Source organism: Hyla sarda, unplaced genomic scaffold (genome assembly GCF_029499605.1).
Source record: "Hyla sarda isolate aHylSar1 unplaced genomic scaffold, aHylSar1.hap1 scaffold_293, whole genome shotgun sequence".
NCBI lineage: Eukaryota > Metazoa > Chordata > Amphibia > Anura > Hylidae > Hyla > Hyla sarda.
In genome coordinates, this window is record NW_026609640.1 from 129,630 (window position 1) to 273,808 (window position 144,179).

The window sequence follows — 144,179 nt, forward strand, 5'->3', positions numbered from 1 at the left end:
GATTACAGTCTATGAGGAGTGAGGATCCTGATCACAAGAGATTACAGTCTATGAGGAGTGAGGACCCTGATCACAAGAGATTACAGTCTATGAGGAGTGAGGGTCCTGATCACAAGAGATTACAGTCTATGAGGAGTGAGGATCCTGATCTCAAGAGATTACAGTCTATGAGGAGTGAGGATCCTGATCACAAGAGATTACAGTCTATGAGGAGTGAGGATCCTGATCTCAAGAGATTACAGTCTATGAGGAGTGAGGATCCTGATCACAAGAGATTACAGTCTATGAGGAGTGAGGATCCTGATCTCAAGAGATTACAGTCTATGAGGAGTGAGGGACCTGATCACAAGAGATTACAGTCTATGAGGAGTGAGGACCCTGATCACAAGAGATTACAGTCTATGAGGAGTGAGGGTCCTGATCACAAGAGATTACAGTCTATGAGGAGTGAGGGTCCTGATCACAAGAGATTACAGTCTCTGAGGAGTGAGGGTCCTGATCACAAGAGATTACAGTCTATGAGGAGTGAGGATCCTGATCACAAGAGATTACAGTCTATGAGGAGTGAGGATCCTGATCACAAGAGATTACAGTCTGAGGAGTGAGGGTCCTGATCACAAGAGATTACAGTCTATGAGGAGTGAGGGTCCTAATCACAAGAGATTACAGTCTATGAGGAGTGAGGGTCCTGATCACAAGAGATTACAGTCTATGAGGAGTGAGGGTCCTGATCACAAGAGATTACAGTCTATGAGGAGTGAGGGTCCTGATCACAAGAGATTACAGTCTATGAGGAGTGAGGGTCCTGATCACAAGAGATTACAGTCTATGAGGAGTGAGGATCCTGATCACAAGAGATTACAGTCTATGAGGAGTGAGGGTCCTGATCACAAGAGATTACAGTCTATGAGGAGTGAGGACCCTGATCACAAGAGATTACAGTCTATGAGGAGTGAGGATCCTGATCACAAGAGATTACAGTCTATGAGGAGTGAGGACCCTGATCACAAGAGATTACAGTCTATGAGGAGTGAGGGTCCTGATCACAAGAGATTACAGTCTATGAGGAGTGAGGGTCCTGATCACAAGAGATTACAGTCTATGAGGAGTGAGGGTCCTGATCACAAGAGATTACAGTCTATGAGGAGTGAGGATCCTGATCACAAGAGATTACAGTCTATGAGGAGTGAGGGTCCTGATCACAAGAGATTACAGTCTATGAGGAGTGAGGACCCTGATCACAAGAGATTACAGTCTATGAGGAATGGGTTTTTTGACAAAAAGCAGAAAGTGCTTTATTAATGGTTCAGCCATGTTTTATAAATAGGGGAGAGGTTTACAGGAAAAGAGGTGTCACTGGGGGGTGGAGAGCAGCTGCAGGGAATGCCCCAATGTCTAGTTACCTGGGTCCTGGCAGCTTTTGTAAACTGATATATCTGAATCACCGGAGCATTTAAGAGTAAAGTATTGAGTTAAGGGACCCCATTCCCTGCAACTGTTTCCTGTTGCCGCAGTTTGGGCCCCATAAAACAGGTGAATGTCTCCCTTTCAGTAAAATGGGTATGTTTTATGCAAATTCTGTTTATCCAAATTTATTACAAATTATTTTAGTTTGGGTCTTAAAACCATGCACAAATTTTTAGATCAAGCCAAGCTGACTTACAATTTTGTCTTAGTTTGTAGCAGAACATGGAAGATTGACAAATGCATATCCCGCTTTAAGTGCCATTTCCTAAACTGTCCATTTCTTAGATTTATGTAATGAAAATGGTCGCGGAGTACAGACATTGGGCTTTGTCGCTCATACGTGTTGAGGTGCTATACACTGATTGATAAGGCTGAATTCACAAATGCAGTTTTAAGCTTTGAGAAAAGGAATAGGAAATATATAAGAAGGACTTCTATTCCGCTAGATCCATGTTTGGCTGTGGTTAAAAAAATATACATAAAATAACTATCAAAAGCAACATATATGTTTCCAGTGTAATAAGAATGTTATATATTTTTCCATCTTGAAAAAACAATCATGAAATACATTTCTAATCCTAACAGAAATGCTCAATAAGAACTCTGAGGAAAACTTAAAGTTATTGCTAAATCATAAAGGAGAAGATGAAGATTTAATAAAGGATTCTTCAGGAGAGAACCTTGTTACCGTAAATGTACATCCAGGACTTCATAGTACAGATTTACCATATAATCCTACTGATCATGACCAACCGAAAATTGTTACCACAAAGACATTTTGTTGTTCACAGTGTGGGAAATGTTTTTCAAAGAAATTCATTCTTATTAGACATGAGAAAAATCACTCAGGAGAGAAACCGTATTCATGTGCAGAATGTGGAAAATGTTTTGCAGAAAAATCAAATCTCTCTAGACATAAGAGAAGTCACACCGGAGAGAGGCTATTTCCATGTTTAGAATGTGGGAAATGCTTTACCAATAAATCAGTCCTTCTTATACACGAGAGAACACACACTGGAGAGAAGCCATATTCATGTTTAGAATGTGGGAAAAGTTTTACAGATCAATCAACTTTGGTCTCACATGGAAAAATTCACACAGGAGAGAAGCCATATTCATGTTCAGAATGTGGGAAATGTTTTTCAAAAAAATCTACTCTTCTTATACATGAGAAAAGTCACTCAGGAGAGAAGCCATATTCATGTTCAGAATGTGGGAAAAGTTTTACAGAAAAATCTAATCTCTCTAGACATATGAGAAGCCACACAGGAGAGAGGTTATTTCCATGTTTAGAATGTGGAAAATACTTTACAAATAAATCAGTTCTTGTTATACATGAGAGAACACACACAGGAGAGAAGCCATTTTCTTGTTTAGAATGTGGGAAAAGTTTTACAGATAAATCTACTCTTGTTTCACATGGGAGAATACACACAGGAGAGAAGCCATATTCATGTTCAGAATGTGGGAAATGTTTTTCAAAAAAATCAACTCTTATTATACATGAGAGAATTCACACAGGGGAGAGGCCATATTTATGTTCAGAATGTGGGAAACGTTTTACACATAAATCACATCTTGTTACACATAAGAGAATTCACATAGGAAAAGGACCGTATCCATGTACAAAGTGTGGTAAATGTTTTTCCACAATTTCCCACACATAGTTAGATATAAAAGAAGTCACATAGGAGAGAAGTTTTAATTACATTTCAGAATGTGGAGAATGTTTTGATACTAAAGTCAGCCATGTTGACGTTGAAAAAGGATTCACAAATTAATCAAAATTTATAAAGTCATCAAAGAATTCACCAACAAATGTACTTGTATAATGTGTGAAGATGAATGTAAAAGAATAAAAAAATATATAAATTGATACTGTAATAAATAAAAAAAACAGACACAGACGTGCCGTTTTCTTTAGTTCTGCCCCTTTGTAAAAAAAAAAAAATCTAACAGCTGTTTATTAAAAGGGCTTCTCCTGGATTAAAAAAACACTGCTGTAAAAACAGCACCACTCCTGTCCACAGGTTGTGTCTTGTATTGCAGTCCAGCTCCATTGAAGTGAATGGGACTGAGCTGCAGTACTACACACAACCTGTGGACAGGAGTGATGCGTTTTTTGAAAAAAGAATGAGTATTCTTCTAATCTAGCCCCTTTATAAAACCTCATTCAGATGTGTGTAGGGTTAGGATTGGCAGAGGGTTAGGGGTTACGGTTAGGGTTAGCAGATTAGGGTTAGGGTGGTTTAGGGTTAGCAAGGTTAAGGGTTAGCAGGGTTAGGGGTTAGGATTAGGGGGGTTAGTGTTGGGGTTAGCAGGGTTAGGGGTATTAGGATTAGCAAGGTTTAGGGGTTAGGGATAGCAGGTTAGGGGTTAGGGTTTGGAATTAGGGTTAGGGTGTTAGGTTCAGGGTTTTGGGGGGTTAGGGTTGGCAGGTTAGGGTTGGGTTAGTGTAAGGGTTAGGATTAGGGGTTAGGGTTTGGAGTTATGCGTTAGGGGGTGGGGCTTAAAGATTAGTGGGTTTGGTTAGGGGTTAAGTTCAAAGTTAGCGGGTTAAGGTTAGCAGAGTTAGGTTGAAATGTTTTATTTTGAATTTTTTACAACAGAGAAAACAATAATGTAGGCCACTGAGAAGAATACATGGCCAAAGAACAGAATAATACAGCAGGGTTAGGGTTAGCAGGGTTATCGTTAGGGTTTGGGTGTTAGGGGGTTAGGGTTAGTAGGGTTGGGGTTAGCAGGGTTAGTTGGTTAGGGTTTGGGGTTTAGGGGGTTAGGGTTTCGGGGTTAAGGTTAGGGTTAAGTTGAAATTATTTTTATTGAATTTTTCAAGAAATGTTACAACATAAAACAACATGACTGAAAAGTACATTACAAAAATATGTGTAAAAGGGTTAGGGTTTAGTGGTTAGGTTTAGAGGTTAAAGGTTTGGGGTTAGGGTTAGTAGGGTTTGGCTTAGGGTTTAGGGGTTAGTTTTAGGGGTTAGGGATGGGTTTAGGGGTTAGGATTTGAGGTTAGGGTTAGGATTTGGGGTTAGGGTTTGGGGTCAGGGTTAGGGTTAGCAGGGTTAAGGGTTAGCAGTTACATAGTATGTTTGAAAAAAGACATACGTCCATCAAGTTCAACCAGGGAATTGAAGTGAAGGGGATAAGGGGAAGGGATGTAGTTTTATATTTCTTCATAAGCATTAATGTTATTTTGTTCCAGGAATGTATCTAACCCTGTTTTAAAGCTGTTAATTGTTCCTGCTGTGACCAGTTCCTGAGGTAGACCGTCCCATAAATTCACAGTCCTCACGGTAAAGAAGACGTGTCGCCCCTTTAGACTAAACCTTTTCTTCTCCAGACGGAGGGAGTGCCCCCTCGTCCTTTGGGGGGGTTTAACCTGGAACAGTTTTTCTCCATATTTTTTGTATGGGCCATTTATATACTTATATACGTTTATCATATCCCCCCTTATACGTCTCTTCTCAAGACTAAACAATTGTAACTCCTTTAACCCCTTAACGACGCAGGACGTATATTTACGTCCTGCGCCGGCTCCCGCGATATGAAGCGTCGGTCCCGGCATCGCGTCGGTCCTGGCGCTCATCAACGGCCGGGACCCGCGGCTAATACCACACATCGCCGATCGCGGCGATGTGCGGTATTAACCCTTTAGAAGCGGCGGTCAAAGCTGACCACCGCTTCTAAAGTGAAAGTGACCCGGCTGCTCAGTCGGGCTGTTCGGGACCGCCGCAGTGAAATCGCGGCGTCCCGAACAGCTGACCGGACACCGGGAGGGCCCTTACCTGCCTCCTCGGTGTCCGATCAGCGAATGACCGCTCCGTGCCTGAGATCCAGGCAGGAGCAGTCAAGCGCCGATAACACTGATCACAGGCGTGTTAATACAAGCCTGTGATCTGTGTAAAAGATCAGTGTGTGCAGTGTTATAGGTCCCTATGGGACCTATAACACTGCAAAAAAAATGTAAAAAAAAAGTGTTAATAAAGGTCATTTAACCCCTTCCCTAATAAAAGTTTGAATCACCCCCCTTTTCCCATAAAAAAATAACAGTGTAAAAAAAATAAAAATAAACATATGTGGTATCGCCGCGTGCGTAAATGTCCGAACTATAAAAATATATCATTAATTAAACCGCACGGTCAATGGCGTACGCGCAAAAAAATTCCAAAGTCCAAAAAAGCGTATTTTTGTCACTTTTTATACCATTAAAAAATGAATAAAAAGTGATCAAAAAGTCCGATCAAAACAAAAATCATACCGATAAAAACTTCAGATCACTGCGCAAAAAATGAGCCCTCATACCGCCCTGTTCATGGAAAAATAAAAAAGTTATAGGGGTCAGAAGATGATATTTTTAAACGTATAAATTTTCCTGCATGTAGTTATGATTTTTTGCAGAACTGCGACAAAATCAAACCTATATAAATAGGGTATCATTTTAACCGTATGGACCTACAGAATAATGATAAGGTGTAAATTTTACCGAAATATGCACTGCGTAGAAACGGAAGCCCCCAAAAGTTACAAGATGGCGGGGTTTTTTTTCGATTTTGTCGCACAATGATTTTTTTTTCTGTTTCGCCGTGCATTTTTGGGTAAAATGACTAATGTCACTGCAAAGTAGAATTGGTGACGCAAAAAATAAGCCATAATATGGATTTTTAGGTGGAAAATTTAAAGGGTTATGATTTTTAAAAGGTAAGGAGGAAAAAACGAAAGTGCAAAAACGGAGTCCTTAAGGGTCCTTAAGGGTTAATCGCTCCTCATAGCTAAGATGTTCCATGCCCCATATTAGTTTAGTCGCGCGTCTCTGCACCCTTTTCAACTCCGCAGTGTCCCTTTTATGGACAGGCGACCAAAACTGAACAGCATATTCCAGGTGAGGCCGTACCAATGCTTTATAAAGGGGGAGTATTATAGACTATAGACTGTACCAATGCTTTATAAAGGGGGAGTATTATACACTATAGACTGTACCAATGCTTTATAAAGGGGGAGTATTATACACTATAGACTGTACCAATGCTTTATAAAGGGGGAGTATTATACACTATAGACTGTACCAATGCTTTATAAAGGGGGAGTATTATACACTATAGACTGTACCAATGCTTTATAAAGGGGGAGTATTATACACTATAGACTGTACCAATGCTTTATAAAGGGGGAGTATTATGTCCCTGTCCCTGGAGTCCAGGCCTCTTTTTATACATGACAATATCCTGCCGGCCTTGGAAGCAGCAGCCTGACATTGTGCTATTCTGTAGTCTGTGATCTACAAGTCCCCCAGATCCTTCTCTACCAGTGACTCTGCCAATTTAATCCCCCCTAAGACATACGACGCTGCAGGTTATTAGTATACACAGCCCCCCTCTATATACACAGCCCCCTCTATATACACAGCCCCCCTCTATATATACAGCCCCCCTCTATATACACAGCCCCCCCTCTATATACACAGCCCCCCTAAGACATACGACGCTGCAGGTTATTAGTACCCAGATGCAGAACTTTACATTTATCCACATTGAACCTCATTTGCCAAGTGGAGGCCCAGACACTTAGTCTATCCAAGTCATCTTGTAACTTATACACATCCTCTATAGACTGTACCGTGCTACAAAGATAGAAACAGAGCTGTTATTACCATCCTCTATATCATTGATAAATAAATTATACAACAGCGGGCCCAGTACAGAACCTTGGGGTCACCACTAATAACCGGGGACCAATCCGAGTACGAATCATTGACCACCACTCTCTGGGTACGATCCATGAGCCAGGGTTCAATCCAGTTACAAACTAAAATTTCCAAGCCCAAACACCTTAACTTACCTGTCAGACGTCTATGAGGGACAGTATCAAATGCTTTAGCAAAATCCAGAAACACTATATCCACAGCCATTCCTCTATATACACAGCCCCCCCTCTGTATACACAGCCCCCCCTCTATATACACAGACCCCCCTCTATATCCACAGCCATTCCTCTATATACAGAGCCCCCCTCTATAAACACAGCCCCCCTCTATAAATACAGCCCCCCTCTATATACACAGCCATTCCTCTATATACACAGCCCCCCTCTATATACACAGCCCCCCTCTATAAACACAGCCCCCCCTCTATATACACAGCCCCCCCCTCTATATACACAGCCCCCCCTCTATATACACAGCCCCCCTCTATATACACAGCCATTCCTCTGTCAAGGCTTCTACTCACCTCTTCATAAAAGAAAATTAGATTGGTTTGACAACTTCTATCCTTAGTAAACCCATGCTGGCTATCACTTATAATACAATTATCCCCTATGCATTCCTGTATGTAATCCCTTATAAGTCCTTCAAACAATTTACCCACAATGCACTTACCGGTATATAATTGCCTGGCAAAGACCTAGAGCCCTTCTTGAAGATTGGCACCACATTCGCCTTGCGCCAGTCCCTTGGCACAATACCAGACACCAGAGAATCTCTAAATATCATGAACAAGGGTACAGATTTTACTGAACTTACCTCTCTAAGAACTCTTGGGTGTAGTCCATCCGGTCCTGGAGATTTACTTACATTTATATCACTTAACTTACCTTGTACCATCTCTACATTAAGCCAGTTCAGTACATTACATGATGTGTTACCAGCACCGACCTGTACATGATGTGTTACCAGCACTGACCTGTACATGATGTGTTACCAGCACTGACCTGTACATGATGTGTTACCAGCACTGACCTGTACATGATGTGTTACCAGCACTGACCTGGCCAATGTCAGCTCCTTTTTCCATAGTGTATACAGAACTAAAGAACCCATTCAGTAGCTCCGCCTTCTCTGGATCGCCCGTGACAACCTCCCCATTATCATTATTAAGGGGTCCTACATGCTCTGTCCTTGTTTTTTTTTGTATTTATATATCTAAAAAAATATTTAGGATTAGTTTTGCTTTCTTTGGCCACCTGTCTCATTTTGAATTTTTGCTGTTTTTATTACATTTTTTACAGATTTTATTAAGCTCCTTGTACTGTTTAACCCCTTAAGGATCAGGCCATTTTACACCTGACCACTGTCACTTTAAACATTAATAACTCTGGGATGCTTTTACCTATCATTCTGATTCAGAGATTGTTTTTTCGTGACATATTCTACTTTATGTTATTGGTAAAATTTTGTCGATACTTGCATCGTTTCTTAGTGAAAAATTCCAAAATTTGATGAAAAAATTTAAAATTTTGCATTTTTCTAACTTTGAAGCTCTCTGCTTGTAAGGAAAATGGATATTCCAAAAAAAAAAAAATTTATTCAAAAATACAATATGTCCACTTTATTTTATCATAAAATTGGCGTGTTTTTACTTTTGGAAGACACCAGAGGGCTTCAAAGTTCAGCAGCAATTTTCAAATTTTTCACAAAATTTTCAAACTCACTATTTTTCAGGGACCAGTTCAGGTTTGAAGTGGATTTGAAGGGTCTTCATATTAGAAATACCCCACAAATGACCCCATTATAAAAACTGCACCCCCCAAAGTATTAAAAATGACATTCAGTCAGCGTTTTAACCCTTTAGGTGTTTCACAGGAATAGCAGCAAAGTGAAGGAGAAAATTCTCAATCTTCATTTATTTTTATTTTTTTGAAAACTTTGTTTATTAAAGATTTTCATGTTTATAAGTGGCAAATAGATAATACAAAATGCACAATCAACAACAGGAGCAGATAAAAGCGAGTAAACATCACTCACAAAAATAGCAATCGCTGTAGTACAGTTAGAAGAACATGAGACTGTCAAGCAAAAAACATTGCAACAGAGCACAATTGGGATAGTTGTCAAGATAATCAAGTAACCTGAAAACAATCAAAGTATTATGTTAGAATGTAAAAGCACTAACAATATCAGGTAGAGGCTAGTAATCAGCACTCTCAGAAGCGTCCATCTCAGACGCCCAGCAAGAGCGACGTGAGCCAATCAGAACATGGGTCATTCTGACGTCACTCGAGTATGAAAGCCTACCGATCATTCACTCAAACGGACTCACATGTATACAAGAAAAAAAAAAAAGTGTAAAAAAGAGAAAGGGAGAGGAAACATGCAGTGAAAAGTAGGAGTAAGGTGCAGTAGGTAGGTAAGGGGGGGAGACAATATAAAGTGCAAAAACCCATGGCAGAAGGTCAACCCTCTGAACGATCAGGAAGGCGTAGAGGGCCTAAGGTGTCACTGAGTGAGGCAAGAGAGTACCACTCCGTGTGTCTAAATGGTGTAACTATAGCTTCAATTTGGGACCTAGATAAGTGGACAATCATGAAGGTTTTCCATTTGGCAAAGAATTTCTTTGCATTGCGTTCACAATGTCTTTCTGTGTCCAGTCTGTCCACCTCCAGAAAGTCTTTCAACTCTTCGATCACTGCTGATATGGTCGGCATAGCTGGTTTGATCCACTCCCGCAAGATGAATCGTTTCGCTACCAGCAGAATGACGTGTACAAATTTCGGGATGTTATTAGGACCTGCCCTGTCTGCCATTGCCGGGTCGGCAGACTGAAACAGAAGCGCCAATGGAGACTCCGGGAGTCTCACCTTCCAATGACAATCAATATAGTCTACCACACCACCCCCAAAAGCTTTTAGATTCCTCGCAAGACCAAAGGCCGTGGAAAAAGTCAGTCCCTGACAGGCCACACTTAGGACAGGCAGTAATCCTATCAGGGAATGCCGCGGAGGCAGGAATATTGAAACCCAAAAAGCCATGATGCATCAGTTTAAAGAACGATTCTCGCCAGCGTTCGTTGATAACGTTGGCTCTAACCCTCGACCATCCCTCCAGAATGTGTTCCCTGACCTCTGTGCAGTTTAGAATAGACTCCCATTTGGCAAAGATAGTGTGTTTAGAAATCTTCAACAAACGGTCATTAATAGTTCTGTATAGGGAAGATATGGACATTTTTCTGGGTTCTCCCTTCCCGGTGTAAATTCTGGATGGCCCCAAAGATTGAGCCTCCCAGAGAGTAGAAAAGGTAGCCCATACGCTTTGCGTATTGCCCGCCATGTCATTATAGTGTCCCTCACCATAATTGAGCGCTTGATATAGACGGGGAGACCCGCGATCCGTGCATGCAAACAAGACACAAGACTCCAAGGAGATGCGTAGTCTGCTTCAATCTTATGATTAGAATGAAAATCTGTGGCGTACAGCCAATCCATCACATGTCTAAAGAGGCAGGCCAGATTATAGCCCCTTAGGTTCGGAAAACCCATTCCTCCATCTACCTTGCTTAGCATCAGTTTTTGTAGAGAGATTCGCGGTCGCTTCCCCGCCCATATGAATCGCGTGAATGCCGCATTAAGAGAGGTAATATCTGAGTGTTTCAGAAGTAACGGGAGGGTCTGTAGTTGATATAACAATCTCGGGAAGCTTATTATTTTAATCAAATGGCATTTACCCAAAAATGTTATGGGGAGGTGGTGCCATCGCTCAAGCTCGTCGCGTATTTTCCTAAACAGAGGCGGATAATTTAACGTGTAAAGAGAAGAGGGGACTTTACCTATTTTAATCCCCAGGTATGTTATAGCAGATCTCACTATACCTTCTGGTATGCCAATGGAGGCCCAGTGAGAAGCCGGTTTGGGTGGGCCTAGCGGCAGGAGCTCACTTTTATGTTGATTAACTTTATATCCCGTAAATGACTCAAAGTGAGACAGGGTAGACATTAGGGTAGTATAATGGGCCTTCGGATCTGCTAGGAAAATAAGAATATCATCAGCAAACAGGGTCAATTTAATCATCTCACATTGCACCTTTATCCCCCTATATACCTCCGTGTCTTCCAAATGTCTGGCCTAAGGTTCTAGGGCTAAGTTAAACAACAGGGGTGACAAGGGACACCCCTGCCTCGTTCCTTTGAGGATGGGGAACGAGGGAGATAAAAATCCTGAGGTAAGCACCCTAGCTACAGGAGCCGCGTATAGACCATTTAAGAAGGTACGGAAACTCCCCCTTATCCCAATTTTGTCCAGCACCATCCCGAGCCAATCCCAGCGCACGTTATCAAAAGCTTTCTCAGCATCCAGCACTAACAATACCGGCTGTTCTCTTGGCTCGGGACAATGCTGAACCCTGTCCAAGACAGTGAGGACCTTGCGTATGTTGGTGACAGCGGATCTATTCCGAACAAATCCCACCTGAGATGGACCAATAAGTGTGGGCATAAGGGTGCTCAAGCGATCTGCCATAATTTTAGACATCAACTTGAGGTCTTGGTTGATTAGCGAGATAGGTCGATATGACTGGGGCAGTAGTGGATCCTTGCCCGGTTTTAGCAGAAGTTTGATAATGGCCGTATTGGAGTGGAGAGGCAAGGAACCATTGTGCAGGACATGATTGAAGTAGGACGTTAATGGAGGGACCACCTGGTCTACCAGGATTTTGTAAAACTCGCCCGTGAACCCATCTGGGCCCGGCGCCTTTGAATTGTGTAAATTTTTGATAGTCCTGCGGACCTCATCTTCCGAGAAATCCGCATTAAGGACATCCCTGTCCTCTGAATTCAAATTTGGTGTTCGGACCGAGTCTAAAAATGTCTTACCAACAGCCATGTCCGCAGGGGATGCTGAGTAAAGGGAGGAATAGTATGAATGAAAAATTTAGTTAATAGATTTGGGGTCTGTATGAATACCTCCTGACTCATCGCGCAGCGAAGAAAAGTGTTGTGGAGTGTAGCGACCTTTTGCCAGGCGTGCTAGCAGACGACCCGATTTATTCCCAAAGCGAAAAAATTCCGTTCGGACCAAAGGTCAAAAGTGGTCTTGGCTGCCTTCCACGCCTGGCAAGCAGCCGCTGATGGTTGAGAAATGTATGCAGTGTAGGCCTGTCTGAGTATTTTGCTGGCTTCCCGAAAGTGGTGCTGGGATTTCTTTTTAACCGTGGACATGTACGCCAGCAGGCGACCCCTAAGAACCGCCTTAGCCGACTCCCAGTACAGGGGTGCATCTGAAAGGTGTTCCCTGTTGGACCAAGTGTACTCCAGCCACCAGCTGTTCAGGGATTCAACAAAATTGTCATCCTTTGCCATATATGACGGAAATCGCCATTGGAAGTCTGTCCCCCTTGGGAAGGAATCTGCTAGAGACATAGATATGGGGGAGTGGTCAGAAATTACCATAGTGTGAATCTCCGACCCGTCCACTCTAGAGAACAGGTCAGGGGACACTAAAAGATAATCTATGCGGGACCACGAATTGTGGCTGTGAGAGAAGTACGTGAAGTCTCTGCTGTCTGGGTGCGTTAACCTCCAGGGGTCATTGAGACCCGTGGACGTCAGGAGTGTTCCAAAATTCCTATCATTCGGCCTAGCTTGTGACCTGTCCACCAGTCCACCCCTACGGTCCTCCAAAGTCATGGCCACCGCATTCATGTCCCCACCCACTATTTTACTAGCCACCATGTCAGTCAACAACCGTCGTTCTAAGTCCAGGAAGTATTGTTTGTTGTCCCCATTAGGCGCGTAGCAACTATATAAGCTAAAGTCGTGGCCCTCATGCTGTAAGTGTATTCTCACCCATCGTCCTTCTGGATCTGTGTCATGTGCGATGACCTTCCCAGTGAAGTGCTTATGTATGAGGATAAGAGTGCCCGCCTTACCTCTGACTGCTGGAGAGCCATGCACGGAGCCTACCCACAATTTGTTCATGCGCTGCATATCGTCTGTTGTAAGATGGGTCTCCTGCAATAGGGCAATATCGGGATGCAATCTGTTCAAGTGTCTCAGGATTTGCATTCTCTTGTTAGGTGAGCGTAGGCCCTTCACGTTCCAGGAAAAGACCTGCATGTCTGAAACAGATAACTGGTAGGAAGGGAAAAGAGAAGAGAGGGAAAGGAGGGAGAGAGAGAGAAGAAGAAAAAAAAAGCACACAATCACACGCACACTCACACACCCTACGATATCAGCAAGTATAGTTGAGATTACAATTTAACTGTCAACCCGTAAAGCTCTTGGCATAGACCACACTACATATAGCAATAATGGTCCAAGTAGGAATAATGAATACACTATGTGCGTAAGAAGCAACTTAGATGCTAAGCACTGTGTTGGGGACTTCACTTTTTTCTGCCTGAGAGCAATACATTCCTCCCAACTTATGACTAGGAACTAGTGGTACGACAGTAGCCAAGTGACCCTGCTTCGAACCTTAGACCCCCAACCCCCCCCCCCACATTTCCCCATAGCATAAACTTAACGCCACCCAGTCTCCCTTCACAAAAGGCACCACTACAAGGTGAACCCCCATTCCCGAACGGAACATAAACGAGCAATAGATTATGAAAATGTCATAGCATGGGAGACACTCCCAATGAAGCAGGCCTCAGCTCCTCCCAAGTCGCTACTGGACAGGGACCTCTGGCTAGCAAACAGAATTAGGGGTTGTCGCATTGGGAGTTCCGGCGGCGTGGCCCGCTAGGCAAAGAACAGTCCTTCAGGGGTCCCTGGGCCCCTCCCTGACCGCGGGCATCCGCTGTGCTATTCAGAGCCGCTGCTGCAGCTGTGGGAGTATGAAATACTGAAGAAGTGCCATCACTGTGAAAAATGCGCAAAGTAGCAGGAAATTGTAGTTGAAATTTCATCTTGCGAGTAAACAGTTCCGAGCAAATGCCACTAAAGGCCTGTCTTCTCCGTTCCACTGGCGCTGAAAAGTCCTCGAAAATGAGAATTTGGCAGTCCCTTAAGATCAGTGGTGCAGACCGTCTCCTATACGCCCGCAAGATGGACTGTCTATCATTGTAGTCTAGAAGCTTGAAGATGACCTGTCTCGGTCTGTTAGATTGTCCGCCTTGTGAGGAGCGTACTGCACCCCCTCTACTCCCCGGGTCTAGGCCCAATCTGTGTGCCCTCTCCATCCTGCAATAATGATCTATGCCCAGTGCCTCCGTCAGTTCAACTTCACATAGGTATTGAAGGTCCAATGCAGGTACCTGTTCAGAGAGGCCTACAATGCGCAGGTTATTCCGCCTTGAGCGGTTTTCCAGGTCATCAAGTTTTGCCCATAAACTGGCATTCTCCTGCTGTAGGTCAGACATTTGGATAGACAGATCACTCTGGTGCTGGTGTAGCGAGGTAACCTCAGCGCTAACTGCCGAGACCTTGGTATTAGTCAGGGTCAGGTCTTGTCTCAGTGTGGCAAAGGTAGCCTGCAGGGAGGACTCTAGGGACTTCTGGATATCAGGCATAACTTGCGCTATTATAGTTGCTGCCAGCTCCTTGAAGTCAAGGGGCTGTGAGGGGTTGATAATGAAGGAGGGAGCCACAGTATCCCCAGGTAACTGGTTGTCGGCAGCTTGGTCAGGAGGGGGGCATTCAGGTGATATAATCTCATGAGGCGACATGCCCTGCGACGCTGCATCCTGAGTCCCAGGAAGAGAGGGGGGGGGAGGAGAGCTCCTAGACGCCATATTCCTGCCCCCTGCGCTAGCACAGTCCAAGGGGGGGGGGGGGGGAGAGAGGGCATGTCCTGGGCGCCACTGACCTGGTTCCCAGCAGGAGAGCGGGGGGACCCTGCAGACAACAGTCCCCGACGATCCGGTGCCTGCCGCGGCTTATATGAATAGAGCGAGAGCCGCTGCTGCCCCACTCCCTGCGCTGCTTCTTCTCCACGTGGTGCTGCTACCCTGCTCGTTCGTGCGGGGGAATCCAGGCGGCTACGGAGCAGGTACAGCCCACGTCTTCTCATGGCAGCGCCGGAACCGGAAGTATCACAATCTTCATTTTTTACACTCGCATGTTCTTGTAGACCCAATTTTTTTAATTTTTACAAGGGGTAGAAGGAGAAAATTTATACTTATATTTTTAGCCCAATTTCTCTCAGGTAATGACATACCTCATATGTCCATGTAAAGTGTTCGGCGGGCGCATTAGAGGGCTCAGAAGGGAAGGAGCGACAAGGGGATTTTGGAGAGTACGTTTTTCTGAAATGGTTTTTGGGGGGCATGTTGCATTTAGGAAGCCCCTGTGGTGCCAGAACAGAAAAAAAATCCCCACATAGCATACCATTTTAGAAACTAGACCCCTTGGGGAACGTAACAAGGGGTAAAGTGAACCTTAACACCCCACAGGTGTTTCACGACTTTTGCATATGTAAAAAAATATATATTTTTTTTCACTAAAATGTGTTTCCCCCCAAATTGCACATTTTTGCAAGGGTTAATAGCAGAAAATACCCCCCAAAATTTGTAACCCCATCTCTTCTGAGTATGAAGGTACCCCATAAGTGGACCTGAAGTGCACTACGGGCGAACTACAATGCTCAGAAGAGAAGGAGTCATATTTGGCTTTTGGAGAGCAAATTTTGCTCGGGGGGCATGTCGCATTTAGGAAGCCCCTATGGTGCCAGGACAGCAAAATAACCCCCACATGGCATACCATTTTGGAAACTAGACCTCTTGAGGAACGTAACAAGGGGTACAGTGAGCATTTACCCCCCACTGGTGTCTGTCAGATCTTTGGAACAGTGGGCTGTACAAAATGTTTAATTTGCACAGCCCACTGTTCCAAAGATCTGTCAGACACCAGTGGGGTGTAAATTCTCACTGCACCCCTCATTACATTCCGTGAGGGGTGTAGTTTCCGAAATGGGGTCACGTGGTTTTTTTTTTTTTTTGCGTTTGTCAAAACCGCTGTAACAATCAGCCACCCCTGTGCAAATCACCTCAAATGTACATGGTGCACTCTCCCTTCTGGGCTTTGTTGTGCGCCCCCAGAGCATTTTGCGCCCACTTATGGGGTATCTCCGTAGTCGGGAGAAGTTGCATTACAAATTTTGGGGGGCTTTTTTCCCCTTTTACCTCTTGTCAAAATGAACAGTATAGGGCAACACCAGCGTGTTAGTGTAAAAAATGTATTTTTTTACACTAACATGCTGTTGTAGACCCCAACTTCACCTTTTCATAAGGGGTTAAAGGAGAAAAAGACCGCCAAAATTTGTTAGGCAATTTCTCCCGAGTACGGCGATACCCCATATGTGGCCCTAAACTGTTGCCCTGAAATACGACAGGGCTCCAAAGTGAGAGCGCCATGCGCATTTGAGGCCTGAATTAGGGATTTGCATAGGGGTATTCTACGCCAATGATTCCCAAACAGGGTGCCTCCAGCTGTTGCAAAACTCCCAGCATGCTTGGACAGTCAACGGTTGTCCGGCAATACTGGGAGTTGTTGTTTTGCAACAGCTGGAGGCTCCATTTTGGAAACAGTGGCGTACCAGACGTTTTTCATTTTTATTGGGGAGGGGGGCTGTGTAGGGGTATGTGTATATGTAGTGTTTTTTTACTTTTTATTTTATTTTGTGTTAGTGTAGTGTAGTGTTTTTAGGGTACAGTCACACGGGCGGGGGATTACAGCGAGTTTCCCGCTGCGAGTTTGAGCTGCCGCACAAAATTTGCTGCATCGCAAACTTGCAGCCTGATACTCACTGTAAGCCCCTGCCCATGTGAATGTACCCTGTACATTCACAGGGGGGGGGGAGACCTCCAGTTGTTGCAAAACCACAACTCTCAGCATTCTCAGGCATGCTGGGAGTAGTAGTTCGGCAACATCTTTAGAGACAGATGTTGCCGAACTACAACTCCCAGCATGCTTGGAGTTGTAGTTTTGCAACATCTGGAGGACTACAGTTTGCAGACCACTAATACAGTTGTTCCCAATCTGTGCCCTTCCAGATGTTGCAAAACTACAACTCCCAGTATGCCCAAACTGTCCAGGCATGCTGGGAGTTGTAGTTCTGCAACATTTCCTATACATTTGTGAAATCCCCATAACTAGATGGCCTCCATGTTGGAAAATGCAGTCCAATGTACATCCTGTTCAATGTATGCAATCCTTGAACAACAGTTTGAGGGTGCATATTGTTGTGCGAGATGTGTGCTAGTTGTCCGTTTGGAAGCCCAGATCCTGCATCTAGAGGGGCGACTGGCAACAATGAGAAGCATTAACAACATGGAGAGGAGTCTCGTGCTCACTGAGCAGGCACTCTCGGGAATAGAGGTGGGGGAGGACAGTGGGACGGAGTTGCAGGACAGTCAGGCAGTTAGCTGGGTTACAGTTAGAAAGAGGGGTAGGGGAAAAAGTGTCAGGGAGGCTAGTCCTGAACTGGCACACCCCAACAAGTTTGCCCGCTTGGCAGATGAGGGGGATGCCATTACAGAGCTAGCAGAACTGCAGCAGGATACCGCCTCTGACCGCCAGGGGGGTGTCTGCTCCAGTAAGGAGGGAGGGAGGAGTACAGGGCAGGCCAGACAGGTACTAGTGGTGGGGGACTCAATTATTAGGGGGACAGACAGGGCAATCTGTCACAAAGACCGGGATCGCCGAACAGTGTGTTGTCTGCCTGGCGCACGAGTTCGGCACATCGCGGATCGGGTTGACAGGTTGCTGGGCGGGGCTGGAGAGGACCCAGCAGTCATGGTACATATTGGCACCAATGACAAAGTAAGAGGTAGGTGGAGTGTCCTTAAAAATGATTTCAGGGACTTAGGCCGCAAGCTTAAGGCAAGGACCTCCAAGGTAGTATTTTCTGAAATACTACCAGTACCACGAGCCACACCAGAGAGGCAGCGGGAGATCAGGGAGGTAAACAAGTGGCTCAGAAGCTGGTGTAGGAAGGAAGGGTTTGGGTTCATGGAGAACTGGGCTGACTTCGCTGTCGGTTACCGGATCTACCGTAGGGACGGGCTGCACCTCAATGGGGAGGGTGCAGCTTTGCTTGGGGAGAAGATGGCTAGAAGGGTGGAGGAGTGTTTAAACTAGGGACTTGGGGGGAGGGAACCTACAGCAAAGAGGGGGAAGATAGTGTAGATAGAGAGGTGGGAATTATAAATGTACCTGGGGGTGGACCGGAGGGAGGGGTTAGAATAGTTAATAGGAATAGGCTTCATAGGAAAATAAAACTTACACCCTTGAATCCCATTAACCCCAATAACATAAAGGATGGAAATGTAAAGTGTATGTTCACAAATGCCAGAAGCCTAGCAAATAAAATGGGGGAGCTTGAGGCCTTGATACTGGAGGAACATATTGATATAGTTGGGGTCACTGAGACATGGCTGGACTCCTCGCATGACTGGGCTGTCAATCTGCAGGGGTTTACATTGTTTCGCAAGGATAGAATGAACAGAAAAGGTGGTGGAGTCTGTCTGTATGTAAGAAGTGGTATGAAAGTCAGTGTGAACGATGCCATAGTGTGTGATGATTTTGAGGAGGTGGAATCACTGTGGGTAGAATTACAAAAGGAGGGAAATACTGAAAAAATAATATTTGGGGTAATCTACAGACCCCCTAATATCACTGAAGAGATAGATGTTCGGCTTCATAAACAAATAGAGAGGGCCACCCGGGCAGGTACAGTGGTAATAATGGGAGATTTTAACTATCCAGATATAGATTGGGGTCCGGGGTTGGCTAAAACTACAAAGGGGCGACAATTCCTAAATTTATTGCAGGATAATTTTATGGGCCAGTTTGTGGAGGACCCAACAAGAAGTGATGCCTTGTGGGATCTGATCATTTCCAACAACGCAGAGCTGATTGGTAATGTAACTGTGCGGGAAAACCTTGGTAATAGCGACCACAATATAGTTACTTTTGACTTAAAATGTAGAAAACAAAGACAGGCGGGGAAGGCAAAAACATATAACTTTAAAAAGGCAAACTTCCCTGGGCTGAGGGCTGCACTACAGGACATAGACTGGGGGGAAGTGTTCTCAAATACTGATACAGAAGGTAAATGGGACATCTTTAAATCAACTCTAAATAACTATACAGCTAAATATATACCAAAGGGGAACAAATATAAACGATTAAAATTAAATCCTACATGGCTGACACATGATGTTAAAAGAGCAATAAACAACAAAAAAATTGCCTTCAAAAAATACAAATCTGATGGGTCAGCGATAACATTTAAACAGTACAAAGAGCTTAATAAAATCTGTAAAAATGTAATAAAAACAGCAAAAATTCAAAATGAGAGACAGGTGGCCAAAGAAAGCAAAACTAATCCTAAATATTTTTTTAGATATATAAATGCAAAAAAAAAAAGGACAGAGCATGTAGGACCCCTTAATAATGATAATGGGGAGGTTGTCACAGGCGATCAAGAGAAGGCGGAGCTACTGAATGGGTTCTTTAGTTCTGTATATACTAGGGAAAAAGGAGCTGACATTGGCCAGGTCAGTGCTGGTAACACATCATGTACAGGTCAGTGCTGGTAACACATCATGTAATGTACTGAACTGGCTTAATGTAGAGATGGTACAAGGTAAGTTAAGTGATATAAATGTAAGCAAATCCCCAGGGCCGGATGGACTACACCCAAGAGTTCTTAGAGAGGTAAGTTCAGTAATATCTGTACCCCTGTTCATGATATTTAGAGATTCTATGGTGTCTGGTATTGTGCCAAGGGACTGGCGCAAGGCGAATGTGGTGCCAATCTTCAAGAAGGGCTCTAGGTCTTCCCCAGGAAACTATAGACCGGTAAGTTTAACGTGCATTGTGGGTAAATTGTTTGAAGGACTTATAAGGGATTACATACAGGAATACATAGGGGATAATTGTATTATAAGTGATAGCCAGCATGGGTTTACTAAGGATAGAAGTTGTCAAACCAATCTAATTTGCTTTTATGAAGAGGTGAGTAGAAGCCTTGACAGAGGAATGGCTGTGTATATAGTGTTTCTGGATTTTGCCAAAGCATTTGATACTGTCCCTCACAGACGTCTGACAGGTAAGTTAAGGTCCTTGGGCTTGGAAACTTTAGTTTGTAACTGGATTGAACACTGGCTCATGGATCGTACCCAGAGAGTGGTGGTCAATGATTCGTACTCTGATTGGTCCCCGGTAATTAGTGGTGTACCCCAAGGTTCAGTACTGGGCCCGCTGTTGTTTAATTTATTTATCAATGATATAGAGGATGGTATTAACAGCTCTGTGTCTATCTTTGCAGATGACACCAAGCTTTGTAGCACGGTACAGTCTATAGAGGATGTGCATAAGTTACAGGATGACTTGGATAGACTAAGTGTCTGGGCATCCACTTGGCAAATGAGGTTCAATGTGGATAAATGTAAAGTTATGCATCTGGGTACTAATAACCTGCATGCATCGTATGTCTTAGGGGGGATTAAACTGGCAGAGTCACTGGTAGAGAAGGATCTGGGTGTACTTGTAGATCACAGACTACAGAATAGCATGCAATGTCAGGCTGCTGCTTCCAAAGCCGGCAGGATATTGTCATGTATAAAAAGAGGCATGGACTCAAGGGACAGGGACATAATACTCCCCCTTTATAAAGCATTGGTACGGCCTCACCTGGAATATGCTGTTCAGTTTTGGGCACCTGTCCATAAAAGGGACACTGCGGAGTTGGAAAGGGTGCAGAGACGCGCGACTAAACTAATATGGGGCATGGAACATCTTAGCTATGAGGAGCGATTAAAGGAGTTACAATTGTTTAGTCTTGAGAAGAGACGTTTAAGGGGGGATATGATAAACGTATATAAGTATATTAATGGCCCATACAAAAAATATGGAGAAAAACTGTTCCAGGTTAAACCCCCCCAAAGGACGAGGGGGCACTCCCTCCGTCTGGAGAAGAAAAAGTTTAGTCTCAAGGGGCGACACGCCTTCTTTACCGTGAGGACTGTGAATTTATGGAACGGTCTACCTCAGGAACTGGTCACAGTAGGAACAATTAACAGCTTTAAAACAGGATTAGATACATTTATGGAACAAAATAACATTAATGCTTATGAAGAAATATAAAATCCCATCCCTTCCCCAATATCGCGCCACACCCCTACCCCTTAATTCCCTGGTTGAACTTGATGGACATATGTCTTTTTTCGACCGTACTAACTATGACTAACTATGACTATGACTATCTGAAGGGCCAGATGTTACAGAACTACAACTCCCAGCATGCCTGGACAGTAAGGGCATGCTGAGGATGTGTAGTTTTGCAACATCTGGAAGGGCACAGTGGTCCCAAAACTGTGGACCTCCAGATGTTGCAAAACTGCAACTCCCAGCATGCCCAGACGCCAAGGGCTGTCTGGGCATGCTGGGAGTTGTAGTTTACAGGGTCCCAATACAGCAATGCATGTTGCTTTATGGCGACGTGTATTGCTGTAAAGGGCGCGACCGCGGCTGAAGATCAACTCACCTGGGCCGGGCCCCAGCACTCCCCCGCCGTGTCCTCCGGTCTTCCTCCCGTCCTCTCCGGACTTCAAGGGGCAGGGTGGGAGGAAGTATCCGCCCCCCCCCCTGCGATTGGTCGGTTAGTTAACCGACGGATCGCAGGGGATCGGAGGAGGTGGCAGGCTTGCCACCTCACTCCTAGTCTTCAGCATGGTCCTGGCTGTCTGTGACAGCCGGGATCATGCGAAATTACCGGGCGGTCGGGTCCCAGAGACCCGATCAGCCCGGTATCGCCGCAGATCGCAGGGGCGATTTCCCTACATGGCCCCCCACAGCGTTTGCCCTGGATGCCTGCTGAAGGATTTCAGCAGGCATCCAGTTCCGATCTCTGCCCGGCGAGCGGCAGAGACCGGAAATACAACGTCCTTGGTCATTAAAGCCCAGGTAGTGAGGACGTTAGAGAACATCCTATGTCCTTAAGTGGTTAAATGTTATAGCTGACCAACATTCAGTTGAGAACCAAAAAGCTCCTTGCCCTCAAAGGGGAGAGAACAGAAATGGTTTTTGGCCGGAACATCTCCTGACCATTCTTTTAACCAGAGAGCTCTCCTGGTAACAGTGGAGCTCGCAAGAATTTTAGAGTTGATTTGCATGATATCCAAAGGAAAATCTGCAAAAAAAAATCAGCGGCTAATTTCATTTTAGGTAAATCTTGAAGAATTTCTTCTCTAGAGACCCCATCATGTAAATCCCTAGTGAGTTGGGATAACCATATGCGCAGAGCACGCCCCACAGATATTGAAGCCATAGATGCTTTACATGCTGAGGCTGCTGAGGTATAAATTCTCTTCAGAGAACCTTCAGCTCTCCTGTCCATATGATCCCTCAAAAGAGAAGATTCATCAGAGGGAAACATTGATTTCCCTTACGTCCTAACCAGCAGCACAAGTGGGGTGTTCTGCCCCTGTGAAGCTGGCAGGACGGTGGAATTTTTAATTCCGCCCAAGTAATTAAAGACTTAATTAGACCCCCATATAAGGCCTCCTCCCTTAGGCCACATTGCTTTTTTTCTGTCCTGTGCAGGACAGCAGGACGGTGCAGGCTCTGATTTTTTAGCAGAGCCTGCATGGAGTTTTTCCCTTCCCCCTCTTTTATGTGGAGAAGGGTTTGTTTCTAGCAGGGTTGCAGCTTGCTGCCCCTTCTTTTCTGTCAGCCTGGGCGGCGTTGTTTGGCGCTGCCCCAGCTGAGTTTTTTCAGACTCTGTATCTATGACCCGGGACTTCGGTACGGGTTCGTAGATACAGTCTACTTTCTTTGTTCAGGCGGCGCTGAGCGCCGCCCTCTAGTGTTGCTCACGAATATTCGCAATTCGAATATTATTCGCGAATATCGCATATTCGCGAATTCGCGAATTTCGCGAATATAGCGCTATATATTCGTAATTACGAATATTCTTTTTTTTTTTTTTTTTTTTTTTTTTTTCACAGTACACATCACAGTGATCATCCCTCTCTGCTTCCAGCTTGTGTGGTGTAAAGAAGGCTCTAATACTACTGTGTGAGACTGGCGCGCGAAAATTCGCATATGCGAATATTCGCATATGCGAAAATTAGCACATGCGAATTTTCACATATGCGAATTTTCGCGTATGTTAATTTTGTATATGCTAATATGCACATATGATAGTTTTCGCATACGCGAATGTTCGCATATGCGAAAATAAAACGGGAATATAACGAATATGCGAATATTCGCGAATATATGACGAATATTCGTCCATATATTCGCGAATATTCGCGAATTCGAATATGGCCTATGCCGCTCAACACTACCGCCCTCTATGGTTCAGGGATCCTCCGATCCCTCTGCTATTCGGGCATTCCGCCCTTACCTTTCTGGCAGCGCCGCTGTCTCGCTCCGGTCCTCTGCTGTGTGCGGATCCGCGGACCGGAAGTGCGTCATCTGACGACTTCCGGCGCAATGAGCGCTAGTTTTAACTATTATTATATTTAATATATTAGTTACTTGCCCCTTCCAAGGTGAGGAAGGGGCTCAGAGCAAAAATGTTTTATTTCAGATCGTTTTTTTTTAGATTTCGATCTGGTTGGTGCTCTGACTTCCTGGAGGGGCGGGGCTTATTTTAAAATTGCCGCCCTCTCCCCTATTTAAGGCAGTACTGGCCTTCATTTGGCCTCTTGCTGCCTTGCTAGCTTGACTACACTTGTGTGGTTCCTGCTATTCTTGGGTTTTGTATAGAGCTTGTCTATTTTTCAATAGGTACTCTTTTTCCATTTGCGCTGCAATGGTAACAGTTCTGGTGTCTTTCTAACCTATTGTTTTAATTCCAGAACTATGTCCACTCCTCCGTCGAGTGATACACATGCTGGTAGTCGCAAGTCTGCTTCAAAGAAGCGCCATCTAACTTGCGCTGACTGTGGTACTCCACTGCCTGATTCCTATGAATATAACAGGTGTCCTGGATGTCGTCCACCCGCTAATCCAGCTGAACCTACAGTCCAGGACATGTTCATCTGGATGAAAGAATTCATGGGAAATTCTATCAACGAGATCAAGAATTCCTTTGCCCCTAAGAGGCCTAGGACCGAGTCTGGTCCTCCATCTGTCGTGGAGGATTCCGTTATGTCCGTGGGCGATCAGTCGGAACAGTCAGTAGAGGAAGTGATCTCTCCGCCTCTTTTTCCTGTGGAAAAGACGCAGAGATTGCTTAGATCCATCCGATCAAGGGATCAGGATGTTGATCAAGGGGAAGCCTCTACATCCACCTCTAGAGGACCTCTGGTTTTCAAAGTGGATGATACACTTAGGAAACTGATGAAAGCCGAGTGGAAGCACCCAGACAAGCCTGCTGTTGTTACCCGGAGGTTCAAGCTGATGTTTCCTCTATCAGAAGCTGAGTCGGAATCCTGGATGCCACCGTCCAAAAGTGGATATGGCTGTTAACAAGCTGTCCAAGAGGGTTCTAGTTCCTGCAGATGATGGCAGTAACCTCCAGGACCCCCTTGACAGGAAGGTGGACTCCCTTCTAAGACGCAACTATTCGGCGGCCTCAGCATCTGCCTCGGTGGCTGTCGCTTCAAGTGAGGTTGCCGACTTTGTCAAAGAACGCGTACAACGCATTCAGTCTGAGATTGAAAGTAATGTTGCTAGGGAGGATATTCTGGACAGCTTCAAAACGCTACTCCTTGGGGTAGACTTCTTATGCGAATCATCCCAACAGCACCTCAAACTTGCTGCCAAGTCCATGGCGCTCTCATCCGCAAGCAGGCGCCCCCTGTGGTTGTGTCCCTGGGTAGCTGATAATACCTCAAAGTTCAACCTCTGTGGGATGCCCTTTGAGCCTAATTGGCTCTTTGGGTCTGAGTTAGACCGAATCATGGAGGGTTTTGCGGATAAAAAAGGTAAATGCCTACCTGTACAGTCCTTTCGGGGCAAGGGTAGATCCAAGGGGGGGAAGTTCCAGGGCCCTTCCAGATCCCAGAGACGCCAGTCTACTCAAAAGCGTGGTGGAGGACGCGGCCGCGGTAAAGACCGTAAAGCCGAGCTATGACTCTCCTCTAAGGTCCACCAACGTTTCCCCTCTCCCTTCCCCTCGGGAAGTTCAGGTAGAGAAGCTATCTACCAATCCCCCTCCGGTCGGAGGACGTTTAAGTTTGTTTATGTCAACCTGGATGCAAGAAATCCAGGATCCTTGGGTTCTGGATGTCATTCAGTCGGGGTACAAAATAGATTTCATTTCCCCTCCTCCAAGGAAATTTGTTTTAACAAAGTTACTTCCTCAGCCAAAACAGGCTATTCTAGAGGACTCTGTCCTACAGTATGTGGGGAAACATGCACTAGAAGAAGTTCCCCCCGACCAAAGAGGGTCAGGGGTGTATTCCCCAATATTTCTGGTGCCGAAAGCATCGGGCGACTGGCGTATGATCATAGATCTTCGCTTTTTGAACTGTTTCATAAGGAAAAGGCGGTTCAGGATGGAAACCATTCGCTCAGTAGTCAGTATCCTGGACCCTCAAGATCTCATGGTTACCATCGACTTGAAGGATGCTTACCTGCATGTTCCTATTTTTCCTGCTCACAGGAAATATTTGAGGGTTGCTGTCACCATAAACGGTATGGTAAAGCATTTCCAGTTCGCTGTTCTGCCTTTCGGCATCACTTCAGCCCCCCACACCTTTACAAAGGTGGTGGCTCCAGTGGTCTCTGCTCTAAGACTAAAAGGTCTAGAGATCATTCCTTATCTAGACGACTGGCTTCTAAAAGCCGCTACTCTAGACGTTCTACAGTCTCATCTTCATCTGGCTCTAGATTTTCTCCAGCGCTTGGGCTGGCTTATAAATTGGGAGAAATCAGAAATCAACCCGTCCACCTCAAGGAAGTTTCTGGGGTTTGTCCTGAACTCCTCTCAGATGACTCTATCCCTCACTCCAGAAAGGAAAGATCGAGTCATAAGAGCCGCCGAGTTTTTGATGGTCCCTCGCAAGGTTCCCATCAGAACTCTAATGAAGATGTTGGGTCATATGTCAGCGTCTGCAGAGGCAGTCCCCTGGGCCCTATGGCACCTCCGGCCTCTCCAAGATCAAGTCTTGAAGGTCTGGAATCGCAACCCCAGTGGGTTGGACAAAAAGTGCAACCTGTCGACCGAGGTCCGTGCATCTCTCAGATGGTGGACGAATCTGACAGATGGGAAGTCCTTGATTCAACCTCAGTGGATCACTTTAACCACGGACGCCTCCCTTCTGGGCTGGGGAGCCCATCTGGACGAGAATCCAGTACAGGGTACTTGGAACCCTCAGGAGAGACTTCTCTCCTCCAACATGAGAGAACTGAGAGCAGTTCGTCTAGCTCTTCTCCATTTCGCACCCCTTAATCTAGGGAAAGCGATAAGAGTTCGGTCAGACAACACCACTGTGGTGGCTTACATCAACAGACAGGGTGGCACAAAGTCCCTAGTGCTCCTCAAGGAGACCGGACTAATTCTTTCTTGGGCAGAGCTCAATCTAACCCACCTTTCTGCAGTCCACATCAAGGGGGATCTCAACATAGTGGCAGATCGTCTAAGTCGCGGGCTTCCGGTCCAAGGGGAATGGTCCCTGAACGAAGACATCTTCAAGAAGATAACCCTAAGGTGGGGTATGCCAGAGATAGATCTCATGGCAACTCGTCTGAACGCCAAGGTAAACAAGTTTTGCTCTCTTTACAAAGAGGACAATCCAGTGGCGATAGACGCTCTGTCCATTCCATGGAGGTTCAGGCTGGCCTACATATTCCCTCCACTTTCCATGATACCAAGGGTATTGATGAAAGTCAGGCAAGACCAGACCTCAGTGATTGCCATCATACCATTCTGGCCCAAGAGGTCCTGGTTCACCCAACTCATGAGGATGAGTCAGGGGTGTTATTGGAGGCTTCCCCACGTGCAGAACCTTGTGTCTCACAACACAGGCTCCTGCCTAGATCTGAGGAGACTCAATCTGACAGCCTGGAGATTGACAGGACCCTACTAAGGAGTGGGCTTCCTGCGGAGGTCTTGAGAACTATTGCACACTCTAGAGCAGAGTCTACAAACAAAGTCTATTCTAGGATAAAGAAGATTTTCCTTCGATGGTGTGCTACGAAAGAGGTAGTAGCCTCAGATCCTCCTCTTTCTGCAATTTTACGTTTCCTTCAGGATGGCCTTGACAAGGGTCTTAGCCCATCCACTCTGAGGGTTCAAGTTTCAGCACTCTCTGCCTTTTTAGGCAGATCTTTATCACAAGAATCCCTGGTTAGAAGATTCCTCAAAGGGGCTGAAAGACTTAAACCTACAGTTCTCAGACCCATTCCCAAATGGGATTTGACTATTGTTCTTAAGGGGTTATGCTCACACCCCTTTGAACCTCTGGAAGAAGTCGACTTTAGGTATTTGTCCCTTAAAGTCACCTTCTTATTGGCCATAACCTCAGCCAAAAGGATTGGCGAGCTTCAGGCCCTTTCGGCTTTCGAGCCTTATACGCTTTTTCTGCAGGATAGAGTCCTGTTGAGATTTTTGCCCACCTTTGTTCCTAAGGTCCCGACGTTCTCCAACATCAATCAAGCTATATCCCTTCCAGTTCTGTGTCCTAATCCATCCTCTCCCGAGGAAGCTGCTGACCATACTCTGGACATTTCAAGAATCCTCAGAATTTACATCTCAAGAACTGGAGAATTTAGAAGATCGGAGCACCTTCTTGTTTCCTTTTCTGGGAAGAACAAAGGTCTTAAAGCCTCTAAACCCTCTCTGAGTAGATGGATTAAAGAGGCAATCCGGGAGGCTTTTGTAGCCCAGGAGTTAGCTCCTCCTGCCTTTGTCACTGCCCATTCCACTAGGGCAGTCTCTACTTCTTTTGCAGAAAGAAAAGCTGTTCCTCTAGAACAAGTCTGCGCTGCTGCCTCCTGGAGCACGCATAATACATTTATTAGTCATTACAGGGTTAATGCCAAACGTTCGGAAGAGTTGGCCTTCGGGCAATCAATCCTAAGTGCCACTCTGCCGTAGTCCCTCCCTATTTGTGTTGTTACTTGCTAAGTCCCCACTTGTGCTGCTGGTTAGGACGTAAGGGAAGCGTTAATTTTTAACGTAAATTTGTTTTCCCTTAGTCCTAACAGCAGCACACAAATTTTCCCGCCCAAATTGTTTTGTTTTACTTGTTATTAAGCAATGTGGCCTAAGGGAGGAGGCCTTATATGGGGGTCTAATTAAGTCTTTAATTACTTGGGCGGAATTAAAAATTCCACCGTCCTGCCAGCTTCACAGGGGCAGAACACCCCACTTGTGCTGCTGTTAGGACTAAGGGAAAACAAATTTACGTTAAAAATTAACGCTTCTTTGATAGTCTGGCCACTGCTAAATCCACCTTAGGGAGAGGCTCCCAGGAATCTCAGATTTTAGGATCAATTTTATAAAAGTCATCTTGAATCTTGAACCTAGATCAGATTTCTTTTCAGGCTTTTGCCACTCTGCCTTAAGTAGGGGATCTAGTAAGGGCCGAACTGGAAAGAAAAGCGAACTTGTCTGAGGAAAATAAAACAGCGCCTCTTTTTGGAAGATTATCTTCAGCAGGATCACCTTCCACAGTTTTTTTTTTTAACAGACCTCATCAGAGAATTAATTTTTTCTTTCTTCAAAAGATAATAATCCTCTGGGGTGCCAACTTGAGCCAACTCTTGTGAAGAAGAGGAATCTATTTCCCCCTCAGACGAGGAGTCAGATGAAGAAACAGGGGACACCAGAGGTTTAGAACTAGATTTAGTGGGTTTTGTAGTCTTATGGCTAGACACGTCAGTCAATAAAGATTGCAGACTAGATTTAAACCAGATGAAAAGCTGTTTAGCATCAGATTGAAAAGAACTGGAAGCAGGAGCATAATCAGAACAGACTTCACAAAGATCTTGAGTATATTCGTCTGGTAATGGTTTGTCACACTGTAAGCATATGCCTTATGGTGCTCCTTTCTCTTTTCTTGGAGGTATGGTGATCCTGACGTCTGTCCATTCTGAAAGAACAGAAAAGCAGACAGAGAAAGATTATAAACCCATAACACCAAGAAAGAAACAAAGATAAACCCCAGAATGCATAAGATGTAATATTAGTCAAATATATAAAGTATACATAGATAATGTCCCCAGAAAAAGGAATAGGCTAACCTATTCCAGGTAAGGACGTACCTGAGTGCGGGCAGGGTCACGTGGCTGGCAGAGGCTGGACCGAGAAACCGTTAAGCCTGGCTTAAATAAGGGTCCCGGGATTGAAACACCGGAACCGGAAATGGCAACCTATTGAGAGACAAAGCCTCTTACCGGAATAGGCCACAAATGTCCGCGACTCAGGGCTCCGGAAGCGCAACTCTCCCGGCACAAGCGCACTGCAGAGAATGTGTGCCGCGAACAAGCCGAACCCGGAAGTCGCAACGCACAGAGGCGCTCCAGCAAACTAGAGGCCAGGACACAGGGAGCCGAACAAGAGGTAAGCAAAATCGGGGGTCCTGATACAAAAAAAACCCCAACAGTACTCACTCAAAAGCCGTAGCCCTCACATGCAGTTCCCAGACTCTGGGAAAGAAGCATGGGTCCATAAATCACGTTGGAAGTCTGTGAACACGCAGACAGAGCCAACGGAGATGAAAAAACCCTTATAGGGTATAATTACATAAAAGATGATCACAATGTCCAGACAGAAGAAAAAAAACACGTGTGTCTCTGTTTCTGGGGCATTTATATATGAGATAAGGTCGCTGGGTGGTCCCCTGGATTGGTTAATTACTTGATTAGTTTAATTAATCTTATTGTGATCATATCTTCTTTCCAGTAGGAGAAAAGAAAGATGTTAACCCTTTGTGTGCCGCCGAGGGACGAAATGGAAAGTAAACATATTTTGTTTCCTAGGTTTTAACCCCGCAAACATTTCATCCTGCACTGACAGGGGAACCTTAGGACCTTCTATATTCATAGTGCTTTTTACGGCACTTAGGAGAGTATCTGTATTTTCTGCCGAAAAATAGTATCGCTTATCTTCTAATTTTTTGAAGGAAGAAGGAATATGATCCTCTGACTCCAGGTTAGAAGATAAGGCATTCATTTCAGAATCTGAATCAGAATCCACATTAGAAGTGAGCTTAGATTTTTTAGCAGGAGGAGGATCACAAAAACTTGGTTTAGGCAGAGCAGCTGCCACAGAGGCCTGGACCTGTTGGTTAATTAGTGACCTTAATTCGTCCATAAAGGACGGAGTCTCCTGCTGAACAATGCTGGCCATACAGGAATTACATAAGGATTTTAGATGTCCTTCAGGTAACTTTTCAAAGCATAAGGCACATTTCTTAAACTTGGCTTTAGAAGATTTTTTCTGGGTGTCCTTGTTTCCCTAAAAAAGGAGAGAAGGAATACCCACAAAATAAAGTAAATGAAACCCCCAAGGGGCCAAATACTCACTGGGCTGATAGACTTCCCTAGCTCCGCAGACTCAGAGCGAATTGTAGAAGCAGAGTCCATTTTAACAGAAGACATGAAAAATGGGTAAAGTCTTACCTTTAAATAGCCCAGCTGATTTGAATTTGGTGCCTTTCCAATGGCGTCCACGTGCAGCTCCGCCTGGCAACGATTTTCAAAATCTGCGCTGCAAGGAGGCGGAACTTCCGGTCCCCGGCAATCCCAGCCCCCCTCGCGCAATGTGACGTCACACGCCAGCGCTGGAACCACCGGAGACCAGAAAAGACGAGGGGGGACACGCGCGTGCGCCCGAGGTCCTGCATGCCTATCTCCCCGCCACATAAATTCACCAAACGCCGCGGCGGGGACTAGGAGGGTCCAGAAGGTTAGCTACAGCACACACGTCCCGGAGCGGCATCTGCGAGGGGGAAATCCCGGGGACGACCGACCTCTGCCGCCTGGCTTGGCCCGCACCAATCCTGACACCAGCCCCAGGACCAGGAGGTAACAACCTCAATGCTTCCTAAAGGAACAGAAAACACTGAGGGGTTGTTCGGGGAGGGGCCTTTTTAACCTCTTTGTGCTTCCTGTTCCTTTAGGATCAATGGGGGCAATCTCATTGTGGTGCTGATGTAATGAGATGAAAAAGTACATGTAATCCCATCCAACGGGACTGTGCAATGTATAGGGACTCGAAGTTAACTTGGGGCAAATAGAGTCCCCATCACACAGCCCAGCCCCATCTATACACAATCTCATCGAACGTAAAAACAGTATTACGAAGAATAAAAATAGTATAGAATCAATAAAAAAATTAGACTGTATATCACCAATAGAAACATCAAGATCTAAAAAATGTTTAAAGGGGTTCTTTGGCACTTAGACATCTTATCCCCTATCCAAGGGATAAGATGCCTGATCGCGGAGAGCCCACCGCTGGGGACCCCCGTGATCTTGCACACCACACACCATTAAAATCAGTCCCCGGAGCGTGTTTAAAATATCTGGTGTGGGGTCACATGATAATTTGCTATAGTCAGAAAGAATATGCAAGGCTTTAGTAATATAATCATCACAGTTCAATAACACAGTTCCCCCACCTTTATCTTCAGAACAAATCACCAGAGATTCATTATTTTTTTAGATCCCTTAAAGCCACTTTCACCTTCAGATAAATTATTTGTAAAATTACAGACAGGGTGTTCATTAATTTTTCCAAAATCATTGGAAATAAGAGCATTAAAAGTCTCAATAATGTTTCCCTTTTGAGTCACAGGATAAAATGAGGATTTAGCATATACTTCCATGTTTCATAGGTGTATCTATAGGAGTTTGCACATTTCTTGGAGAAGTCTCCCTTCTTATAGCCATAGATGTATTATTCCCACCTTTGGACTTTTTTTTCCAACAAAGAAAAGAACCTAGCAAGAGTAAGTGTTCTAGTATATTCATTAAAATCTAACAACAATTGAAATGGATCCAGGGATGTTGCAGGGCAAAAGGACAAGTGTAACGTCAGCGCTCCGGCCAGATTCGCTGGCCGTAAGCACTCTCCTCTCATGTCCCCGCTGCCGGTGAGGCTGGGATTCTCATCGCGAGACGCGCTCGCATGCAAGTTCCAGCCCGTCACTCACCTCCCTGGTCTTCCGTGTTCAGTCCCAGTGCGTGTGCCCTGCCTACTAGGGCGAGCACACACCAGAGCTCTGTGATTTAGAGGGCCAGTACACCCTACCTAATTAGTGTATTCACTTGTTTCTTCCATATTAGTGTGTGCACCTCCTCCTGCCCTTGTACCCGAGTGACAGCATTCTGTGTTCCTAGTTATCCGTGTACCTGTTCCTTGTTCCATGACCTGACCCTACTACTGTGCCACCTGTCCTGACCTTCAGCTATCCTGAGCACACCTTGTCCTATCCTCCAGTATCACACTTCATCCCAGCAACCTGTGTGGACGAGTCGTGCCAGGGGTAGCAACCTGGGTGCCGCCTGCCAAAGCAAGACCATCCCCGCTTGGTGAAAACTAGCGGCACCTTAGACTCCGCTCCCTGGCACGGCTCACGTCAACATCCACAGAGGATCCACCACCTGCCGCGACCCTTACAGTAAGATTCGGCCATGGATCCCGCTGGGGTGCCTCTGCCAGATATTTTGGATCTTTCCACCGTCATGGCTCAACAGTTGCCTAAGTTAGCTCACCAAGCCCAACAGCTAAATTAACTTTCTGCTATGGTGCCTACTTCTTGCCACTCAGCAGCAACCTGTTCCTGAGCCTCCTCCTGTGTCAGCAGTTTCTTTCTGGTCCAAGCTTTGCTTATCTTTGTCCTCAAAGTTTGATGGTGATCCCAAGCTGTGTAGAAGCTTTGCGACAGCATTCTATGCATCTAGAACTCATGGCGAATCCGTTCCCGACAGAGCATGCTAAAGTGGCGTTTGTGGTCAATCTACTGTCAGGTAAAGCCCTGGGCAAAACCTCTCCTCCCCCCCCCCCCCAATAAGATGTGCACTACTCAACCTCCATTATCTCCCACAACCAACTCTGCCGGGCCCCACTCTGTGAAACATCCCAAACTGCAGCTCCAGGACAGTCACCAATATGGCTCCATTTATGATGGTGCAACACCGATTACCATGACTAAACACAGGAATTCCCAAGAAGCTCCTTTGATTAGAACTACACACAACCTCCATCACCACCCATAAGATGTGCACTACCCACAACCGCCATCATCTGCCCCCCATAAGATGTACACTACCCACAACCGCCATCATCTGCCCCCCATAAGATGTACACTACCCACAACCTCCATCATCTGCCCCCATAAGCTCTACACTACCCACAACCTCCATCATCTGCCCCCCATAAGATGTGCACTACCCACAACTGCCATCATCCCCCCATAAGATGTGCACTACCCACAGCCTCCATCATCCCCCATAACATGTGCACTACCAACAGCCTCCATCATCCCCCATAAGATGTGCACTACTCACAGCCTCCATCATCCCCCATAAGATGTGCACTACCCACAGTCTCCCCCCTACATCATCCAGCTTGGAAACTTGGCTGTAGAATAAGAAGCTGCACACAATGATTTTCTGGAGTTCTCTTTATTATGTACAGAACAGATGGAGACGCTCAGTACAATTAACCGAGCTTTGTCGCCAGTTCCTTGGCCTTTGCTTTTTCCAGTTTGGCGATTCTGGCCACAGACTTAGGACCCAGGATTCCTCCTCCCCAGTGACGACGGATCTGTAAGAAAAGATGTTACAGGTTGTGAACCAGACAGTCATGACAGTGGGGCTGTATCCTCAGGGTTAGAAAGCTTGTGTTCAATTCCACATAAACAGCTCCACCCCCCATTACCTGCTCTGATCACTCTGATGCCGCCACCCCCCCCCCCCCCCCCAAAAGCTCATGGCGGGTCGGCCTGGAATTGCTCAGGGTTAAAAAGCTCGGATTTAATCTTCACGGTGAATCAGGTGAAGAAATTCAAACATCATCGCAATTCAGAGTAAAGTGGAGCGGTCAGCGGGTGTAGGGCGAGTGACCATAAATCTGTACAGCCATTTGTTTATTGGCCCCTTCAGCGCAGAGATATCGCTGTATAAAGCTGTGGAGCCCACTGGATGAATGAGCAGAGACCAAGGGGGCATCCGGTGGGCTCCACACCCTTTAAACACCAATATCTCTGCACTGGAGGGGCCAATAAACTAATGTGTTTTTACAGGTCCAGGGTCACATGGCCCCACGCTGCCCTCTCCTGAACACCTGCAGCAGGACCCTCCATCACCCCAGATCATACACCCCATTTACTCAGAACTGACAGCTACAATCTAGTGACCCCATGATTAACGCACCTCAATAGGATCCACATCATGTGCAATGACGACCAGCTGGGCCTTCTTGTTCTCCACCAGAGTAGTCACTGTGTTAACACCTGAAAGAGAAAGTCATCAGCTGCACTTGTCTTCACATATAGGAACCCTATAGAACGACCCTCCTAACCAGGACTGCTCCATCATGAACCCTAGAGAAGGCCCAACTACCCTCCTAACCAGCTCCCCCGAACTGCTCCATCATGAACCCTAGAGAAGGCCCAACGACCCTCCTAACCAGCTCCCCCCGAACTGCTCCATCATGAACCCTAGAGAAGGCCCAATGACCCTCCTAACCAGCTCCCCCCGAACTGCTCCATCATGAACCCTAGAGAAGGCCCAATGACCATCCTAACCAGCTCCCCCCGAACTGCTCCATCATGAACCTTAGAGAAGGCCCAACGACCATCCTAACCAGCTCCCCCTGGACTGCTCCATCATGAACCCTAGAGAAGACCCAACGACCATCCTAACACCCCCCCCAGACAGCTCCATCATGAACCCTAGAGCAGGGGTCTCAAACTCAAATTATCCGGGGGCCACTGGAGGTAGCAGCTGGGTGAGGCTGGGCCGCATGCGCCCCTTACATATAATGCCCTCATACGCCCCACATCATCCACCAGCAACACCCCCCACCAGCAGTAGCACCCCTATCATCCACCAGCGCACCCCCCCATGCCCCCTACCCCGTGTAGTAATAGCATGAGCTGACGGATGATGGGGGTACTACTTCTGGGGGTTCCCCACATTAGGTAGCATTGTCGATTCTCCCCCCACCCACGCACACAGGCGCACACACAGGCAGACACAGGCGCGCACACACAGGCAGACACGCACACAGGCAGACACACACCCTTACCTGTCCTGCACTTCTCCTGTAGTGAAGAAAACTGTGTCTTGAAGCGTTCTGTGTCCTAAACAGCTGAGGTAATTGCTGAGTCACTGATTGGTTTATTGGGAGGGGGGGCCCTGTGCAGTCTCTGCTCAGGACACAGAACTGCTTCAAGACAGTTTTCTTGAAAAGACCCCTGCCGTAGAGAAAGCCCAACAATCCTCCCAACCAGCTCCCCCCGGACTGCTACATCATGAACCCTAGAGAAGGCCCAACGACCATCCTAACCAGCTCCCCCCAAACTGCTACATCATGAACCCTAGAGAAGGCCCAACGACCATCCTAACCAGCTCCCCCCGGACTGCTCCATCGCTCAGTGTTAAAAAGCTCGTGTTTTGTTCCACATAATCAGCTTCAGGTGAAGAAATTCAGACATCATCGCAATGTGCAGTCCAACAATGCCGTCCCCAACTATGCCCCCCCAATGTACCTGCTCTGATCACCACCACATACCTGCTCTTATCACCGGGGGTCTCTTGGTGGGGACATCTGCTTTGCCGGCAGCTTTCTGCTCAGCCCGGGCCAGGAGCCTTTTCTTCTCTTGCTTGGTCTCCAGTCGGTATTTATGGGCCAGTTTGAAGAGCTGAGTGGCTAGGAAGATAAATCTGGGTCAGTGGGGGATGGAGGGTGGGAGGGTCATGTGACAGGGGACATTGTGCATCAGAGATCTTGGTGGAAGGTTGTAATCAAAGCTTCTCAGATAGCAAATATTAGACATCATGTGCACAAGAGCCCCAGCATCCTACAGAAAGTCACAACCCCCCCAGACCACCATAAGACCAACCAGAGTCCAGGTACCCAGCAGCCCCCACCACGTCCTTAAGTCACAACCCCCCAGACCACAGGTACCCAGCAGCCCCCACCCACATCCTTCAGTCAGAACCAACAATGGACACATTCAAGTAGCTGCTGCCCTCCCCAAATACTGAGCCCAGAAGACGACTGTGATCCCTATGGAGACCCCTCACCACATCTAACCTGTCTGCCGGTCCAGGGCCTGGGTGAACTGGTGGATTGCAGGAGGAACCTTCAGGCGTTTGTATAGGATGGAGCGCTGGATGTATCACGGACATTTCACAAAGCGGGCGAGATCCCTCTTGGGTTCAATGTCCTGACCTGGAAAAGGAAAAATTTACATTGTGACCCCCCCCCCCCCCACCCAAGTCACCGCCACAAGACAGACCACCCCTGATAGCGCTAGAGTCACCACCACAGGACAAAGACCACCCCAGACAGCGCCAGTCACCGCCACAAGACCGAGACCACTCCAGAGAGCACCAGAGTCCCCACCACAAGACAGACGACCCCAGTCACCAATGCCATAGTTCTTTGGCTTCTTCTCAGAGGGTTCACCACCTTCTTGACCACAGAAGGGGCCAGAGCCACCTTCTTCCCCTTGGCCTTCTTTCCTTTGGGCTGTGGAGACAAACACCCGTTACTGCACCACAAGTACCAGCCACCCCACACCTGAGCCGAACAGCACCAAATACGAGCATCAGCGATCTTGGTGGATGAAGCTGTAATCACCAACTCAGATAGCAAATATTTAATCATCATCTGCTCGACTGGAGCCGTACAAGACTGTGAAAGAGAGCTACCCCCCTGACCCTCAAGAGGAGACCCCAACAGCAGCTACCCTCAACCCTAAATGCATGCCCCCCCCCCCCCACCTCAAGGCTCACGTCAACATCCACACAGGCCCAGAGGATCCACCACCTGCCTCGACCCTTACAGTAAGATTTGGCCATGGATCCCGCTGGGGTGCCTCTGCCAGATATTTTGGATGTTTCCACCATCATGGCTCAACAGTTGCATAAGTTAGCTCACCAAGCCCAACAACTAAATTAACTTTCTGCTATGGTGCCACAGCTTCTTGCCACTCAGCAGCAACCTGTTCCTGAGCCTCCTCCTGTGTCAGCTGTTTCTTTCTGGTCCAAGCTTAGCTTATCCTTGTCCTCAAAGTTTGATGGTGATCCCAAGCTGTGTAGAAGCTTTGTGACAGCATTCTATGCATCTAGAACTCATGGAGCATCAGTTCCTGACGGAGCATGCTAAAGTGGCGTTTGTGGTCAGTCAGGTAAAGCCCTGGGCAAAACCTCTCTGGGATCGTAATGATCCGGTCTCGAACCTGCCGGCCTTAATTGCAGAATTCCGCAAAGTATTTGAAAACCCGCACAAGCCTCCTCTGCCAAGATGGCTCTTTTGACGCTTTGTCGTCAAGATTTGCCCCCCATAAGATGTACACTACCCACAACCTCCGTGATTCCCCCCCCCCCCATAAGAGGTGCACTACCCACAACCTCCATGATTCCCCCCCATAAGAGGTGCACTACCCACAACCCCCATCACCTGCCCCCATGAGATGTGCACTACTAACAACCTCCATTATCTCCCACTACCAACTCTGCCGGGCCCCACTCTACTGTGAAACATCCCAAACTGCAGCTCCAGGACAGTCACCAATATGGCTCCATTTATGATGGTGCAACACCGATTACCATGACTAAACAGAGGAATTCCCAAGAAGCTTCTTTGATTAGAACTACCCACAGCCTCCATCATCCCCCATAAGATGTGCACTACCCACAGCCTCCCCCTACATCATCCAGCTTGGAAACTTGGCTGTAGAATAAGAAGCTGCACACAATGATTTTCTGGAGTTCTCTTTATTATGTACAGAACAGATGGAGACGCTCAGTACAATTAACCGAGCTTTGTCGCCAGTTCCTTGGCCTTTGCTTTTTCCAGTTTGGCGATTCTGGCCACAGACTTAGGACCAAGGATTCCTCCTCCCCAGTGACGACGGATCTGTAAGAAAAGATGTTACAGGTTGTGCACCAGACAGTCATGACAGTGGGGCTGTATCCTCAGGGTTAGAAAGCTTGTGTTCAATTCCACATAAACAGCTCCACCCCCCATTCCTGCTCTGATCACTGCTGACCCCCCCCCCCCCCCCCCCCCCATCAGCATCATACCTGCTCGGATCACTGCCGATACTCCTCCTCCCCCCCCCCCCCCATTACCTGCTCTGATCACTACCACCCCCCCATATACCAGCTGATCACTGCAGTGGGTGCAGATCCATGAAGGTCCCGGCTGTAATCCCTCTAGTGACAACACAACAGCCGGGACAAGACCATCACCAACTCACTGCCAAGAGGACCGACCCCAAAGTGAAATCAGCCAATCCCAGTGGCACCCATCTTACCTCATCGTGTCTGTCATTGTAGTTGGTCTTGATGGCTTCCACCAGTTTGGAGAGTGATCCTTTATCCTCCCTGCAGAAGATAAAACAAAGACAATCAGTCCAGCACTCCTGAGCCTCACAGGGTTAACCCCGAGAGCCGCAGTGACATCAGGTGAAGACTAATCTACTTACGCGTTGACTTGTGTGAAGGCGATGCTGGTGCAGGTCTTCCTGTGGACAAGGCGGCCCAGTCTGGCCTTACCCTTCACAATGCAGTACGGCACTCCCATCTTCCGACACAGGGCCGGCAGGAAGACAACCAGCTGTGGGACAAGCAGAGTGTCAGCCCCGGTGCACACATTGTGCTGACAAAGCTCATGGCGGGACCGCCTGGAATTGCTCAGGGTTAAAAAGCTCGGATTTAATCTTCACGGTGAATCAGGTGAAGAAATTCAAACATCATCGCAATTCAGAGTAAAGTGGAGCGGTCAGCGGGTGTAGGGCGAGTGACCATAAATCTGTACAGCCATTTGTTTATTGGCCCCTTCAGCGCAGAGATATCGCTGTATAAAGCTGTGGAGCCCACTGGATGAATGAGCAGAGACCAAGGGGGCATCCGGTGGGCTCCACACCCTTTAAACACCAATATCTCTGCACTGGAGGGGCCAATAAACTAATGCGTTTTTACAGGTCCAGGGTCACATGGCCCCACGCTGCCCTCTCCTGAACACCTGCAGCAGGACCCTCCGTCACCCCAGATTATACACCCCATTTACTCATAGAACTGACAGCTACAATCTAGTGACCCCATGATTAACGCACCTCAATAGGATCCACATCATGTGCAATGACGACCAGCTGGGCCTTCTTGTTCTCCACCAGAGTAGTCACTGTGTTAACACCTGAAAGAGAAAGTCATCAGCCGCACTTGTCTTCACATATAGGAACCCTAGAGAACGACCCTTCTTACCAGCTCCCCCCTGACTGCTCCATCATGAACCCTAGAGAAGACCCAACGACCATCCTAACCAGCTCCCCCCGAACTGCTCCATCATGAACCCTAGAGAAGGCCCAACGACCATCCTAACCAGCTGCCCCCGGACTGCTCCATCGCTCAGTGTTAAAAAGCTCGTGTTTTGTTCCACATAATCAGCTTCAGGTGAAGAAATTCAGACATCATCGCAATGTGCAGTCCAACAATGCCGTCCCCAACTATGCCCCCCCCCAATGTACCTGCTCTGACCACCACCAACCCCCCAATGTACCTGCTCTGATCACCACCACATACCTGCTCTTATCACCGGGGGTCTCTTGGTGGGGACATCTGCTTTACCGGCAGCTTTCTGCTCAGCCCGGGCCAGGAGCCTTTTCTTCTTCTCTTGCTTGGTCTCCGGTCGGTATTTATGGGCCAGTTTGAAGAGCTGAGTGGCTAGGAAGATAAATCTGGGTCAGTGGGGGATGAGGGTGGGAGGGTCATGTGACAGGGGACATTGTGCATCAGAGATCTTGGTGGAAGGTTGTAATCAAAGCTTCTCAGATAGCAAATATTAGACATCATGTGCACAAGAGCCCCAGCATCCTACAGAAAGTCACAACCCCCCCAGGCGACCATAAGACCAACCAGAGTCCAGGTTCCCTGCAGCCCCCACCACGTCCTTAAGTCACAACCCCCCAGACCACAGGTACCCAGCAGCCCCCACCCACATCCTTCAGTCAGAACCAGCAATGGACACATTCAAGTAGCTGCTGCCCTCCCCAAATACTGAGCCCAGAAGACGACTGTGATCCCTATGGAGACCCCTCACCACATCTAACCTGTCTGCCGGTCCAGGGCCTGGGTGAACTGGTGGATTGCAGGAGGAACCTTCAGGCGTTTGTATAGGATGGAGCGCTGGCGCTGGAGTCGGATGTATCGTGGCCATTTCACAAAGCGGGTGAGATCCCTCTTGGGTTGAATGTCCTGACCTGGAAAAGGAAAAATTTACATTGTGACTCATGGAGCCCCAGAGTCCCCGCCACAAGACAGCCCAGCCCCAGAGTCCCCGCCACAAGACAGCCCAGCCCCAGAGTCCCCGCCACAAGACAGCCCCAGAGTCCCCGCCACAAGACAGCCCCAGAGTCCCCGCCACAAGACAGCCCCAGAGTCCCCGCCACAAGACAGCCCCAGAGTCCCCGCCACAAGACAGCCCCAGAGTCCCCGCCACAAGACAGCCCCAGAGTCCCCGCCACAAGACAGCCCCAGAGTCCCCGCCACAAGACAGCCCCAGAGTCCCCGCCACAAGACAGCCCCAGAGTCCCCGCCACAAGACAGCCCCAGAGTCCCCGCCACAAGACAGCCCCAGAGTCCCCGCCACAAGACAGCCCCAGAGTCCCCGCCACAAGACAGCCCCAGAGTCCCCGCCACAAGACAGCCCCAGAGTCCCCGCCACAAGACAGCCCCAGAGTCCCCGCCACAAGACAGCCCCAGAGTCCCCGCCACAAGACAGCCCCAGAGTCCCCGCCACAAGACAGCCCCAGAGTCCCCGCCACAAGACAGCCCCAGAGTCCCCGCCACAAGACAGCCCCAGAGTCCCCGCCACAAGACAGCCCCAGAGTCCCCGCCACAAGACAGCCCCAGAGTCCCCGCCACAAGACAGCCCCAGAGTCCCCGCCACAAGACAGCCCCAGAGTCCCCGCCACAAGACAGCCCCAGAGTCCCCGCCACAAGACAGCCCCAGAGTCCCCGCCACAAGACAGCCCCAGAGTCCCCGCCACAAGACAGCCCCAGAGTCCCCGCCACAAGACAGCCCCAGAGTCCCCGCCACAAGACAGCCCCAGAGTCCCCGCCACAAGACAGCCCCAGAGTCCCCGCCACAAGACAGCCCCAGAGTCCCCGCCACAAGACAGCCCCAGAGTCCCCGCCACAAGACAGCCCCAGAGTCCCCGCCACAAGACAGCCCCAGAGTCCCCGCCACAAGACAGCCCCAGAGTCCCCGCCACAAGACAGCCCCAGAGTCCCCGCCACAAGACAGCCCCAGAGTCCCCGCCACAAGACAGCCCCAGAGTCCCCGCCACAAGACAGCCCCAGAGTCCCCGCCACAAGACAGCCCCAGAGTCCCCGCCACAAGACAGCCCCAGAGTCCCCGCCACAAGACAGCCCCAGAGTCCCCGCCACAAGACAGCCCACCCCCAGACAGCGCCAGAGTCCCTGCCACAAGACAGCCCCAGAGTCCCCGCCACTCACCAATGCCATAGTTCTTTGGCCTCTTCTCAAACAGAGGGTTCACCACCTTCTTGACTTCAGCTTTCTTGACCACAGAAGGGGCCGGAGCCACCTTCTTCCCCTTGGCCTTCTTTCCTTTAGGCTGTGGAGACAAACACCCGTTACTGCACCACAAGTACCAGCCACCCCCCACCTGTGCCAAACAGCGCCAAATACGAGCGTACCAGCCACCCCCCACCTGTGCCGAACAGCGCCAAATACGAGCATCAGCCACCCCCCCCCACCTGTGCCAAACAGCGCCAAATACGAGCATCAGCGATCTTGGTGGATGAAGCTGTAATCACCAACTCAGATAGCAAATATTTCGTCATCATCTGCTCGACTGGAGCCGTACAAGACTGTGCAAGAGAGCTACCCCCCCCCCTCAGCTACCCCCCAAACCTCAAGGCACCCCCCCCAGACCATCAAGGCTGCACCCCCCCCAGACCATCAAGGCTGCACCCCCCAGACCATCAAGGCTGCACCCCCCAGACCATCAAGGCTGCACCCCCCAGACCATCAAGGCTGCACCCCCCAGACCATCAAGGCTGCACCCCCCAGACCATCAAGGCTGCACCCCCCAGACCATCAAGGCTGCACCCCCCAGACCATCAAGGCTGCACCCCCCAGACCATCAAGGCTGCACCCCCCCACAACTACCCCCAGACCATCAAGGCTACCCCCCCCACTCAGCTACCCCCAAACCTCAGATGCCCCTCCCCGGGAGTGCTCACCAATTACCCCCGGCCCTGCTGCTTTCGGCCACATTCACACGTTGCGGATCTGTTGCGGTTTGATGTTTCCACAGCAGATCCGGTACATGTGACTATCACGCCCGGAGCCGCTGACAGAGGAGACTCCGGACCGGAGAGCAGCGGGCGGAATGAAGAGTGAACATTTCTAGGAAAAGCGAAATAAACCCAAGAATGGAAACTGTAAAGTCCGGGGAGCCCAGCGCGGAGATGACTGGGGGACAGGGAGACCGGCGGGCGGAGGATGGAGCCGGATAGGCCGGACCGCGAAGAGACGACTCACCATGGCGGACAGGAAGAGAGAAAGGAAGGAGAAGGCATTGTGGGTAATATTTGTATGCGTGCCGAAATATCGCGATACTTGGCGTCAGGAAACGAGACCTGTGACTGCGGCTACGAGCTCTCAGAATATGGGGCAGCGCCTCCTACAGGCTCCGAGAAGCTTCTGCTACTGGTTGTTCTCTTTTTACGAGCCAGCCAATCACCGCGGACATCTAGTGGGAAAAGCTGCAGAGAAAAGGTATGAAGAGGACGGGGCCCGGTGCCGTGTACGGTGTGAGGAGAGGACGGGGCCCGGTGCCGTGTACGGTGTGAGGGGAGGACGGGGTCCGGTACGGTGTACGGTGTGAGGAGAGGACGGGGCCCGGTGCCGTGTACGGTGTGAGGAGAGGACGGGGCCCGGTGCCGTGTACGGTGCCGTGTGAAGAGAGGACGGGGCCCGGTGCCGTGTGAAGAGAGGACGGGGCCCGGTGCCGTGTACGGTGTGAGGAGAGGACGGGGCCCGGTGCCGTGTACGGTGTGAGGAGAGGACGGGGTCCGGTGCCGTGTACGGTGTGAGGAGAGGACGGGGCCCGGTGCCGTGTACGGTGTGAGGGGAGGACGGGGCCCGGTGCCGTGTACGTTGTGAGGAGAGGACGGGGCCCGGTGCCGTGTACGGTGTGAGGGGAGGACGGGGCCGGTGCCGTGTACGGTGTGAGGGGAGGACGGGGCCCGGTGCCGTGTACGGTGTGAGGAGAGGACGGGGCCCGGTGCCGTGTACGGTGTGAGGAGAGGACGGGGCCCGGTGCCGTGTACGGTGTGAGGGGAGGACGGGGCCCGGTGCCGTGTACGGTGTGAGGGGAGGACGGGGCCCGGTGCCGTGTACGGTGTGAAGAGAGGACGGGGTCCGGTGCCGTGTACGGTGTGAGGAGAGGACGGGGCCCGGTGCCGTGTACGGTGTGAGGAGAGGACGGGGCCCGGTGCCGTGTACGGTGTGAGGAGAGGACGGGGCCCGGTGCCGTGTACGGTGTGAGGGGAGGACGGGGTCCGGTGCCGTGTACGGTGTGAGGGGAGGACGGGGCCCGGTGCCGTGTACGGTGTGAGGAGAGGACGGGGCCCGATGCCGTGTACGGTGTGAGGAGAGGACGGGGCCCGGTGCCGTGTACGGTGTGAGGGGAGGACGGGGCCCGGTGCCGTGTACGGTGTGAGGAGAGGACGGGGCCCGGTGCCGTGTACGGTGTGAGGGGAGGACGGGGTCCGGTACGGTGTGATGAGAGGACGGGGCCCGGTGCCGTGTACGGTGTGAGGGGAGGACGGGGCCCGGTGCCGTGTACGGTGTGAGGGGAGGACGGGGCCCGGTGCCGTGTACGGTGTGAGGGGAGGACGGGGTCCGGTGCCGTGTACGGTGTGAGGAGAGGACGGGGCCCGGTGCCGTGTACGGTGTGAGGGGGAGGACGGGGCCCGGTGCCGTGTGAGGAGAGGACGGGGCCCGGTGCCGTGTACGGTGTGAGGAGAGGACGGGGCCCGGTGCCGTGTACGGTGTGAGGGGAGGACGGGGTCCGGTACGGTGTGATGAGAGGACGGGGCCCGGTGCCGTGTACGGTGTGAGGGGAGGACGGGGCCCGGTGCCGTGTACGGTGTGAGGGGAGGACGGGGCCCGGTGCCGTGTACGGTGTGAGGGGAGGACGGGGTCCGGTGCCGTGTACGGTGTGAGGAGAGGACGGGGCCCGGTGCCGTGTACGGTGTGAGGGGAGGACGGGGCCCGGTGCCGTGTACGGTGTGAGGAGAGGACGGGGCCCGGTGCCGTGTACGGTGTGAGGAGAGGACGGGGCCCGGTGCCGTGTACGGTGTGAGGGGAGGACGGGGCCCGGTGCCGTGTACGGTGTGAAGAGAGGACGGGGCCCGGTGCCGAGGACGGTGTGAGGGGAGGACGGGGCCCGGTGCCGTGTACGGTGTGAGGGGAGGACGGGGCCCGGTGCCGTGTACGGTGTGAGGAGAGGACGGGGCCCGGTGCCGTGTGAGGGGAGGACGGGGCCCGGTGCCGTGTACCGTGTGAGGAGAGGACGGGGCCCGGTGCCGTGTGAGGAGAGGACGGGGCCCGGTGCCGTGTGAGGAGAGGACGGGGCCCGGTGCCGTGTGAGGAGAGGACGGGGCCGGGTGCCGTGTGAGGAGAGGACGGGGCCGGGTGCCGTGTGAGGAGAGGACGGGGCCGGGTGCCGTGTGAGGAGAGGACGGGGCCGGGTGCCGTGTGAGGAGAGGACGGGGCCGGGTGCCGTGTGAGGAGAGGACGGGGCCGGGTGCCGTGTGAGGAGAGGACGGGGCCGGGTGCCGTGTGAGGAGAGGACGGGGCCGGGTGCCGTGTGAGGAGAGGACGGGGCCGGGTGCCGTGTGAGGAGAGGACGGGGCCGGGTGCCGTGTGAGGAGAGGACGGGGCCGGGTGCCGTGTGAGGAGAGGACGGGGCCGGGTGCCGTGTGAGGAGAGGACGGGGCCGGGTGCCGTGTGAGGAGAGGACGGGGCCGGGTGCCGTGTGAGGAGAGGACGGGGCCCGGTGCCGTGTGAGGAGAGGACGGGGCCCGGTGCCGTGTGAGGAGAGGACGGGGCCCGGTGCCGTGTGAGGAGAGGACGGGGCCCGGTGCCGTGTGAGGAGAGGACGGGGCCCGGTGCCGTGTGAGGAGAGGACGGGGCCCGGTGCCGTGTGAGGAGAGGACGGGGCCCGGTGCCGTGTGAGGAGAGGACGGGGCCCGGTGCCGTGTGAGGAGAGGACGGGGCCCGGTGCCGTGTGAGGAGAGGACGGGGCCCGGTGCCGTGTGAGGAGAGGACGGGGCCCGGTGCCGTGTGAGGAGAGGACGGGGCCCGGTGCCGTGTGAGGAGAGGACGGGGCCGTGTGAGGAGAGGACGGGGCCGTGTGAGGAGAGGACGGGGCCCGGGGCCGTGTGAGGAGAGGACGGGGCCCGGGGCCGTGTGAGGAGAGGACGGGGCCCGGTGCCGTGTGAGGAGAGGACGGGGCCCGGTGCCGTGTGAGGAGAGGACGGGGCCGGGTGCCGTGTGAGGAGAGGACGGGGCCGTGTGCCGTGTGAGGAGAGGACGGGGCCGTGTGCCGTGTGAGGAGAGGACGGGGCCCGGTGCCGTGTGAGGAGAGGACGGGTGCCGTGTGAGGAGAGGACGGGGCCGTGTGCCGTGTGAGGAGAGGACGGGGCCCGGTGCCGTGTGAGGAGAGGACGGGGCCCGGTGCCGTGTGAGGAGAGGACGGGGCCCGGCGCCGTGTGAGGAGAGGACGGGGCCCGGCGCCGTGTGAGGAGAGGACGGGGGCCCGGCGCCGTGTACGGTGGGAGTGGAGGATGGTGCCCCGGCGCCGTGTACGGTGGGAGGGGAGGGCGGTGCCCCGGCGCCGTGTACGGTGGGAGGGGAGGGCGGTGCCCCGGCGCTGTGGGAGGGGAGGGCGGTGCCCCGGCGCTGTGGGAGGGGAGGGCGGTGCCCCGGCGCTGTGGGAGGGGAGGACGGTGCCCCGGCGCTGTGGGAGGGGAGGGCGGTGCCCCGGCGCTGTGGGAGGGGAGGGCGGTGCCCCGGCGCTGTGGGAGGGGAGGACGGTGGTGTGTGATGTTGTAGTCATACTCTCTCTCCCTCTCAGGCGGTGATGGCGCAGCAGAGAGTGCTACCTCAGAGTAAGGAGACGTTGCTCCAATCCTACAACAAGAGGCTAAAGGACGACATCAAATCCATCATGGACAACTTCACCGAGATCATTAAGACTGCCAGGGTGAGGGTTGTGAAGGGAGGTGGGAGTATTGTTTGCTTCCTGACATCTCTGCCCCCCTTCCCCTATGTCTTGACCTGTAATTAGTGACATGTGATACCCGCTAGTGCCACATGTGGAAATGAGATCATCTGGTGGGCGGGGTCACATGTCTATCCTACACTGGGACAACTAGAAATTTGCAGTTGAAACGCACGGAGACCTTGTGGTGATGTAAGGGTTACTAATGACATACAGCAGAGAACGGTATGTACCTGTGCCCCCATAGGTGACCGCGCACCCCTGGAGCTTTCAGTCCTGTTTTCAGAATCGGCAGCTCCATGTATTATGTGGATGTGTGCGCTGAGCAGGTATACACCGCCTAATGCATGTACGGCCTCACCATGAGTCCGATATAAGGGATAATCTGTAAGTGACTAAATGTTTTCATTTATTTCCCATGAATCTAATTATAACCTGGATGTAGAAATGTATTTGGCCTAGAAGCCCCTTCCAAGAATTTCCTGCTCTGCATCGATGTGAGGCTGGGTTCACACTACGTTTCTTACACAGTCACCGGATCCGGCAGGGGGGAGTGAAAACCAGGCACTCCCATATCTCATTCATTAGAATGAGCCGACCCAAGTCATATACAGTGTTTCTCCGAAAATAAGGCGGGGTCTTATATTAATTTTAGTCACATAAAACACACTAGGGCTTATTTTCAGGGTAGGGCTTATATATTTACGGTATGTACATTGAACAACTTGGCGGTTCCACTGTATTTAACGGTACTTACCCCCCCCCCCCCCATTATCATCATGTGATGGGCGCAGCTCTGCCCCCCAACGTGCCAGCCAGCACCCCCCACCCCCGCCGGTTTATCAGCCCAGCGCTGCACCCCACATCGGGGGACTAATCGTATGTCACCTGCGAGCGCAGCTTCTCTCCCCCCTGCCAAATAATTATCAGCTGCTACGCTGTACTTTGTATTCCGGTGCCCGGGCTGCAAATATTAAAAAACAAACTTTAACTTACCTTCGCCCTCCGTTCCCCCGTTGCTAAGGAACCAGCCTCATGGTCCCTCCGCTGTTCTTGCTGTGGTCCTGGGGATGGGACATCACAGAGCCTTCAGCTTATCACCGGCCAGCTTCTTACATCACAGTGGGCTCAGCCTATCATTGGCCGAGGCGGGACATCGCTGCTGATGGCTCTGTGACGTCCCAACACCAGGAACAGCGGCGGACAGTGAGGCCGGTTTCTAAGCAACGGGGGAACAGAGGACGAAGGTAAGTTAAAGTTTGTTTTTTAATATTTGCAGCCCGGGCATTGTCTAGGTCAGTGGTCTTCAGTCTGCGGACCTCCAGATGTTGCAAATGTTTGCAACATCTGGAGGTCCGCAGGTTGGAGACTACTGGTCTAGGTCTTATTTTCGGGGTAGGGCTTATAGTGCAGCCCACCCCAATAATCCAGCTAGGGCTTATTTTCGGGGTAGGGTGTATTTTCGGGGAAACACGGTAGTGACTCTGGGCTGCTAATTTTTGCCCTGTATCCGGTTTTCTGACCGGACCTAAAACCATGGTATACAGCAGTTTTAGATCTGGTTACAAAACCGGATACGGGACAAAAATGAGCCGACCGGAGTCACTAAATAGCAAATATCAATTTCATCACAAGAGAAAAAAATATTGTACTTACATATAGATATTGAATGGGTTTCTGATCAGGTGATAGATGTGGATTGATTGCTGTATAGTATTATAACTGTAGGGAACAATTAGATGATTTTAAATAAATGGTTTTAATCTGATGTTGTCACCACCATATTAATAGTTATATGATATAAGAACATTCCACGTGTGTATATATACCTGCTATCCGAGTTTATGAAAAAAAAAAATCCTCTATTATGTGTTTAAGTTCCGGATTGCCCATCTGGTTGCCTGATATACTGAAAAAATGAATGAACAAGTGATACAAATCCCCGATGACGTTACATGCAGTCACTGTAAATGAAGACCATCTGTGCCGACAGAACCTGATTTGGAAAATGACGGGGAAGCAGATGTCCGGGTATTCTGCAGTGGATGGATGTTCGGATCCTGTTGAAATGATTTTTTTGGTTAGGAGGGAGACTGCCCCGGCCGGTGGCGTCTCTACCTCACTATCCCGCCTGGAGTTTACAGATGCAGTTAGAGCAGCTTAGTGACATCACTACTGAAGCCCATAGAGGACAGAAAGAGGTGCGATGCATTTCGGAAGCTATGCGGCTTTCTTCCTCTTCCTTCCCAGACGATGGAAGCTGCATAGATTCTGAAACGCGTCAGAACTTTCTGTCCTACGGGCTTCAGTAGTGACGTCACTAAGCTGCTCTACCTGCATCTGAAAACTCCAGGCTTCCCCGTCATTTTCCAAATCAGGTACTGTCGGCACAGATGGTCTTCATTTACAGTGACTGCATGTAACGTCATCGGGGATTTGTATCACTTGTTCATTCATTTTTTCAGTATATCAGGCAACCAGATGGGCAATCCGGAACTTAATCACATAATAGAGGATTTCTTTTTCATAAACTCGGATAGCAGGTATATATACACACGTGGAATGTTCTTATATCATATAACTATTAATATGGTGGTGACAACATCAGATTAAAACCATTTATTTAAAATCATCTAATTGTTCCCTACAGTTATAATACTATACAGCAATCAATCCACATCTATCACCTGATCAGAAACCCATTCAATATCTATATGTAAGTACAATATTTTTTTCTCTTGTGATGAAATTGATATTTAAGTCCTACTTTTTGAGCGCTGGAAAACTGTATAATATATTTTACATATTAGTGTTTTTCACTAATTTTTTCTTGGTGTGACATTAGGGGATCCACCCATATTCCTGGGCAGTTGTAGGCTACCAATCATTAGCGCTTTGTGTTTAGTACATTATGGTTTTATGTGTTCATTAGAGCAGTATTTGCTTATTTTTGTCCCTCTAGGGTAGATTGCTCATACAGATCAATGCAGTCCCAACAGCCACGTGGCCCTAGGTAAGGGCTCTGGATGCTGTGACAATGGATCCGCTGCAATGGCGTCATGTACAGGGTTAAAGACACAACCAGTTGTGGCCTTTTTTTTCTGGTTAAGGCTTGGTTTTTGCAGAATTAAGGCCCCATTTACATTGGGGGCCGCATGAATGAGACCATTTTATACTTTTTATGTTTATACATTTTATGTAATGACATCACTTATTTTATCATAAAATCTATGGCGCAAGCAAAGACTTTATTAACACTATTATTTGTGGAGGAAATTGGAAAGAAAACTGCAGTTTTGCCACTTTTGTGAGGTTTTGTTTGTACACAGTGCACTTTTATAGTAAGATTGATGTCGCACTGTTGTCAGTACGATTAAAATGATCCCCATGGGTACATAGTGTTTTTTTTTTTGTTGTTTTTTTAAGTACTGCTTTTGAAAGGACAAGATTTTTCCTTGAGGAGAACAATATAACGGCGAAAAAAGTCACTTTTTTTTAACCAAATCAATATACTTAACCTCTTAAGGATCCGGCCATTTTACACCTTAGGACCCGGCCATTTTTTGAACATCTGACCACTGTCACTTTAAACATTAATAACTCTGATGCTTTTAGTTATCATTCTGATTCAGAGATTGTTTTTTCGTGACATATTCTACTTTAACATAGTGGTAAAAAAAAAATTTGTAACTTGCATCCTTTCTTGGTGAAAAATTTGAAAATTTTATGAAAAATTTGAAAATTTAGCATTTTTCTAACTTTGAAGCTCTCTGCTTGTAAGGAAAATGGATATTCAAAATATTTTAATTTTTTTTTTCACATATACAATATGTCTACTTTATGTTTGCATCATAAAATTGACGTGTTTTTACTTTTGGAAGACACCAGAGGCTTCAAAGTTCAGCAGCAATTTTCCAATTTTTCACAAAATTTCTAAAATCACAATTTTTCAGGGACCAGTTCAGGTTTGAAGTGGATTTGAAGGGTCTTCATCTTAGAAATACCCCACAAATGACCCCATTATAAAAACTGCACCCCCCCCCAAGTATACAAAATGATATTCGGTCAGCCTTTTAACCCTTTACGTGTTTCACAGGAATAGCAGGAAAGTGAAGGAGAAAATTCACAATCTTCATTTTTTACACTCGCATGTTCTTGTAGACCCAATTTTTTAATTTTTACGAAGGGTAAAAGGAGAAAATGTATACTTCTGTTTGTAGCCCAATTTCTCTCGAGTAAGTACATACCTCATATGTCCATGTAAAGTGTTCGGCGGGTACAGTAGAGGGCTCAGAACCGAAGGAGCGACAAGGGGATTTTGGAGAGTACGTTTTTCTGAAATGGTTTTTGGGGGGCATGTTGCATTTAGGAAGCCCCTATGGTGCCAGAACAGAAAAAAAAAAAACACATGCCATGCCATTTTGGAAACGAGACCCCTTGAGGAACATAACAAGGAATAAAGTGAGCCTTAACCCCTTCACGCAGAATGGCATATGTAAACGCCGGGTTGTGCAGTGCGTTCGCACATCCCGGCGTTTATATATGCCATTCAGTTAACCCGGCGATGCGCAGCATCGCACGGGTTAACTGGCAGAAGTCCCGCTGTTTCCAGCAGGGGACAACTTCTGCTTCACCCCCCAGGACCATCCATTGATGGTCCTTGGCAGCGATCACTGTGATTGGTCCCTGTGGACCAATTACAGTGATCTGGGGTGAAAGTTCAGATCCCCCGCACTGCCCGCCCCTGGAAGTCGGGCAGAACGGGGGACGATGGCTGCAGGGGCTCGCAGGGACCTGCGGCATAAAGAGGGAATACGAGGGGACCGGCGGCCTTACCTGGAGCAGCGGCGGGACCGAGGAGCAGCGGCAGGACCGGCCACGTGGACGAGCAGCGACGGGACCAGCAGGTAAGTATGTAGTCCTCAGAGGCAGCAGTGAAAATCTTCACTGCTGCTTCTAGAAGTCTGAAAACTACAACTCCCAGCATGCCTAGACAGCCTTTGGCTGTCTGGGCATGCTGGGAGTTGTAGTTTTGCAACATCTGGAGGGCCCCAGTTTGGAGACCATTGTATAATGGTCTCCAATCTGTGCTCTTCCAGCTGTTGCAAAACTACAACTCCCAGCATGCACTGACTGTCCAGGCATGCTGGGAGTTTTAGTTCAGCAACATCTGGCCCTTCAGATGTTGCCAAACTACAACTCCCAGCATGCCCTTCAGCTGTCTGGGCATGCTGGGAGTTGTAGTTTTGCAACAACTGGAGACACACTGGTTGGGAAACATTGTTTCTAACTCAGTGTTTCCTAACCTGTGTGCCTCCAGCTGTTGCAAAACTATAACTCCCAGCATGCACTAACAGACCATGCATGCTGGGAGTTGTGGTTTTGCAACAGCTGGTGCACACCCCCCCCCCCCCCCCCCCTGTGAATGTACAGGGTACATTCACATGGGCGAGGCTTTTACAGTGGGTTTCTCGCATCTTGAGATGCAGCAGATTTTGCGCTGGGAAACTCGCTGTAATCCCCCGCCCATGTGACTGTACCCTAAAAACACTACACTACACAAAATAAAATAAAAAGTTAAAAACACTACATATACACATACCTCTACACAGCCCCCCTCCCCCAATAAGAACGTCCGGTACACCACTGTTTCCAAAGCAGAGCCTCCAGCTGTTGAAAAACAACAACTCCCAGTATTGCCGGACAGCCGTTGACTGTCCACGCATGCTGGGAGTTTTGCAACAGCTGGAGGCACCCTGTTTGGGAATCACTGGCGTAGAATACCCCTATGTCCACCCCTATGCAAATCCCTAATTTAGGCCTCAAATGCACATGGCGCTATCACTTTGGAGCCCTGTCGTATTTCAGGGCAACAGTTTAGGGTCACATATGGGGTATCGCCGTACTCGGGAGAAATTGCGTTACAAGGTTTGGGGGGCTTTTTCTTCTTTAACCCTTCATGAAAAGGAAAAGTTGGGGTCTACACCAGAATGTTAGTGTAAAAAAATTAAATTTTTTACACTAACATGCTGATGTTGCCCTATACTTTACATTTTCACAAGAGGTAAAAGGGAAAAAAGCCCCCCAAAATTTGTAACGCAATTTCTCCCGAGTACAGAGATACCCCATATGTGAGTGCAAAGTGCTCTGGGGGCGCACAACAAGGCCCAGAAGGGAGAGTGAGCCATGTACATTTGAGGTGATTTGCACAGTGGTGGCTGATTGTTACAGCGGTTTTGACAAACGCAAAAAAACAAAACCCCACATGTGACCCCATTTTGGAAACGACACCCCTCACGGAATGTAATGAGGGGTGCAGTGAGAATTTACCCCCCACAGGTGTCTGACGGATCTTTGGAACAGTGGTCCGTGAAAATGAAAACTTGTACAGCCCACTGTTCCAAAGATCTGTCAGACACCAGTGGGGGGCAAATGCTCACTGTACCCCTTGTTACGTTCCTCAAGGGGTCTAGTTTCCAAAATGGTATGCCATGTGTTTTTTTTTTTTTGCTGTTCTGGCACCTTAGGGGCTTCCTAAATGCGACATGCTCCCCGAGCAAAATTTGCTCTCAAAAAGCCAAATATGACTCCTTCTCTTCTGAGCATTGTAGTTCGCCCGTAGTGCACTTCAGGTCAACTTATGGGGTACCTCCATACTCAGAAGAGATGGGGTTTCAAATATTGGGGGGTATTTCCTGCTATTAACCCTTGGAAAATGTGAAATTTGGGGGGAAACACACATTTTAGTGAAAAAAAATATTTTTTTTTTACATATGCAAAAGTCGTGAAACACCTGTGGGGTATTAAGGCTCACTTTATTCCTTGTTACGTACCTCAAGGGGTCTAGTTTCCAAAATGGTATGCCATGTGAGGGTTTTTTGCTGTTCTGGCACCATAGGGGCTTGCTAAATGCAACATGCCCCCCAAAAAACATTTCAGAAAAAGGTACTCTCCAAAATCCCCTTGTCGCTCCTTCCCTTCTGAGCCCTCTACTGCGCCCGCCGAACACTTTACATAGACATATGAGGTATGTGCTTACTCGAGAGAAATTGGGCTACAAATATAAGTATACATTTTCTCCTTTTACCCCTTGTAAAAATTCAAAAATTGGGTCTACAAGAACATGCGAGTGTAAAAAAAATTAAGATTGTGAATTTTCTCCTTCACTTTGCTTCTATTCCTGTGAAACACCTAAAGGGTTAAAATGTTGACTGAATGTCATTTTGAATACTTTGGGGGGTGCAGTTTTTATAATGGGGTCATTTGTGGGGTATTTCTAATATGAAGACCCTTCAAATCCACTTCAAACCTGAACTGGTCCTTGAAAAATAGTGAGTTTGAAAATTTTGTGAAAAATTGGAAAATTTCTGCTGAACTTTGAAGCCTCTGGTGTCTTCCAAAAGCAAAAACTCCTAAATTTTATGATGCAAACATAAAGTAGACATATTGTATATGTGAATAAAATAAAATATTATTTGGAATATCCATTTTCCTTACAAGCAGAGAGCTTCAAAGTTAGAAAAATGCAAAATTTTCAAATTTTTCACAAGGAAAGGATGCAAGTTACCACAAAAATTTACCACCATGTTAAAGTAGAATATGTCACGAAAAAACAATCTCTGAATCAGAATGATAACTAAAAGCATCAGAGTTATTAATGTTTAACCCCTTAAGGACCCAGCCATTTTACACCTCAGGACCCGGCCCTTTTTTGCACATCTGACCACTGTCACTTTAAACATTAATAACTCTGATGCTTTTAGTTATCAATCTGATTCTGAGATTGTTTTTTCGTGACATATTCTACTTTAACATAGTGGTAAAATTTTGTGGTATCTTGCATCCTTTCTTGGTGAAAAATCCCAAAATTTTATGAAAAATTTGAAAATTTAGCATTTTTGTAACTTTGAAGCTCTCTGCTTGTAAGGAAAATGGATATTCCAAATCATTTTTTTTAAATTCACATATACAATATGTCTATTTTATGTTTGCATCATAAAATTGATGAGTTTTTACTTTTGGAAGACATCAGAGGGCTTCAAAGTTCAGCAGCAATTTTCAAATTTTTCACAAAATTTCCAAACTCACAATTTTTCATGGACCAGTTCAGGTTTGAAGTGGATTTGAAGGGTCTTCATATTAGAAATACCCCATAAATGACCCCATTATAAAAACTGCACCCCCCAAAGTATTCAAAATGACATTCAGTCAGCGTTTTAACCCTTAAGGTGTTTCACAGGAATAGCAGCAAAGTGAAGGAGAAAATTCACAATCTCCATTTTTTACACTCGCATGTTCTTGTAGACCCAATTTTTGAATTTTTACAAGGGGTAAAAGGAGAAAATGTATACTTATATTTGTAGCCCAATTTCTCTCGAGTAAGCACATATCTCATATGTCTATGTAAAGTGTTCGGCGGGCGCAGTAGTGGGCTTAGAAGGGAAGGAGCGACAAGGGGATTTTGGACAGTACGTTTTTTTTAAATTGTTTTTGGGGGGCATGTTGCATTTAGGAAGCCCCTATGGTGCCAGGACAGCAAAAATCCCCCACATGGCATACCATTTTGGAAACTAGACCCCTTGAGGTACGTAACAAGGAATAAAGTGAGCCTTAATACCCCACAGGAGTTTCACGACTTTTGCATATGTAAAAAAATAAAAATAAAATTTCACTAAAAGGTGTGTTTTCCCCCCCAAATTTCACATTTTTGCAAGGGTTAATAGCAGAAAATACCCCCCAAAATTTGTAACCCCATCTCTTCTGAGTATGACGGTACCCCATAAGTTGACCTGAGGTGTACTATGGGTGAACTACAATGCTCAGAAGAGAAGGAGTCATATTTGGCTTTTTGAGAGCAAATTTTGCTCGGGGGCATGTCTCATTTAGGAAGCCCCTATGGTGCCAGGACAGCAAAAATCCCCCACATGGCATACCATTTTGGAAACTAGACCCCTTGAGGAACGTAAGAAGGCGTAAAGTAAGCATTTACCCCCCACTGGTGTCTGTCATGTCTTTGGAACAGTGGGCTGTACAACATTTTTAATTTGCACAGCCCACTGTTCCAAAGATCTGTCAGACACCTGTGGGGGGTAAATTCTCACTGCACCCCTCATTACATTCCGTGAGGGGTGTAGTTTCCGAAATGGGGTCACATGTGGGGTTTTGTTTTTGTTGCGTTTGTCAAAACCGCTGTAACAATCAGCCACCCCTGTGCAAATCACCTCAAATGTACATGGTGCACTCTCCCTTCTGGTTCTTGTTGTGCGCCCCCAGAGCAGTTTGCGCCCACATATGAGGTATCTCCGTACTCGGGAGAAATTGCGTTACAAATTTTGGGGGGCTTTTTCCCCCTTTACCTCTTGTCAAAATGAAAAGTATAGGGCAACACCAGCATGTTAGTGTAAAAAGTTTATTTTTTTTACACTAACATGCTGGTGTAGACCCCAACTTCCCCTTTTCATAAGGGGTGAAAGAAGAAAAAGACCCCCAAGATTTGTTAGTCAATTTCTCCCGAGTACGGCGATACCCCATATGCGGCCCTAAACTGTTGCCTTGAAATACGACAGGGCTCCAAAGTGAGAGAGCGCCATGTGCATTTGAGGCCTGAATTAGGGATTTGCATAGGGGTGGACATAGGGGTATTCTACGCCAGTGATTCCCAAACAGGGTGCCTCCAGCTGTTGCAAAACTCCCAGCATGCCTGGACAGTCAACGGCTGTCCGGCAATACTGGGAGTTGTTGTTTTGCAACAGCTGAAGGCTCCATTTTGGAAAGAGTGGCGTACCAGACGTTTTTCATTTTTATTGGGGAGGGGAGGGGGGCTGTGTAGGGGTATGTGTATACGTAGTGTTTTTTACTTTTTATTTTATTTTGTGGTAGTGTAGTGTAGTGTTTTTAGGGTACAGTCACATGGGCGGGGGGGTTACAGCGAGTTTGAGCTGCCGCGCAAAATTTGCTGCATTGCAAACTTGCAGCCCGATACTCACTGTAAGCCCCCTGCCCATGTGAATGTACCCTGTACATTCACAGGGGGGGGACCTCCAGCTGTTGCAAAACTACAACTCCCAGCATGCCTGAGAATGTTTGGGAGTTGTGGTTTTGCAACAGCTGGAGGCACACGGGTTGGGAAACACTGAGTTAGGAAACAATGTTTCCCAACCAGTGTGCCTCCAGCTGTTGCAAAACCACAACTCCCAAACATTCTCAGGCATGCTGGGAGTAGTAGTTCGGCAACATCTTTAGAGCCAGATGTTGCGGAACTACAACTCCCAGCATGATTGGAGTTGGAGTTTTGCAACATCTGGAGGACTACAGTTTGCAGACCACTAATACAGTGGTTCCCAATCTGTGCCCTTCCAGATGTTGCAAAACTACAACCCCCAGTATGCCAAAACTGTCCAGGCATGCTGGGAGTTGTAGTTCTGCAACATCTGAAGGGCCAGATGTTACAGAACTACAACTCCCAGCATGCCTGGACAGTAAGGGCATGCTGAGGATGTGTAGTTTTGCAACATCTGGAAGGGCACAGTGGTCCAAAAACTGTGGACCTCCAGATGTTGCAAAACTGCAACTCCCAGCATGCCCAGACGCCAAGGGCTGTCTGGGCATGCTGGGAGTTGTAGTTTACAGGGTCCTATTACAGCAATGCATGTCGCTTTACAGCGACGTGCATTGCTGTAAAGGGCCCGACCGCGGCTGAAGATCTACTCACCTGTCGCCGCCGCCGCCATCTTCCTCGCCGGGATCCGGGTCTTCAGGGACGAGGTAAGTACCGGGGCCGGGCCCCAGCACTCCCCCGTCCCCCGCCGCGTCCTCCGGTCTTCCTCCCGCCCTCTCCGGACTTCAAGGGGCCGGGCAGGACGGGAGGAAGTAACCGCCCCCCCTCCTGCGATTGGTCTGTTAACTAACCGACCAATCGCAGGGTATAGGAGGAGGGGGCAGGCTTGCCACCTCACTCCTATACTTTAGCATGGTCCTGACTGTCTGTGACAGCCGGGATCATGCGAAATTACCGGGCGGTCGGGTCCCAGAGACCCGATCAGCCCGGTATCGCCGCAGATCGCAAGGGCGATTTCCCTTGCGATTTGCGGCGATCGCCGACATGGGGGGCCTACATGGCCCCCCTCGGCGTTTGCCCTGGATGCCTGCTGAAGGATTTCAGCAGGCATCCAGTTCCGATCTCTGCCCGGTGCGCGGCAGAGACCGGAAACCCTTGGTCCTTAAGAGGTTAAAGTGACAGTGGTCAGATGTGCAAAAAACGCTCTGGTCCTTAAGGCCAAAATGGGCTTGGTCCTGAAGGGGTTAATACCCCACATGTGTTTCACGACTTTTGCATATGTAAAAAAATAAAATAGTTTCACTAAAATGTGTGTTTCCCCCCAAATTTCACATTTTTGCAAGGGTTAATAGCAGAAAATACCCCCCAAAATTTGTAACCCCATCTCTTCTGAGTATGGAGGTACCCCATAAGTTGGCATGAAGTGCACTACGGGCGAACTACAATGCTCAGAAGAGAAGGAGTCCTATTTGGCTTTTTGAGAGCAAATTTTGCTCGGGGGCATGTCCCATTTAGGAAGCCCCTATGGTGCCAGGAGAGCAAAAAAAAAACACATGGCATACCATTTTGGAAACTAGACCCCTTGAGGAACGTAACAAGGAATAAAGTGAGCCTTAATACCCCACAGGGGTTTCACGACTTTTGCATACGTTAAAAAAAAAAGTAAAATAAAACACTAAAATGGGTGTTTCCCCCCCAAATTTCACATTTTTGCAAGGGTTAATAGCAAAAAATACCCCCCAAAATTTGAAACCCCATCTCTTCTGAGTATGGAGGTACCCCATAAGTTGACCTGAAGTGCACTATGGGCGAACTACAATGCTCAGAAGAGAAGGAGTCATATTTGGCTTTTTGAGAGCAAATTTTGCTCGGGGGGCATGTCGCATTTAGGAAGCCCCTATGGTGCCAGAACAGCAAAATAACCCCCACATGGCATACCATTTTGGAAACTAGACCTCTTGAGGAACGTAACAAGGGGTACAGTGAGCATTTACCCCCACTGGTGTCTGTCAGATCTTTGGAACAGTGGTCTGTACAACATTTTTAATTTGCACACCTGTGGGGTGTAAATTCTCACTGCACCCCTCATTACATTCCGTGAGGGGTGTAGTTTCCGAAATGGGGTCACATGTGGGGTTTCTCCCGAGTACGGAAATACCCCATATGTGACCCTAAACTGTTGCCTTGAAATACGACAGGTCTCCGAAGTGAGAGCGCCATGCGCATTTGAGGCCTAAATTAGGGATTTGCATAGGGGTGGACATAGGGGTATTCTACGCCAGTGATTCCCAAACAGGGTGCCTCCAGCTGTTGCAAAACTCCCAGCATGCTTGGACAGTCAACGGCTGTCTAGCAATACTGAGAGTTGTTGTTTTGCAACAGCTGGAGGCTCCATTTTGGAAACAGTGGCGTACCAGACGTTTTTCATTTTTATTGGGGAGGGGAGGGGGGCTGTGTAGGGGTATGTGTATATGTAGTGTTTTTCATTTTTTATTTTATTTTGTGGTAGTGTAGTGTTTTTAGGGTACAGTCACATGGGCGGGGGGTTACAGCGAGTTTGAGCTGCCGCGCAAAATTTGCTGCATCGCAAACTTGCAGCCTGATACTCACTGTAAGCCCCCTGCCCATGTGAATGTACCCTGTACGTTCACAGGGGGGGGGGACCTCCTGCTGTTGCAAAACTACAACTCCCAGCATGCACAGTCTATCAGTGCATGCTGGTAGTTATAGTTTTGCAACAGCTGGAGGCACACGGGTTGGGAAACACTGAGTTAGGAAACAGACAGTTTCCCAACCAGTGTGCCTCCAGCTGTTGAAAAACCACAACTCCCAAACATTCTCAGGCATGCTGGGAGTAGTAGTTCGGCAACATCTTTAGAGCCAGATGTTGCCAAACTACAACTCCCAGCATGCTTGGAGTTGTAGTTTTGCAACATCTGGAGGACTACAGTTTGCAGACCACTAATACAGTGGTTCCCAATCTGTGCCCTTCCAGATGTTGCAAAACTACAACTCCCAGTATGCCAAAACTGTCCAGGCATGCTGGGAGTTGTAGTTCTGCAACATCTGAAGGGCCAGATGTTACAGAACTACAACTCCCAGCATGCCTGGACAGTAAGGGCATGCTGAGGATGTGTAGTTTTGCAACATCTGGAAGGGCACAGTGGTCTCCAAACTGTGGACCTCCAGATGTTGCAAAACTGCAACTCCCAGCATGCCCAGACGCCAAGGGCTGTCTGGGCATGCTGGGAGTTGTAGTTTACAGGGTCCCTTTACAGCAATGCATGTCGCTTTACGGCAACGTGCATTGCTGTAAAGGGCCCGACCGCGGCTGAAGATCTACTCACCTGTCGCCGCCGCCGCTGTCTTAATCGCCGGGATCCGGGTCTTCAGGGACGAGGTAAGTACCGGGGCCGGTCCCCAGCACTCCCCCGTCCCCCGCCGTGTCCTCCGGTCTTCCTCCCGCCCTCTCCGGACTTCCAGGGGCCGGGCAGGACGGGAGGAAGTAACCGCCCCCCCCTCCTGCGATTGGTCTGTTAACTAACCGACCAATTGCTTGCCACCTCGCTCCTATACTTTAGCATGGTCCTGACTGTCTGTGACAGCCGGGATCATGCGAAATTACCGGGCGGTCGGGTCCCAGAGACCCGATCAGCCCGGTATCGCCGCAGATCGCAAGGGCGATTTCCCTTGCAATTTGCGGCGATCGCCGACATGGGGGGCCTACATGGCCCCCCTCGGCGCTTGCCCTGGATGCCTGCTGAAGGATTTCAGCAGGCATCCAGTTCCGATCTCTGCCCGGCGCGCGGCAGAGACCGGAAAACGCCAGGGCGTATGGATACGCCCTGGGTCCTTAAGAGGTTAATGTTGCCCTATTCTGACTCTTATAACTTTCTTATTTTGTGATCTGTAGTTTTTATCGGTACCATTTTTGATGGGACTTTTTGATCACTTTTTTTCCCCCTCTTTTTCTAATATACATACGGGACCACAAACATATTTTAATAGTTTGAATAATCCCGCAGGAGGCGATACCAAATATATATATTTTTTTAAAATTTTTATTTGACAAATAAAATTATTTTGCTCAAACAAATAAAGAGAACACTAAGATAACACGTCCCTGATGTGAATGAACTAATCGTATGAAATACTTTCGTCTTTACATAGTTGAATGCACTGACAACAAAATCACAAAAAATTATCAATGGAAATCAAAGGTATCAACCCCTGGAGGTCTGGATATGGAGTCACCCTCAAAATCACAGTGAAAAACCCCACTACAGGCTGATCCAACTTTATGTAATGTCCTTAAATCAAGTCCCAATGAGGCTCAGTAGTGTGTGTGGCCTCCACGTGCCCGTATGACCTCCCCGCCTGGGCATGCTCCTGATGAGGTGGAGGATGGTCTCCTGAGGGATGTCCTCCCAGACCTGGACTAAAGCATCCGCCAACTGCTGGACAGTCTGTGGTAGATGGAGCGAGACGTCCCAGATGTGCTCAATCGGGTTCAGGGGAACGGGCGGCCAGTCCATAGCATCAATGTCTTCCTCTTGTAGGAACTGCTGACACACTCCAGCCACATGAGGTCTAGCATTGTCATGTATTAGAAGGAATCCAGGGCCAACTGCACCAGCATATGATCTCACAAGGGGTCTGAGGATCTCATCTCGGTACCTAATAGCAGTCAGGCTACCTCTGGCAAGCACATGGAGGGCTGTGCGGCCCCCCAAAGAAATGCCACCCCACACCATTACTGACCCACCACCAAACCGGTCATGCTGGAGTATGTTTCAGGCAGCAGAACGTTCTCAACGGCGTCTCCAGGCTCTGTCACCTGTGCTCAGTGTGAACCTGCTTTCATCTGTGAAGAGCACAGGGCGCCAGTGGTGAATTTGCCAATCTTGGTGATCTGTCAAATGCCAAACGTCCTGCACGGTGTTGGGCTGTAAGCACAATCCCCACCTGAGGACGTCGGGCCCTCATACAACCCCCACCTGTGGACGTCGGGCCCTCATACCACCCTCATGGAGTCTGTTTCTGACTGTTTGAGTGGACACATGCACATTTTTGGCCTGCTGGAGGTCATTTTGCAGGGCTCTGGCAGTGCTCCTCTTTGCACAAAGGCGGAGGTAACGGTCCTGCTGCTGGGTTGTTGCCCTCCTACGGCCTCCTCCACGTCTCCTTATGTACTGGCCTGTCTCCTGGTAGCGCCTCCATGCTCTATTAACCCCTTAAGAACCACGGGCTTTTCCGTTTTTGCACTTTTGTTTTTTCCTCCTAACCTTTTAAAAATCATAACCCTTTAAATTTTGCACCTAAAAATCCATATTATGCCTTATTTTTTGCGCCAATTCTACTTTGCAGGGACATCAGTCATTTTACCCAAAAATCTACGGCGAAACGGGGAAGAAAATCATTGTGCGACGAAATTGAAGAAAAAACGCCATTTTGTAACTTTTGGGGGCTTCCGTTTCTACGCAGTATATTTGTCGGTAAAAATGACACCTGATCTTTATTCTGTAGGTCCATACGATAAAAATGATCCCCTACTTACCGTATTTAACGGCGTATAACACGCACTTTTTTGGCTCAAATTTTTGCCTAAAGTCTACTTGCGTGTTATACGCCGATAAGCTGCTGCAGTTCAATGATTTAAAGCGGGCGCTTTAAATCAATGAACTGCAGCGGCTTTGCAGCCAGCCGCCGGCGCTACCGGCTTCTCTGCCCCTGCCTGTCCTGGGGTCTAGAGCCCTGCTGCCGGCCCTTCTCTCCCCCTGGCTATCGGTGCCGCTGCCCGCTCTCTCCCCCTGACTATCTGTGCCAGCGCCCCATTGCTGGCGCCGATAGCCAGGGGGAGAGAAGCGGCGCCGGCAATGGGGCAGCGGCGCCGACAGACAGGGGGAGAAAAGGGGCAGCGGCACCCATTGCCGGCGCCGCTGCCCCGTTACCTCCCCCATCCCCGGTTGTATAATTACCTGTTGCCGGGGTCGGGTCCGCGCTGCTTCTGGCCTCCGGTGTGCGTCCCCTGCGTCGTTGCTATGCGCCGTGCAGTGCATAGCAACAACGCATGGGATGCACACCGGAGGCCTGAAGCAGCGCGGACCTGACCCCGGCAACGGGTAATTATACAACCGGGGATGGGGGAGGTAACGGGGCAGCGGTGCCGGCAATGGGTGCCGCTGCCCCTTCTCTCCCCTGGCTATCGGCGCCGCTGCCCCATTGCCGGCACCGCTTCTCTCCCCCTGGCTATCGGCGTCGGCAATGGGGCGCCGGCACCGATAGTCAGGGGGAGAGAATGGGCAGCGCCGCAGATAGCCAGCGGGAGAGAAGCGGCGGCAGCAGGGCTCTAGACCCCAGGACAGGCAGGGGGAGAGAAGCGGGCAGCGACGGCCTCTCTCCCCCTGCCTTTCCTGGGGGTGTATCGGGGTTTACGCATGCACACACGCACCCTCATTTTACCAAGGATATTTGGGTAAAAAACATTTTTTTTTTTACCCAAATATACTTGGTAAAATGAGGGTGCGTGGTATACCCCAATAAATACGGTATATAGGTTTGATTTTGTCGTACTTCTGTAAAAAATCATAACTACATGCAGAAAAATTTGTTTAAAATTGTCATCTTCTGACCCCTATAACTTTATTTTACCGCTTATGGGGTGGTATGAGGGCTCATTTTTTTGTGTCGTGATCTGAAGTTTTTAGTGGAACCATTTTTGTATTGATCGGACTTTTTGATCGATTTTTATTCATTTTTTCATGATATAAAAAGCGACCAAAAATAAGTTATTTTGGACTTTGGAATTTTTTTGCACGTACACCATTGACCATGCGGTTTAATTAACCATATATTTTATAGTTCGGACATTTACGCATGCGGCGATACCACACGTTTATATTTTTATTTACATGTTTTGTTTTGTTTTTTATGGGAAAAGGGGGGTGATTCAAACTTTTATTAGGGAAAGGGTTAAATGACATTTATTAACTTTTTTTTTTACACTTCTTTTTTTTTTTTTTTTTTTGCAGTGTTATGGCTACCATAGGGACCTATAACACTGCACACACTGATCATATACCCTGTTCACTGCAAAGCCATAGTTTTGCATTGATTAGGGTTATCGGCGGTTGATTGCTCAAGCCTGCATCTCAGGCTTGTAGCAATCAATCGCCGAGGGGACATGCTGGAGGCAGGTAAGAGGACCTCCGCTCGTGTTCCAGCTGATCGGGACACCGCATTTTCACTGCGGTGGCCCCCATCAGCCCCACTGAGCAGTCGGGCAACTTTCAGTTTAGACGCGGTGTTCAACTTTGAACGCCGCGTCTAAAGGGTTAATAGCGCTGCCGCGCGCTATTAGCCCCGGTTCCCGGCTTCAGATACATGTCGGGACCGACCCGATATGACGTGGGGTCACCGCGTAAATATACGTCCTTGGTCGTTAAGGGGTTAAATACAGTGGACCGTGATTTCACAGAAGTGTGTAAATTAAGAAATTTAGAGTGTAGGGTGAGGGTAAAGGATTCCTTTTTAATCCCAATAGAGACTCCCGCCCCAAGGATTCCCAACAATGACACCTTCACTCCAGTAGGGGGACGCCTGTCTGGATTTGTGGAAGCTTGGGGGAACTATTAAGCCCCTGGGTCTTAAATACCATCTCCTCGGGACTCCTCCTGGAGTTCAATGCAATTCCCCTGGATAGGTACCTCCCTACTGGAGTGATGACCGATTTGCTGAAACATAGAATGTGTCGGCAGATAAGAACCATTTGGCCCATCTAGTCTGCCCAATAATCTGAATACTATGAATAGTCCCTGGCCCTATCTTATATGAAGGATAGCCTTATGCTTATTCCATGCATGTTTAAACTCCTTCACTGTATTTGCAGCGACCATTTCTGCAGGAAGGCTATTCCATGCATCCACTACTCTCTCAGTAAAGTAATATTTCCTGATAAAATACTTTTAAACCTTTGCCCCTCTAATTTATAACTATGTCCTTTTGTGGTAGTTTTTCTTCTTTTAAATATACTCCCCTCCTTTACCTGAAGCAATCGGCAATGTGTCTAAATGTCAAGTCCCTCTTGCAAAAGACGGTAATTGTCCCAGTTCCCCAATTAGAAGAAATGCAGGGATTTTACTCACCCCTCTTTCTAGCGAAAACCCCCACAGGAGCATTCAGGTAATCATCAATCTCAAGGCCCTGAACAAGTTCCTACCCTACAAAAATGTTTGCATGCAATCAATCAAATTGACTATCAGTCTTCTATTCCCAAACTGTGATGACATCAATCGATTTAGAGGATGCTTACTATCCCAATCCATTCCTCCCATCAAAAGTTCCTCAGAGTAGCAGTATTCTTAGAGGGGAAATGGGTTCACCTTCAATATACAGCTCTACCTTTCAGGGTATCTCAAGCACCCAGATTGTTTACCAAGGTGATGGCGGAGACAGTTGCCTTTATCAGAACAAAGGACATTCTCATAGTCCCATATCTAGACAACTTTCTTATTGTGTCGAGTTCAGAAGATCTGCTTATCTAACAGTCTCTACGTTCAATCCTCAAATTCCTAGGTTGGAACCTGAACCTAAAAAAATCCTGTCTTGTTCCGTCCAGGACCTGTCAGTTTTGGGAATATCCCTGAACTCATCTTCTCAAATGTCAACCCTGCCTCCAGCAAAACAACTATTGCTTCAAGAGAAGGTCCTAAATCTCTTTCTATCCCACACTCCTTCTTTCAGAGAAACCATGTCTGTCCTGGGTCTAATGACAGCAGCAATTCTAGCAGTAAGGTGGGCCCAGTTAAGGTCAAGAGAACTTCAGCTAGACATCCTTTCTCAATGGAATGGCGGAAAAATCTTCCTTGAACCAAAGGTTCCTTCTGTCTTCCAAAGAAAGACTCTCTCTCAGGTGGTGGCTGATTTCACAAAATCTCTCCAAAGGAGTTCCCTGGTTTCCCACCTCAGTGGTGAGAATTACAACAGACGCCAGTCCTTGGGGCTGGGGAGCTCACTTGAATAACACTCTTCTTCTTCAGGGGCTCTCAGCGGTCTATCAAGTGCTTCTCTGCCTGTCTCACCAATTGAAGGAGAAAGATGTGCTAATCTATACCGACAACACAACCACAGTAGCATACCTCAACAAGCAAGGGAGGACAAGATCCAAACAATTCATGGACCTGACAACTCAAATCTTTCTCTGGTCAGAGATCCGTGTGTCATCTATACGGGCAGTACACTTGAAGGGCAAGGAGTATACCATAGCAGATATTCTCAGCAGAAACAAAATGAACCAGTCAGTGGTCTCTGAATCCAGAAGTCTTCAATATAAGTCACAGATTTTGAGTCTTCTTGGTAGATCTGTTTGCTTCAAAACTAACCAAAGAAAAAAAAAATCTCCTCTGGTTCTATTCCCTAAATCCTCTGGATCATCCATCTGCAGTGGATGCGTTCTCCCAGTCATGGACAAGGGGAGTAGGTTACGCTTTTCCCCCCTTCTGCTTAATCCCAGCAGTCCTAAGAAAGATTCAACAGGATCATGCGCAAGTCTTGCTCATTGCGCCCTTCTTGCCCAGGAGACCCTGGCTTACCCTTCTGAGGACTCTGTCAGTGTGCCAACCGTGGATTCTTCCAGACAGGAAAGATCTCTTGCAGGGCCCAGTTCTGCATCCTCCATCCCCTCATCTGCATCTCAAGGCCTGGATGCTGAAAGGCTAATCCTTAAGAGAAGAGGCTTCACTGATGGGGTAATTAGTACCTTACTTCTACCTTAGAACTTGGAAAGCTTTTCTTAATTTTGCAGGTGATGGAGTAGATCCCCTAGGAGAGCCTAGTATCCCTGTTGTTCTTAGTTTTCTTCAGACTGCTTGAGTTAGGCCTTAGTCCCAGTACTCTCAAAGTCCAAATCTCTGCTCTGAATTCCTTCCTAAATTCTAAGTTGGCTGACCAGCCTCTTAAGAGATTTCTGGTAGGGGCTTCCAGACTCCGCCCTTTAGCAAGATCCTTAGTTCCTCCATGGAATTTCACTTTAGTTCTAGACCCCCTCATGACCCCTCCATTTGAGCCTCTAGAGCAGGGGTACTCAACTGGCGGACCGCTCACCAACTTTCCCCTCATTCATTTGTATAGGCAATGCCGGACTGCCCATCGAGCATAACGTTTTTTTTTCCCCAATGCTTCCCTATTCGGCCGGTCCCCCGGCCCCAAGTAAAGTGAGCTGGGGCAAAGACTCTGCCGCTTTAAGACGTCCGCGGGTGCGTCCCTGCCCCGGCTGCTACATCGCAGAAGGAGATCACGCCGAGAGCTGCAGCTTCTGCAAGGTGAGTTCACTAGGGGGGTGTACAGAAGGGTGGGGTGGGGTGGCACCGCACTGCAGGGGAGAGGGGGGGCTATAGGAGTGTGGAGGATGGGGGGCCTGTAAGAATGTGGAGGATTGAGGGGCCTGTAAGAATGTGGAGGATTGGGGGGGGGGGGGGGGGCTGTAAGAATGTGGAGGATTGGGGGGGCTGTAAGAATGTGGAGGATTGGGGGGGGGGGGGCTGTAAGAATGTGGAGGATTGGGGGGGGGGGGCTGTAAGAATGTGGAGGATTGGGGGGGGGGGGCTGTAAGAATGTGGAGGATTGGGGGGGGGGGCTGTAAGAATGTGGAGGATTGGGGGAGGCTGTAAGAATGTGGAGGATTGGGGGGGGGACTGTAAGAATGTGGAGGATTGGGGGGGGGGCTGTAGGAATGCGGAGGATGGGTAGCTATAGGAGTGGAGGATGACAGAGGGGCTCAGAGAGAGGGGGTCAAAGTGGAGGAGAAGGGGTCTGGGGCAAAGGAGTGTGGAGAAGAGGGGTCTAAAGGAGGACTTAGGGGTAGGGATCGACCGATATCGTTATTTTAGGGCCAATACGGATAATCGGTGGCGGTTAGGGCCGATAGCCGATAACTTATATCGGAATATCAGTATAAGTTATCGGCTGTTTATTCCCCCGCGACACCGCTGCAGATCATTGATTTAAAGCGGGTGCTTTAAATCAATGAACTGCAGTGGCTTTTGCGGTGCCAGAGACCGCCGCAGCCGCCACCCGCTTCTCTCCCCCTGCCTGTCCGGGGGTCCTGAGTCCTATCACCGCCACCGCTCCCCCCACCGCCGCACCTCTCCCCCCTACCGCAGCACCGCTCCACGCCCCCTACCACCGCACCGCGTCGCAACCCCTACCGCCCCGGCCCCATTGCCTCCCCCATTTATAATTACCTGTTCCCGGGGTCCACTCTACATCTGTCTCTGGTGGCATCCTCCTGAGCTGTCACTGTGCGCATTGACGGTGACGTCGCGTCACTCGTCATTGCGCACAGTGTAACGCAGGACGCAGCAGGAGCCAGAAGTAGCGTGGACCCCGGGAACAGGTAATTATAAAACCGAGGATGGGGGAGGCAATGGGGCCAGGGCGGTGCGGGGGGGGGGGGGGGGGGGGGGGGCTGTGCGGGGTTTTGCGGGGCATTATCGGCTTATCAGCAAGGTAATTGCCGATACCAATAATGCCTAAAATTGAAGATTTTCCTATCCTTGGTGAAGGAAAATATATATTTTATTAAAGACAAAACGCGAGTATTATGCTTTTAAATCCTCTTTTACTATCTCAGCAGCAAAAGGGTTAACAGTAATGACAATACAGAAAAAACTTTAACAGATATGGCGTATCCTAGGATGCTGCCATGTGTGATAACCAATCAGGAATCAGGATAAGGTATAACAGTGACAGTTGCCATTAGCTCTTCCTCTTCTTTTGTAGTGAAGAATAAAATGTCCAGTAGAATAAATCAGAACTGAATAACCAGAACCGGAAGAAGTCTTTAACCGGATAAGAACTGTAGAAGAAGACTAGGATTTCAGTGTAGAGATGTTATGTTAGGAGATGGAGTTCGTAGAGAAACTTCCTTGAAAGTGAGGAACTTGTCAAACTTGAAGGGTAATTATCCTAGAACAGTGACTTGAATGTTGGAACTTGTAGAAGGAGATACTTTAACATGGAAGAAACTTCAGAGAAGTGGTCCTTAGGGACTTTCATCTTAAACCGCTGTGGAGAAATTAAAAACGTTATAGGGATGGGAAACAAGGGAGGGATAATACTTGCGTTTTGTCTTTAATAAAAGCTATATTTTCCTTCACCAAGGATAGGAAAATCTTCAATTTTATAACAAGACAAAACGCTCCTATTATGCTAGTTTAACCCCTTCAGGACGGAGCCCATTTTGGCCTTAAGGACCGGAGCGTTTTTTGCACATCTGACCATTATTTAAACATTAATAACTCTGGAATGCTTTTAGTTATCATTCTGATTCCGAGATTGTTTTTTCGTGACATATTCTACTTTAACATAGTGGTAAATTTTTGTCGATACTTGCATCCTTTCTTGGTGAAAAATCCGTAAATTTGATGAAAAATTTGAAAATTTTGCATTTTTCTAACTTTGAAGCTCTCTGCTTGTAAGGAAAATGGATATTACGAATACATTTTTTTTTGGTTCACATATACAATATGTCTACTTTATGTTTGCATCATAAAATTGACGTGTTTTACTTTTGGAAGACACCAGAGGGCTTCAACGGTCAGCAGCAATTTTCCGATTTTTCACAAAATTTTCAAACTCAGTATTTTTCAGGGACCAGTTCAGGTTTGAAGTGGATTTGAAGGGTCTTCATATTAGAAATACCCCACAAATGACCCCATTATAAAAACTACACCCCCCAAAGTATTCAAAATGACATTCAGTCAGCGTTTTAACCCTTTAGGTGTTTCACACGAATAGCAGCAAAGTGAAGGAGAAAATTCACAATCTTCATTTTTTACACTCACATGTTCTTGAAGACCCAATTTTTGAATTTTTACAAGGGGTAAAAGGACAAAATTTTTACTTGTATTTGTAGCCCAATTTCTCTCGAGTAAGGACATACCTCATATGTCTATGTAAAGTGTTCGGCGGGCGCAGTAGAGGGCTCAGAAGGGAAGGAGCGACAAGGGGATTTTGGAGAGTACGTTTTTCTGAAATGGTTTTTGGGGGTCATGTCACCTTTAGGAAGCCCTTATGGTGCCAGAACAGCAAAAAAAAAACCCACATGGCATACCATTTTGGAAACTAGACCCCTCGGGGAATGTAACATGGGATAAAGTGAACCTTAATACCCCACAGGTGTTTCACGACTTTTGCAAATGTAAAAAAAAAAATAATAATAATTTTACCTAAAATGCTTGTTTTCCCCAAAATTTTTTATTTTTAACCCCTTAAGGACTCAGGGTTTTTCCGTTTTTGCACTTTCGTTTTTTCCTCCTTACCTTTTAAAAATCATAACCCTTTCAATTTTCCACCTAAAAATCCATATTATGGCTTATTTTTTGCGTCGCCAATTCTACTTTGCAGTGACATTAGTCATTTTACCCAAAAATGCACGGCGAAACGGAAAAAAAAATCATTGTGCGACAAAATCGAAAAAAAAACGCCATTTTGTAACTTTTGGGGGCTTTCGTTTCTACGCAGTGCATATTTCGGTAAAAATTACACCTTATCTTTATTCTGTAGGTCCATACGGTTAAAATGATACCCTACTTATATAGGTTTGATTTTGTCGCACTTCTGGAAAAAATCATAACTACATGCAGGAAAATTTATACGTTTAAAAATGTCATCTTCCGACCCCTATAACTTTTTTATTTTTCCACGTACAGGGCGGTATGAGGACTCATTTTTTGCGCCGTGATCTGAAGTTTTTATCGGTATGATTTTTGTTTTGATCGGACTTTTTGATCACTTTTTATTCATTTTTTAATGATATAAAAAGTGACCAAAATACGCTTTTTTGGACTTTGGAATTTTTTTGCGCGTACGCCATTGACCGTACGGCTTAATTAATGATATATTTTTATAGTTCGGACATTTACGCACGCGGCGATACCACATATGTTTATTTTTTATTTTTTTTACACTGTTTTATTTTTTTTATGGGAAAAGGGGGGTGATTCAAACTTTTATTAGGGAAGGGGTTAAATGACCTTTATTAACACTTTTTTTTTACATTTTTTTTGCAGTGTTATAGGTCCCATAGGGACCTATAACACTGCACACACTGATCTCTTATACTGATCATTGTTATCCCATAGGGACCTATAACACTGCACACACTGATCTCTTATACTGATCATTGTTATCCCACAGGGACCTATAACACTGCACACACTGATCTCTTATACTGATCATTATTATCCCATAGGGACCTATAACACTGCACACACTGATCTCTTATACTGATCATTGTTATCCCATAGGAGACTATAACATTGCACACACTGATCTCTTATACTGATCATTGTTATCCCATAGGGACGTATAACACTGCACACACTGATCTCTTATACTGATCATTGTTATCCCACAGGGACCTATAACACTGCACACACTGATCTCTAATGCTGATCACTGGCGTGCATTAACACGCCTGTGATCAGCATTATCGGCGCTTGACTGCTCCTGCCTGGATCTCAGGCACGGAGCAGTCATTCGTCGATCGGACACCGGGGAGGCAGGTAAGAGCCCTCCCGGTGTCCGATCAGCTGTTCGGGACGCCGCGATTTCACCGCGGCGGTCCCGAACAGCCCGACTGAGCAGCCGGGTCACTTTCACTTTCACTTTAGAAGCGGCGGTCAGCTTTGACCGCCGCTTCTAAAGGGTTAATACCGCACATCGCCGCGATCGGCGATGTGTGGTATTAGCCGCGGGTCCCGGCCGTTGATTAGCGCCGGGACCGACGCGATATGATGCGGGATCGCGGCGCGATCCCGCTTCATATCGCGGGAGCCGGCGCAGGACGTAAATATACGTCCTGCGTCGTTAAGGGGTTAAAAAGGGTAATAGCAGAAAATACCCCTAAAAATTTGAAGCCCAATTTCTCCCAATTCAGAAAACACCCCATATGGGGGTGAAAAGTGCTCTGCTGGCGCACAACAGGTCTCGGAAGAGAAGGAGTCACATTTGGCTTTTTGAACGCAAATTTTTCTCTGGGGGCATGCCGCATTTAGGAAGCCCCTATGGTGCCAGGACAGCAAAAAAAAACCCACATGGCATACCATTTTGGAAACTAGACCCCTCGGGGAACGTAACAAGGGGTTAAGTGAACCTTTATACCCCACAGGTGTTTCACGACTTTTGCATATGTAGAAAATTTTTTATTTTTTTACCTAAAATGCTTGTTTTCCCAAAAAATTAACATTTTTAAAAAGGGTAAAAGCAGAAAATACCCCCCAAAATTTGTAACACAATTTCTCCCGAGTACGGCGATACCCCATATGTGACCCTAAACTGTTGCCTTGAAATACGACAGGGCTCCAAAGTGAGAGCGCCATGCGCATTTGAGGCCTAGATTAGGGATTGCATAGGGGTGGACATAGGGGTATTCTACGCCAGTGATTCCCAAACAGGGTGCCTCCAGCTGTTGCAAAACTCCCAGCATGCCTGGACAGTCAACGGCTGTCCGGCAATACTGGGAGTTGTTTTGCAACAGCTGGAGGCTCCGTTCTGGAAACAGTGGTACGTTTTTCATTTTTATTGGGGAGGGGGGCTGTGTAGGGGTATGTGTATACGTAGTATTTTTTACTTTTTATTTAATTTTTTGTGGTAGTGTAGTGTTTTTAGGGTACAGTCGCACGGGCGGGGGTTCACAGTAGTTTCTCGCTGGCAATTTGAGCTGCAGCAGAAAGTTTGCGGCAGCTCAAATTTGCAGCCGGATACTTACTGTAATCCTCCGCCCATGTGAGTGTACCCTGTACGTTCACATTGGGGGGGACATCCAGCTGTTGCATAACTACAACTCCCAGCATGCCCGTTGGCTGTCGGTGACTGCTGAGAGTTGCAGTTTTGCAACAACTGTTGGCACACTGGTTATGTATCACTGAGTTTGTGACCTAACTCAGTGTTTCACAACCAGTGTGCCTCCAGCTGTTGCAAAACTACAACTCCCAGCATGTACGGTGCATGGTGTACGGTGACTGCTGAGAGTTGTAGTTTGCAACAGCTGGAGGCACACCGGTCGTGAAACACTGAGTTAGGTAAAAAAAAACTCTGAGTTTCACAACCAGTGTGCCTTCAGCTGTTGCAAAACTACAACTCTCAGCAGTCACCGACAGCCAACGGGCATGCTGGGAGTTGTAGTTATGCAACCAGCAGATGCACCACTACAACTCCCAGCATGCACTTTAGCTGTTTGTGCAAGCTGGGAGTTGTAGTTATACAACAGCTGAAGGTACACTTTTCCATAGAAAGAATGTGCCTCCAGCTGTTGCAAAACCATAAGTCCCAGCATGCCCATAAGGGAATGCTGGGAGTTGTGGTGGTCTGCCTCCTGCTGTTGCATAACTACAGCTCCCAGCATGCCCTTTTTGCATGCTGGGAGCTGTTGCTAAGCAACAGCAGGAGGCTGTCACTCGCCTCCAACGATCCAGACGCTGCAGGTCAGTCCCGCCGCCGCAGCTGCTCCTGGGGCCCCGATCCCAACAGGGGCGCCGGGGGGGGTCCCCAGCACCCGGGGTGCACGTCCCGCACCCGCTCACGTCCTCCAGAAGAGGGGCGGAGCGGGTGCGGTAGTGACACCTGCAGCAGGCGCCCTGATTGGTCGGCCGGTAATCCGGCCGACGAATCAGGGCGATCGTGAGGTGGCACCAGTGACACCTCACCCCTGCAGGCTCTGGCTGTTCGGGGCCGTCTGAGACGGCCCCGAACAACCAGTAATTCCGGGTCATCGGGTCACTGGAGACCCGATTGACCCGGAATCGCCGCAGATCGCTGGACTGAATTGTCCAGCGATCTGCGGCGATCGCCGATATGGGGGGGCATAATGACCCCCCTGGGCGATATGCCGGGATGCCTGCTGAACGATTTCAGCAGGCATCCGGCTCCGGTCCCCAACCGGCTAGCGGTGGGGGCCGGAATTCCCACGGGCGTATGGATACGCCCTCGGTCCTTAAGGACTCGGGATGGATACGCCCTATGTCCTGAAGAGGTTAAAGCTAAGAAATATACACATCACAAGAAATAAAATTGTCACAATAAAACCATAGAAACATGAGAATCGGGTTTAAAATAGAATGTTTTAAATGTAGAGTTTGAAGACCAATTAGCCGCTTTAATTATATCTGATAGGGAAGCACCAGATTGAAACATTTTTGTGGATGTTGCACCTCTAGTGGAATGGGCAGTGAAAATGGAAGTATCTGTGCCTGCCATGGTCATGGTTGATTTAACCCAGCAAGCCAAGGTAGTGGAAGAAACAGAATTGTGAGGTTTACAGTAGGATATCAGTAATTGAGAGGAGGAAGTAGAACGTAACGATTCCGTCCTAGATTTGTAAGAACGTAAACAACGAACTACGCAAAGTTTAGGATGATGAGGGAAAGATGGATAGAATACTGAATGCAGATTGGTTTTGGTACGACGGTAAATTGTAAAGATAACTCCATCGGGAGAATATTGTCTTCTAGAAACATCAAGGGCTCTAACATCAGAGATGTGTTTAATAGAAATAAGACACAAGAGAACTGTAAGTTTGAAAGAGAGTAATTTAAGGGATAGAAGATCATTGTCATCACAGGAAAGAAAAAAGTTTAACAAAATATTAACATCCCAAGTAGAGTTATATCATGGCAAAGGTGGACGCCGGAAACGGATGCCTTTCAAAAGTTTACAAACGAGTGGATGTTTACCAATTGGGATTTAGTCAATAAGAGAATGTTTAGCAGAAATGGCGGATCTATATGCATTTATGGTTCTGTAGGCTTTACCAGAATCAAATGAAGCAGAAAGGAAATTTAAGATGTGGGAAATAGATGTTTGTAAGGGATCCAAGTCTCGTTGAGAGCACCAATGAATCCAAATTTTCCAGGCTGATCTGTAAGCAGACCTGGTACCTGGAGCCCAGGCGTCAGATAAGAGTTCTCTAGTTGTGAGAGAAAATGGAGCAATCGGTCCGGAATGCCTGAAATTAGACAAGCAATGAGAACTAGTTGTTCTGAGAGAATTAGAAGATGAGATTTGCCAAGAGGATCCAGTAGGAGATCCGGAAAAGATGGGAGAATTCGAGGGTAGTCTATTAATAGTGGAAGAAGTTGAGGGAACCATGATTGAGTTGGCCACCAAGGTAGAATTATGACCATAGTAGATTTCCGAATTGAGACTTGAAGTAGAAGTCTCGGTATTAAGTTGAAAGGGGGGAACGCGTAGAGAGCTTCTGGAGGCCAAAATTGAAGGAAAGTGTCCGAGCCTAGAGCGTCCGGATCCGGTCTCCAACTGAAAAACTGAGGAATTTGACGGTTCATTCTGGAAGCGAACATTTCTAGTTTGAGGGGACCCCATAATTGATCATTTGGAATATGGAAAGATGAAGTTTCCAATCGCGGAAATCTGTGAGGAAGCGAGAGTTCCAATCCGCTATGGTACTCCGCTTTCAAGACAATATGCCTGTCTAGACAAAAATGCCAAAAATCTTTGGCAATATCGGCAAGGGATTTGGAATTAGTTCCGCCCAGATGATTGATATATTGGACTGCGGAGATATTGTCCATGCGAAGTAAGACACAGCAGTGAGATGAATCCTTGACAAAACTCTTTAGAGCGAAGGACCCAGCTTAAAGCTCCAAGCAGTTGATATGTAGTTGGGATTCGGAAGGAGACCATTTCCATCCAGTAGAGAGGGAGCCGCAGCGAGCACCCCAACCCGAAAGACTTGCGTCTGATTCTATTATGATATCCGGGTTTGGATGGAAGATGGTTTTTTCATTCCAAATTTGAATGTGAGAGAGCCACCAAAAAAAGTTCTTCTTTGGCGTCTGAAGACAGACGAATCTCATCCGAATATCCTAGACCGTCTCTTAAATGTTGGATCTTCAATTGTTGAAGAGCTCGATAGTGAAGAGGGGCTGGAAAGATAGCCTGGATCCAGGCTGAAAGGAGACCTACAATCCGAGCTATGGATCTCAGAGAGATAAGATCCCTCTGAAGAACTTGACGAATTTCCTTTAGAATAGTTTTCAATTTTTTGGGTGGTAAGCTCAGGGTAGTGGATTGAGTGATTATCAAGAAACCCAGGAATTCCAATTCTTGGGACGGAGTTAGGATGGATTTTTTGAAATTTATCAGAAAACCCAAATTTGATAGGAGAGCGAGGGTCCAATCCCTGTGTGTGAGAAGAAGAGATGGGGATTGTGCCATGATGAGGATGTCGTCGAGGTAAATAATGAGGCGTACTCCTCGACTTCTTAACAGTGCTACAACCGGTTTTAGAAGTTTCGTGAAGCACCAGGGGGCCGAAGATAGGCCGAATGGAAGGCAGGTGAACTGCCATATTAGATTGTTCCAAGGAAATTGGAGAAAGTGTTGTGATGAAGGGTGAATCGGAACAGTTAGATAAGCATCTTTCAGATCGATTTTTAATAACCAATCGTCTTTTAGTAATATGTCTCTCAGGAGGTGTATACCCTCCATCTTGAAATGTCTGTACACAACAAAATTGTTGAGTAGTCTCAAATTGATTACAGGTCTGTGACCTCCGTCCTTTTTGTTCACCAGAAATAGGTTGCTGAGAAAACCTGTGGATGATTCTTGGACGGGTATAATAGCTGCCTTTGTAATCAGGTCTTTCACTTCTGCATTTATCAGAATCTGGTCTGATTTTGAGAATTGGATTGGATGTTGAAGAATGTATTGTATGGGAGGGGAAACAAAATCTATTTGAAAACCTGAAACAGTATTCAGTATCCAGGAGTCTGATGTAATCATACTCCAGTTGTTCAAAAAATTCATGATCCTTCCGCCCAATGGAATGTTGTGGAAAGAAAATGGGAGACCTACCTGCAGAAGGTTTTGCTCTAGGAATCCCACGTTGGCCTCTAGGGCGCCAGGTCCGGGCTCTGTAGGGGAAAAAGGGGGAGGGATTTGGGGGTTGGGTTGGGTAGGATGGTTGGGCGGGTTGGTATTGATGGTAGGAGCCTCTCTGCTGTCTGGTAGGGGCATAACGGCCGGAAAATCGGCTCCTGCCTTTTCCGGCCCTGATAAAAACTCTGTTTGAAAAAACTTTTTTAAGGGAAGATTGTGCTTTGGTGATGGACGAAAACATACCCACATATTTGCCCATCTGCTGAATGAATTCTTCCCCAAATAACATTCCCTCAGTGGGGTTAGGGGGTTCATTAGATGCCAAATTAGTGAGTTGGGGATCTATTTTCATGAGGATCGCTCTTTTGCGTTCCGTGGTTATCGCGGTGTTAGCATTTCCTAGGAAACACTCTGCACGTTGAGCCCAACCACGAAGTACATCAATGTCAATAGGTTTAGAAGAGGAAGCCGATTCCTCTACCAGAGCTAAAATTTTTGATAAAGGGCCTAGTAAATCCAAGAGTTTATCTTGGCAAGATTTAAAACTCCTGTCTATTCCCTTTTTTGGGTTTTTACCCGTCTTCATTAAGAATTTATTTAGAATAGGATCAAGCTCTCGTGTTATAGCAGAGCAGTGGGGAAGAGATGGACGTGGGCATTCAGCCTTCATTTTATTACGAGTGGACCTAATTGCCATGAATTGAGCTACTAAAGAATTAGGCAGCCATTCACCTGATCGTGGATGACGAATCGGTGATGGGTCAAAATAAGTCGCATCCTGTTCAGATGCTGCAGTTACCTCCTTCCTGTATGTCAGGGTCTTCAAAAATCTCACCATTTTCTTGTGAGAGGGGACAGAACGGGCAGCGGCGCCGATAGCCAGGGGAGAGAGAAGGGCCGGCAGCAGGGCTCTGGACCCCCAGGAAAGGCAGGGGGAGAGAAGCGGGCAGCGACGGCCTCTCTCCCCCTGCCTTTCCTGGGGGTGTATCGGGGTATACACGCGCACACACGCACCCTCATTTTACCATGGATATTTGGGTAAAAAGAATTTTTTACCCAAATATCCTTGGTAAAATGAGGGTGCGTGTTATAGGCCGGTGCGTGGTATACCCCGATAAATGCGGTATATCTGAAGGGGTTTTAGGATTAGATGTAGTGGATTGGGATATAGCCATAGAAATGGATTTGGATATGCTGTCTTGTAAGACAGTAACAGCTGAATGTAAAGCTGAATGTATAGAACGTGTAACTGAGGATTCTACTAGAGCCTGAATATTATCATTGGGATTATCAGCATTAACAGGCTGAGGGCGAGTATCCCTAGGGAGAGCCCTGGATTCCTCAGATATTTCCATAATATGGTATTAATTGGATATGAAAATATCCAAAGTTAGTAACAGTATATAGTATGGGAAAATGTATAATTATTTGTGACAGAAAATCTTTGAAAATGAGTACAAAGTACCCAATTATTGCCACAAGGTGGTAGTGGAGGCTAAGAGACAGAATTAGCAACAGTTAAACAAAAAGTTACTAAAATAACCAGCTCCGTATGTTATGAGGGGGCTGAACGGGAGGCTGTGTGTTGACTGGCTGACAGGAACCGTCCTAATGACGTGTTCCCGCCCTCGGCAGGTGATGACCACTCTGCCGAAATCGCGCGAGAGCCGAGATCAAGCAGGGAAAATGGCGCCGGTGATGCAGCAAGAAATGAAGAAAGAAGATGTCGGGGATGGAGTTCCGGGGAAGATAGAAGGTGGCAGATGATAGAAACGGGAATCGGAGGTGAAGGTAAGTAGTGTATGATCAATAAGAGTAAATAATAATGAGTTTGTTAAAGAAACAAGATAAAAAAACGGGTCAATGGAAATATAATGCAATGGAGTGGATACAGAAAAAATGCACAGTTATTGGAAATTCAATATGGAAAAGAAAAATTTATATGTGAAACAAAATGGGGTGTATATATATATATATATATATATATATATCTGTAAATGGGGGTAATATGAAAAATTGGAAATAAAAGAAAAAAATGAATAAATAAATGATATGGGAAAAGTGCAAGAAAATAAAATTAAAAATATATGTATAGATATACAATATACAGTATTAAAACATTTATATCTCAATCAAAGATACACAATAAACACTTATCTATATTCTCTGCTGAGCAGCAAAAGAAGAGGAAGAGCTAATGGCAACTGTCACTGTTATACCTTATCCTGATTCCTGATTGGTTATCACACATGGCAGCATCCTAGGATACGCCATATCTGTTAAAGTTTTTTCTGTATTGTCATTACTGTTAACCCTTTTGCTGCTGAGATAGTAAAAGAGGATTTAAAAGCATAATAGGAGCGTTTTGTCTTGTTATAAAATCGTGATTATCGGCCAATAATATCGGCCAAACCGATAATCGGTCGATCCCTACTTAGGGGTCTGGAGGAGGACTTAGGAAGCAGGACTAATAGGTCTGGGGGGACTTAGTGCTTGTCCACACTGCCGAGATTGGACCTGTAAAATTACATTGCAGAATTTTACTTGCAGCAGAGTCCCATTGTTTTCAATGGGATTTTGCTGCTCTGTGCATATTGTGGAATCACAGCAGCAGAATTCTGCTGGTGGAATGGATGTCTAAAGAATAAACATGGGCATTCTAAAGCTGGGTTCACACTGCGGAATCTCCAGGCAGAATTTCTGCCGGAGATCAAGCTGGTGGGACTAGGACCACATGGACTGCACTGCTGTCCCCATAGATGGCAATACATTTCTGAGCAGATCTCCCAAAAGATCCACCCAGAAATGCATTGCCATCTATGGGGGGCAGCAATGCAGTCTGCTCGGTCCTAGTGCTGCTCGCGGGATCTCCACCCAAAAAAGGTGGCGCACGTCCACATAGCCCTATTCGGTGGTGCCTGCTGCAAGGGGACATTCCCCCTGCTAAATGTTTGCAGTTTGGACGAGCCCTTAGGGGTCTGGGGGGAGGACAGTACATGGGTGGGATTCTGACAAACGGACAAAACAGTGTCTGGCAGGGTTGGGTTCAGGGGGCACAGTATTTGACAGTATTATAATGATTATTGTCTTTATATAGAGAATGAAGATCTGCTGACCGTGAGGAACCAACAATGTCCAGGCGTCAGCCTCTGCAGAGAAGATGGAGCTGGAGGAAGACGTAACGTCTGGACCAGATGAAGAAAAAAAGGAAATAAAACAGAGTAGACGTCGCTCAGGTCAATGATATCCTTGTGTATTCTCCTGACTGTCCCATCAGAGCTGTAGTAACGTTTAGGTTCTGCAGTGTTGATGGGTAAAACTGTACCCCAGTCTGTGGCTCTCCAGGCATTTTGGAAGTTGTAGCTTTGCACAACTTGAGGGCTACTTGAACCAATGGGATTTTAGACTATACAGCCCATTTTATTTTGGCAGGGTCCCACTGTTGAGATCCCCACCCAAAAAATGGGCTGCATAGTCTAATATGCCCAGGCCTATTTTTGGTCCCAGTCTGGCCCTGTGTATAGGTGTTTTTAAGACACCGATACAAATGACCAGCCACAGCCCGAAGCAAGGGAACGCTGTGTTCCCTGCCCGGCGCTTCTCCTGTGATGCAGGTGGTATGATTAGCGCTGCCTGCATCATATGCTCTGGAGAGGCCTAACTAGAGCAAGAGGCCAGAGCAACACGGGACCTGGGACGGGGAGCCTAATTTTCCAGGTGAACAGTCACTCCCCCACCTGTGACTCTCCAGTTGTTACAGAACTACAACTCCCGTCATGACAGTCCGTCTGTGCATGATGGAAGTTGTAGTTTGCAGAAGCAGTTTATGTGGTAGCTCAGCGACGTTATGTATTCTGGGGACACTGTGACATCATGTATTCTGGGGGCACAGTCCTGGGGACACTGTGACATCATGTATTCTGGGGGCACAGTCCTGGGGACACTGACACATCATGTATTCTGGGGGCACAGTCCTGGGGACACAGTGACATCATGTATTCTGGGGGCACAGTCCTGGGGACACTGTGACATCATGTATTCTGGGGGCACAGTCCTGGGGACACTGTGACATCATGTATTCTGGGGGCACAGTCCTGGGGACACTGAGACATCATGTATTCTGGGGACACTGACATTATGTATTCTGGGGGCGCAGCGTGTGGCTGTATTTAGGGGGCGCAGCGTGTGGCTGTATTTAGGGGGCGCAGCGTGTGGCTGTGTTTGGGGGGCGCAGCGTGTGGCTGTGTTTGGGGGGCGCAGCGTGTGGCTGTGTTTGGGGGGCGCAGCGTGTGGCTGTGTTTGGGGGGCGCAGCGTGTGGCTGTGTTTGGGGGGCGCAGCGTGTGGCTGTGTTTGGGGGGCGCAGCGTGTGGCTGTGTTTGGGGGGCGCAGCGTGTGGCTGTGTTTGGGGGGGCGCAGCGTGTGGCTGTGTTTGGGGGGGCGCAGCGTGTGGCTGTGTTTGGGGGGGCGCAGCGTGTGGCTGTGTTTGGGGGGGCGCGGCGTGTGGCTGTTTGGGGGGGCGCAGCGTGTGGCTGTGTTTGGGGGGGCGCAGCGTGTGGCTGTGTTATTTTCAGGGTTACAGTCTCTAGCAGTATGCAGAAAATACAGGAAACTTTAGGTTTACAGACTCCAGTCGTTTTGCCTATTTCCTTCATGGCACTGTGGCCACTAAGTGTGAACCAGGCCTCAGCGCTCTGCTCAGACCTTCACCGGATGGCAGACCTGGATAAGCGGACCCTCACTAAAAATAGTTGAGTACCCCTGCTCTAGAGTCTGTCTCCATTAAAATATTAACAATCAAGCTAGCTTTTCTCTTGGCCATCTCCACAGCGAGAAGGGTGGTGGAATTACAGGCCCTTCAGCCTTTTCTCCTTATACCAAAATTCTCAATGACAGAGTAATGAAACCCTTATCGCACTTCTTGCCTAAAGTGGTGTCTGATTGTCCTCAAAGTCAGGACATTATTCTCCCTTCCTTCTGTGACAGTCCTTCCAATGATAGATGTAAGGAGATGTTTAATCACTTAGTAGAATCAATATAAAAGTTTTCGTACATCTGAAAACCTTTTACAGTTTTCTGGCCCTAATAGGGGTAAAGCTGCCTCTAGTTCTCCCTTCGTAGGTGGGTTATGCTTGCCATTAACATGGCTTATGAGGCAAAAAATCTGGACCCCCCTTCTTTCTTTGAAGCTCATTCCACCAGTGCAGTTGCAACATCTTGGGCGGAAAAGGCTGATGCTTCTATAGACCGTATTTGCAGGGCAGTCACCTGGACATCTAGTCATACCTTCCTGAAGCATTACAGGTTGCACCTGGAACCAGTTGCCGGTCTAAGTTTCGGTCACAAGGTTTTTCAGGCTGCTTCCTCCCCCCCCAGTTGATTCTATTCTAGTCTCCAGGGGTGCTGTCATGGGTGATAGGGTAAATATGGATTACTTACGGTAATCTGTTTTTCGAGAACCCATGACAGCACCCCTCATATATCCCTTCCTTTTTTATTTTTGGTGCATATTATAATGTATTTTCTCTGTGTGTTCTACCTCTTGGTTACCATACGGGATCATTAACATTTATATTTTGATAGTTTGGACATTTACGCACGCGGCGATACCATAAATGTTTATAAAAAAAAAATGTTATGCTTTTTGGAGGTAATATGAGGGGTAAAAGGGACAATTTTTGTTGTTATTGGGGGGGGGGGGAATTTTTCACTTTTTATTCTTACATTTTTCTACTTTTTTATTTATTTATTTATTTACACTTTTTACCTCCCTATAGGGGACTATCAATAGCAATCAGTTGATAACTAATACTGTTCAGTACTATGCATAGGACATAGCACTGATCGGTATTATCTGAGGGGTTAATGGCGGACATCCGCCATTACCGGCGGTTCCCCGGCTGCTGATAGCGGCCGGACCTGCAATGCATGATGCAAGCACCGCTCCGATACTCGCGGTCATACACGGGACGTAAATGTACGTCCTGGTGCGCAAAGTACTGCCACACCAAGACATACATTTACGTCCGTGGTTGTTAAGGGGTTAAAAGGATACATTTCGTCACAGATTAGGACTTTAGGAAAGCGGATACTGACTTCAGTGTCTCCAACCGAAACCACTAAACAAGCTTGGTCTTTAGCTAAATAATAATTGTACTTATTTTTGATAAACCAGGTCGCTTGACGACTCGGTTTGCTAAGGGGGCTTTCTGCTTGCCAGATTCTGGTCCTTAAACATGGGGACGGGTACATTTTACATAGAGATTCCAAAAAAAGTTAATCACATCCTATAACTTTATTTTCGGGCCCTTTTACTCCATTAGCTCTCCTTATACTTCAGTACAGGACTGTTATCTGCTGCACCCTGTTCTTACTGAGGAGGCGAGAGCACGGCTGAATGCTTCGATCCCCCCCCTTTCTTACTCCTTATAATTTGTACTTGAATGTGGAATCTATTTCCAGATCAATGAACACTGCCTATATTAAGGTATTCCCAAAGCCATGAAAAGATTTGCCACCTGGCTGGTATAGACTAATTTCACTTATCAATGTTGATCTGAAAGTGATTTTTATAAATTATGGCTGATAGGGTGGCCTTACTGCTTTCTCCCTCACAAGTTGGTTTTATACAGGGTCAGTAAGCGGAAGCCAATATCCAAAATGTCATCTCTTTTCTGGATAAAGTGTCCTCACTTACATACATCTCCCGCCATATTGTCCATTTACATGGAAAAGCATTTGACAATGTGCGCTGGCAGTGGTTGTTGGCGGTTTTGAGAGATGGGCTTCAGTGGCCACTTCCTACAATATTTGCTGTTTTTATACTACTCCTGTGGCTGGAGTGCATACATCAGGGTTCTTTTTATCCTCCTCTTATGCTGAGAAGGACACCAGACAGTGTTGTCCTCTGTTGCCCTTACTTTTCACCCTGGCAATAGAACCATTGTCTGGAGTTCTTGTTGCAGAGCCTGCCATTGACTGAGCTGCCGGGAAGCGTTAACTTTCATTTTTAGATGCGGCGATCAACTTTGATTGTCGCGTCTAAAGGGTTAATAGTGCGCAACACAACGATCGGTGCTGCACGCTGTTAGCCCAGGGTCCCGGCTTTCGTTAGTGCTGGCAGTAAAAAAAAAAAAAAAGATGTACATACCTTCCTCCGCTCCCCCGGGGCCTCCGGTAACTGGCTCCGATCTCCGCCGCGATCCTCTTCCTGGTTGCTGGTGGTCGGATGAATCGGCCAATCACCAGCCGCAGCGCAGTCCGACTCAGCCGGCGATATGCTGAGCGGCAGTGTGAAAACTCTTCAGGACACACAATTCTTCACTACACCGGCACCTGCAGAAGGGGCCGTCACACTGCTGCTCAGCCTATCGCCGGCCGAGTCGGACTGGGCTGCGGCTGGTGATTGGCGGATTCATCCGACCTCCGGCAACCAGGAAGTGGATTGCGGCGGAGACCGGAGCTAGTTACCGGAGGCCCCGGGGGAGCGGAGGAAGGTATGTACAATTTTTATGTTCTGGAGTTCTTCTTTAACTTTCTGGCACCAGTTGATTTTAAAAAAAATATATATTTTTTTCTACGGTAGTACCCCTTTAAAATCATCTCAGGCAAGATGGCTGCCCCCTTTAATGTACTTAAAATAATAAATTACAATCAGGAAATATAAACAGGTTAGAAAAAATAAAAACGTTTCAATTTCCAGCTCTAATCGGTAAAGAACAATTTTAGGTGATATTCGCTTTAATTTGTTTTTCTCCTTTTTACATTTTGTCAGATTGAAGAAGAACATCAGGTCAGCCGCTCAACCCAAGGGGAGCAGGACAACTATGAGATGCACGTCCGCTCCGCTAACATAGTGAGTATAGGAGTAGGGGGTCCTCCATGATCTCCTCTCATCTACATAATAGCTGATGGTTATACCCTGTAGTGAGGGGATATACTGTTAGGATGAGGGGTGCAGGCATTTAATGCTTTGTTGTATCCCAGGTCCGGGCTGGAGAGTCACTCATGAGGTTAGTGTCTGATCTGAAGCAATATCTGATCCTGAATGACTTCCCCTCTGTGAACGAGGGCATCAACCAGCGCAACCAGCAGCTCCGCATGCTCCAGGACGAATGTGACAAGAAACTGATCTCCCTGCGGGATGAGGTTGCCATAGACCTGTATGAACTTGAAGAGGAATATTACTCCTCCAGGTATAAGTAGCTCTGACCAGGCGGAGTATATGTGTCTGGAGGCTGACCGCTGTGCCTTGGTTAGGGATAGGGCTGTGACCACTTCCTTGCAGTAAAGGGGTTATAGGTCTGGAAGTTGGTAATTAAAGAAAAAATACATACAGCTCCTCGCTACTGTGCAGCCTCCAGTATCACTGAACTCTGGTCCCTGCTGCACAGTGCTTCTGGGTTTAGGGATGGAAGGTCTTTGGCTGATGTCATAGGTTGGCAAATGATGTCACATAGCAGGACCAGAGCTCTGATGATACTGGTGGCTGTACATCCCATGTAATGTTTGCACCATATTGGGGTCACAGCAGCAGTGACATGTATATTGGGCTCTATGGTCGGTTTTTATTCTTATTCAGTTTATTTTTTAGATAAACATTCTCTGACGTGATATATATATATAATTTTCTTTTTTTTTATATTCCCTTTTGCCTCATGAATGAGATCTGCCAATGGCAACCGTCATTGCTGTGTGGTGTTGTGTGATCTATTGTTCCCCGTTATCTGTTTTTCGGCTGGGGGAGACTGATGTCCATTCTTATAGACACCATTAGGGTCAGAGGGAACAGCTCCCACAGTGTGAGGTGTCCACTGCGGATGTAGTGGTCTCTTGTATATGTCAGCTGATAAATATGTAAGAACAATAAAGTGATGAGCGTTAACCCTTTGTGGCTGCAGTTTGTGTGGCAGGGGGTCCTGGCGATTCTTCCTCATGGTGACTACGCTGTATTGTTGACCTGAGTTGTCCACCTCAAGTGGCTGATTAGAGCCGTCCAAGGTGTCTTCCTATAAACCACCAGTGAGGTGGTTTGGAACCTGAGTGAAGGAGAACATGATCCAGTATCCAATATATAGAATATTTTCCTGTAACTGCTCCTTATGTGGCCCCCAGGATATAATATATAGGATATGATCTTGAAGCTTCTCTGTATGTGGTTCTCAGTATATATCATCCCATTGCTTCTCCCCAGAATACAGTATATTATATAGAATATAATCATGTAGCTGCTGTGTACATGGCCCCCATTATATTGCATACAATATATCATCCCGTAGTTGCTCCATACTTGCATCCAGTATATTTGATTCCGTACCTACTCCGTACATGGCCCCCAGTATATAATATGATTTCGTAGCTGCTCGGTACATGGCCAAAAACCAAAACATATAAGATCAGAAATTGATGTTGTGTGAAATTACACCAGGTAAAAGTATAAAACACATGAGAAAAGGTTCAAAAAGGCCTGGGAAGCCAAGACAACAGCTTAAATCTATCAAATAAAATAGTAATCCAGCTCCTTCTCAGTGCAAATTAATATCATCCGGTTCAGTCCCAACTGATGGCTACAAAAAGGTCTCATTGCAGTGGTGTCGCACAAGACACATCTCATGGAGAAAAGTCACACAAGACACCTCAAGATGGGGAAGAGTCACACACAGGACGCATCTCATGGTGGGGAAAGCGAAGAGCTGAAGACACATCCCATGATGGGGGGGGGGGGGGGGGGGGGGAAAGCAAAGCAAAGACCTTCACAACCAAACTGTTGTAAAACATAGCGATGGCGTTGGTTACAGGTGCATTTCTAAGCTTCTGAATGTTCCAGTGAGCTTTGTTGGGGCCAAAATACAGAAGTGGAAAGACAATCATATTGCATAAATTCGCCTCCACCAGGTGAGAAGAATAATCACTAGTTTTCCAAGAGCCAAGGACACTTGTGGAGAGCATCTAAAAGACCTGGAATTAGCAGGTAGTTTTTTTACATACAAAAGTTGTACATGCTCCTAAGCACTTTTTTTGTGCGACTTTTGTGAGTAAGCAAAAAGTTACAAACAGCCTTACCTAAGCAAATTTCAGTTTTCACTTTGCAGTGGTCAGGTATTTATGATGTGCGAAAGTCACACATAGGCATGAAAAAGTTGCAAATACCTTACAAAAAGTCGCAAGTCTACTCCCATACGTGAGCAAATTAAAAAAGTCGCAAAATAGTCCCACAAAAGTCTCAGCTGTCAATTTTGTGTTTTGCTTATGTGCTCCAAATTTATCAACCCCATGTGACAGTATGATAAATATGTAGCACATAAGCAAAATTCGTGAATGGACAAAATCACCAAGACATTCCTGACAAATCTGCTGCCATCTACCAGAATGAAGATAAAAGGAGGGCGGACCTTTCAGGACCGTGATCCCAAACACACATGAAACTCTCCAATGGTTTCACATAGAGATGAGCGAATTTACAGTAAATTCGATTCGTCACGAACTTCTCGGCTCGGCAGTTGATGGCTTATCCTGCATAAATGAGTTCAGCTTTCAGGTGCTCCTGTGGGCTGGAAAAGGTGGATACAGTCCTAGGAGACTCTTTCCTAGGACTATCCACCTTTTCCAGCCCACCAGAGCACCTGAAAGCTGAACTAATTTATGCAGGATAAGTCATCAACTGCCGAGCCGAGAAGTTCGTGACGAATCGAATTTACTGTAAATTCGCTCATCTCTAGTTTCACAGAAAGAAAATAAAGCTGCTAGAATGGCAGATTACCTGACATATCCCAGTGAGAATCTATGGAAAGAACTGAAGATCCTGATCCATAGAAGAGGCCTGTAGAAGCTTCAGGATCTTAACTGTTTTGTGTGGAAGTTTGTGCAGAATCCCCCCAGAACTAAATTCTCCATACTGGAGGCTAAAGCCATCATCACCAACAAAGGTTCTGTACAAAGTACTAGAGAAATATCAGGAGGCGTCTAATACTTTACATTTACTGTCATGTCACATTATTACATATAAGTTCTGATCTTATTTGTTTTGGTTTTGTTGTATGTATGGATGGGTCACTTAAAGGGGTACTCCACCCTTTACATCTTATCCCCTATCCAAAGGATAGGGGATAAGATGTCTGTGGGGGTCCCGCTGCTGGTGACCCTCACAATCTCTCCTGCAGCACCCTGAGTCATCACTACACGGAGTTAAGTGTGCTCCGTGCGTGATGACTCACGATACAGGGGCCAGAGTATTGCAACGTCACAGTTCTGCCCTTCTTGTGACGGCCGCCACGCCCCCTCCCATAGGCTTACATTAAGGGGGCAGAGCCGTGTTGCACGGTTCTCCGGTCCCTGTATCGTGAGTAATCTCTAGGGTGGAGTACTCCATTAAGTTGTTTCCAACATCTGAGGAACATTTCAGGTCAATAGCAGCTGGAAATATATTTAGTGAAAAAAATGGTGATGTTGCCCTAAGTATATAATATATAATCCTGTAGCTATTCTGTATGTTTCCCCCAGTATATAGTATATCCTCCTATTCTAAATATGAAGGTAGAGGCTGCACTCCAAGGATAGTTGAAAAAACGTGGATATTCACACATCTGTGTACAAAGCGACATTTCGGCTCACCAATAGAGCCTATTGGTGAGCCGAAACGTTTCTTTGTACACAGATGTGTGAATAAATATCCATGTTTTCTTCTATCCTTGGAGTGCCACCTCTACCTTCATATTTGTTTATCTTTGAACTTGGGCTTTTCCCGGGGCTTAGCACCCACCTGGACCTGGAATCCATTCGTGGCGCTTCTCCATCATGGATTTATTAGTATATCTTCCTGTAGCTGCAGCTCTTTCCTGCTTATTGTCTGTGTCTTCCTGTCCCTTCTGCTGATGTGTGCGGGTGCAGCATGTCCCTAATGTGAATAGTGGCCGCTCTCTCAAAGTGGTCATACATACAGGTCAAGCCTCAGCTGCTCCTCATACATTTACTTTGTACATGTGATTTGCTGCTGCCACATTCTTAACGCTTTGCATCTGTCTTGCTTTTCTCTTTCTTGCTTTCTGGTCTTCTTGCTGCCCGGACGTTGTTTGCGGCTTTACCTGTTGTGTTGTAAGCTACAGTGTGTGTGAGCCAAGCGATCTCCCGCTGTGTGAAGCATACTGGATCAGAGACAGTCTTGACTTCTCGCCTCAGGATCCTTCCATCCCGATGACGTCGGTGACATCTGAGAACAGCTCCATCCCCAGTCAGATCAGTGCCTCTCCTCACCTGAACGGACATGGAGTGAGCCTGTCTGAGCACAGCTGAGGATCGGTATGTAGTGCAGGTCCTTCACTGTCTGGACATAAACTCTGGGTAATGACCTCCATGGAGACCACTGGCGGTTGCGTTGATGTCCTAGGAGGTGGGCCTGACACTGACATCCTCCCTCATTGTATTGTCCTGGAGGCGCCTTCAGTGCCTATCACTGATAGTATCCGGACGGTCACTCCTAGTTACAGAGGCGATGTCTGCTCCATGCACAGGCCTGGTGATGATCACTGAAGAATATCTGCCTCCCTTCCCCTGCGCTGTTCTTTCCATCCCATGGAATATTGAGGACTTTTTGTCTTACATTTGTTCTGTAAACTTATAATAAGTGTTTGTCTTGTTTTCAGTCACAGTGTTAATAAATGCTCAGGAGACGTCACTGTCGTCTACTCAGCTCCTTTGAGTTATTTCCTTATATAGTTACATCTAGTAATGAACCTTACAATCTGTGAGGTTCATTAACCCCTTGGGGACGGAGGGTTTTCCAGTATTTGCACTTTTGTTTTTTTCCTCCTTACCTTTTAAAAATCATAACCCTTTCAATTTTGCAGCTAAAAATCCATTTGATGGCTTATTTTTTGCGCCACCAATTCTACTTTGTAATGACATCAGCCATTTTACCCAAAAATCTACGACAAAATGGAAAAAAAAATCATTGTGCGACAAAATTGAAGAAAAAATGCCATTTTGTAACTTTTGGGGGCTTCAGTTTCTACGCAGTAAATTTTTCGGTAAAAATGACACCTTATCTTTAGGTCCATACGACTAAAATGTTTCCCTACTTATGATTTTTTTTCCCCAGAAGTACGACAAAATCAAACCTATATAACTACATGCAGGAAAATTTATACGTTTAAAGTTGTCATCTTCTGACCCCTATAACTTTTTTATTTTTCTGCGTATGGGGTGGTATGAGCGCTCATTTTTTGCGACGTGATCTGAAGTTTTTAGCAGTACCATTTATGTATTGATCGGACTTTTTGATCGCTTTTTATAAATTTTTTCATGATATAAAAAGTGACCAAAAATACGCTATTTTGGACTTTGGAATTTTTTTTTTGCGCGTACACAATTGACACGGCAAGACCACATATGTTTATTTTTATTTACAGTTTTTTTTTATTGGGAAAAGGGGGGTGATTCAAACTTTTATTAGGAAGGGGTTAAATGTAGGGATCGACCGATATTGATTTTTTAGGGCCGATACCGATAATCTGGGACCTTTCAAGCCGATAACTTTCTACCGATATTACGGTATAAGTTATCGGCTATTGATCCCAACCCCCGGCCCCACAGAAGCCTCTGCAGATCAATTATTTAAGCGGGCGTTTTAAATCAATGAACTACAGCGGCTTTAGCTGGGCCAGAGACCACCACTGTCGCCCGCTTCTCTCCCCCTGCCTGTCCTGTGGTCCTCCCTAGTCCAACCACCACCGCCACTGCCCCATTGCCTCCTCCATCCCCGGTTTTATAATGACCTGTTCCCGGCGTCCGTGCTATTTCTGGCTCCGGCGGCGTCCTGAGCTGTCACTGTGCGCACTGACTGTGACGTTGCGTTGAGGACGTGACTCGTCATTGCGCTGCGCAGCACACTGCAGGACGTCGCAAGAGCCAGAAGTAGCGCGGACCCCGGGAACAGGTAATTATAAAACTGGGGATGGGGGAGGCAATGGGGCAGCAGCGGGGGTCTCTGGGGGGGGGGGGTCATTATCGGCAAGATAATTGCCGATACGATAATGTCCAAAATCGTGAATATCGGCCGATAACATCGGCTAAACCGATAATCGGTCGATCCCTAGTTAAATGATCTTTATTAACTTTTTTTTCACTTTTTTTTTTTTTTGCAATGTTATAGCTCCCATAGGGGGCTATAACACTGCACACACTGATCTTTTACATTGATCAATGATTTTGCCGCGTGACTGCTCATGCCTGGATCTCAGGCACTGAGCAGTCATTCGGCGATCGGACACAATGGAGGAAGGTAGGGACCCTCCTGCTGTCTTTACAGCTGTTCAGGATGCCGCGATTTCATCGCGGCGATCCCGAACAGCCCCTGAGCTAACCGGCAGTGCTTTACTTTCACTTAAGACGCGGTGTTCAACTTTGAACGCCGCGTCTAAAGGGTTAGTAGCGCGGCACCACGATCTGTGTTGCGCGCTATTAGGCACGGGTCCAACCCGCTATGGCGCGGGGCTGCGGCGTGGCCCCGCGTTATAGAAAGGGAGTGGGCTGAGGGCGTATAGGTACGCCCTCCGTCCCCAAGGAGTATTGTGAGTATTCCGGTTGGCAGTGGCTGACCTCTCTAGGTAAGGAGAGTTTGTTGCCGCATTGGTTTGATCTGCTGCACAGCCCACCTTCGGACTCCCATGTGGCAGTGAAAAGGGGGGCTAGGAGGCAGCAGATCTCTGCGCAAACTAACCTGGTATTAACTGGTGGGTGCATTTGGTAAGCAGCTACAGACCGCCTGCTTGCTCTGGTGTTTCCATTCGCAAAGCACATGGCTGGTCCCGACAGAGAAGTAGGGGGGGCGGTTGTTTGAGGCTCAGCATGCTATCCCCTCACTCCTGACACACTGTGACGAGTGCCCCAGCGGTGGTTATGGCATCTTCTGTAGGGCCTGCTGCTTAGACTGCAGCTTTAGCTCACTAATAATTCTTATTTCAGGTGCAATATACTCATATCAACATTGTTCTGTCACATTTTACTGTCTTGACATATAGTACATGCCTGTCCTGTATTTACGATTAGTAATCCATTCTTTACCAGTACTCCATTTAAATAAAAAAAACTTGCATCACTACTCTCTAACCCCGTACTGTACCCACAAATAAGTTTGATCATATATTGTTTCATATGTTATTGTACAGTAGTTACGTTTACTATATCATAGATGCCAGACGTACGTACTCATGCCATCCGTTCACTCACTTATACTTACATTATTAGTTACAAACAGGTGTTCTGTAGTATATGACATCATGGTAAATTCCAGTCAGCATACTATTAGTACATGGCACATGGTATTGTATCTAGCAGATCTTTCCTACTCTACATACGATAGTAGCATGCATATGGTATAACACTCATAGCATTTATATTGTACACACGCTCATAGCAGATATATTGTACACGCTCATAGCAGATATATTGTGCACATGCTCGTAGCATTTATATTGTATACATGTTCATAGCATTCGGGTACCTCCATATTGGCCTTAAGCGGATGGCGCTAGGTTCTGCGCCTTTTGCACTAGGGACCCCAAACTTGGAGGGTAGACGGAGATCAAGACCTACCAGGGGACCCCTTAACAGCCTGTGCGACCTTCTGTTCGCGACCGATAAGTAGTCAAAGTCTAGGAGGGGTGGTCCCCAAAAGTGCTAGGGGCCCCAGATTTGGAACGAAGGTAGAGGAGACATATTTTTTTTTTCGTGTAGAGGAGAACAAGACCTTTCGTATAAACCGTGAATCGAGCCTGTGTGACCTTCCGTTCGCAAGGACCAGCTGGCAAAAGCCGGCCAACTTCTGCGGGAAAAGGTGCTTAATACTTGGGGAGGGCTTAATTCTGGGGGGCTTATTACTCATGGGAGGGCTTAATAATAGGGGAGGGGCTTAATACTCTGGGAGGGCTTAATACGCCGAAGGTAGGATCAGTAGCCGTGGGCCCCCCTGGACATTCTTTTCCATGTAGGGGAGTACAAGACCTTTCATATGAGCCATTAACTGGGCCTGTGCTACCTTCTGTTCGCGAAGAACCAACCGGCGGAAGCTGCCCAACCTCTGCCTCTTTTCCCCCAAAGGCAAACCCGGAAGTGCCGGTTCCTGGAGGTCCTGCCGAGCGGCCCCCTTAAGGGCTAGCGATTCCAAATTTGGAGGGGTTGGAAAGGTAAAATTCAAGTTCTCAGGCGCTGATCAGATGCAGTAGATAAGTAGGGACACAAGGTTATTGTCCAAAAAACTGATTTAATAGCTCAAACATAACACGTTTCCGGTCCGGAATGGACCCTTCATCAGACAGGTGCATACAGGAAGACAGCACAGCACACAATAAATACCCTCATGGTGTACTTGCAAAGGGCACGTCAATTAGGGAATTCACAGAATAATAGTGTAAAACTTTGTGTTACATAACACATTTAAAATCACAAAACCTTAGAAGTATGAGCTTACTTTAATAAAATGTGTCGTTTAGCTGTGGTGAAAGGGGAATGAGTGTAGTATTAGCTATTTGTCATTAAGATCACTGCAGATGTAAAACCTTACTGTTTCTAGAGTAGGCTGCGCTAGTGCCGTAGCTAGCACAGTGAATAACAGGTGAGGCTGTTAGAAGAGTGATATGAAGCAGTCACAGAGTTGAATGTGGGCAGGGTTTGTTGCAATGAATTGGAGATTTTCCTAGTCCTAGGATGGAAAATATGGATTTTATGAAAGACAGGAGACTTCACATTATGCATTAACTTTCTTTTACTGACTCAGCGGCAAAGCAATAGTATACAGAATACAGAGCAAAAAACTTTTGCGCAACCAAACATGACAGGTGTAGGTACGGTATCCAATCAGAATGCAGGTATAGGGATATACTGTGATGTAACTGTAGCTCCTCCTCTTTCTTTGCAATAACCGAAGTTGAAGGATATGTTGAAAACCGGAACTTGAAGATAGTATGAAGATAAACTCAGGAAGACGATCAAAACATCTGTAGAATTATGCAGAAAAACTTGAAAATAGTCTATAGATAATGGAGGTGAACCAAATTCAAAACGACAATAGTCCTTGAAGACCGAACAAAATTATGAAGAGCCGAAGGAAGGATGAACTCCGTAGCAGATTAATACGCTGAAAAAGAATATAATATAGTTAAATATAAGGGAGGGATAATGTTCATCTCCTGTCTTTCATAAAATCCATATTTTCCGTCATAGGACTAGGAAAATCTCCAATTTTATGACGAGCAGTAGACTTCACATTATGCAAGTTTAAAGCTTAAAGACATTATAGTAAAATATATAAAACAATTAAATAATAGACATAGAAACATGAGGTTCAGGCCTAATATAGAAGGTCTTAAAAGTGGAAACAGAAGACCAATTGGCAGCTTTGAGTAAGTCATTAAGAGAGCCTCCAGATTGAATGATTTTGGTAGATGAAGCGCTTCTAGTAGAATGAGCACCAGATACAGATATATCAGTACCAGCAAGGGACATAGATTGTCTAATCCATCTGGCCAAGGTAGAAGAACTGACTGGAAGGTGGGGTTTACAATAAGAAATAAGGAGTTGAGGAAGAGATGGACGGCGAAGAGATGAAGTTCTGGATTCATAAGATTGTAAACCTCTGACTACGCAGAGTTTAGTTTGTTGAGAGAAGGAAGGATAGAAGATTTCATGGATATTAGTTTTAGTGCGCCTATGGATAATGAATACAGGAGCAAGTTGCGGGAGTTCCTGCACGGGGATCTTTCCCAGAAAAAAAATCCTCTGCGTTTAGTATGAAAGCGCTTCTCCGTTGCGACAATAAGATAGCAGAAACTTTGTGGATTCGAATGGGGGGATTTATTAGACAATCGGGTTACAAAAAAGAGCAAAAAGAAGAAAATAATATGACAAAATAGAAATGGACGACTCGTTTCAAAAGGGTATCCCTTTCTTCCTCAGGTCCCTTGATTTCCACCACGCACTGGTCGCAAGGCACCAGCACACATTGAGGGGACCACCAAGCTGACTGCATCTGCTGGACCGTACCAGACCATCTGGGATGCACCAGCCGATGTTGCCTACTCCACAGAAGTAGAGCTCTACATCACCGGCAACAGCGAACATCCTGCAGCACCAGAGACCAGCAAGGACATCGGCCAACAGATCCAGCGGTCAGCGGCCCCGGAACCTTTCCGCACACCAGCATACACACATCACAGAGTTGTGCCTGGTATACAGCACAACCCTGAAAGGTGAGCAGAAAATCTCCCTATCCTTTCCCGTAAAATCCCCCCTCTACCTCCTGTAATTAGAAAGGTAAAGGCACCATCAAGGCGCCAATTCTGTGTTTTTTTCTTCCCACATATTCTACTATGGATAGTGAATACAACACCTTGAGGTGAGTATTGTCTATGGGATATGTCAAGAGCCTTGACATCGGAGACACGTTTAACCGAGATGAGACATAATAAAGAAGTTTGAAAGATAGAAGTTTGAAAGATTCATTATCGTCCCAAGAGGTAAATAAAGATAGAAGTACGTTAAAGTCCCAAGTATGAATATACTTGGGACGAGGACGACGTTTGAAACTGATTCCTTTAAGGAGTTTGCAAACTAAAGGATGTTTGCCAATAGGAATAGAATTTAAAGGAGAGTGAAAAGAAGAAATAGCTGATCGGCATAGATTTAAGGTTCTATAAGCCTTACCAGCATTAAAAGATTCCGTAAGAAAATTTTGGATGTGGGCAACAGGTGCATGTAGGGGATCCAAATCCCGTTGTGAGCACCAATGCGACCAAACTTTCCAGGCTGATCTGTAAGCAGATCTGGTACCTGGAGCCCAGACTTCACAAAGGATGTCTCTAGTTGACTGAGAAATTTCTGTGTCAAGAGAGATTGACCAGAAATTAGCCAGGCGATCAGGGGACGGTGATCCATTAGAATTAGAGGGTGTTGGTTCCCGGATGGATCTAGAAGAAGATTGGGCGAAGAGGGGATTAACCTCAGAATATCTATTAACATCCCCAGAATTTGGGGGAACCAAGATTGTGCTGGCCAAAGTGGAGCTATCAGGACTAGGGTTGATTCATGAATTGAAGTTTGAAGGAGAACTCTGGGAATTAAAGTGAAAGGAGGGAAAGCGTATAAAATTTCTGAGGGCCAAATCTGGAGTAGGGCGTCTACACCCGAAGCTTCCGGGTCCGGACGCCAGCTGAAAAAACGAGGAACCATATAAAGAGGACCCCAAGAGAATCGATGAGATTGAAGATGAGAGGGTCCAATTTCCAATCGCTGAAATCTTTCAGATAACGAGAATTCCAATCCGCGATGGAATTGGAAAGGCCTGGAATTTATTCTGCTTTCAGAATGATGTGTGTGTCTAGACAAAAGTGCCAAATGTCTTTGGTTATATTGGATAGGAGTCTCTATTTCGTTCCTCCTAGACGATTGATGTACTGGACAGCAGAAATGTTGTCCATACGAAGGAGAATACAGCAATGAGAGGTGTCTTTTGAAAAGCTCTTCAGAGCAAAAAAGACTGCCAAAAGTTCCAAACAATTGATGTGGAGTAGAGATTCTGTAGGAGACCATTTTCCTCCTGTAGAAAGATGACCGCAACCTGCACCCCAACCTTGAAGACTTGTGTCTGATTCCAAGATAATGTCCGGTTTGGAATTGAAGATAGTTTTCCCATTCCATTCCTGGACATGATGTAACCACCAGAGAAGTTCTTCTCTGGCTTCCAAGGATAGACGAACTTCGTCTGAATATCCTAAGCCTTCTTGTAAATGACGTATTTTAAAACATTGATGGGCCCTGTAATGAAGTGGGGCCGGAAAGATTGCCTGAATTGAGGCCGAGAGTAAGCCTACTACTCTGACAATAGATCGTAAAGAAATCAAATCCTTGTTTAGGAGAGATCTGATCTCCTTCCGGATTGTCTTCAATTTCTTTGAGGGAAGGCTTAAAAGAGCAGATTGAGTGTTGACCACAAAACCTAAAAACTCTACTTCTTTGGTAGGAGTAAGAACAGATTTCTCTTGATTGATGAGAAAACCAAGATTGGTCAAGAGAGGAATTGTCCATTCTCTGTGGAGATACGCTAGAGAGAGAGACTGGGCCAAAATCAGGATATCGTCTAGATAGATTATGAGACGAACACCTCTGGAACGGAGTGCAGCCACTACAGGTTTTAAAAGTTTTGTGAAACACCATGGCGCTGATGATACTATCGGCCAAAAGGAAGGCAAGTGAATTGCCATTTTTGATTATTCCAAATAAATTGAAGAAAGGTCTGGGATGAGGGATGAATGGGGACTGTGAGATAAGCGTCCTTTGAGATGGATTTTTATCAACCAATCTCCTTGTAGTAAGAGGAAGGAGATGAATTCCTTCCATTTTTAAATGTTGGTAGCGAACGTAGTTGTTCAGTAATTTTAAATTTATAACTGGACTGTAACCACTGTCTTTCTTTTTCACCAGAAAAAGATTGCTGACAAACCCTGGTGAATGAAGAGGGATAGGAGAAATTGCATTTTTTGAATGTAGATCTAGACTTTCTAATTCTATCAATACTTTGTCTTCCATGGAAAAGTGGATTGAATGAAAAAGATGAAACTGAGTTGGAATTTGGAGAAATTCGATTTGATAACCTAATACAGTGTTTAGTATCCAGTGGTCAGAAGAGATCATGTTCCAATTTTGGAAAAAATGAAGGAGTCTTCCGCCCACAGGAAGATGGGGAAAAAGTGGGGATAGACTTACCTGTAGGTTGTCTTGATCTGATTGAGGATGAAGATCTTCTTTGCCCTCTGGTCCTCCAGAGGCGTCCCTTGTAGGGGAAGAATGGGGTTGCCTGGGTATAAGGGGTGGTATAAGAGGACCTGTCTTGGTTAAAGGAACCTCTCTGTTGGGATCTAGATTGGGAGAAATGGCCGGCAAAACGACCCCTTCTTCTGCCAGCCCTGTTAAAAACTCTATTACAGAAAACTTTTTTAATTGATGATTGGGCCTTGTCAAGTGTTGAGAAGACACCAACATATTTACTAACCTCTTTGATGGCTTGATCGCCAAATAATAGCCCCTCAGTAGAGGTAGATGGGTCGAAGGTAGCTAAGTGGGTGAGTTGAGGGTCCAGTTTTATAAGTACTGCACGGGGACTTTGAGCGCAGAGGGCATTGTTTGTGTTGCCAAAAAAGCAAATGGGAGGGCGTGGTCTGCCATGCAAGCAGTGCAGACGTGTTCCTGCTGAGCTCCGCCGCCACCCGCACTTCAGGGACCTGATACCTGCCTTTATGCCGAAGAGACGCTCCCGGGGCACAGCTAGGAGGACCCCAACCTCTCTGGCATCCCCCACGCCGATCTCCAACTTCTTCGCCCCGCTGGCGACTGTACCGGAGGCCTCTGAAATGGTCCCCCCCGGGCCGCAGCCATTGCACGCTCCAGCTTCCCCGCCACTGGACGCTCCGCCCCCCGAAGTAAGGCGCGCGAGCGGTGTGGAGCGGGTGCAGGGCCGACTTGCGGAAGGACCCCCAGCTGCTGCTGTTGGCTCCGAAGGACCCTCTGCTGGAAGCCGCCACATCGATTCCGCCACTATTGATCGACCTGCCGCTAACTGACCTGTGCCGGAGTCTCGGGCCTCCCTCACCGCCGCTGGCGGCCTCTCCACTGCTGCGCCACTCTGCAGGTACGGGCACCAGAGGCCTTCATACCCCGCTCAGACCTCGACCTTGGGGGGAGACTGCCCCCTCCCCCAGCCCTCGTTTGGACTCTGCCTGGGCGGCTGAACCGCTCCCCTCGCCCATTGACAGCAGTGGGCTGAGCTCCGGTGTCCCCCAGGTCGGAAGCTTGGACACTCTGACCCCAGTAATGGCTGCAGCCCCAATGACAGCCGCGGACCCTGGATCCCCTCTGCTGTTCCCCCTGGGGGCCCCATCCACCCCTGTCCACCCACCAGTAGAACAGCATGGGCCTCCTTCCAGCCCCACCTGGGCCTCCCACCTGGGTAGCCCCTGGCTGGCCTCGCCTGACCCTCCACCTTCCCAGGGGGCTTCAACACCGCCCCCCCCCCCCCCCCGCTGCCCCCTGGTCTACCCGCTGTAGACACCCATCTCAGTGGCCTCACTGCAAGTGCTCAGATCCCCAACCAATCTGCAGCTCTTATCCTTCAGGCCCACCCTGAGCTTCAGGCCTTGCTTTCTTTCTTACCTACAAAGAAGGACTTAGCTGCGATTACTGACACTCTGAAATCAACATGGTGGCAGGACCTACAGGCTGTCCAAACTGAAATGGACTCTCTGACCTCTAAAGTGGAGTCACTGGACTCATTTCGTTCTGAAGTGCGACATTCCTTGAGTGAATTACGCACCATGATGTCTCAACAGGCCACCCACCAGAGACTTTTACACTCTCACCTGGATGACCAGGAAAATCGCAACCGTCGCAATAACGTCAGGATTCGTGGCCTTCCTGAGGCGACGCGAGCTGAAGATCTCTTGCCTGCAGTGACTGACATCTTTAATTCTCTTCTGGACCGGCCGGCTCAAACCCCTCTTGCTATTGATAGGGTCCATAGAGCCTTGAGACCCCCCAGTTCTGACCCAAATAACCCCAGAGATGTCATTTGCCGTGTCCATTACTACTCGGAAAAGGAAGAGATCATGAGAAGGGCCAGGCAGCTCAAGGATATTGACTTTGTTGGTGCCAAGTTACTACTGTTTCCTGACCTCTCCCGCCACACCCTGCGCCTACGGGCTGCCTTGAAGCCACTGCTTGCGGAACTGCAGTCACGTCACATTCTTTACAGATGGGGGTTTCCGTTGGCTTTATTTGCTCATCACCAAGGGAAATATGCTACACTGCGCACTCCGGAGGATTTGCCCGACTTTTTGTCCGTGTTTGACCTCCCACCTGTTCAATTGCTGGACTGGGAAAGACTTCTGGACAACCCCTTTGCACCTGTTCCACCGCCCCAGCCCCGTACACGGAGGCACCAGCCGGATGGACCTTCGCCAAGACCGCAGCGCTCCCGCTGCCGACCCCGCAGTCTCTCCGGGTCAATGGATGGTCCAGGTGGCTCGGGAGACCGTTGAGATCCTTCTGCTGTTGGTCCTCTTTGATTTACAGTGTTGTGGTGACCTTTTCTGATTGCTCTACATACTGTGGTTCTCTCCTGGTGCTACGTTTCTCCTTTCTCACCGTTTTTTTTTTGCGGTCCTGTGTCCCCTTTTCCTCCCTGGTCTGTATACTTGACTCCCCGTGGGGCGCCTCTATCTCATACTTCTTGTCTCTTCTCTCCCTGGATGGCGGTTTGGCCTTGGTTGCTCGTTTTATGTCATCCCCTTCATCTTCCTTTCCCTCTTGTCTGTCACTTCTGCACCACCTGCTGACCTACCCCCAATAGGTAGTGACAGGATTGTACCCCTGTCCGGTTATAGCTTGTGCTACTGATAGGATATTTTTGCAGGCATCCTAGCTGACCTGCTAAGTTTTCCCCAGTTTAGTTTTTTTTTTTTCTCTCTCTCTCTCTTCTTCCCTCTACCTCGTCTAGTGTCAACTCCTCTCGTTCTTTCCCCATCCTACACCCCTAGCTCCCCTCTTTCCTAGCTGCCTTGCCCCCCCCCCCCCCTTCTGCTATCGTCTTTCCCTCTCCCTTCCCTTTTTTCTTTTTCCTCTCTTCCTATCCGGCGTCCTTCCGACGCCCCCCCCCCCCCCCCCCCCTTTTTTTTTTTTTTTTTTTTCTCCCACTGCCCCATTCAGACTCCACCCTCTACCTCTTTTCCTACTCCTCCTTGCCATCTCCGTTAATATGTCAGTTAAAATAGCTTCCCTGAATGTTCAGGGCTTTAATATCCCTGAGAAAAGAGCTAAGATCCTTTTACTCCATGCATAAACAACGTGCCTCCATCCTATGTTTAAAGGAGACCCATCTCTTGCGCGATCACGCAGCCGTGGTACGCAACAGATACTTCCCTGTTTGTTTTCATAGCTGCGACCCCTCCCATAAGGTTAAGGGTGCCTCTATTTTGTTTCAGAAGTCCCTACCTGTCCATGTAATAGACTCTAAACTCGATACCGAGGGGCGCTATGCCTTTGTTTCCTGCACACTTCAAGGTAAACCCTATACCATCGCTAATATTTATGCGCCCAACCATGGCCAGTTGACGTTCCTGCAGCGTACCTTTGATGACCTCACCTCCTTCGCGCAGGGCACTCTTATTGTCTGTGGTGATTTTAATGTGTCTTTGCTTCCTTCCTTAGATTCCTCCTCTGGGACCTCTGCCCTCTCGTTCACGCAATTAAACAAGATCCGAAAGCTTCTACATCTGATGCAGCTGTCTGATCCCTGGAGGTTGTACCACCCAGACGCACGTGACTATACTTTCTATTCTCATGCATGACAGACCTACACACGACTGGACTATATTTTTGTTAGTCACTGTCTACTCCCTCAGGTTCTTTCAACGACCATAGGCTCGATAGTATTCTCTGACCATGCCCCGGTGTTCTGTGATTTGTCTCTCCCGGACTGTCCAAGGGGGGAGTTTGTGTGGAGGCTCAACGAGTCGCTCCTTTCGGATTCTCTCTGTTTGGCGGATCTGAAATCAGCGACTACTAATTTCATGCAGGATCATGCCAGTGATCCTACGTCCCCTCAACTTAAGTGGGAGGCCTTAAAATGTGTGCTCCGTGGTGTTCTAATTAACCACGGTTCTAGACTTAAGCGTGAATCCTCTCAGAAATTGAAGGAATTGCTAATCCGCTTACATGCTTTGGAGTCTCGACACAAATCCTCCCTGTCGGATGTGGTGCTTAAAGAACTCATGGACGTCCGCAGAGACATTCAGGTTCGCATAGATAGGAAGTATAACCGGTATAGACAGATCTGTTCTAGTGTGACTTACGAATGGGGCAACAAATCGGGGCGACTGTTAGCACGAGCGTTGCGTGATAGGAGAGCGGCCACGCATATCCCTTCTATTAAATCGCCCTCAGGCTCTCTAGTTCACCTCACCTCCCAGATACTGGATAGTTTCCGGGCATATTATGAGGGCCTTTATAGCCTGGACCCGGGCCTTGCCGGTCCTGACTCTGTGTCCCCCGATCTACAGGCCTACCTGTTGAGGACGCAGCTGCCTTCTCTTTCCCCCCAGTCCCTCTTGGACTTGGAACGCCCCTTTTCCCAGGAAGAGGTTGCAGAGGCCATAAGGTCTATGCCCTCAGGGAAGGCACCTGGCCCTGACGGGTATACTGCCAAATTTTATAAGCTTCTTGCTTCAGATTTGACTCCGTCACTGATGGCCTCCTTTAATTCAGTATCCGCCACGTCCCCATTCCCCAGCTCCTTTCTCCAGGCATTTATTACCGTGATCCCGAAGGAGGGTAAGGACCCGAACCTTTGTCAAAGCTATCGCCCGATATCCCTTATTAATGTGGACACGAAATTATACGCTAAATTACTGGCCCTCAGACTGAACCCATTATTGGGGACCCTCATCCACCCTGATCAGACGGGCTTCGTACCTGCTAGAGAGGCCAGAGATAACACCCTGAAGACTTTCTCTGTGATCCACCACGCTCAAACTTCTCGGTTGCCAAGTGTTTTATTGTCCCTGGACGCCGAGAAGGCTTTTGACAGGGTGGCGTGGGGGTTCTTGAGGGGTGTCCTGTCTCATCTAGGTTTAGGCCCGCTAATGTTGTCACGTATCTTTGCCTTGTATACTCACCCACAGGCTAGGATAAGGATAAATGGTTCCCTTTCCTCTCCTATCCCTATCCGCAATGGCACGAGACAAGGGTGCCCCCTGTCCCCTCTCCTATATGTCCTAGCCATGGAACATCTCTTGCAAGCTATCAGACAGAGTGAACAGGTTCGGGGGTGCCGGTCGGGGGAGAAGTTGTCAAATGTGCTGCCTTTGCTGATGACTTGTTATTGTTCCTGTCAGACCCTTGCGGTAGCCTCCCTGCCCTCTTCACTCTTTTGGATGACTATGGTCGTTTTAGCAATTATAAACTAAATATAACTAAGAGTGTAGCCCTAGACGTGTCATTAGGTCCTGGAGGCGTCACAGAGCTCAGGAAGCAGTATGCCTTCCGTTGGGCGTCCAACTCCTTCAAATACCTAGGGATCCAGGTCCCCAGTGACTTGACCCGCCTGTATGACTTGAACTTCGGCCCCCTACTTACCTCCTTTTCCTCTGACTTGACCAAATGGGACAGACGAGACTTTTCCTGGATCGGACGAGTTAACATACTTAAAATGAACCTATTGCCCAGACTGCTTTACCTCTTTCAGACTATCCCTATCCTTCTTCCCCGCTCCTTTTTTCTGACCATTAACAAACTATTTACTAAATACGTGTGGGGCCTCCGGGGTCACCGCATGGCCCGGAGGGACTTGATTCGCCCCAAATCGAAGGGAGGTCTGGCTCTGCCGGACCCTCATCTTTATTACATGGCTTCTGTTGCAACTAGAATAATGGACTGGTTTCACCACCCCACCGATAAGCTGTGGGTGCGTTTGGAGGCCCTCCTTTCCCCTATCCCGCTCACGTCCCTACCCTGGACGCGTGCGTCCTATTGGACCCCAGCACTTCTGGCGAAACTCCCGTATGTGGCGCGTTCCGTGCTTCGGGTGTGCCTGCGCCATTTGGGCAAGGCGGGTCTCCTACACCCCAATGGTCCCCTGACGTCTATACGTGACAACCCTGACTTTACACCGGGTGGCCGGGTGGGACCCTTCCTAGGTAGGTCCCGTGGACAGATTTTTTTATTTGCTCACGTTCTTCACTCGGGCTCCTTGAAACCATTGGCGGAGGTCCTACGGGAGGAACATCATACACCTGCTCAGGTTTGGCAATACACCCAGCTCACCCATTTTTACTCTTCTTGGAAACCGTCCCTTGAATCTTTATGTCTTTCAGGTGGGTCTCCGGGACACCTGATATCTGTTATCTATGCTCTTTTGATGTCTGCATGCACCACACAGGTCCCGACTCATCAGGAGGGGGTGGTCGCAGGAGCTGGGTCGCACCCCTGATCCCCTAGACTGGAGAAAGGCATATGCCTTGTGCCATGGGTCCTCGGTTTCTGTTCAGTTGCAAGAAACTAACTTCAAAGTCTTGTCCAGATGGTACCGTGTCCCAGCTCTGCTGCATCGGTGCTTTCCATCTGTGCCTAATGTCGGTTGGAGGTGCGGCTTGGCCCCCGGGACCATGCTTCATGTTTGGTATGACTGCTCGCTTTTGCAATCTTTCTGGTCCGGTGTCTTGTCTGCCGTGTCCAGGATTTCAGGTTCCTTAGTACCCCATACCCCCCAAGTAGCCTTACTGTCGATGGTGCCGGGCCAATTGAAATCTCTGAAAAAGGGTCTGATCGGCATATTACTCTCTGCTGCCCGAAGGGTGCTCCCACGCAAATGGAAGTCAGTCCTGCCCCCGACCTTGGCTCGCTGGATAGGTGAGGTGCAATTTATCTACGGGATGGAGGAGTGCATGGCGGACATGGCGTCCAAACCTGAGCGTTTTCTGCAGCGCTGGACTCCGTGGACCGACTTCCTGTCATCCCCTGAGTATCGGGCCATGTCTCTGTCGTCCCCCCATTTAGTTTCGCTACCATCCACCACTGATACTGCCCTTCCTCTCCTGTGAGGGTCTCCCCCCCCCCCCTTTTTTTGTTTTTTTTTGTTTTGTTAGTCTCCCTTCCTTTGCTTTGGGCTCCCTCCTTCCTTCTCCTCTTCCCCCCCCCCCGGACTATTCTCTTTGGCCTTTGTGGCATCCTTTACCCCCACTTCCCCTCTCCCTCTCAACTCTATTCCGACTGCTTCTGCTCTGTTCCTTCCCCCTCCATTCTCCCCTTTTGTATCTTGTCTATGTGTGGTTCTTTTCCTTTTTTTTTTTTTTTTGGTTTACATTGGTAGTGTATTAGGCCTCCCCGCCAGCCTGACCCATTTAGACTTCGGTTGTAATATGCTAGTTTGAGTGGCTGGGGCCTGGTTTGGAAGGCATGGGTTCCAGCGATTGCCTACTCTAGACCCTTAAATGGATACTCGAATGAGGCATCGCTCCCCACCACGTTGGCTAGATGTCCTTGATTGTTTGTTTATTTCTTTCACATTGTCAAAGGTTCCCCCGACCTTGCTAGTTATACGTTATCCCCGCTGACTCTCTCTATCTGGCCTTCACCTATGGCATCATGGCCTACGTCAGTGTACTGCATTGACTGGGTCTTACTAGCCTGCCTATTTAGTACTATCCAGCGCATGATGGTGATTATTTATGTTTCAGTACTGATTGCATGGAATCCTGATACCAGCTATCTGTATTCGATTGCCCGCTTCTACCGCCCTGGGGCGGATGTTGTATATGTTATCAATGTTTAATAAATATTTTAAACCGTAAAAAAAAGCAAATGGCCCTTTGGTCCTAACCCCTAATAGTAGGGACATCCAGAGGATTTCCTGAAATCATGGATTCCTCAGTCAAGTCAAAAGTTTTTGTTTAAGGACCTAAGAGATCTAACAACTTGTCCTGGCAGGACTTTATGGACCTGTCAATACCCTTTCTAGGGTTAGATCCGGATTTTTGTAAATACTGGACAAGGATTGGATCCAGTTCAGGGGTAAGGGCAGCATTGGATGGCAAATCGGGGCGAGGGCATTCTGCCCGCAGCTTATTACGGTCAATTTTATCAAGGCCCTTTTTAACCCAGGCAGTAAGATACTCAGTAAACTGAGTGTTGGGAACCCATTCTCCCGACCGGGGATGTTTAATTCGAGATGGATTGAAGAATGGATTCCCCAAACTATCTATAATGTCAGATTTAGTAGGCTCAGCATTGTCCTCGACTTCAGAGAAGCTTCCCTCAGGATCCTCAGGACCATAAGAGGGGTCATCTATCTCGGAATAATCCGAAGATAAGGAAATATCGCCATCATATTCCACATAAAAAATTTTTTGCCACAATTAGAGGGTCTTTGAACCCGATTAACAGGATCTTCCTCACGGGCGAAGAGTTTGCAGTGCAGCTTTTTGGCACTGATATTGCGGCCGCTGGATGGGAGCGTGCCTTTATTTTTGTCATGGCCATCAGAATTTGAAAAAACTCTCCTTATTTTATGGGAAAAGTGGCTGTCATAAAGGTGGTGCCTCTTAGAGGTGGCTTTCTTATGTTTTAGAATAGGCATGGGGTTTCATCAGCAGAGACAAATTTCTCAGAAGAGGCAGAGGGAGGGATCTGCACAGATCTCTGGGCTGATGATTGTGCAATTGCCATTGTAACCGACTTGGTTATTGACTCATGCATCTCTGCCATGGTGGATTTTACTGCACAATGTACTGAACTAGAAACAGATCAATAAACTAGATCCTGGATCTGATCTCCAGCTAAATATTCCCCGGATTTAGATACTTCTATTTACAATGTCCACTGAAAAAGAACTAATTATATATAGGTACTGTAAATATGTAAATAGGAAAATATATTTCAAATATATTCTAATAAAGGGGAATATTAATAATAATTATTAACTAATTAATCAATAATAATAAATTAAATGGGAAAAATGAATTTACATATAGTAAGTAAGGGAAAATTTCCTGAGGGAAAATATATATATATTATATATATTCACTATAATAACAAATAGTAGTTGTACTAGGGCCAATGCACCACAAGGAGGCAGTATAAGACCAGTTTTGATGGATAAATCACTGTGACAAGGGAGCTGTGAGGAGATGTCAGTCAGCGTTATGAGACCCAATGGACGGATGCAGGGGCGGGAAGAATCGCTTTAGTGATAACCACTGAGGTGAGATCACGCAAGAAGCAGTGAATAAACACTGCGTCAGCGAGATCAGGAGAGACACAAGCTGTAAAGATACCGCTCACGCCAGATGCGTACGCAAATGCGCGCGCCGATGAGCGTGCTGAGCGAACGCCGATGCGCACGCTGATGCGAGATCAGGTAAGGTAACTGAATTAATGACGCAGTTAAAATGAACGGAATACCAAACTATAGATCTATAGGGACGATAGACAATAGTGTATAAAGACAAACAAGGGGGGAAAAATGGTTGAAGGACAATAGGGAAGCAGAGAATAGAAAATCAATTGAAAATCAGATAATAAAATATATAGAAATTAAATTAAAGGGGGGGGACTTTATTAAGCAAGAAAAAATATATATATATATATATTAGGAAAAAATGAAAATTAAGATAAAATAAATAATAAACTGAGATATATATACACACGTGTGTGTATATATATGAATGAACACACAATAAATGTAATAAGGGAGAATATGAAAAACTGTACTTATCTCTTCTGCTGAGCAGCAAAGAAAGAGGAGGAGCTACAGTTACATCACAGTATATCCCTGTACCTGCATTCTGATTGGATACCATACCTACACCTGTCATGTTTGGTTGCGCAAAAGTTTCTTGCTCTGTATTCTGTATACTATTGCTTTGCTGCTGAGTCAGTAAAAGAAAGTTAATGCATAATGTGAAGTCTCCTGCTCTTGTCATAAAATTAGTTCATATGTTCCTCGTTAGCGCTCTACTAGATGCATGTCATAGAGGGACATTTATATAGTGAGTGCATGAGTGCGGGCTGGAGGAGCGCTGGCGTTTAGCTGGGCTTTGAGTTTGTGATTTAAAACAAATTTTAATGCGCGTCGGCGCTCCATCCAGAGCAGTATCGCATGGTTTATGTTCTCATCAGCGCTGGCTAGGAGATCGCCGGCCCATAATACAATCGCTGAGACATTGTATTGTTTATGGAGAAGGAGAGCTACAGTGCACAAACATTACTAATAAGGGGGAGAGATTGACCTGACACATATGTTAGTATTAATACAGGCTGGTCACGGTACGGGCATTGGGAAAGCAGTTGATTGACAGGTTTAAGGAGCAGTATATGAGATGTTAGAGGACATGATGAACAGGGCTGTATTTAAATTACCAAACCGTTTAGATATGTATAAATGTTAAATAATGGGTATATACAGTAACCCCTTGACATGCGATGGCCCCGACATATGATCAAATCGACATACGATGGCCTCTCAGAGGCCATCGCATGTCGATGTTAGCATCGACATACAATACTTTTATATGTCGGGGCCATCACATTAACTGCTATCCGACAGCGCAAAATGCTTAAGCTGCTGTCGGATAGCAGTTTAAGCATCCCGGACAGGTTCACTTACCTATCCTCGCTGCTCCGGGTCCACTTGGCGATCCTCCGGTGTCTTCTGCATCTTCTCCGGGGTCCGGGCCTCACTTTCCGGCGTCGTTATTACGTTGCTGCCCACGCCGTCCCAGCGCAGCAAGTAATAAAATCACCAGAAAGCGAGGCCCGGACACCGGAGAAGATGCGGAAGAAACCGGAGGATCCCGAAGAAGACGCCGGAGCAGCGGGACAGCATCGGGAGCCCCTGGGACAGCATTGGGAGCGGTGAGGATGCGGTCCGGAGCGGCGGGGACAGGTGAGTATTAAATGCACTTTTTACATTGCACGAATCCCTCAACATACGATAGATTCGACAAATGAGGGGTCGTTTGGAACAAATTACCATCGTATGTTGAGGGACCACTGTACAAGATATAGATCAGACCAAACTTGGGCTGTCACCGTGCGCTGTATACAAAATGAAAGAGAAATTCTTCTCAGTCGGCCGGTGTATGTGAGACAGTTTATAGTATCTGCCGATGTGTACCACTTATTGTAATATGAGTGGACTAGAACAGCACAGGGTAAGCTCACTGAGACACTCTAATATATATACATATATAACAAACAGAATAAAGAAGAAAATTAATATATAGAATAAAAATATAAATATATATACATATATATATTTATTTATATATATATATATATATATATATATATATATATATATATATATATCTAGAATCGCCCACAAATTAAAATTGGGCTGGAACAGCACGGGGTGGACTTGCTAAAGCACTCATTTATGTACATATAAAACAAACAGAATAAGGATAATATTAAAAATAAATTAAATATATAGATACATATGTTACACATACATATATCTCTAAGATATACACTTCAGAAACGCCCACAAAATTAAAAGCCTTGGGTCAGATAATAGAAAATACATGATATAATATATATAAGAGATCTGAACCAGATTTACTCAAATGAAAAACTCGATTAGAAGATGTCATAGTAGTAATAAAAAATCGGCTGAATGTAATAGTGTATATCATACTCAGGGTGGATCAGAGATCAAAAATTGTGTATATAATACTGTCAGTGAATTGAAGCTTAAATGGGCACTGTCATGAAGTAAAAAAATTGATATGTTGTAGTACTTAAAGTGTAGCTCCCACCAAGTAATATATAATCTAATATGTCCCTACCTATTAGTAATCTAGCCCTAACCCCCTACCTGGCTTTAAAAAACTTTTAAATCGCTTTAATAGAGCAGATTTAGTGCTTCTAAATCTGCTTTATAAAGCAGGGCAGAAAGCAGCGCTTCCCAGCAGGCATGACGTCACTGATGCCTTGCTGGGCGCTTGCTTCCGCCCTCAGATCATCTATGCAGCGCTCCTGTCGGGAGCGCGCATAGATGATCTGCCAATAGCACGGCAGGCAGCTCCGGGGTCTCCTCCTCCCTGTGCATGTGCTATCCAGGGAGGAGGAGTAGAGGAGCATCGCCGGCCTGCCATGCACGATATTACAGCCGGGAGTTGTAGTTGGCATGCTGGTAGTTGTAGTTGCCGGATCCCAACCAGAACATGTTGCTGCCATAATTATTATAGTTTGTAAAGTAATATAAGACCTCAGATCAGACTTACCCATCCGGAGGAACAGCAAAGCAATGAGTGCGCGCGCTGCCTCCGGACAGGGTAATGCGGGCGGGGCCGCGAAGGGAGGCCAGTGGAGCTGGCCAATGCGCGCAGCCCCAGCTATCAGCGTGCTCGCTCTTGCCTGTTTGATTGACAGGCGGGAGCGAGCACAGTAGTGCCTGAATTTCCACTCTTTGCCAGGCTGAAATGAGTCGAAATTCAGTGGTGACGTCACTGCTGAATGCATTCGGCCACTAGGAGGGCGACCCCTAGTGGCCTAATTTAAAAGTGATTTTAAACTTGTTTAAAATCACTTTTTTAATTAAAGTATATTAGAGATATGTTGTAGTACTTAAATGGGCACTGTCATGAAGTAAAAAAATTGATATGTTGTAGTACTTAAGTACTACAACATATCTCTAATATACTTTAATAAAAAAAAAGTGATTTTAAACAAGTTTAAAATCACTTTTAAATTCGGCCACTAGGGGTCGCCCTCCTAGTGACCGAATGCATTCAGCAGTGACGTCACCTGAACGTGTCCCTGCCTCACGTGCTCCGCGTCTGCATGGGTGATAAATTCCTCCCCAACCCCCGGACATTCCTGGACCTGGAGCCGCCCGGGGAGAGGAGAAAGTGAAGACAAGAGACTGGTGAGCTGGTGAGACCTCTCTGCAAAACTGTGTATTTAATGCAGTGTTTCCCAACCAGGGTGCCTCCAGCTGTTGCAAAACTATTACTCCCAGCATGCCCAGACAGCCTTTGGCTGTCCTGGCATGCTGGGAGTTGTAGTTTTGCAACAGCTGGAAGCACCCTGGTTGGGAAACACTGATTTAATGTTTTAATGTAACAGGGAGAAAGGGGGTGCTGAGAGGCTCTGGGGGGTGCCATTGCCAGGAGGATGAACCTCCTTATGTATGATGGGGGTGCTACTGATGAATGATGGGGGTGCTGCACCTCCATCATCCATCAGCAGGATCATCCTCCTGTGAGTAGCACCCCCATCATCCATCAGCAGGATCATCCTCCTGGATGATGGGGGGTGCTACTGGCAGGAGGATGCTCCTGCAGATGTAGCACCCCCATCATCCTGGCCGTAGCACCCTCATAATCCATTGGGAGGATCATCCTTCTGCCAGTAGCACCCCCACCATCCTGGATGATGGGGGTGCCACTGGCAGGAGGATGATCCTCCTTATGTATGATGAGGGTGCTACTGATGAATTATGGGGGTGCTGCACCCCCATCATCCATCAGCAGATCATCCTCCGGGATGATGGGGGTGCTACTGGCAGGAGGATGCTCCTGCAGATGTTACACCCCCATCATCCTGGCCGTAGCACCCTCATAATCCATTGGGAGGATCATCCTTCTGCCAGTAGCACCCCCACCATCCTGGATGATGGGGGTGCCACTGGCAGGAGGATGATCCTCCTTATGTATGATGAGGGTGCATAAGGAAAGACTATAGAGAAGTCACCTGTAGTCACTGATATTATTGTGTATTTTCCTCATTATGTCCCATCAGAGCTGTAGTCACTTGTAAGTTCTGCAGCTGTGATGAGTAAAACTACAACTCCCAGCCAGGGCCGGTGCAAGGATTTCTGCCTACACAAGCGAAGCTCCATTTCGGGAATCTCGGTGGGCCGCAGCAATAAAACCAAGAGGGTGGAGTGGTGGCAGTGACCTCTGCTGTGCGGCAGCGGGGCACACAGGTGGGGGTCTTAGTATAAAAAAAAGTCTTCATTTTTCCGCCCCCATCAGCTGCGAGTCCATGCGCCCTTAAGCGGACGCATGGTTTGCCTTATGACAGCACCGGGCCTGCTCCCAGCATAACCTCACCACTGCTTAGGTCATACTGGGAGCTGTAGTTTTAATTGGTGAAACCTTTTTTAGCGCTTTCCCATTCTTTGGCAATTGGTATATTTGATTATTATACTGGAATTTTTCACACTGCTCTACATCAGTGGCGCCTGTCACAACAGGCTAAAAACTTACTGGGGGGGGGTAGGTATGGGGTGACACCATTTTATATCGCACCGGGTGACACCAACCTTAGCAACGCCACTGAGTACACACCAAAATCACAGATTACATCGAGATATGGTCGTAGATACAGCACTGATAAACAAGGCGAGAACCACAATCGTTACGGTCCATATAATCAGAACCCAGAAGGAGGAGCTAAGAACCGGCCCTCAGGCAAATCATATTTAAATAGCCACTACAAACGAAAAAGGAAACCCAGAAGAACCTGCTCCTACGATTAGAGAAAACTCTACCCTTCAGAATACTAAAAAATCTCCCCCAGGGAAGAAAAAAAACTCCCCTTGAGGACACCACTGTTCCAACTTTACCAGAGAAGACCATCCTTCCTTCCAACTATGCAACCCCGATAAGGAAACTAACACAAACCAATACTTTAGAACCAACAGACACACCAATGCTATGGATTGAGCCTTAACAACAAATACAAAGCTTTTTTGGACAAAAACGTGCTGTCATCCTCAACATCCCCAGGGAACACCTTCAGCCATCAAGACAAAGAGATCTTCACAGGTTCAATCCAATCATTGTTGGATTTTTCTGTCCACGAGACCAGCGATATTATTTCATCACCAAGCCGTGGAACCAACTCAGAGGAATTATACAAATCCAATGACTGTGTTCTCCTGGATAGCTCCAGAAGTTCATCCATGCTGGTACCATTCCTTAATATTGCAACCAATACCGATACCAGCACGGAGAATCCCTCTTTTTTTAGGGGCGCCCACAGTGAAAATCAATCCCCACCATAGCCCCAATTTTTTCCTCACAAAATTCGGAGATGAAATCATTAAAAGGAAAAAAGAACTAGAGGAAAGAGAGGAGGCAAAAAGTGTAGCTTGTGACAACAGTAATGAAGGAGAGAAAGATACCGTGCAGATATTCAATCTCTCATATCAACTTAATCCATATGAGATATCCCTATTAAAAAAGGGACTTTCCTTTTGCCCCACTTACCAATCCAACCAATTTCAACTGTTCTTGGATTTACATCGTTTTACAAGAAAAATTACCCTCAAAAGACATTTTAAACCCTTAGGGACCCAGCCAATTTTCACTGTAGGACCCGGCCATTTTTTGAACATCTGACCATTTTCACTTTAAGCATTAATAACTCTGGGATGCTTTTACCTTTCGTTCTGATTCCGAGAATTGTTTTTTCGTGACATATTCTACTTTATGTTAGTGGTAAAATTTTGTCGATACTTGCATCATTTCTTGGTGAAAAATTCCCAAATTTGATGAAAAAATTGAAAATTTTGCATTTCTTTTTACTTTGAAGCTCTCTGCTTATAAGGAAAATTAATATTCCAAATAAATGATATATTTATTCACATATACAACATGTCTACTTTATGATAGCATCATAAAGTTGAGATGTTTTTACTTTTGGAAGACATCAGAGGCTTCAAAGTATAGCAGCAATTTTCCAATTTTTCACAAAAATTTTTAAATCGAAATTTTTCAGGGACCAGTTCTGCTTTGAAGTGGATTTGAAGGGCCTTCTTATTAGAAATACTCCACAAATGACCCCATTATGAAAACTGCACCCCTCAAAGTATTCAAAATGACATTCAAAAGGTTTGTTAACCCTTTAGGTGTTTCACAGGAATAGCAGCAAATTGAAGGAGAAAATCTTAATTTTTTACACTGGCATGTTCTTGTAGACCCAGTGGGGTAAAAGGAGATAAATCTTCCTAAAATGTGTAATCCAATTTCTCTCGAGTAAGGAAATACCTCATATGTGTATGTCAAGTGTTCGGCGGGTGCACTAGAGGGCTCAGAAGGGAAGGAGCGACAGTGGGATTTTGGAGAGTGAGTTTTTCTGAAATGGTTTTTGGGGGGCATGTCACATTTAGGAAGCCCCTATAGTGCCAGAACAGCAAAAAAAAAAAAAAAAAACACATGGCATACTATTTTGGAAACTACACCCCTCAAGGCACGTAACAAGGGGTCCACTGAGCCTTAACACCCCACAGGTGTTTGACGACTTTTCGTTAAAGTTGGATGTGTAAATGATTTTATTAATTTTTTCACTAAAATGCTAGTTTTCCCTCAAATTTTACATTTTTACAAGGGATAATAGAACAAAATGCCCCCCTAAAATTTGTAACCCCATTTCTTCTGAGTATGGAAATACCCCATGTGTGGAAGTCAAGTACTCTGCTGGCGAACTACAATGCTCAGAAGAGAAGGAGCTTTTTGAAAGAGAATTTGTTTGGAATGGAAATCGGGGGCCATGTGCGTTTACAAACCCTCCCGTGGTGCCAGAACAGTGGACCCCCCCACATATGAACCCATTTTGTTAACTTAACATCTCACAGAATTTAATAAGTGGTGCAGTGAGTATTTACACCCCACTGGCATTTGACAGATCTTTGGAAAAGTAGGCTGTGCAAATAAAAAATTACATTTTTCATTTTCACGGATCACTGTTTCAAAAATCTGTCAGACACCTGTGGGGCGTAAATGCTCACTGTACCCCTTATTACATTACGTGAGGGATGTAGTTTCCAAAATGGGGTCACATGTGGGAGGGGTCCATTGTTCTGGCACTATGGGGGCTTTGTAAACACACGTGGCCTTCAATTCAGGACAAATTTTCTCTTCAAAATCCCAATGGCGCTCCTTCTCTTCTGAGCATTGTAGTTCGCCCCACAGAGCACTTTACATCCACGTATGGGGTATGTTCTTACTCAGAAGAAATGGGGTTACAAATTTTGGGGGGCTTTTTTCCTATTTTCCCTTGTGAAAATGAAAAATTTAGGATAACACCAGCATTTTAGTGAAAATAATTTTTTTTTTCATTTTCCCATCCAACTTTAATGACAATTTGTCAAACACCTGTGGGGTGTTTAGGCACACTATACCCCTTGTTATGCTCTGTGATGGGTGTAGTTTCCAAAATGGGGTCACATGTGGGTATTTATTTTTTTACGTTTATGTCAGAACCGCTGTAAAAACAGCCAAATGTAGGCCTCAAATGTACATAGTGCACTCTCACTGCTGAGCCTTGTTGTGCGCCCGTAGAGCATTTTACATCCACATATGGGGTATTTCCGTACTCAGGAGAAATTGTTACAAATTTTGGGGGTCTTTTTTTTTGCTTTTACCGCCTGTAAAAACAAAAAGTATGGGGCAACACCAGCATGTTAGTGTAAATTTTTTTTATTTTTTTTTACACTAACAGGCTCGTGTAGCCCCCAACTTTTCCTTTTCATAAGGGGTAAAAGGTGAAAAAGCCCCCAAAATTTCTAGTGCAATTTCTCCCGAGTACGGAGATACACCATATGTGGCCCTAAACTGTTTCCTTGAAATACGACAGGGCTCTGAAGTGAGAGTGCGCCATGCGCATTTCGGACTACATAGGGATTGCGTAGAGGTGGACATAGGGGTATTCTATGCCAGTGATTGCCAAACAGGGGGCCTCCAGCTGTTGCTAAACTCCCAGCATGCCTTGACAGTCAGTGGCTGTCCAGAAATGCTGGGAGTTGTTGTTTTGCAACAACTTGAGGCTCTGTTTTGGAAACACTGCCATACAAGTTTTTAATTTTCATTGGGGGGGGGGGGGCAGTGTAAGGGGGTGTATATGTTGTGTTTTACCCTTTATTTTGTGTTAGTGTAGTGTTTTTAGGGTACATTTGCACTGGCGTGTTACGGTGAGTTTCCCGCTAGGAGTTTGCGCTGCAGGAAAAATTTGTGAAAGCTCAAACTTCAAGCAGAAAACTTACTGTAAACCTGCCCATGTGGGGGGGGGGGGGGGGCAAACCTCCAGCTGTTTCAAAATTACAAATTACAATAGCAGGGATAGGAGGGGTAGCACCCCTGCCACCTCACTCATATACCTTCAGGGGGATCGTCGGCGTCTTGGACAACCGCGATCCCCCTTATATTCCGGGTCACCATAGACCCGTAATGACATGGAATCGCGCATATCGCAAGTGTGAATTCACTTGTGATTTGCCGCGATTGCCAACATGGGGGGACTGATGACCCCCCTGGGCATTTGCGCAGGGTGCCTGCTGATTGATATCAGCAGTCACCCCGATGACAGTTGTACCTGTCCGCCCTGGGTCCTGAAGACCCAGGTACAGAAGGCATATCCATACGCCCTGGGTCCTGCATGGGTTAATATCCAACAAGTACAGGAAATACCCAATACCAGAAGAGTCACTACAGATGTCACTTCATCATACAGCCCAGTCCAACATCAGTTGGTGAAGGCCCCGTCCACCTTCTACCCCATACAATCCAAAAGACCCTTTATCAGTACCTTTCATGACATAGTGCCTGGCCAATTAAAGGAACTACCGAAAACGTACAGTCACTCCAATCTGGCGCCACGTGAAAAACAAGCCCTCAAACCGCTCCAAAAAAATCAGGATCTGGTTTTCCGCCCAGCGGACAAAGGCGGGGGTTTAGTACTACCAATATTATCAAGAAAAATCACTCAGAATACTATGAGACAAGGAATTTTACTTACAGATATCTAAGGAACCATTTACTGATATGGTCAAACAGCTGGCAGCATTCTTTCTCCAAGCACATCGAGATAACTTACTGAATAAATCGGAATATCAATTTATCACAGTTCCCAACCACAATCGTCCACAGTTTTATTTTCTACCCAAGATACATAAATCTCTTACTCATCAACCCCCCCCCCCCCCCCCCGGTAACCCCCCCCCCTCAGTATCATAGCTTGCACCAACTCACCCACCAGCAACTTAGCACATTTTATTGATTTGTATCTTCAGAAATATGTTATCACCCTTCCCAGTTTTTTACGTGACTCATCTCAGCTCATTACCCAATTGTCTAATTTACCCTGGGACCAATCCTATATTATGATTACCTGCGACATGGTGTCCTTGTATACCAATATTAGCCACCAATTTGGTTTAAACGCAGCCAAAAGTTTCCTTCAACAAGATGATGAACTACAGGACCCAGAAAGGAACTTTTTGATTGAAGGACTTAATTTTATACTGAAGAATAATTTCTTCATGTATAACAGGTGATGTTCCAACAATGGAAAGGTACCGCTATGGGGGCCAAGGTAGCCTCTGCATATGCAAACCTGTTTATAGGTGCATTCAAAGCCAATACATAGTTCTAATCTCTTCTCTAATGGACTCAAGTACCTTCAATATGATTTCTATGTTGATAGAGAAGAGATTAGAACTATGTATAGATGCCAATAAGAATATTAGAGAGGTTACCAACAAGGGAAAGGTATTGTTATGGGGGCCAAGGTAGCCCCCGCATATGCACACCTGTTTATGGGTGCATTCAAAGCCCAATACATATGGTGGAACACCCTGCTGATGGAACATATCATAAGTTATCATCGATATATATCGGCAAACTCATTTTCATATGGAAGGGACCACAGGAATCCACAGAAGAACTCCTGAGAAGTTTCCTAGCGAAAAAGTACCCTAGTCAATTACTGTCGGACGTGTTTGAAAAAACTAAAATCTCAGAAGGATCGCTTGGATACCTCTGTGAAACAGAGAGAGGCAAAGAATAACAAAAATGAACATTTTCAATGCAACTTCATTATCACCTTCAGCTCATCCTCCTACGCTATCCGAAAAATACTAAAAAGCAATTGGCACCTCCTAGAAAGTGATAATTTTCTCAAAGGAATAATTCCCAAGAATCCAGCGTCACCTACAGGAGAGCTCCTTTTCGCTCCCAGCCAATTGAAACAACAGCAGACGAAACATAAGAAAGCCACCAATAAGACGGGGAATTTTCGATGCAGGAAAAACCGGTGCCTGTGCTGTAGCGAAATCACACATGGATGTCAAACCTTCCGGTCAGCAACCACAGGTGAAGTCTTTGATATAAAAAGTCATCTTACATGTGAAACAGATTTTGTAATTTATTTAATACAATGTTGTTGCGACCTTCAGTATATAGGGCGAACAACACAGAAACTAAGAAATAGGATCAACAAACACCATTTTAATATTAAAACGGGCTTTCTATTGCATAGTCTTTCTAAGCATTGCTTCTACTCCCATCAGGGGATACAAAAGCCATTCACGGTAACCCCTATCGAAACGGTCCCTGCAAGTAAATCCAATCGCTTTGAAATACTAAAGAAATTAGAAGTTTATTGGATGTTTAAATGTGGCTCATTCCAGCCCTCTGGCCTTAACGAAATTTCGGAGACCATTCTTGTGTGACTGTGATTATATGCACATTATTCTCCCCTTTTGGTTACTTGAAACCTTTAAGCTTCAATTCACTGACAGTATTATATACACAATTTTTGATCTCTGATCCACCCTGAGTATGATATACACTATTACATTCTGCCGATTTTTTTTTTTACTACTATGACATCTTCTAATCGAGTTTTTCATTTGAGTAAATCTGGTTCAGATCTCTTATATATATTATATCATATATTTTCTATTATCTGACCCAAGGCTTTTAATTTTGTGGGCGTTTCTGAAGTGTATATCTTTGAGATATATGTATGTGTAACATAGAAAATGTAGGATGATGTCCAGCTCACTTCCTCAAGCCCGCAGCGCTCGGACTGGCGTGGGCAGCGCCTAGGTATGTAGACTGAAGAACAAGTGGATGTCCAGCGCAGGTAAGCATGGAACAATGCTCTTTATTAGAATAAAAACTTCAGTACATGATAGACATGGACATTGGTGACGCGTTTCGGCCCTGGTGTCGGGCCTTAGTCATACACTAAAAATAGGCATATCCCAACCTTAAATAGGGGATGTATCCCGCCAACACCCAATCCAATAAGGATTTGGTCATGGGACACATCCTCCTCCCCACTTGAACAGGTGCAAATTAGCACTTGATGGTGATGGCTTATTGCACCCGTGCAAGTAAAGATGACAGATAAACATGACACAAATACGTAAAATATAATATGCGCACATAGAATATAATGTGTGTGCAGAAAAGTAACTGCACATCATTTTTATACGTCATAATGTGAAATATTAAAAAATTCAAAAGAAACAAATGTGGGGGGAGAGAAAGCCTAAATACTACGTAGAAATTGTGCGAAAAGGCATACAAAAAAGGTGTTGATATAAATGAAATTGCTATGATCATGTGTGTGCATATGTGTACAATACATATATAGGTATTATAAATGGTTGCTAACGGTAACCTCCAATTTGAGCTAGTATAGATAGAGTGCTATGGAGTGAGAAAAAAAACGGGGAAAGGGGCAGGCACTATTCTAACACCTAAAGAAAATAATCAACATAGTATAACAGCAGGTAATTATAGCAAATATATAAAAAATATGGACCCATGAAGAGGAGGGCAGGATAAATTCTGACATTAATAATGTCAAATTGTGTCCATCCTCTTATTCAGTCCATTGGGGACACGGCTATCAAGTTTCATAATCCAAAAGACCTCACGGTCTAATAGTTTGTCTGGTGTTACCACCCCTGATTGGGGTTATCACACATTCCAGACCCTGTAACATCAAGGACGTGGTACTACCTGAATGGACCTCTGCACAATGCTTAGATACCATAGATACATGCCTGGAATTGAAATGTACAACATCTGAAATATGTTTGCGAAAGCGAACTTTCAAAGGAGTAGTTCTACAACCTACATATTGCAGTTTGCAATCCCTGCATGTAACTATGTATATAACCAAGGAGATGTTACAGTTGATACATTGTTTTATTTTAAATGTTTCACCAGTAGAGGAGGACACGACTGTATTCGAATTAGACATATAACTGCAACATATACACTTAGTGTGTCTGCACTTGAAAGTTCCTAGATGATGGAGCCAGGATGATTTGTCCTATAGTAGGGGCTCGTTTGGAGATGCATCTGTATCCACCTGCAAATACATCCCTGAATGCAGGGTCCCCAGTAATAATGGGCATGTATTTATGTATTATATTGTTAAGGATGGATCAAGTGGGGGCTTTCCAAATGTGATTGACCGGGCTGCTATACACTTTGCCAAGTGTCGACACAAAAAGATATACACCACACAGGATATGTTGGTATACACTCTTTCTTGGCTGGAAGCTCTGGTGCTCCCAAAAGAGTACTCTCTTTAATTCAGGAAGAAACAGTTGGTTTTAACATTGTGCAAAGTAGGCGGGTAAATTATGACATCACAATTAGCATATTACATTCTGATTGGTTGTGCAAATATTGCGTCCGTAATATTCTTGCATATCTAGTGTCCATTGATTTCTTGGAAAAAGTTCTCTGTTGATCAGATGTTTTGTCTTAATACTCCTGAGTGGCGCCATTACAAGGTTTCAGTCCAGAGACACAAACAGATAATATTTTGAGTATATAGGGTTGAAGGATAAAATATGCGTCATCCTATATGCTGATAAGTCATTTTTGGCGTAACATAGGTCTTTTATCTTGTGAGAGTTCTAGCTTGAGATTTCTTCATCTCTCCACGAAGTCCAATGTTTAGACGTTCTGTATTCAGTGTCTATATCCCAAGGTTTATGAAATGTTTTGTATTAAGGAAAACAAAAATTCTTCTACAATATTGCATTAGCATACAGCATTTAGCAACGGCATATGAGTATAGATGTAGCGATCAATATATCAGAATATTATAGACCCAACAATTCCCCCCCCTAAGAACTTTTGTTTTCCTCCATCTTTCCCTATGGTGCATTTTGCCTAATAGTCCCAAGTTCAGGCGGAAAAAATAAAAAACGGGTATGGGATGCTTCACTGAATTGAGACGAGCGTCCCCTAGCAAACTGCCCCCCTTTGTAGTCAGACTAGTCCTGTACTTGGGACTTCTATGTTTACCCTACTCTGTTGGATATACACTTGCACCATTGGCATACAGGATAATTGTTCTCATGGGTGGAATTTTCTCGGTCATGTTTGGGTCTGATGTATCAATTTGGTTCAGATAAGCTGAAATAGTAGGTTCAATATCCACATACATTGTTCTGTTTGAAATGTGGCCTTTACAGTGGAGATTATTATTTTTCTTTACACAGGGGACTAAACAACATTAAATTGTCATTCTCTGTAGTAGAGATTTGTCAGTATTGTCTTTTCTTCTATTGTCACTCTGTGGTCTATAGTCCCAGTCAGTCCCTGTGTTTCATCCCACTGCTCTCCAATGGTCACAGTTGTTCCCTCCAGTAGTCATCCGTCACACATGTATATATTGAATTGTCATCCCTATACATAAGACATTGTTTTGGTACGTCGGGACAATTCACTATGTCACGGTAGTCAAATTTAAAGTAGTCACTTGGGCACTGGAGAATTATCAAAACGTGGTATACAACTCTTGGGTCATTGTCGAGTCAGTCCAGTAGTGTGGTGGAGTCGGATTGGGTTGCTGGGTTTGCACTCCACTTATACAGGAAAAGGATATGTATTAAGAGCATGGTGTAGGAACTCTCTTGCAGTGTGAGGCGTATCCATGTTGATTCTCCTTCCAGTTTCACCGAAGTCAGAGTTGTCAGTGGAACCTGATAAGGACCTTCACATCTAGGCTCCAGTGGCCCCCTCACATATTTTTCCACGAGGACAAATTCTCTGGCCTGCAGATTGTGACTTCCTGGTTCAGTGTCTGGATCTGGAATGGAAGAATAAAACTACAACATGCGTTACTTTCAGCTCATTACACAGAGTAATAACAAAATAGCAAACTTTACTACACTATCATTTCCTGCACTAAGCTGCTGAGGGTAATAACATCCTAGCTTAGGGACCCCCCCCCCCAAAAAAAGTATCTCATATGGGGTTAGACCTGTTGGCTGTCGGGGTGTGTTTCTAACAGAGTACAGGGCTATGGGCAGCACTTCTGGCCATGGAAGGGACAGTTCTTTACTTTTAGGATTTTGTTCTTTAGGGTGCCATTCAGTCTTTCAACTTTCCCACTGCTCTGAGGATGATATGGAGTATGGAGTCCAAGGTCTGCTCCCACCATTCTCCAAAGTTCTCTTGTAATATCTGCAATGAAAGCCGGTCCTTGGTAAATTTCAATTACTTCGGGGACTTCAAATCTGCATACCAGTTCTGTTAGTAGTTTCTTTACAGTAGTCTTTGCTTGCAATATTAGTGACTGGGTAGGCTTCTTGTCATCCTGAGAAAATGTCCACTGCTATTCGCATGTACTCTTTCCAATTTTAGGCAGTTGCATGTGGTCAAGCAAGGTTTGGCCAAGTGTTTCATTGGAGTAACTACTGTTCTCCCAGGGTTGCAGGTGTTGCAAATGTCACATCCCTTGACATATTGTTCAACTGGTGTTGTTATTCCTGGTGCAAGGTAGATTTTGTTGATAGAAGTGATCATTTGTTTTTTTCCTCTGTGGGTGACCCCATGAGCATATTGAGTCACCCCCGGATAAAGGGTTTGGTGAGGACAAAACCTTGTTTGTTTTCCTTCATAGGCCATTCTGAGTTCAGCTCCTATTTTCTCTTTCCCTTGTTCAAGGCTTGAATCTATAATTGTTTCAGTGTCTTGAGTTCAGGGTTTTCCTTTTTCCTCTTTTGGTTCTTCTGATCCTTTCTTCTGTCTTCTTGTTGTAGTCCGGGGTTCTTCTTTCCCTCTTATGGTTCTTATGATCCTTTCTTCTGTCTTCTTGTTGTAGTCCGGGGTTCTTCTTTCCCTCTTATGGTTCATATGATCCTTGCTTCTGTCTTCTTGTCACCTCATATACCCCTAATTCCTCTCGAGCAAGGTCAGTATTGCAGTTTCTTTAGCTGCCTGGTCTGCCAAGAAATTTCCTTTGGCTTCTTCAGAGTCCAATCTTCCGTGCGCTTTGACTTTGATGATTGCCACTTGTTTAGGCAATTTTAAGACTTCAATCAGGGTCCTGACAGCTTCAAAGTTCTTTATAGGGGTTCCACTTGCAGTCATGTACCCCCTTAGGGCCCATTTCAATCCAAAGTCCAGAGCCACTCCCTGCCCATAGGCAGAGTCCGTGTAGATGTTGGCTGTTTGTCCTTCAGACATGTGGCAGGCTTTCAGTTAGGGCAATAAGTTCTGCCTCTTTTGCTGAGACACGGGAAGGGAGTGGCCTTGCCAGCAGAACTTCGAACGGGCTAACTACTGAGTATCCCGTGTGGAAATGGCCACCTTCATCAGCATATCTGGACCCGTCTGTGTAGAGAGTGAAGGTTGCATTGCCCAATGGTGTTTCCTGGACCGTCAGTAAATGTGATGTCTCCATTTCCATAACCTCTAAGCAATTGTGCTCAGGATCACCAAGGTCTTCATTATTTTGTTCAATTTTTTTTCCTTCATCATCCCCCCTCGTGAGAGGAAGCATGGTAGCTGGATTGAGGATTGTGCATCTTTGAAGAGTGACATTATCCGGAAGTAAGAGAGAGCATTTAAGTCTCACTTGTCTTTGTAGAGTAAGTTGATTTCTTTGGCATTGTGTTAGAATAGCTTTTAGATCATGCGGAGCAAGGATAACAATGTAATTAGGGATCGACCGATATCGGTTTTTAGGGCCGATACCGATAATCGGTGCAGGTTAGGGCCGATAGCCGATAACTTATACCGATATTTCGGTATAAGTTATCGGCTATTTAACCCCCTGCGACACCGCTGCAGATCATTGATTTAAAGCGGGCGCTTTAAATCAATGATCTGCAGTGGCTTTTGCGGGGCCATAGGCCGCCGCCGCCACCACCCGCTTCTCTCCCCTACCTGCCAGGGTGCTCCGGGCCATCCATCCATCGTTCCTGTAGTGTCCGGGGGCGTTCCGGGTGGAGGGTGGTCCGGTCCGGGCTGTCCTTCTTCTCCGGCGGGCCTCTTCTCCACTCCGGGCAGGCTCCGGCCTAGTACGCTGCATAGACGTCGCTGCGCAGTGACGCCCGTGTGCAGCGACGCACCTTACGTCACGGCGTAGCGGCGTCTATGCAGCATACTAGGCCGGAGCCTGCCTGGAGTGAAGAAGAGGCCCGCCGGAGAAGAAGGACAGCCCGGACCGGACCACCCTCCACCCGGAACGCCCCCGGACACTACATGAAGGAAGGATGGCCTGGACCACCCCCATTACGGGTAAGTTTAATTTTTTTATTCACTCGGAGGGTGGGGGAGGGGCCTGACCGGTATAGCGGTATGGGAAAAAATCCATACCGGTATACCGCCTAGCATCACGGTGGGGGGTGCGACGCGGTGCGGGGGGTCGGAGGTGCGGTGCGGCGGGTCGAGGGGGTGGCGGTCGCGGTGCGGTGGGGGCGGTGCGGGGGGCGGGGCATTATCGGCTTATCGGCAAGATAATTGCCGATACCGATAATGCCCAAAATCGTGATTATCGGCTGATAATATCAGCCATACCGATAATCGGTCGATCCCTAAATGTAATGTCCAAGAATGATGTCCGAAGTCTTGTCCAGAAGGTCTTTAGCTGCTAACACATTTCGAAGGCAGCTTGGTGCAGTTCGTGCAACAGGATCTAGTCTGCATGAATAGTATCCCAAAGGTCTCAATTTGTCTCCATGCTTTTGTGCAAGGACTCCAGAAGCATGGCCCTTGGTTTCAGAGACAAACAGATAAAACGTCAGTTCGTAATTTGGGATACCAAGTGCTGGGGCGGATAGGATAAGGTCTTTTAGGCGGTTCAAACACTGTACAGCTTCCCATGATAGTGGTTGCTTCTGAGTCATAGCTGGAATGGCATCATGCAGAGGTTGCATCAGTGCTGAGGCATCTGGAATCCATTGTCGGCAGTAAGTGATCATACCAAGAAAGGCTTGCAATTGCTTGACAGTTGTAGGCACAGGAATTTCTTGTATGACTTGCTTCCTATCTTCCGTGAGATGTTTAGCACCTTGAGAGATTCAATGTCCTAGGAAGACAACTTTTTGTTGTGCCCACTGAACTTTTTCAATTGACACCTTGCAGTTGATTGAAGAAAGAAAAGATAGCAGATCAGCTGAAGTGGTGGCACACTCATCTTGCGATGTGGCACAGAGTAGAAGATCATCCACATATTGAAGTAAAGTCACATTAGGATGGGCACAGACCCATGAATCCAGACAGGTGGATAAGGCTTGAGAAAAGTGATTAGGGGAGTTTTGAGCGCCCTGTGACAAGCGTGTCCAGGTGTATTGTCCTCCTTGGTGAGTAAAAGCAAAGAGGTATTGGCAGTCTGGATGCAAAGGAACGCTGAAGAAAGCATTGGCTAAGTCCAGAACAGTAAAAAACTTGGCATCTGGTTGTATTGAGCTGAACAGAGTATGTGGGCTGCTGGCATCAGGGTTGAGGAGCTGGATGTAGGTTGGGAACAATGGGAGTATCCAGAACTGTGGCAGCATTAATGGCACGAAGGTCAGGTACCGTGCAGAACTTCTCAGGTTGTCCTTTTGGTGTCTTCTTCTTTCCCGGGAAATACATTTAATTAAGGCTCCATTCTTGAGAAGAGTTGCTGTTTGTTCAGAAAGAGAAGTTTATTGGTTTGTTTTGAGTGGATACTGGGGTACTCTAGGTATTTTGGCTCCAGGTTTTTAGGAAGACTTTAACAGGTGGAACAGGCAAGAGTCCAATATCATCTGGGCCTTTGGACCAGACACAGTCTGGGATTTGTTGTAGATAGACATCGGGTATAGTCTTGTTGAGATGTTCATCACCTTCAGTGAAGAGTCTTGCAGGACACGAAGTTCTTCAGGTGTAAGTGGTTAGGATAATTCAAGGTGCATCCCATTATCCTTATTGGTTGCTTCGAGTTTCAGGAGTACATTTCAGATCCAGATTTTTGACAATTTCTATGTGAGACATGAGTTATTCTGTTGTCGGGTCTTCATTGTTGATTCATCCAGGAGTAGTTTGGGTGTCCAGAGAGAGGTCCAGATTGTTATTGGTCCATATTATGACGGTTTCGTGACATCCTTGGCCTTACAGTGGCTGAATCCATTCGGTAGTTAGAAGGAGGAGGTCTGGTTCTGCAGTGTCGCTGAACATGTCCTATTTTACCACGTCTGTAGCAGATGATGATGGGTGATCTTTGAGGGGCATAATCCTGAACTGGGTATTGTGCTGTAGCATTAAGCATCATTGGTGCATCTTGACAGATTGACACATCCGAGCTCTTCTTAGTAAGTGCCACTTCAATTTGTTTTTCAATAGCTTCGACCATGAGTGAAAACTGTTTTGGTTCAAGTGTCACATATTCAGGCCTAGTGTCCGGAAGTCTTTCTTCAGCATCGTGGAAGCCAGTAACAAAAGTGCTAATGAGAAGTTTCTTATGGAATTCGCTTCCTAGATTATAACCTTGATCCTGGAACAGATTAAGTAGTCTGGAGAGAAACTTTTCAGCTGATTCTGTGTAGGTTCCTGAGAGGCATCAGAGAAATTGGTGGAGCTTGAAGCCAGTCTGTCTTTGGCCCAGGCTTGTAGTTGTCGGCAGAATTCTACTCCAGAAGAGCATGTCTCCTCGTTCACAATAGCAGAGCTATCAAGGCTGGCGGAAATGATATGCCAGAAGGCGTCTCCAGTTCTGATAGAGACTAGATTATATAAATCCTTCCATACTGATGAATAGGTTTGTTGAATTTGCTTAATTCTTCTGTAGAAAGGCATTGGCTGTTTCTCTGGGTCAGGGAGTTGGGTTACAAGATTATTTACTTGCACCGAGGTAAACGGAACATATTTATAAAGAGTTTCTGAAATAGGTTTTTCAGACCCTTTATTTTCCCCACCATAGGTAAGTGGTATTGGCATAGTTTGCGGCGGACTGGATTCACCGAAACTATGCAGGAGATCTCTGGAATCATCAGGCTGTGTGGGCAAAAGTTCAGTTGGCGTGGATCTGGGTAATCCATGTTGTGGATTATCTGAATCATCACGTGGCATTGGGTGTTTACCCAAGAGGTTAGGTTTCTTGAGCAATTTGACAGCATCCACCATAGCTTGGACTGTTTCGTATGCTTCAGAGATAAGCCTGATTCCTTGCAATGTTGGTATTGGCTTGTGATGTTTAATACTGGACACTATTGCATTGGCACAGATATTAGGAGGAAATCCAAAGAGTCCAGAACTGATGGGTGGAATGGCCAGAGAGGAAATTTTCTTTTCTCCAGCTAGATCAAGAATGTGGTCCATTGTGGACTGAAGCTGCCTTATGCAGGCATCATGTTGGACAGAGGAATATCTGGGACCAACAACATGTATTATCATGTTGCAGGGCAGTGTCCAGGGACCTGTAATGGCCAGTTGGGAGGTTGAAATGGGCCCTTGTTGTAGTACCAACCGATCAGAGACATGCTGTATACTATTCCCCCCTGCCTGCACTAAGGCAGCAGCAACGCCATCATTATGCTGAAGATATGAATTTGCAGGGTTAACTATAGCTTGCACTCGCTGGGTTTCCATGGAACCGATGCCAATCCGGAGTAGGGTGTTATTCCAGATCTTAGTTCCAAGGGCCGATTGAAAAGATTCAAACACCATATCTGCTATATTGGTTTGGTACATGTTACTGTTAGGAGGCTCAAGAAATTGCACCATTGTAGATGTGATTGTATCAACAAGTGAAAGTAGCATGTTTTGTAGGGACTGAAGATGATGATCATCATTGGTAGGAGAGTTATACTGTTTCTGCAGTTCGTCTCGGTCTGGATTACTGTCTTCACTGGGTACAGAGGTCTGACTCCTTGGTGATGGACAGCAACTATCAGCAGAATGAAATATCGAGCTTTCCGGTGGGGGCTGATCCGGTGGTGTGTAGGTTTGACTTGGAGATAGGCCAGGGATCTTGTCATTACGTACAAAGTAACTTCCATCCTGAGTCATTCCTGGAAAGAGATCAAATGCTTCAATACTAGAGGAATTTCCATTTGGAAACATTCCAGCATTGTCCAAGTTCTGTTTGGATATATTGGATGAGGACTCATTACATGGAGTAAGTAGATTGGGTGAACCAAGATGGCTGCCAGCACAGGAAATGCATTTTGCCACACATAATGGTCCTTCAAAATGGCTGCCATTACAGGAAGAGGAAGCAGCAGGATCCATACTTCCGGGTGTTTCAAGATGGCTGCTTGCTTCACCTAGGGGAGTAGCAACATGGCTGCCACTGGAAGGAGTTAACATTCGATATAGTGGGGCAGGGACATTTTGGATGGGGACTATTTTGATAGTACAGGGAGAATCAGTTAACCCCTTAAGGACCAAGGACGTACCGGTACGTCCTTGGTCCTGCTCTTCTGATATAACGCGGGGTTACACAGTAACCCCGCGTCATATCACGGCGGGCCCGGCGTCATAGTGAAGCCGGGACCCGCCTCTAATAGCGCGCAGTGCCGATCGCGGCGCCGCGCGCTATTAACCCTTTAGCCGCGCGCTCAGAGCTGAGCGGCTAAAAGTGAAAGTGAAAGTTCCCGACTAGCTCAGTCGGGCTGTTTGGGATAGCCGCGGCTAATCGCGGCATCCCGAACAGCTGACAGGACAGCGGGAGGGCCCCTTCCTGCCTCCTTGCTGTCCGATCGCCGAATGACTGCTCAGTGCCTGAGATCCAGGCATGAGCAGTCATGCGGCAGAATCGTTGATCACTGGTTTCCTATGAGAAACCAGTGATCAGCATAGAAGATCAGTGTGTGCAGTGTTATAGGTCCCTATGGGACCTAGAACACTGCAAAAAAAAGTGGAAAAAAAAAGTGAATAAAGATCATTTAACTCCTCCCCTATTAACCCCTTAAGGACACATGACGTACTGGAACGTCATGTGTCCACTCCCGATCTATAACGCGGGGCCACGGCGTGGCCCCGCGTCATAGCGGGTCGGGCCCGGCCTCTAACAACGGCCGGGACCCGTGGCTAATAGCGCGCGGCATTGATCGCTGTGCCGCGCGCTATTAACCCTTTAGACGCGGCGTTCAAAGTTGAACGCCGCGTCTAAAGTGAAACCGAAAGCATCCCGGCTAGCTCAGTGGGCTGTTCGGGATAGCCGCGGTGAAATCGCGGCATCCCGAACAGCTGACAGGACAGCGGGAGGGCCCCTACCTGCCTCCTCGCTGTCCGATCGCCGAATGACTGCTCAGTGCCTGAGATCCAGGCATGAGCAGTCATCCGGCAGAATCATTGATCACTGGTTTCTTATGAGAAACCAGTGATCAACATAGAAGATCAGTGTGTGCAGTGTTATAGGTCCCTATGGGACCTAGAACACTGCAAAAAAAAAGTGAAAAAAAAAAGTGAATAAACATCATTTAACTCCTCCCCTATTAAAAGTTTGAATCACCCCCCTTTTCCAATAAAAAAAAAAACACAGTGTAAATAAAAATAAAAATAAACATATGTGGTATCACCGCGTGCGGAAATGTCCGAATTATAAAAATATATCATTAATTAAACCGCTCGGTCAATGGCGTGCGCGCAAAAAAATTCCAAAGTCCAAAATAGTGCATTTTTGGTCACTTTTTATATCATTTAAAAATGAATAAAAAGTGATCAATAAGTCCTATCAATGCAAAAATGGTACCGTTAAAAACTTCAGATCACGGCGCAAAAAATGAGCCCTCATACCGCCCCATACACGGAAAAATAAAAAAGTTATAGGGGTCAGAAGATGACAATTTTAAACGTATTAATTTTCCTGCATGTAGTTATGATTTTTTCCAGAAGTCCGACAAAATCAAACCTATATAAGTAGGGTATCATTTTAATCGTATGGACCTACAGAATACATATCAGGTGTCATTTTTACCGAAAAATGTACTACGTAGAAACGGAAGCCCCCAAAAGTTACAAAACAGCGTTTTTTTTTTCAATTTTGTCGCACAATGATTTTTTTTCCCGCTTCACCATAGATTTTTGGGCAAAATGACTGACGTCATTACAAAGTAGAATTGGTGGCGCAAAAAATAAGCCATCATATGGATTTTTAGGTGTAAATTTGAAAGAGTTATGATTTTTTAAAGGCAAGGAGCAAAAAACGAAAATGCAAAAACGGAAAAACCTCCGGTCCTTAAGGGGTTAAAAGTTTGAATCACCCCCCTTTTCCAATAAAAAAAAAAAACACAGTGTAAATAAAAATAAAAATAAACATATGTGGTATCACCGCGTGCGGAAATGTCCGAATTATAAAAATATATCATTAATTAAACCGCTCGGTCAATGGCGTGCGCGCAAAAAAAATTCCAAAGTCCAAAATAGTGCATTTTTGGTCACTTTTTATATCATTTAAAAATGATCAATAAGTCCTATCAATGCAAAAATGGTACCGTTAAAAACCTCAGATCACGGCGCAAAAAATGAGCCCTCATACCGCCCCATACACGGAAAAATAAAAAAGTTATAGGGGTCAGAAGATGACAATTTTAAACGTATTAATTTTCCTGCATGCAGTTATGATTTTTTCCAGAAGTCCGACAAAATCAAACCTATATAAGTAGGGGATCATTTTAATCGTATGGACCTACAGAATAAATATCAGGTGTCATTTTTACCGAAAAATGTACTACGTAAACGGAAGCCCCCAAAAGTTCCAAAACAGCGTTTTTTTTTCAATTTTGTCGCACAATGATTTTTTTTCCCGCTTCACCATAGATTTTTGGGCAAAATGACTGATGTCATTACAAAGTAGAATTGGTGGCGCAAAAAATAAGCCATCATATGGATTTTTAGGTGTAAATTTGAAAGAGTTATGATTTTTTAAAGGCAAGGAGCAAAAAACGAAAATGCAAAAACGGAAAAACCTCCGGTCCTTAAGGGGTTAAAGGCCAGGCTTGACTACAAAAAACTGTTTTCAGATGAGGGCAGGTTTTGCTGGTCACAATGGGGACACACCCAACAGTTAGAATCACCGCCTTTATATGGGGGTGGCAGGTCTCTATCTTTGCAATACAAGTATAAAGTTATATTCTCCTTCTTATCTCTACATTCCATCTCTATATATTTTTCTTTTGTTATGGAACATGCTGTACGATACCAAGCTTGGTCAGCCGCCAACAAATCATTATCCTCCAATACTCCCCTATACTGCTTAATGGCATCAGCCCATAAGTCTGGGTGTAATCTACCCCTCTCATGAATGCCACATATAGACATAAGTTTTTTCATTTCTTCAAGATACTTCTTTCCTTAACGGTACATAACTATTGCACGTGCCTCTACATAACCAGGAACAGAAACAGTCTGACTTTTGAACAAAGACGGCAAAGTATTCATCTTTATCTCCAAAAGTCAATCAATGCAAGAACTGAACAATTATATAAAGTCTTTTTTTTTTTTCAGTCCCAGGTAGACAGAGGATTGCAAATTACTCTATGCTCAAAAAAAAAAATTCGCAGTGGATTGGCCAAACAAATGATACTAAACACCAATACAAAAAGAAGGATGTCAATGTGACAACCACTGTTTGTATGAGCCACTATGAACTGTTACTCTTATGCATCACTGATCCAAAATACAAAAGAGACGGGAGCCGCTATCCTTGCTCCAGAGACAAACTAAAGCTATCAGTGATGCCGTTCTCTTACCCAAGAAATAGGCACGGTCCAATACTAACTTCTAAAGTTATCAGCTTATCTGATATCCTTAAAAGATATTGGGGGATATTTATCAAAGTTGTCTATGTCCCGCATCAATATAGACCAAACTACAGAGGGTTAGTCTGGTCTATTGTGCACCTAATTTATCAAATGGCGCACAGCTCTTGATAAATTCTGCACACAGACTGCATGATCTATGCTTTAGTCTATATTTAAACCTGCTCCAACATGGTCTGACATTTCGGCGTACTTTCAGCCGATGCTTTATCAAAAGCTGAAAAGTCGCTTTTGATAAATTCAGCACCAATGCATTTTTCAATGCATTTCAGTCTAAAATAGACTTGCATGCATCATGTTCTAAAAATCCTCTAGAGCAAAAGTCTCAGAAAAGTCGCCCATATTTAGACTGCGACTTTCTGTGCGACAAATTTAGACAAGAAAAACCAGTCTAAATCCTTTGATAAATCTCCCCCATTGTGTCCACGTTCACAAAAAGAGATTAGAGAACCTAGAACTGAAAAATCTACATTATCTTATCTGCCTCGGCCTCATCCATAAAATTAAAAAACAAAAATTAAATTAAATCCGGACTATCAAGAAAGAAAGAGAAAAAAAATGGATTTTTCAGACTCAAAAATCCCAATGAATCTTTCTCACAGTTAAATCATTCTCCTGTTTACATTATGAAAAGGATCTGACCTTGTTACAGCTCACCTTATCTGCTTCTCAGATAAAGGAATTTACAGCTCAAGGAATAGAGAAAAAAAATTGTTTTTATAAGCCTTCAAACTTGTGGCAAAGAAAAATTTCTGCCTTCTAAGCCTATTTAAAGCGGCAGTCAATCACAAGCGACTAAAAATCAGAGAACAAAAGAACAACACAGCGGGAAAACCTCTGTCGCAAAGAGTTAAATCCAGAGGGTCGACCCGGGCCATCCAGACCACCCAAAACCACTCAAAAAAACACAAGCAAGGCTACAGATTCATAAAATCAGCAGACTTACCGTGTTTCCGTGGGGTTGATCACTCCCCTAGTTTGGGTAGTAATGAGCTGCCTCGGGTGGCTCAAAGTGTCGCTCCACTGGATTCGTATCTTCCCTCGAGTGTGGTTCCGCCGTCCCACGCTGCCACCAACTGTTAAGGATGGATCGAATGGGGGCTTTCCAAATGTGATTGACCGGGCTGCTATACACTTTGCCAAGTGTCGACACAAAAAGATATACACCACAAAGGATTTGTTGGCATACACTCTTTCTTGGCTGGTAGCCCTGGTGCTCCCAAAAGAGTACTCTCTTTAATTCAGGAAGAAACAGTTGGTTTTAACATTGTGCAAAGTAGGCGGGTAAATTATGACATCACAATTAGCATATTACATTCTGATTGGTTGTTCAAATATTGCGTCCGTAATATTCTTGCATATCTAGTGTCCATTAATTTCTTGGAAAAAGTTCTCTGTTGATCAGATGTTTTGTCTTAATACTCCTGAGTGGTGCCATTACAAGGTTTCAGTCCAGAGACACAAACAGATAATATTTTGAGTATATAGGGTTGAAGGATAAAATATGCGTCATCCTATATGCTGATAAGTCATTTTTGGCGTAACATAGGTCTTTTATCTTGTGAGAGTTCTAGCTTGAGATTTCTTCATCTTTCCACGAAGTCCAATGTTTAGACGTTCTGTATTCAGTGTCTATATCCCAAGGTTTATGAAATGTTTTGTATTAAGGAAAACAAAAATTCTTCTACAATATGGCATTAGCATACAGCAAAGGCATATGAGTATAGATGTAGCGATCAATATATCAGAATATTATAGACCCAACAATATCACATATCCTTTTGTATTCATGGCTGTATCTGGTGGAAAAGATGATAGAATACCCACTAGAGGACTTTTGTTTAACTGATGGGTGAGATGAGATGGTCTCTCACTTTATTAGACGCAACAGTTCTGCCATGTTTAACCTCTTAAGGACCCATGACGTATGCATACGTCATCACACCCTGGGTCTTAAGGACCCATGACGTATGCATATGTCATGGTCTTTTTCTGGTCACAACGCTCACCCGGCGGAGATCGGAAGCGAATCCCTGCTGAAATCCTTCAGCAGGGATCCAGGGCAAATGCCGAGGGGGGCCATGTAGGCCCCCCATGTCGGCGATCGTGGCAAATCGCGAGGGAAATTACCCCTGCGATCTGCGGCGATACCGTGCTGATCGGGTCTCTGGGACCCGACCGCCCGGAAATTTCGCATGATTCCGGCTGTCACAGACAGCCAGGACCATGCAGAAGTATAGGAGCAAGGTGGCAAGCTTGCCACCTTCTCCGATCCCCTGCAATTCTTCGGTTAGTTCACCAACGAATCGCAGGGGGGGGGGGGAGGTTACTTCCTCCCATCCTGCCCGGCCCCTTGAAGTCCGGAGAGGACGGGAGGAAGACCGGGGGACGGGGGAGTGCTGGGGCCCGGCCCCGGTACTTACCTCGTCCCTGAAGACCCGGATCCCGGCGAGGAAGATGGCGGCGGCGGTGACAGGTGAGTAGATCTTCAGCCGTGGTCGGGCCCTTTACAGCAATGCACGTCGCCGTGAAGCGACATGCATTGCTGTATTGGGACCCTGTATACTACAACTCCCAGCATGCCCAGACAGCCCTTGGCATCTGGGCATGCTGGGAGTTGCAGTTTTGCAACATCTGGAGGTCCACAGTTTTGGGACCACTGTGCCCTTCCAGATGTTGCAAAACTACACATTCTCAGCATGCCCTTACTGTCCAGGCATGCTGGGAGTTGTAGTTCTGTAACATCTGGCCCTTCAGATGTTGCAGAACTACAACTCCCAGCATGCCTGGACAGTTTTGGCATACTGGGAGTTGTAGTTTTGCAACATCTGGAAGGGCACAGATTGGGAACCACTGTATTAGTGATCTGCAAACTGTAGTCCTCCGGATGTTGCAAACTACAACTCCAAGCATGCTGGGAGTTGTAGTTCGGCAACATCTGGCTCTAAAGATGTTGCCGAACTACTACTCCCAGCATGCCTGAGAATGCTGAGAGTTGTGGTTTTGCAACAACAGGAGGCACACTGGTTGGGAAACATTGTCTGTTTCCTAACTCAGTGTTTCCCAACCCGTGTGCCTCCAGCTGTTGCAAAACTATAACTACCAGCATGCACTGATAGACTGTGCATGCTGGGAGTTGTAGTTTTGCAACAGCTGGAGGTCCCCCCCTTGTGAATGTACAGGGTACATTCACATGGGCAGGGGGCTTACAGTGAGTATCAGGCTGCAAGTTTGCGATGCAGCAAATTTTGCGCGGCAGCTCAAACTCGCAGCGGGAAAATCGCTGTAACCCCCCCTGCCCGTGTGACTGTACCCTAAAAACACTACACTAACACAAAATAAAATAAAAAATGAAAAACACTACATATACACACAACCCTACACAGCCCCCCTCCCCTCCCCAATAAAAATGAAAAACGTCTGGTACGCCACTGTTTTTAAAATGGAGCCTCCAGCTGTTGCAAAACAACAACTCCCAGTATTGCCGGACAGCCGTCAACTGTCCAAGCATGCTGGTAGTTTTGCAACAGCTGGAGGCACCCTGTTTGGGAATCACTGGCTTAGAATACCCCTATGTCCACCCCTATTCAAATCCCTAATTCAGGCCTCAAATGCGCATGGCGCTCTCTCACTTCGGAGCCCTGTCGTATTTCAAGGCAACAGTTTAGGGTCACATATGGGGTATCGCCGTACTCGGGAGAAATTGCCTTACAAATTTTGGGGGGCTTTTTCTCCTTTCACCCCTTATGAAAAGGTGAAGTTGGGGTCTACACCAGCATGTTAGTGTAAAAAAATTAATTTTTTACACTAACATGCTGGTGTTGCCCTATACTTTTCATTTTGACAAGAGGTAAAAGGAAAAAAAGACCCCCAAATTTGTAATGCAATTTCTCCCGACTACGGAGATACCACATATGTGGGTGCAAAGTGCTCTGGGGGCGCACAACAAGGCCCAGACGGGAGAGTGCACCATGTACATTTGAGGTGATTTGCACAGGGGTGGCTGATTGTTACAGCGGTTTTGACAAACGCAAAAAAAAAAAAAAAAAACACAGGGGTGCAGTGAGAATTTACACCCCACTGGTGTCTGACAGATCTTTGGAACAGTGGGCTGTACAACATTTTTAATTTGCGCAGCCCACTGTTCCAAAGATCTGACAGACACCAGTGGGGGGTAAATGCTCACTGTACCCCTTGTTACGTTCCTCAAGGGGTCTAGTTTCCAAAATGGTATGCCATGTGGGGGTTATTTTGCTGTTCTGGCACCATTGGGGCTTCCTAAATGCGACATGCCCCCCGAGCAAAATTTGCTCTCAAAAAGCCAAATATGACTCCTTCTCTTCTGAGCATTGTAGTTCGCCTGTAGTGCGCTTCAGGTCAACTTATGGGGTACCTCCATACTCAAAAGAGATGGGGTTACAAATTTTGGGGGGTATTTTCTGCTATTAACCCTTGCAAAAATGTGAAATTTGGGGGGGAAACACACATTTTAGTGAAAAAAAAATTTTTTTTTTACGTATGCAAAAGTCGTGAAACCCCTGTGGGGTATTAAGGCTCACTTTATTCCTTGTTACGTTCCTCAAGGGGTCTAGTTTCCAAAATGGTATGGCATGTGGGTATTTTTTGCTGTCCTGGCACCATAGGGGCTTCCTAAATGCAACATGCCCCCGAGCAAAATTTGCTCTCAAAAAGCCAAATATGACTCCTTCCCTTCTGAGCATTGTAGTTCCCCCATAGTGCACTTCAGGTCAACTTATGGGGTACCTCCATACTCAGAAGAGATTGGGTTACAAATTTTGGGGGGGGTATTTTCTGCTATTAACCCTTGCAAAAATTTAAAATTTGGGGGGAAACACACATTTTATTGACATTTTAAAAAAAAATGTTTACATATGCAAAAGTCGTGAAACACCTGTGGGGTATTAAGGCTCACTTTATTCCTTGTTACGTTCCTCAAGGGGTATAGTTTCCAAAATGGTATGCCATGTGTTTTTTTTTTTCCTGTTCTGGCACCATAGGGGCTTCCTAAATGCAACATGCCCCCCAAAAACCATTTCAGAAAAACATACGCTCCAAAATCCCCTTGTCGCTCCTTCCCTTCATGGCCCTCTACTGTGCCCGCCGAACACTTTACATAGACATATGAGATATGTGCTTACTCGAGAGAAATTGGGCTACAAATATAAGTATACATTTTCTCCTTTTACCCCTTGTAAAAATTCAAAAATTGGGTCTACAAGAACATGCGAGTGTAAAAAATGAAGATTGTGAATTTTCTCCTTCACTTTGCTGCTATTCCTGTGAAACACCTAAAGGGTTAAAATGCTGACTGAATGTCATTTTGAATACTTTGGGGGGTGCAGTTTTAATAATGGGGTCATTTGTGGGGTATTTCTAAGATGAAGACCCTTCAAATCCACTTCAAACCTGAACTGGTCCCGTAAAAATTGTGATTATGGAAATTTTGTGAAAAATTGGAAAATTGCTGCTGAACTTTGAAGCCTCTGATGTCTTCCAAAAGTAAAAACTTGTCAATTTTATGATGCAAATATAAAGTAGACATATTGTATATGTGAATAAAATAAAATATTATTTGGAATATCCATTTTCATTACAAGCAGAGAGCTTCAAAGTTAGAAAAATGCAACATTTTCTAACTTTTCATCAAATTTTAGGATTTTTCACCAAGAAAGGATGCAAGTTACCAAAAAATTTTACCACTAAGTTAAAGTAGAATATGTCACGAAAAAACAATCTCGGAATCAAAATAACTAAAAGCATTCCAGAGTTATTAATGTTTAAAGTGACAGTGGTCAGATGTGCAAAAAATGGCCGGGTCCTAAGGTGTAAAATGGCTGGGTCCTTAAGGGGTTAATATCACTTTTGGAATAACCGCAGGATATAAGCCGTGATTCAATGGCAGAAGCTTCTTGCTCAAAATCCGGGTCTGCAGAACAATTTCTGCGGTCCCGGATCATCTCGCCCACTGATAAATTTCTGATCACGTAAGGTGGGTGACAAGAGGAACATGCAAAATGGAATTAACGGCAGTGCTCTTTCTATATGTAATAGTAGTCACGCAATGATTCCCCTCATCACCCGTCAAACGTAGATCCAGAAAATTAACGCTCTTGTCAAAATGGGATCTGAATTTCAGGTTGTGGACGTTCTGAATTTGGTATGGCCGCCACACTCGACCCCCATATAATTAGGAGGTCATCTATGTAGCAACCCTACCAGACGACAAGATACCATATATATATTTAATTTATTTTTAATATTATTCTTATTCTGTATGTTTTTTATGTACATAAATGAGAGTGTATCAGCGAGTCCACCCCGTGCTGTTCCAGAGCACTTTTAATTTGTGGGCGATTATATATATTATTATTCTGTATATAAATTTTCTTCTTTATTCTGAACCAGCCGGCGTAACTCGCCCAACTCGTGCGTAAATGTCCGATCTATTAAAATAAAATGTTAATGACCCCGTACGGTGAACGGCGTGAACGTAAAAAAAAAAAAAAGTCCAAAATTGCTACTTTTCTAATACATTTTATTCAAAAAAAATTCTAAAAAATGTATAAAATTTTTTTTATATGCAAATGTGGTATAAAAAAAGTACAGATCATGGTTCAAAAAATGAGCCCTCATACCGCCGCTTATACGGAGAAATAAAAAAGTTAGAGGTCATCAAAATAAAGGGATTATAAACGTACTAATTTGGTTAAAAAGTTTGTGATTTTTTTTTAAGCACAACAATAATAGAAAAGTATGTAATAATGGGGATCATTTTAATTGTATTGACCCTCAGAATAAAGAACACACATCATTTTTACCGTAAATTGTACGGCGTGAAAACAAAACCTTCCAAAATTAGCAAAATTGCGTTTTTCTTTTTCTTTTCTTGCGCCATACATTTTATGATATAATGAGTTATGTCATTACAAAGTACAACTGGTCGCGCAAAAAACAAGCCCTCATACTAGTCTGTGGATGAAAATATAAAAGAGTTAGGATTTTTAGAAGGCGAGGAGGAAAAAATGAAAACGTAAAAATAAAATTGTCTGAGTCCTTAAGGGGTTAAGGGATATAGGCCCTGTAGCATGTAGTAATGCCTGTAGCATGTTGTGATGCCCGCACTGTAGCATGTTGTGATGCCCGCACTGTAGCATGTTGTGATGCCCGCACTGTAGCATGTTGTGATGCCCGCGCTGTAGCATGTTGTGATGCCCGCACTGTAGCATGTTGTGATGCCCGCTCTGTAGAATGTTGTGATGCCCGCGCTGTAGCATGTTGTGATGCCCGCTCTGTAGAATGTTGTGATGCCCGCGCTGTAGCATGTTGTGATGCCCGCACTGTAGCATGTTGTGATGCCCGCACTGTAGCATGTTGTGATGCCCGTGCTGTAGCATGTTGTGATGCCCGCTCTGTAGCATGTTGTGATGCCCGCTCTGTAGCATGTAGTGATGCCCGCTCTGTAGCATGTAGTGATGCCCGCACTGTAGCATGTAGTGATGCCCGCTCTGTAGCATGTTGTGATGCCCGCTCTGTAGCATGTTGTGATGCCCGCGCTGTAGCATGTTGTGATGCCCGCGCTGTAGCATGTTGTGATGCCCGCGCTGTAGCATGTTGTGATGCCCGCGCTGTAGCATGTTGTGATGCCCGCGCTGTAGCATGTTGTGATGCCCGCGCTGTAGCATGTTGTGATGCCCGCGCGCTGTAGCATGTAGTGATGCCCGCGCGCTGTAGCATGTAGTGATGCCCGCGCGCTGTAGCATGTAGTGATGCCCGCTCTGTAGCATGTTGTGATGCCCGCGCGCTGTAGCATGTTGTGATGCCCGCGCGCTGTAGCATGTTGTGATGCCCGCGCGCTGTAGCATGTTGTGATGCCCGCGCACTGTAGCATGTTGTGATGCCCGCGCTGTAGCATGTTGTGATGCCCGCGCTGTAGCATGTTGCAATAAATTATTTCCAGTATAATAATCAAATACGCCAATTGCCACAGAATGGGAAAGTGTTAAAGAAGTTTTTACCATTTAAAACTACGGCTCCCAGTATGACCTTAAATATGTGGTGAGGGGATGCTGGGAGTTGTTGTTTCACCCATCATTACTGCAGAACTTACAAGTGACTACAGCTCTGATAGGACATAGTGAGGAGAATACACAATGATATCAGTGACTACAGGTGACGTCTCTTCTCTATAGTGAGGAGAATACACAATGATATCAGTGACTACAGGTGACGTCTTCTCTATAGTGGGGAGAATACACAATGATATCAGTGACTACAGGTGAAGTCTTCTCTATAGGGAGGAGAATACACAATGATATCAGTGACTACAGGTGACAGCTTCTCTATAGTGAGGAGAATACACAATGATATCAGTGACTACAGGTGACGTCTTCTCTATAGTGAGGAGAATACACAATATCAGTGACTACAGGTGATGTCTTCTCTATAGAGGAGAATACACAATGATATCAGTGACTACAGGTGACGACTTCTCTATAGTGAGGAGAATACACAATGATATCAGTGACTACAGGTGACCTCTTCTCTATAGTGAGGAGAATACACAATGATATCAGTGACTACAGGTGACGTCTCTTCTCTATAGTGAAGAGAATACACAATGATATCAGTGACTACAGGTGACGTCTTCTCTATAGTGAGGAGAATACACAATGATATCAGTGACTACAGGTGACGTCTTCTCTATAGTGAGGAGAATACACAATGATATCAGTGATTACAGGTGACGTCTTCTCTATAGTGAGGAGAATACACAATGATATCAGTGACTACAGGTGACGTCTTCTCTATAGTGAGGAGAATACACAATGATATCAGTGACTACAGGTGACGTCTTCTCTATAGTGAGGAGAATACACAATGATATCAGTGACTACAGGTGACGTCTCTTCTCTATAGTGAGGAGAATACACAATGATATCAGTGACTACAGGTGACGTCTCTTCTCTATAGTGAGGAGAATACACAATGATATCAGTGACTACAGGTGACGTCTCTTCTCTATAGTGAGGAGAATACACAATGATATCAGTGACTACAGGTGACGTCTCTTCTCTATAGTGAGGAGAATACACAATGATATCAGTGACTACAGGTGACGTCTCTTCTCTATAGTCTTTTCTTATCTAATTCAGATGTACATACCGCCGGGACTTGTTCCAGCTAAATGTTCACTCAGCAGAACTTGATGCCCAGACGTGTCCTCACTATGTCAGCACATTCTGATCCTCTATATGAAAACAATAATTATTATAATACTGCCAAACACTGTATCCTTTGAATATAATACTGGCACACACCGTACCCTCTGAATATGAAACTACTACACACTGTACCCTCTGAATATAATACTGCCACACACTGTACCCTCTGTATATAAAACCACCACACACCGTACCCTCTGTATATAAAACCGCCACACATCGTACCCTCTGTATATAAAACCGCCACACACCGTACCCTCTTTATATAAATCCGCCACACACCGTAACCTCTGTATATATTACTACAACACACTGAACCCTTTGAATATAATACTACCACATACTGTGCTCTCTGAATATAACCTTGCCATGCACCCTCTGAATACAATACCGTAATGTATTGTGGCCCATAAAAACCATAATACCCCAAAAATTCCTTATAATATACACTGGGGCCGACATGTATAATTGTCTTTAGACTGTTTTTGTGTCCAAAAATGGTGCAAAAAAGGCGCAAGCAGGGTTTATTTGTGCCTTTTTTGCGCTTCAGTTGCAATCCACTGATTTTGACAATACACATTATATGGAAGGGTTTTATGAACTGCACCTTTTTGTGCAAAGGTGCAAAAAAGGCGCAAAACCACTGAAAAGTCTCTAAAACTACACCAGCCCAGAGAAATTTTTGAAAATGTGACTGCACACAATGTATCAAATGGTCGGCTACCTTTTAATAAATTTGGTGCTCCTACACATTACCAGCACACAAAAAAAGGTGTAGAAAAATGATGCACTTACACCTACAATGATAAATGCCGACCTATACCTCTGAAATGCAAAACACTCTGGGCCCCTCATATATAGTAATAATGCCCCATCCTGTGCCCCCACACATATAATTATAACCTGTCCTGTTCCCCCCACATAATAATAAATATATGAGGGGCACATGGCAGGGGGGCATTATATGTTAGGGGCACAGGTCATGGGGTATTATATATGAGGGGCACATGACAGGGGGGGTCCTGTCATGTGCCCCCACATATAATGTCCCCCTGTCATGTGCCCCTCATATATAATACCCCATGTTCTGTGCCCCTCACATATAATGCAGCTGCCCCCGATATGTGCCCCTTACATATAAATTGCCCCTCTCACTTATAATTCCCCCCCCTTCTCCCACCTGTCACCTTTCTCACATAATAATATATATAATATGTTATAATGCACATATAATGCCCCCCTGACATATGTCCCTGACTTATAATGCCCCATGTCCTGTGCCCCTCACACATAATGCCCCATGTCCTGTGCCCCTCACAGGGGGCATTATATGTGAGGGGCACAGGACATGGGGCATTATATATGAGGGGCACATGTCAGGGGGCATTATATGTGGGGGCACATGTCAGGGGGGCATTATATGTGGGGGCACATGACGGGGGCATTATATATGAGGGGCACAGGACAGGGGGTATTATAAATAAGCGGCAAATGTCAGGGGGGCACTATATGTGCATTATATTGGCACATGACAGGGGGGCCCCTGTCATGTGCCCCCACATATAATGCCCCCTGTCATGTGCCCCCACATATAATACCCCATGACCTGTGCCCCTCACATATAATGCCCCCCTGTCATGTGCCCCCACATATAATGCCCCCCTGACATGTGTACCTCACATATAATGCCCCCTGAGGGGCAGGACAGGGAGCATTATATGTGAGGGGCACATGTCAGGGGGGCATTATATGTGAGGGGCACAGGACATGGGGTATTATATATGAGGGGCACATGACAGGGGGGCATTATATGTGAGGGGCACAGGTCATGGGGTATTATATATGAGGGGCACATGACAGGGGGGGGGGTCCTGTCATGTGCCCCCACATATAATGTCCCTCTGTCATATGCCCCTCATATATAATACCCCATGTCCTGTGCCCCTCACATATAAAGCGGCTGCCCCCGACATGTGCCCCTTACATATAAATTGCCCCTCTCACTTATAATTTTCTCCCCCCCCCTTCTCACACCTGTCACCTTTCTCACATAATGCCCCCCCTGAGATATTGCCCCTCACTTATAATGTTCTCCCCCCCCTCTTCTCACACCTGTCACCTTTCTCACATAATGCCCCCCCCTGAGATATTGCCCCTCACTTATAATTTTCTCCCCCCCCCCCTTCTCACACCTGTCACCTTTCTCACATAATGTCCCCCCTGAGATATTGCCCCTCACTTATAATTTTATCCCCCCCCCTTCTCACACCTGTCAACCTTCTTAAAAAATGCCCCCCCTGAGATATTGCCCCTCACTTATAATTTTCTTTCCCCCATTTACTCACAACTGTCACCGTCCTCACCCTGCGGCCCTGTTCTTGCAGTGTGAGTGAGAGCCGCGGGGACGTGATTTCCGGCAGCCAGCGCGATGATGTGATGTCATCGCGCCGGCCTGCCGTGGACTGGATGGCGTCACCGCGGCCGTAGTATGAATGGGGCCTCTCACTCATTCACTGACTGCATGAAGGATGAAGGAATGGAGCTGCGTAGCGTGTGATAATGGTGACGGGGGGGGGGGGGCAGCTTACAACTGACAGCGTGGCCTTGGTGGCGCCACCGCGGCTCTCACTGACAGCCGTGCGCAGCGTGTTTGAATGGAGAGCGGGGGGAACAGCTGACAGCGGGGCCTTGGTGGCGCTACCGCGGCTCTCACTGGCTGCCGAGCGCAGCGTGTTTGAATGGAGAGGGGGGGGGTCGTAGTGCAGGGCCGCGCCGGCCCTCTTTGTTGTTATTGTGTGCGCTGGGCGGCCTATGCGGGGCCTATTTTGCAGGCCGCTGGGCCTATTTTTATGTAGGGGCCTGGAGCAGCAGCTCCATCCGCCCCTACGTTAATCCGCCCCTGGATTCAGGGGACCCCTGAACCGAGTCAGTGGGACTCTCCTACCGGGACCGGTGGCCGGTCAAATTCAAGGACCGGTGGTGTGGTCTCTTTTCGTTCCAAGGGCCCCCGGATATTTTTTTCCACGCAGTGGAGAACAAGACCTTTCATATGAACTGTGAATCAAGTCTGTGGGACCTTTATATCGGGAACGGTAGCCGGTGAAAACCATTCAACTCTGCCCGCTTCGGCAGCACCTTCCCGGTCATGAAGTCTCCCCCAGCGGCCCCCTTACAAGCTAGTCTCCTCAAATTTGGAGGGGTGCTAGACGAGGTCTATTACTACCAAATGAGACCAACTAGTCCGTGCGTCCTTCCATTCGGGAACTGCTCTGTCAAAGTCTGACATCTCATTTTTTCATGCAGATTTTAACCTTTCAGAGACTTTCCGGCTAAACTCAGTTGTCACATCAGAGTCCCGTGTTTGTGGCCCGATGACAGCGTGACCCTGATGCGTGGGAACTCCCGAACATTTTTTTCCATGTAGAGTAGAACAAGACCTTTCGTATGAACCGAGCCTGTGAGAACCAGCTGGCGGAAAATGTGAACTCCAAGCCTGCGCCCAGGGCCTGCCAAAGGCGGGACCCATAGTCGTGTGTCCCAAAGGTGCACCTTTTCCCGCAAGGGCAAACCGGAAGTGCCGGTCCCTGGAGGTCCTGGAAGTCTTGCTGAGCGGCCTCTTTAAGGGCTAGCGACACCAAAATTGGAGGGGTGATAGACGAGGACTAGACCTACCATTGGACCCCCGAACCGGGCCCGTACGACCTTCTGTTTGCTAGAACCAGCGTGCTGAACCGGTGAATTTCGTGCACTTTTCCGCGCATGGGCCGAACTGGAAGTGTCGGTCCCCTTGAAGTCCTGGCTAGCAAAATTGGCCCCCCTGGAAGTCTCGCAGAGCGGCCCCCTTAAATGCTAGGAACCGAAAATTTGGAGGCGCTGTAGGGGAGGTATACACCTACCGTGGGAACCCCGAACCGAGTCCATGAGACTTTCCGTTCGTGAGAAATGGCCTGGCAGAAGCCTGCCAACGTCCTGCTGGAAACAGTGCACCTTTCCGTTCCAAATCTGGGGCCCCTAGCA

The 144,179-nt window shown here is 46.6% G+C and overlaps 3 protein-coding genes, 8 non-coding genes and 1 pseudogene across 23 annotated transcripts in view; 2 read left to right on the forward strand and 10 right to left on the reverse strand.

Moving 5' to 3' along the window:
- Positions 1-3,374, forward strand: part of LOC130327126 (gastrula zinc finger protein XlCGF26.1-like) — a 99,231-nt gene extending 95,857 nt beyond the window's left edge. For all 7 annotated transcript variants that reach the window (XM_056553390.1, XM_056553386.1, XM_056553385.1 and 4 more), the window contains one exon: positions 2,053-3,374. In XM_056553390.1, coding sequence (XP_056409365.1) covers positions 2,053-3,134 — 1,082 coding nt within the window. In that variant the 3' untranslated portion in view covers positions 3,135-3,374. The remainder of the gene's footprint in view (positions 1-2,052) is intronic.
- Positions 3,375-33,703: 30,329 nt separating this feature from the next.
- LOC130327129 (60S ribosomal protein L7a) lies at positions 33,704-42,096 on the reverse strand. Of its 3 annotated transcripts, XM_056553395.1 has the most exons (8): positions 42,007-42,096; positions 41,790-41,961; positions 40,382-40,531; positions 39,855-39,995; positions 39,389-39,468; positions 38,759-38,889; positions 38,588-38,657; positions 38,030-38,187 (listed from the first exon to the last, which is right to left on the reverse strand). In XM_056553395.1, exons 1-8 carry the CDS (start codon positions 42,079-42,081, stop codon positions 38,083-38,085), a joined length of 924 nt encoding a protein of 307 aa, XP_056409370.1. In that variant the 5' UTR covers positions 42,082-42,096; the 3' UTR covers positions 38,030-38,082. The 3 variants fall into 3 exon arrangements, with proteins under 3 accessions (XP_056409369.1, XP_056409370.1, XP_056409368.1); XM_056553394.1 differs by lacking the exon at positions 38,030-38,187 and adding an exon at positions 33,704-33,861 and having other exon boundaries at positions 41,790-42,096; XM_056553393.1 differs by having other exon boundaries at positions 41,790-42,096.
- On the reverse strand, positions 34,021-37,662 carry LOC130327130 (60S ribosomal protein L7a-like; annotated as a pseudogene).
- Positions 34,045-34,117, reverse strand: LOC130327133 (small nucleolar RNA SNORD36). Its single transcript, XR_008871611.1, has one exon. It is a non-coding gene; the product is annotated as a small nucleolar RNA SNORD36 (small nucleolar RNA).
- On the reverse strand, positions 35,688-35,763 carry LOC130327138 (small nucleolar RNA SNORD36). Its single transcript, XR_008871616.1, has one exon. It is a non-coding gene; the product is annotated as a small nucleolar RNA SNORD36 (small nucleolar RNA).
- On the reverse strand, positions 36,036-36,105 carry LOC130327135 (small nucleolar RNA SNORD24). Its single transcript, XR_008871613.1, has one exon. It is a non-coding gene; the product is annotated as a small nucleolar RNA SNORD24 (small nucleolar RNA).
- Positions 36,871-36,941, reverse strand: LOC130327141 (small nucleolar RNA SNORD24). The gene has a single exon (XR_008871618.1). It is a non-coding gene; the product is annotated as a small nucleolar RNA SNORD24 (small nucleolar RNA).
- On the reverse strand, positions 38,962-39,034 carry LOC130327137 (small nucleolar RNA SNORD36). The gene has a single exon (XR_008871615.1). It is a non-coding gene; the product is annotated as a small nucleolar RNA SNORD36 (small nucleolar RNA).
- On the reverse strand, positions 39,676-39,751 carry LOC130327139 (small nucleolar RNA SNORD36). Its single transcript, XR_008871617.1, has one exon. It is a non-coding gene; the product is annotated as a small nucleolar RNA SNORD36 (small nucleolar RNA).
- LOC130327136 (small nucleolar RNA SNORD24) lies at positions 40,060-40,129 on the reverse strand. Its single transcript, XR_008871614.1, has one exon. It is a non-coding gene; the product is annotated as a small nucleolar RNA SNORD24 (small nucleolar RNA).
- Positions 42,077-42,147, reverse strand: LOC130327134 (small nucleolar RNA SNORD24). The gene has a single exon (XR_008871612.1). It is a non-coding gene; the product is annotated as a small nucleolar RNA SNORD24 (small nucleolar RNA).
- Positions 42,148-42,533: 386 nt separating this feature from the next.
- Positions 42,534-89,222, forward strand: MED22 (mediator complex subunit 22). 5 transcript variants are annotated; one of them, XM_056553397.1, is made up of 5 exons: positions 42,534-43,079; positions 46,447-46,575; positions 84,322-84,402; positions 84,534-84,742; positions 88,649-89,222. In XM_056553397.1, exons 1-5 carry the CDS (start codon positions 42,804-42,806, stop codon positions 88,833-88,835), a joined length of 882 nt encoding a protein of 293 aa, XP_056409372.1. In that variant the 5' UTR covers positions 42,534-42,803; the 3' UTR covers positions 88,836-89,222. The 5 variants fall into 5 exon arrangements, with proteins under 5 accessions (XP_056409372.1, XP_056409373.1, XP_056409371.1 ...); XM_056553398.1 differs by having other exon boundaries at positions 42,535-43,079; positions 88,722-89,222; XM_056553396.1 differs by having other exon boundaries at positions 42,536-43,079; positions 88,643-89,222.
- The last annotated feature ends 54,957 nt before the right edge of the window (positions 89,223-144,179 follow it).

Bases quoted from the DNA above. Each gene is read 5' to 3' on its own strand.
- LOC130327129 (XM_056553394.1), bottom strand. From the start codon at position 42,081: ATGCTCGTATTTGGCGCTGTTTGGCACAGGTGGGGGGGGGTGGCTGAT. The intron at 39,996-40,381 runs GTTAGATGTGGT...TTATCTTCCTAG, and splicing joins GGCCCTGGACCGGCAGACAG to CCACTCAGCTCTTCAAACTG. The intron at 33,862-38,587 runs GTAAGATGGGTG...CTTTTCTTACAG, and splicing joins ACAATGACAGACACGATGAG to ATCCGTCGTCACTGGGGAGG.
- MED22 (XM_056553396.1), top strand. From the start codon at position 42,804: ATGGAGCCGGATAGGCCGGACCGCGAAGAGACGACTCACCATGGCGGA. The intron at 46,576-84,321 runs GTGAGGGTTGTG...ACATTTTGTCAG, and splicing joins AGATCATTAAGACTGCCAGG to ATTGAAGAAGAACATCAGGT. The intron at 84,403-84,533 runs GTGAGTATAGGA...GTTGTATCCCAG, and splicing joins ACGTCCGCTCCGCTAACATA to GTCCGGGCTGGAGAGTCACT.